General features: G+C 42.3%; 1 protein-coding gene across 5 annotated transcripts; it reads right to left on the reverse strand.

The window, feature by feature from the left end:
* Positions 1 to 24,203: 24,203 nt before the first annotated feature.
* On the reverse strand, positions 24,204 to 116,370 carry KLF7 (KLF transcription factor 7). Of its 5 annotated transcripts, none has more exons than XM_064586980.1 (5): positions 115,858 to 116,370; positions 114,886 to 115,125; positions 72,175 to 72,808; positions 38,017 to 38,140; positions 24,204 to 30,489 (listed from the first exon to the last, which is right to left on the reverse strand). In XM_064586980.1, the coding sequence occupies exons 2-5, from the start codon at positions 114,985 to 114,987 to the stop codon at positions 30,438 to 30,440; spliced, it is 912 nt and encodes a 303-aa protein (XP_064443050.1). In that variant the 5' UTR covers positions 114,988 to 115,125; positions 115,858 to 116,370; the 3' UTR covers positions 24,204 to 30,437. The 5 variants fall into 5 exon arrangements, with proteins under 5 accessions (XP_064443050.1, XP_064443051.1, XP_045724083.1 ...); XM_064586981.1 differs by lacking the exon at positions 115,858 to 116,370 and adding an exon at positions 115,334 to 115,427; XM_045868127.3 differs by lacking the exon at positions 115,858 to 116,370 and having other exon boundaries at positions 72,380 to 72,808; positions 114,886 to 115,457.
* Between the last annotated feature and the right edge of the window lie 5,421 nt (positions 116,371 to 121,791).

Below are 121,791 nucleotides of genomic sequence, written 5' to 3' on the forward strand. Positions count from 1 at the left end.
CAGGCTTCCTGTGGATCAGGGAGCCCAATGTGGGGCTCTATCCCAGGACCCTGGGACCATGACCTGAGCCGAAGGCAGATGCTTAAGGACTGAACCACACAGGTGCCCCCAAACACCAGATTTTTAATTTGACTGCGTGAAGGGGGAAAAAAAGATATTTTTGTTTACCTTCTTGCCCAAATTGGTAAATGGTACATGGGTGTTAGAGCTTGAGTGGCTGCATACACACAACATCTTTTTACACCCAAAGCCAACAACTGCCACGATGATTTAACACTGCAGTCAGGAAAGCTATCGAAAATGCAGCTTTTATGAAAAGGGGACATTTTTATATAAATACAAGGGTGATGTAAAATGAAAAATGCAAAACAAATCCAGAGGTACTTCCTACAAATGATAAGTGTCTGCTATTTTCATTATTATTAAAAAGAAACAGAAGAATAGCAGATGGAGAAAGCTGAAGGAATATGCGTGTGGATTGAAAGACAAAGGAAAGGGGAATAAATGATATCTTAACATTGAGATGTTCGCCTCAGCGGCAATTATCACTGGCATATTCTGTCCTGACAAGGGGAGACAGGAGTTGTATAAAAGGGCTTTTTCATTTTTGCTTCGGGAGTTTGTGAATAACTGGCTTCCCAGGTGACAATCACTCTGCGTCCTCCAAACGCTTCCCTACTCCCTTCGACCCCTCGCAGCCCAAGCACTTAAGACATAAAAACCCCACTGGCTCCTCCAGTGCTCTTCTTTCCTTGAATTGCAAGCCTGGCCTTGATGGACCTAGAGTTTGGAGGATAAAAATAGGAAAAGAAAGGCTACCTTTAAGACAAAAATCTCCTTCTCAGTGTCAGGTGGACCTCCAACATCAGCTGAAATGAAAACATTGCCCTGCTCCATGAGCCTGTCAACAAAAGACCCAGACAAAGGGCCACGTGCTCTCTTGAGCCACTTCAGATCTGCTGCGGAGTTTGATGGTCAGCGTCTGAATGTTCCTGAGGAGAGAAGGATCTCTAGGAAAGTGTAATGTGCTGGCTTCAGGCCCTCCCTGAGGTCCTGTCTCTATGGGGGTTTCACCTAAACATATCTCCCCAGAAGTGCCAGAAATTCCATCAAGATTGGTTTGTAGCACTTGGGTAAACCAATGGGCTATCTTTGCAATTTGGAACATCCTAAAGAGATAGGATTTCAGAAAGACTGGGCTAAACATTTCTCCTTCCCCAAAGAACTCTTTTTCCTTTTTAGGATTCCAGTATCATAGGGGTGGTTGTCATTAGTGACAAACACCTTTGTGTGGATTAGTTTGTTCAAATTACATTCCTATAAGCACACTTTTATGAAATAACAAACAAAGCTCACTTTTCAAAGACGCTAACAATCTATTGGGGAAAAGATTGGGGATGAATATAAAAGTAAAAAGTATAGGACAGTGCATTCGTGCTAACTGAATTACATAAATATGAAATTTCACAATTCAGGGCAGGGGTAAATCAGAAAGCTTCAGGGAGGAGGTAGGACCCAAGCTGGAAGGGCAGATAAAATAGAAGTGGAAAAATGTAGTAATCATCCTACTTTTCACAATGTTCACCATTTAGAGAACTTTCTTAGAGAGAATGGTATCGACTGAACTAAGACTTTTTTAAAATTTTATTATGTTATGTTAATCACCATACATTACATCATTAGTTTTTGATGTAATGCTCCATGATTCATTGTTTGCCTATAACACCCAGTGCTCCGTTCAGTATGTGCCCTCTTTAATACCCATCACCAGGCTAACCCATCCCCCCACCCCCTCCCCTCTAGAACTAAGACTTTTGAAAAATTAACATGAAATGCACTGGTGCTCTTTTGGCTCATGCTACCGGGGTCTGCCCTTAGGTTCTCACAGGTCATCCTGCCCTCTTGCTGCCCTCCTCCTGTCTATTCTACAAAGAGAAGCACAGGGATCTAAAACTCTAATTGGATCTTAGTGTGGCTCCACCAGTGAAAAAATCTTCATGGCTCCTCATTGGTTTTAGGAGAAAATCCAAACCCACATACACAGTTTACAAGGTCATGCACACACCTCCATCCTTAGCGCTCCCCTTTCCAGCATTGAATTCTAGCCATGTTCTCTCTCCTCTCAGTTTAGAACAATAACTCCTACTCCACCTTCCTCCCTACCCTCAGGAAACCTGGTTAACTCCTACACATTCTCTAGGCCTCAACCTAAAGATCATTTCTTTGGGAAACCCAATCTGAACTTTTCCCTGCCCCCCTGCCCCCAGCTTGGTCCCTTCTAACTGCACTACATGTCAGCACTTTTCTGGATTCTGTCTCTATGCTGATGACAAATTAGCCATGGCCTCTGTTCTTGGTGGAACACCCATTCTGGTGGGAGAAGACATAAAACCAAAAAATAAACCCATAAATATACATGACCATTTCAGATGGTGTTAAGGACCATGATGAAATAAAACAAGATGTCGGGCCAGAGACCAATAAGAGCAATGGGGGAGTCAGTGTGTAGGGCACAGTGTGCCCTGCTTCAGTGGAGTGGTCAGGGGAGTTGGGGCCCCTCCAACCATTTTCCTTGTACCTTACACTTCCCCATCACAGGTACTAACAGCCCAATGTGGGAAGAGCCATTTATTCATCTATATTGCCTACAAGATTGTAAATGCAGGGCAAGGCCTGTTCATTTCCTCATTTCCCCCTAATTACTTAACATGGTGTGTAATAAATATTTGTTGAATACATGAGAGATTAGAAGGGGAAAGACTTGGGGCGCCTGGGTGGCTCAGTTGGTTAAGCGACTGCCTTCGGCTCAGGTCATGATCCTGGAGTCCCTGGATCAAGTCCCGCATCGGGCTCCCTGCTCGGCAGGGAGTCTGCTTCTCCCTCTGACCCTCCCCCCTCTCATGTGCTCTCTCTCATTCTCTCTCTCTCAAATAAATAAAAATCTTTAAAAAAAAAGGGGGGGGGGAAAGACTTGAGTTAGATTATTAGAGTTGCCCAGTTAGTTTATGAAAGCGTGAGGTAAGATGATGGTACTGAGGAGAAAAAAGAGAGGCTGGATATGCTCAGCGGCGTTGTAGAGGAAATATTAACAGGACCTGGGGACTAACTGGACAAGGAGAGGCAGTCAGAAGAAGAAATATAAGGGATACCTCCTTCAAGGCTTTGGACTCAGGTTATAGGAAGAATAGAGACAGCTAACTACTCACTAAAACCCATCTCCTTCTGGGATAGATAATATTACCCAGCCTCCTTCACAACTAGGCCACATGACCAAGCTCTAGCCAAGGAACTGTATACAAAATGATGCATGTCACTTCCGGAGTTGGCCAATGTATACTTCCCATACAGATCTTTTCAGTGGCCTTTCTCCTCTTGCATCTGGGTGTCAGCCCCTGAGACTTCCTTGGAAGCCATGCACTGAAGGTGGAAGAACCTCTATCTGCCTGAGTCCTGAATGACTGAACAGAGCCCACTCTTCTTTGCTCTCTGCCCATCTTGGGGGTGGGGGGGATGTTTCTACCTTGAACCTTGCTGGATCAAGGAATGGAGTTAGGACAAGAAATGAATAGAAATATATAAGTTAGAAGAAAAAGATGGTTTGGGTTTGGTGTGAAGAATATGGATAAATTTGATTTTAGGAATGTGGAGTGTCAAGTTTCAGAAAGGTATTCAGTTGAAGACGTCTCAAAGGATGTTGGAAAGAGATTTGACCCCAGGAGGACCAGACTGACTCTTCGGGCTACATAGCTGTGAGCTCTCTGCTATCACTCTCTTATTCTCATTTCATTCAGAGTTTCCTATTTGTGTATTGAGTCTTGCCTCATCAGCTCTGTGTATTTCTTAATCACTAAATCATAAGATTGTGTCCAATGTCATGGACTTGGACCCTCAATGGTCCTCGAGCATCCTAAAGAGAGATGATAATTATGTGAAAGCCAATACATTGGCTGGAAGTGTAGGAAAACCGTATTTCACACTTGTAATTGTAATATGATTAAGGAGGCTATTCTGGAAAACAGTCTGCTTCTCTTGAATTGTAAACTCTCGGGGAACTGGATTCCTGGGATAGAAAGGAAAATCCGTTTTCTGCCCCTTGCATAGAGCCCAAAACATAGTAAGAGCTTAGCAGATGTTAGCTACTCTTATTAATATCATCATTAACCACTCTCCCCTGGGGGGTAAAATAGCCTAGAGTGTTATGACCAACATTCAACCGAGGGGTCGTTGATCATTACAGCTGAAGCCCAGGATTTTCATGGCAGGACTTTCATTGGTGGGGGAGGGAGGAAGCAGAGGTAGGACAACTGTGGGCCTGGGCTCCCCACTAATGAAGAGGGTCAAATTTATACTTTAATCATTTCACCAAATGAGGTGGTATCTTCAGTCACAGAGTTACTCTGACAGGACTGAAAGAAGCTATTCATCATACAACCTCAAACTTGTGTTCCATTTTTGGATCAGACTGCCTATGGTTCCCTAAGAATAACTATTTTTCATAAATCTTTAATTATCTTGTGAGATTAAATTGCATTGCAATCTTATATTAAGTGTTATTAGGTTAAATGTAAACACAAATTACAGGTTCAAAACATGCTATTTAAATAATTTTTAAGCTTCATTTGATTTTTCTATTACAGAGAAGCCTCCAAAAGTCAAATATGAGTCTGATAATTCCTGGCTAGAGATTCCCTAACTTAATGATTTTTAACCAGAGGAGCACATCTGAGTCACTGATGGTATTTCTTGAAAAACAATGCCCCACCCACCCCAAGAGTCTGCTTCAGGTGGGTCCGGATGTGTCCAGACTTGCATCTATTCTGAAACTCTCTGGTATTCTGACCTACAGTTCTGATTAAGATCCACTGATGGAGCCCAGTTGTCTCTCTTGACTCCCAATCCAGGGCTCCTCCCATGGGTTCATAGCCTGCATGTCATTTATAAACACATGTCCTGACCTGGGGGGCCTGGGGCAGGTGCGTTTGCCCTCTTTCAATATTAGCAAGTGAGTGGTTTGTTTCTTGCAATTCTTATTAAATCAGCGCCCTGAAGCAGGACACAATGTGGTGCCTCTTAAAAGCCATGCGTATCTGGCTTCAGAAACAATGAAAGAAAAGAGTTCCCTCCCCCTTTTACTCTCATGAAATTTGGTTTGGGAGACATATGTCCCTAAACTTGAATTACTGATTAACTAAGAAGCTTGCTATATGAATGGGACTTCAGTCCCTATGCCACTGGGCATGGAAATGTGATCGGTGCATTTTCACTTTCCTAGCACAGCAGCCTGAGTCCCGTGCTCTTCGGATCCTGGAACTCGGTGTCTTGCCCTTGGGGCACCCCTCCTGAAGAGGGGCTGAAGTCAAATGGTGCAGCTCCTCCCCTCCAGGACATAGAGGACACTGGGACAGCTGGCCTCTGGTGCTCCAGGAAAAGGCTGAGCATTTGTCGATGCGCCTTAGACTCCTGGGGGACATACAGGGGACGATACAGGACACAGATGCTGCCTACATAAGGCTCGACCATGTGTCATCTTGGTGCTTCCAGAGGGTCACGGCACATTAGCATTGGTCTTGGTGCCTCGCAGAGGGACAGAGCATTCTGTCTCCAGACTTCATTCGAATTCTGGACTTAATGTCTGCACATTTGACACTAAATCATATCCCAGTCTCATGAAATCGATTATCTTGTCTTCTGTTGTTCTATAACTTTATATGAATGTATCTCATCTCCCCCATTAGATTGTATGTTCTTTGGGCAGGAAACTGTAAGCGGTTCATGTTTGTGTCCCCACAGCCTAGGGCACAGTGTGGGTTCACTGATTTCAGATCAAATGAACAGAAGAGCTCAGGAAAGTAGCCCTTGTATAACTCCTGGTTCCCGGTGCTATTAATACGAAGTCACATCCAAATTTGTGATCCTTAGGCTTTGTCCCTAATTGGCAGAAAGATGAAAAGCAATCAAGCTGATCATTGAATATTCCCCTGTTGTTGAGGGTGGCTCTCTGCAGCTAAGTAGATCTGGCCTTTGTCCGTTACTGGGGAATCATCTATGAACATCATCATTTCGAGTTCCTGAAGTTTTTAAAATATTGGGAACACCAAGAAGAAATATAAGAGTGACAGCAGATGGCAAATGAGGTGTACAGTTTGGATTTTTCTTAGTTGAGGTCCAGGCTAGGTTTCCGTAGATGATATATCAATTACTGAGGAAGTGAGCACTTGGAGACACAACCGCTAAGAGTGTAAATCAGTATCACCTGGTGTAAACAGGATTCACACTCTTACTTAACCCACCAATTCTGCTTCTAGGAATCACCTTGAGAAAATAATACGACAAGTGTGTAGAGATATACATTAAAGAAGTTCATAAAAATTTGAAAATATTGGTAACAACACAAATGTCTACTCATGAAGGATTTGTTGAGTAATTTATGATATTGTCTGTACAATGCAATATTCTGGAGCCATCAAAAGGTAATGTAATTTTTTAATACTCTATTTCATCATTTATAAGCTGCCTTTTTAATATTTTAACATCTCTGAAATTAGGGTATGTCTTATTGTCTACAGAGCCTGCCGATTATAATCTGCAGCATTTTTTTTTTTTTTACAGGTACATAACCTTACAATCGCAAGTGTCTTTCATTTGTGGAAGCATGGCATATTGACATGGAAATATAGTCATCATACATGAAGTTAAAAAAGGATCCTACAGAACACTGCATAGAGAGGATCCTATTATGTTATATATATGTTGATTTCTGGAAACATGCATCACATTCCTGATAGTGATATCTGGATAGGGTTATAAGATTATCTGGATAGGCTTTAACTTTCTCTGTATTTTTTTTGGAATAATTTACAAAAATACAAATTATAAAAATAAAGATATTTTCAAATGAACCAGTTGCTTTGTTTTTTCCTTTCTACCCACTATGAGGCCATGACTCTAATTGAGAAGCTCAGGACTCGTTCCCATAAAGGAGCCAGGTGAGCAAATGCAGCCTTTCTCTCCATGGTCATGGCCACAAGTCCATGGCTCTTGGCTCTCGATGATGCCATCCAGATAGTTTCCTGTGGAATGACCTTGCATGGCCCAGCTCCTATATGGCCAGTATTACATTTAGCCCACTAGTACTGATGCTGTAGTTTCTAATGATGAAGGAAGGGGAAGGTACTGTCAGGGAACCTGTTTGTCGAGGGGAGGAAGGAGAAAGAAAAAGTAGTTGTTTGAGGAGAGGAGCTGCCTATCCTGATAATGGAAAAATAAGGGACAGAGGAGGAAAAAAATAAGGCATTTAGAACCTGTTAGCCATTTGTCTTCTTCCGACCTGCCAACTATCTACATTTTTGCAGAAGTGTGGCCATCCCCGTAATACCTCCACTAGGACTGCAGGATTGAACAGAAGCTGCTCATAAGGAGGACTCAGAACACGAGAGTGATCACTTAAAATTATCAGGGCTTTTTTTCATTTTTTTTTAACGTTTAATTGTATTATATCATTTAAACAACCGTAATTAGATGATAACCAGAATCATTTAAATTTATTTGATGTGTGATTTTTAAATTCTTAAGCATTGTGCTAAGTATGTTATTATCAACGAAATTAGCATCCTCACCACTTTTGCTCTCAGTAACTTTCAGCTGCTATTATCTGGAATTTTAGTAGCATCTCATCAGTAAAGGCTCACTGTGGCTCTCCCGTCTGTTCCATTAATAATTTCTTAATTAAATGAGATGACAGCTGTCCCTCTTTGTCCTCACTACCTTGTCACTCTCTTTCTTTCCAAAGTAATTTTTTTTTCTTGTCTTCCTCATTTTTGCTCCTTATTTTTCTCCCCCCACAGACAGCTCCTGGTGTCGTTCACAAATGGATCTGGAATTTCTTCTCTGATCCTCACCCCGCCTACCCCCATCTGTTCCCTCTCTGTCTTCTTGATTTCAGTTCCATATTCATTTCTCTGCTTCAAAAGCTTTTCTCATTCCCTGCCATACCCTATCTCGGGTCCTTTCCTGTGGTCTTGGGTTTCTTTTCTGCTGAGCTCTCATTTTTGCTGGAAACAATTCAATCATGTTACCTGCCTTTCGTGTCCCTTTCTCTCCATATTTCACTTTATGTTCTAAATACCCAGGAATGGAAACACCGCCCTTACACGAAGAGACAGAACTAGTACCAGCTTCAACACGGAAACCCCTGATGACCTCGCGACTGCCCACATCACAGAAACAACCCCATTGCAGCCATCCGTGTACTTTATCAATTCCAAATATTTCCTCCCTGGCGATGTTTTCCTAATGAGAAAAGGGGAGCGCTAACTCTGGAACAAATAGTCTACTTGATACCAGGATAAAACTCCCAGGAGAATGTGTTTCTGACATAGCTCCTCTTCCAGAATTGCCTTTTCCACGGAGATTAGTTTGGGGCACCTGGGTGGCTCAGTTGGTTAAGTGACTGCCTTCGGCTCAGGTCATGATCCTGGAGTCCCAGGATCAAGTCCCGCATCGAGTCCCGCATCGGGCTCCCTGCTCGGCAGGGAGTCTGCTTCTCCCTCTGACCCTCCCCCTCTCATGCTCTCTCTCTCTCTCATTCTCTCTCTCAAATAAATAAATAAAATCTTAAAAAAAAAAAAAAGAATTGCCTTTTCCTTGAGACCGTATTGTCATCGCCTCTTGTTGGTAAATAAACCAGCTATGAACTTTAAAAAATAGACCAAGGATTATCTTCGACTGAAGAATAAGAAAAGTGACTCGGAATTCAGCCCTTATTTTATTCAAATTGGCTTATCTATTTCTGAATTGTGTATGAAGAAGCACAGAGAGAACTAAAAAAGACCTTGCTTGATAGGTGAGGGCCCTGAGAAAGAAGAGCTTTTGGATTTGGACGGTTGGATACCCACTAGCACATATGCCTATTTAAACTTAAATTAACTCAAACCAGAGGAATTAAATGTAGCATTCCTTTATCATACCAGCCACATTTCAAGGGCTTGCTAGCTGCTGTAGCCACGGGTCATCATAGGGGACAGCACAGATACACATTCCCATGTCAGCAGCAACATCTGTTGGTTTAGACTATGCGAGGCAGAGGTTTAAGAATCTGGGACTTGGTCTTCTTTGAAGCTGAAGACCCCGTGCCCTATAATAAAATTTATTTTGTAATGCTGCCTTACAGTGTAGGACCCTGAGAGGTCACGTACAAAGGGAAACTGAATTAAATATAATTTCATATAGTTGATCGCTCATGAAGAGATGCTTTTCAGCTTACAAAGCGTTTTCACATCCATCATCACATCTGAAGCTCACAACAGTCCTGTATGATAGAAAAGACAGGTGTTTACATCTTCATTTCCCAGAAGGGGAAACAGCAGTTCAGAGAAATGAGGACTTGTCCAAAGCCACGCTTCTTTGAAACTAGGACGTAAACCCAAGTCTCCTGCTCCAAATCCCTTGATCTTTTCATCGTGCTGAAAAGCACAAGGAGGATGGATGTTATTAAAAAAAAAAAAAAAAAAGATCATGTGCATTAAGAACATTCTAGAAGCCAGGTGCTGTGCCAAGTGTTTATGTGCATTATCTCATGTAACCCCAGCCTGACCTTTAGTCTTAAATGTCCAAGCGCCTCTTTGACCTCCCCCCTTGAAAATCTGCTAAGTTCCCAAAATTACAGGGTCGAAAGTGGCATGGCAATGGCCTAGACAAGAGAGAAGGGTTGAGCTGAAGGTGGTTTTAGTGGAGGTGGAGAGAAAGCAACATGCTTGTGGTATATTTATTTATTTATTTATTTAGCAGTATATTTTAGAGAGCAAGTTCATTGGATTCATTATAGAAAGGGGGAGGGAAACTGAGGAGTCAAGGACTCAGGTTTTTCACAGGAGCAATGACATGGATGTTGGTGCTCTTTAGGGAGGCAGAGTGCTTGTTTAACAATGTAAATCAGGTAATGGTACCCCTCTGTTTAAATTCCTCAGTGAATCCCCATGGCTCTTAGAGCAAGGCCCCAGTCTCTGAGCTTGCCCCACAGAGCCCTTTGTGACCTGACCAATTTCCAACCTCTCTCCTGCCTCCTACCTCGTTTGCTTCCTAAGCTCTGGCCCCAGGGTCTCCTCTCTGTTTCTCCAGCTCTGCAATCCTGTCCTCTCCCTCAGCTTGGCCATTCCCTCCTCTGCCCAGAAAGCTCTTCCTTAGCTCTACACGTGGATGCTCACTCTCCTCTCCCCAGGTCTTAGTTCAAACGTCACCTCCTTAGAGAAGCCTCTTCTTAGCACTCCATCTAAAGTCACCCGCATGGCCACAGTGGAATCCATATCACCCTTTACTTCTTTCGTAGCGCTGCATCACATTTTTAATTATTTCATTTACTCCTTTCTTTTCATGTTGATTGCCTAGGGACCCAGTCACCTGTGTTTTCTGAAATACCTCCCTGAACCTTGAGCAGTGTCTAGCTCCTAGTAGGTCCTAATAAATTTTTATTCAATAGATAAACAACCTTGGGAGTGACTTCCATTATTATTTCCATTTTACAACTAAGAAGGTGGAGGCTTAGACAATCATTTACTGATTGTTTCCCATTCAGTAAGTGGTACAGCCCCAAACGGATCCCAATTACATCTGCCACTAAGACTCTTAATCATAGATCTATGCTGTGTCCTTGTTTTTTAAAGTCCCCTATGTTGGTTGGTTCATTTATTCATTCATCAAACATTTATTGAGCATTTGCAAAGTAAGTGTCAGGTTCAACAGGCCACTCTGAGCAAATACTGGCTCTTCAAAAGTGGGTCTTCATGTAGCTTAAAATCTAGCAGGCAATTCTTTGGTGAGGTGAAAAATGTTCACCAGTTCATTTTACATATTGATCTGATTTGCTTACATCTGTAGGTACTGATTATAATAAAAGAATCATAGGAATAAACCAGTTCTTGAGAGGTAATTTCTTTGTCCCTCACCCCTCCCCCTCCAGGTGAGAAGAATCTTTTCTTTTGGATAATTTTCTGGAATGAAGGTTTTGCAAGATATTTTAATAACTGACCAAAACCAAGTATACATAGCCTATTTGGTATCATCCAAGTGGCTGTCACAATAGACTGAATTATTAGTGACACAGATGTGATCCCTTATGCTGACATTCAAGGAAAATGCAAGGAGGGGCAGAATGAACACTGAGTTGGGAACTGAAAACCGAGTTCTAGGCACAATTCTTCCCCTGAACTAAACTTAGCCAAGTCACAGTCCTCTAAAAATTTCCCTTCATCAATAAAATGGGGGAAAATATATGTCCTGTCTACCTCATACCAAAATTGTGTGAATCCAGTGAAAGAGTTTATGTAATAGTGCTCTAAGAAGGGAGCCTGAGGGGCACAGTCAGTGAAGCAGCCAACTGTGGGCTTCAGCACAGGTCATGATCTCAGGGTCGTGTGATCGAGCCCCAAGTCAGGCTCAGTGCTAAACACAGAGTCTGCCTGGGACTCTTTTTCTCTCTCTCCCCTGCCCCACCCCACTGCGTCCTCTCTCTTCTTCTCTCTCTAAAATAAATAAATATATCTTTTTTTTAAAAAAGTGTTCTAAGAAGCCAAAAGTGCTATACAATGTGCTTCTTCTCCTTTCAGGATGTCCCTTGCTCCTTAGAGGATGGGGAAGGTGGATGGGTCATAGGTACAAGGGGACGCAGAGTGCTATTCCCCTCTCCAGCCTCATCTTTCTTGTTCCTCCATGTCATGGTTCCATGCTGTTGAGCCTTTAGACATGTAGTTCCTTCTGCCTGGAACGCCCTTTCCCCACTGATGATTTTTTTTTTTTTTTGGTCATATTTAAAGACTCAGCTGGAACCTTACTTTCTCTGTTCCTGATGTCCTCTTAGGTAGGGTCATTGCTCCTTCTGTGTTTTTAGAGTGATCTGATGTATTTCTTTTATTGAGCTCATGTTTATAGATCATGACATTGGGAGTCTCATGAGATATGGGACTGTCCATCTTTCACAGGATTGTTTTTTCCACACCCTTCTTCTATTAGCAGCTCATGTCCACCTTCACCCACATGGTGATCATTGGACCCACCATGCTGGTCTGGTGTAATATCAGCCCTTACCCCACTGACTGGTTACGAGCGAGTGATTGACCAAAGCAGAGTATCCCACCCAAAGGGCAGAGTCATTTGGCCTAGGGTAAGCTCCTGGTCCAATTTGGAAATTGGACTGAGAAAAGGAACTGAGGCTCTCTTGGTTTGAAAGCAATAAGCTCCAGAGTTATTGGCAGCCATGTTGTCTGACATGAGCACAAAAGAAGTGGAAATGTTTAGAAAGAGAAGAATGAAATAAACGAGCTGGAGGAATAGAGCTGAGATGGAGCGTCCTGAGCTCTGGAATCCCCATTTCTAGTTGTTTTAAAAGTCATGTCCCACATCTAGGGCTTTCACAAATATACTCTAAGATCCCTATCGTGAATTATACTTATATGAATCCTCATAATGAATTCTCCCCTTACAATGAATTCCTTTTAATGACTCCCCTTTGTGCATAGATGACTTCACGTTGAATTTCTGTCACCAGCAAAGATAAATAAGTAAACAGAAAAATACAGTTTTAATTAATGTATTTGCCTAGGAATCTTTGAATCCTCAACATAGAACACCATCTTTAGCTTATTGTAGTCATCAAATAATTTAGTAAATTAATTATTCCTTATCCAAATTCTTGTGTCATACACTTTTCACAATACTAAATAAAAATGCCTGATCTTATAAATGACTGAACCAATAATGCAGTTACAGCTTTAACTTTTAAATAAGGACTAGTTACTTTCATAAAAATATAACAAAACTGATTGTTTTGAACCAACTTCCAAAATACTAGAATAACTCAATTATAAACATACACATCTATTAAATGAACTGAACCTCTGGGCATTGCATCACAGCAGGGTAACATCGGCTTCAGGAAGTGCTGATTGGCCCACGGTAGACAGGAAAGAGAATTAAGAGTGATGTGATCACCTCAGCTCTATTGCTTAGCACATTCGTGACTCTGGGCAAGTCACCCAACCTCCCTGGGTTTTGGTCTCCTCATTCAAAAGACAAAGAAGGGGTAGGGAGTTAGGCTTACATAATATCTATCTTCTTGACTGCACAAGTGTATTATGAATATTAAATGAGATAGTATACTAAAGTTATGGACAAGCTATTAAAACAATAACCAAAGAAGGTATAACTTCTGTTATTATCCTATTATGTCACTAGCAAATACTTGGATAAGTTGTGTTTCTTCATTTTGTACCTATGGAGAGCTGCCATTAAAAATCTAAATAATCAAGTCAAGTCAACTGGTCCTACAAGCCTATCACAGTTTTACTACCCTGAGCACTGCGACCTGTAATTGGCTGGTGAAAACCACCATAAAGTTCCTTTTAAAGTGAGGTGGGGCATGTGGAGAATATCTCAGCCTATTTTTCTGTAACTCTTTTTGGTGCTTCTCCCTTTTGAAAGGTTCCTCTCTTTTCCTCACCACTCACTGAGTGCTCCTTCCCAAGACAGAAGCCTTTTACAATAATAATAGTAAGTTAGACTTGCCTGACATCTTATTTTGAAGGAAATCGTAATCATCTGTCAAGCAAATATTGTCCCCATTTAGGGGCTGAAGAAGCTAGTCCGAGGAGAAGAGGCTCTTGGAAAGCCACCTCTGGTGAGTGACAAAACCGAAGGGAAAATGCTGAATCTTCTGTCACATTATCCGGGGCCCATTAACAAAGGCCCTGTTCTTTCTGTACAAAAATAACCAAAGCAGGAACATCTCAAAACCCTTTCCTACCGTCGTGATGGAAATGAGTGGGCACTTAATCACTGCTCTCCTCTGTGCCACATTTCCTGACCCTTCTTCCTCATGGTACTCTCCAAGAATTGCAGGAAATCAGACCTCTAATATGGAAAAAATAACACTTAGCAAAGAAAATGGCAAACATTTCCACCAGGGTAGTGTTTTCTGAGAACACGCTGATTGGCTTTTCGGGGCTGAAGTCTCTGGAGAAAGACGAGGACTGAACTTGGAAAACACTCAGCCCCGCTGCCAGCCCCCTAGCCTCTCTGGCGATTTCAATGTTAAGGAGAATCTGAGCCAGGGCGAGGAGTGGGGGGGGGGCGGGGCGCAGTACTTGGGGTGGGAGGAGAGAGGCTGTGTGCTGTGAATGGGGCTCCTCTCATGGTCTTTCTTTCTCTGAGCCCAAAGCAGAGGCTGCTGGTCCAAGACTTGGGGTGCGTGTGAGCAGCGTGTCCGATTTCTCAAAGACTATGATTAGATTCAGATCCGGGAGGCTCTCCCCTGAAATGTTGAAGCTTGCCATTAGTAATGATGATGAAAGCCAGCACTTAACTGAGCCTATACCACAGCATGTGCTGGGCATTTAGCATTTGCCAGTTGCATTGTGTCCATGTTGTTAATATGTTAACATGTAGCATGCAGCAGGTCAGGACTCGCTGAGCATGTAACAGGTGCCAGTCCCATCAGGTCCATGCATTAACTCACATCATTCTTAAAACCATCTTCCAGTTGCTAATAGAGGATCAGACCGTCAACCTGGGGGACCATTCATAATTGATGTCTGATTGCATCTCATGATGCTTTTACATTTATCTTTGGACATAAAAGCTTCCGATGTTCTTAGAACTTATCCCAAACCCAAAAAGGAAGCTCTGTTAGACTTGACACAGAAGGAGTTGGAAAAGCGGACCAATTTTCTCTATGCAACCATGTCCATGTTTTTCTGCAGTGCCTAAATGTTAGGGTTTCCAAGTGTTTCAGCAAGAGAGTGAAGGCTGCATTCCCCGTGCAGCAAAGAGAAAGAAGCCATGCATCATCCGTGTGTGCAGAGCTGTATCGCACAACATAGCATTAAACCTAAAAGGAAGTTTTGTCTCAGAAATCCAGCGATGTAGATGATAAAGTTTTTCCTTAATGTGCTAAAAACTGCCTTTTGTGAGTGTAGGGATCATATCTGTTTGTTGCCATTTGCATATCCAGAGCCTCATGCCGAGATTAGCTAGCATTAAAGCAGTCTTGATAAATTTTTGTTTAAGGAATGAAGAGAATGAATGAAAAGAGGAACCATTCTCTGGGGCCATTCTACATTGCTGTTCTATAATTTCTGTATCAAATGTTTCTTGAAGTTATCACAGAATTTAAGAATAAGAAAGGACTTACACATTCATCTAATCTATTCTCTTGATTTTTTAGGAAAAGAAAACGAGGTCCAGAAAGGCTAAATGATTTGCCTCAGATCACAGCCCATGAGAGGCCTAGTTAGAGCTAAGAAAATGTTTCCTGACTCCTCATCCACTGTTCTTTCTGCCTGCACTGTCTCACACATGAATTAATAGGGAAACCCATCTTTGTCTTTAATAGAATTCTGTGTTTTTCCCCATTGCTGCAGCTTTTCTTTTGGTTCTCCTGGTGCTCTGATTTGTTTTCTCTTAGTTCCTCAATCTTTTGAAAAGAAATGTAGCAGAAATGTGAATGAGGAGGAACTGGTGCTTCTGGTAAAGTGAGTGGGTCAGTGCAAGTGTGGGAGTATATTATAAATTAGGAACATGAAAAATAGGACTATTTGCAAGGCTGTGTTGGATATTCTGAGACACTTGACAAATGAAGAGGTAGACCCTTGTACAATGCCCTGAAGAAGTACACGAAAAGTGCCTGTCTTTTCCTTCTTGCCTGTGGCCACTCACAGCTCTGGAAAGATAGACACTACCTGCCTTGTCTCTGCACCCCCACTTCCCCTAGCAATAGCTGACAGCCAGTGATGAGCCCTAGACCCGAACTTGGCCAATTACATTTTTCCTCATGGAAAAATAGAATTGGGGCCTAGAGACCGTCTGTTCCTGGGGGTAGCCAGGTGACAGGTCCTGTAGAGGCTGGGATGAAGGGAGTTATTGGGGGCAGCTGGGGGGGAAGGTATGCAGGACCATATATGATGGTTGAGGAAGCAAAGAAGTTCGTTCGTGGAAGGAAGGGCAGAGCAGAACAGAAATAAAATATGGCAGTGGGAGTGCGAAGCCCGATGACTCTCAGATTCCCTCAGAGACAATTGACCCACAATGAGTTGTCATGAAATTCCCCTGCAGCTTTTTACAAATCTTTTTATCTTGATACAATTGTAGTAAATTTTGTTCTTTGCAAAGAGATGTTGACTTCTGAGTTAAAAGAACCGGGAGAGCAAAGGGGCAGGTGAACTGGTTCTGGAAAGGGAAGAGCACTTTGAGAATGAGGGGAAGCAAAAGAGAAGAGCCTCCAGAAACAGGAAGGGGACCAGGGAAGACCAATGCCTGGTGGAGCCGGGGGAGTTGGGTGCCGATGGCCGCCTTCCAGATCCCCCATTGACTCCATGCCCAGCCAGCCTCATTTTCCATCCCCAAGAGCCAATCAGCTGCTCATTGCCGCTGCGCAGGGAGAGAATCAAAGGGATTTAATAATGGTTGGCAAATGTCAAATTACATTGAATCTAAACCAAATTCCAGACATTTAGGGCTGCATAGTCATTAACAACCAATTAGTGAACTCGCTTTTCAGTCAAAGCATTTTTTATACCCTCTCCTTTCCATGACAAGGAAACACATGCTTTGGTGGCTGAGCAATACATCACTCCTTGAGCTTACTCAGAGAGGGAACAATCTAGTCCCTGTTCTCTTGTGGTTTTCGGGTCCTTGCTTGCTCCCCCAACAGCACTTTCAGGAGTGGAAGGAAACTTTAAGTGGTGTTTGTACATCCCATCCTGAGAACATGAGGAACTAAGAGAGAGAGATGGGTCATTTTTTTCTCTTTCTTGGGAATCATGAAGTAATAAAAGGTAAAAAGGATGCGGAGAATCATCTAAAACCTTTTCTCTAGTTGGAAGCAAGGGACTTTGGATGCTGTACATTGAAGAATGATGCATACCAATTACACAGGGGGGCATTAGGTGAACTCATTTCACCTCTAATGGCCCATGTTCTGATGCAGCGGGATTACATTCCAGCAACAGAGCCGTAAACATTTACCACAAAACAAGACGACGCTCTATTGATTGCTGAGTATTTGCTTCATCCTTCCCTTTCCAAATGAGCTCAGATTTATGGCAATTCCCTTCCTGTTCCCCAAGCCAACCACCTCCTCTCTGGGGTGCTACGGGTCAGAGGAAGGAGATAAGCAGGCAGCTGTATGCATATTTTCAAGGAGAGCTTTTGCAATCATTTTGAAAATTCCCTTTTCCACCTAGTTTTCCCTGTTAGGTCTTCCACGGGCCTATTTTTAGAATAACTTTCTCAGAATATAGAAAAACCCATATTCTCCAACTGTGACATGGATTTCTTCTTCTAGTTCAGCTGATAAAACCTGGATGTGAAACTGGGCTTAGCTCAAGGGCTTTGAGATAGCAGACTCCTCTGGGGTCCTCAAGCTCTTAGTCCCAGGTGACTTCTGCTTAAAAGATGAGCTTCAATGGCATCAAGGGGCAGTGATGAAGGAGGCAAAGTTTTAAAAGACAAATAGGACTTGACACAGAGTGGGTGCTGTTGGCGTCTCAGAAGCCAAGGACAGGGCCCAGACTTTGGTCTCGTGCCCAGAGAGGGTGAGTCATTCAGACCTGGTAATAGGCTGGCGTTCCTATGCTCAGGTTAGGACTCTCCCAGAGATCATGTCAGCACAGGGCATGAGCTGCCAAGGCCAGATAAGAAGATCGAATCAAAACCAACAAAGAGGAACCTTGCTATCCCCAAAGAGTTACCGCCAGAGTTCTTTTCTAAGACCCAGAGAAGGTCTGTTTCAGCACACAATCAGGAGAGAGTCCCTGGGACTTTACCTGACCAGCTACACTGTTGGAGGTCCCCCAGTAGTAACTGGTAGGAGGGCAATTCTCATCGTGTCAGATCCTAAACAAATGAAGTCTGATGAAAAACATACCATACTCTGAGCAAATCATAAGTACATATGAAAATCCATATTTTTAGAGAATTAAAACCAGAAAACACTTACATGAAATTATAAAATGTTGCTTTGCCTTACATATGATTGTTTCTCAGACTCTGAGGTGCTCTGAAAAGGACCCCAAGAGAACATGTCAAAATGTGGATGTCTAGGTCCTACGCCCCAAGGAATCCAACCCAGGTTTGGGATGAGACTCAGAAAATTGCACTTTTGAAAAGAACCTTTGATGATTCCGATGTGGGTAGTCATTGGTTCACACTCTGAAAAACACCACACCCCGTTGGCTTCCATATGCATTTAAACAGAGGTCAATTTCTATTTGGGGGACAATGATGTCGCATAAAACAATTTCCGCCCTCCCCCCCATGTTGTAATGGACAGGACTGTGAGCTAAGAGAGAAAATTTACATTTGGTATTTTACAATGCTGATTCTCTAAGATTCATTTTATTATTATTTTATGATTGCTCATGTGTCTTTTTTTTTTTAAAGATTTTATTTATTTATTTGAGAGAGAGAATGAGATAGAGAGCATGAGAGGGGGGAGGGTCAGAGAGAGAGGCAGACTCCCTGCTGAGCAGGGAGCCCGACGTGGGACTCGATCCCGGGACTCCAGGATCATGACCTGAGCCGAAGGCAGTCGCTTAACCAACTGAGCCACCCAGGCGCCCGCTCATGTGTCTTTGTTAAGAAACATGCAAACGGGTATGCATGTGGCCGACACAGCTTGGAGAGCACACATATCCTGAGTGACTGACCCACTGTGTGGAGATCACAGTGTTTAGCAAATGAAGACATGTTGGAGTCCTCCGTGTCATCCTGCAGTTTTCTAACTGTACCTAGAGGAGCCAGGAGAACGACCCAAACCATTCTCTTATAGCACCATTTTAAGTTATGCTGAAAACTGTACACCCTTCAACTGGGACACAGTGATGCTATAAAGAGGAAGCAGGGAGGAGGAAGAAGGGGCACCTGGGAAGATGAGGCCAGGTCACTGGGACAATGCCAGAGAGGGAGGCCCAATATAGGATTTTCTGAAGACACCAGGAGGGAGAGAGGAGGGAGAAAGAAAAGAGGAAAAGAGAATAAATGGGAACAAAAATGAAAAAAAAAAAAAAAATAAGATTGGGAACAGAAAGGTGTTAAAAGTTCCCTGAGCCAAAGACAAGATTCAGATTATAGTCAGTCATTAATATTGTCATCATATATGATATATATTAGGGTGTGGTGCGATTAGCTACTTCTAAGCAGGGATGGAAAATGATTTTGTAACAGATTTGACACTGAGTGACTCCTGTAAGGTTTCAAGTGGCAAATCTGTGTCTTTGTTTCTGTGAGTTCTCCGGAGCATGTAAATAAGATCAGGGTGTTTATTTCTTATAGCCTGGATCCTTTGACAGGCGATCCCATAATCCCAGGTCATGTGCCTCTCAGAACCGGCTGCAAATTTAACCCCAAGAAGACAGTGTGTTGTGGAACTGCAGAAAATCCATCGGCTTGCTTTGTCTTTCATATTATTTGGAGTCCATCGGTGATGATCCTTTAAACCTTCCCCCAGAGACTCAAGTGCATTCCCATTTTTCTGAAGGGAACTGGACTTTCTACTCACAAGACCAGCACCCAGGAAGTTGTGTTTCAAGGAACAGAACCTAGCCCAGCAACCAGGGGTCTGTCATTGTCATTATCAAGCCAGAAGCCACCTGTTTGCTGGTAGCTGTTTCCCGTGATAAGCTCTGCAGACCAGTTTCCCGCAAACTCTTATTTTGATCGTGCAGCAGACTGTGCCAGCGACAAAGTACTGCTTCAGACCCTTTATGAGGTCACTTGACTCTCCTGCGGAGTTCTGTGGAGACGGGCGAAGAGCTGCCCCCCAGGCTGTTTACTCCTCTCCACCGCCCGAGTCCCAGAGTTAGCCGCCTGTTTCTGTGGGTTTTTTTCCTATCCATAATCCCCCTCTCTCTCATCCGCCTTGCACATGAAGCCTTTTCTGGTGAAAGGAGAGAAGAAACTCATGCACAGTAAGGTACACACGATGGATAAGACATAAAGAGTCACTTCTTTCTGCCCACTTGTAGTTTAAAAGCAGGAAAGCCACTAGGCAAAAAACTAAATATTTAGGAGTAGACTATCAAGTGCCTGGAAGAAGGTCGGAAAAATATTTTGAGGGTTGCATCGTGTACATATATATATATATACATACACACACACATGCACACACACGTACAGACGGTGGCCTGGGTATTCCAGGAAACATACCATGAAGTTGAGTACATTTCTGAAGTCATATTTTATAGTATATACACTTGTTTCTAGGCACTGACTATTGATCTGGGGGTGGGGGGCAGGAGGAAAACGTGATTTTCTTGATGCAGTCAATGCCTAACGTCCAGGGCTCCGTCCCCAGGATAATGGCGTGACCTGGCCATGAGCCCATCCACTGAGAGTGCTTCTCCCCGAGGGAAGACGGGTGTTCCAAGGATGGGAAAACATGGCAGAGAATGCATGCTCGCTTCACTCACGGTCACATTATCTGCTTTCTCCTAAGAGACCTCTGGGTCCTTAAGGAACTTCCCAGTCATCAAATCAGTCTTTATTAAATTTTCACAAGCACTTAGTTTAAGATTCAATTTGAAATGTGCTCCAAGGAGCATCATATGGACTAAATAATTAGCTAAGGGGAAATGGAACAGGAGAGATTTTAGACTATGGCACAGAACAGTGTCTCTCTACTACCGCCAGCAGTCATTGCCTTTTAATGTGACACAACGGGGATCACTTTTATCTTGAGTTATACATTTATTTTCATTTGTATTGAAAGGAAAAACAGTTGAATCAGTGGTTTCAGATATATTTTTGCTTAGGAGAAGCTAAAACAGATATTTAAGGTTTCAAACCGTGGGTTGATTTAAAAAATATATATTAAGGAAGTAATAGTGCAAGGATATCCCAAGAATTCTGAATGTCGTACTCAAGTGACTAAAATTTGAGAAATTTTGAGAAATGCTGCCAATATTGGTAGAGTATTATTGAATATCGACAAACAACACTGTGTTAACTCTTGTTCGGCAAAGGACGTGCTAGACCGCCTTGGGCAAGTTGCAAACTTTCTGAGCCACAGTATACTGAAGTACAATAGTAGCCTTGGAAGAGATCTCTAACTTCCCATCCAATTCTCGTGTGTGAGGATTTATCCATATTAAAGGTTACCTTCTGAAACTGATGGGGAGGAAATGGGGAAATGAAGTCAGTGTGGCCAATGGTGATGTCATGGCTAGACGCATGTAAGCATCATGTTAGCTCCTGGATTACCTAAAAGCAGTGAGGTATAGAGGTAAGTCCACTGGATTGAGAGTCAGGGGACCTAGAAGCCAGCTTTGCCATTTACTCTGCCCCGTGGGCCTTCACAAAGTCATGTGCCCTCTTTGAGCCCCGAGTTCTGTATTTGTGAGGTCAAAGGGTCACGGTGGTGAATGATACCTATTCCATGACTACACAGTCTTGTTGTACAGCTCAAATGCACTGCATGTGGAATGAAAATCCTATACAAACCTAAACCTTGTTCTACCACCTTTTTGGAAATGTCATTGTCATTTCACTATTTTAAAATAGTATGGTGGTATGTACAACCATACTGTGATCAGACAGAATTGTTTAAAAAGTAAAAGGTTAAGGGGAGCCCGGGTGGGTCAGTCAGTTAAGCATCCGACTCTTGATCTCAGCTCAGGTGTGGATCTCAGGGTTGTGAGTTCAAGCCCCGGGTCAGGCTACGTTAAAAAAAAAAAAAAAAGTAATAGGTTAAGTTCAAGGCAGTCAGTATCGATCATTTTTAATAGCTCAGATAAAATGTTTAACGTTGGAGAAGGAATCATGAATTGGCTCATCATGGATAACCCAGAAAACCATCACCTAGCAGTCACCTCAAAATCTTGCTTCTCTTCTTCTAAACCTATAATCAGAGTGGAAGATGAGCTAGATATACCCAGTTATTTATCAATTGCACTGAGCTCTGCTTTTTATGAGTTTCCTCTTCATTACCATCAAGTACCCCCAACTGGATATGCAACTTCAGATGACAACTGTCACGAGGTTTATGCACATCACACCCCTAGGATAGCCAGGTTACACTTTCAGACAACAGCCTGTTGAACTGGGGTTATAGTTATTTTTGCCCTTACTAAGTTACCAAGCTTGCTTCTCTGATCTGCTAGTTGATGAGGAGGTAAATATTGCTAGAAGTTGACACAAAGAGCACGCAACTTCTAATAGGGAGGACACAGGAGAGAAGGTAGAGTCACTGAGTGTAAAGTGTGTGAGGTCAGTAATCCCAAAGTCTGAAGTCATCCCTGAGCTTATACTGTATTGCAAAAATGGATGCTCGAAGAGGTTGTAAAGTGGGTAGTGTATTTTTAGACATATTTTAAGCGAAAGTTAAGTCTCTAAATGTGGAAGATTCAGTTGTCTAGAATAACCCCTTATGTAAACCATCTCGTTTCCTTATGTGAAATTATTGGACTTACTACCCTCTCCTCATTCCAGCACAGTGCTGGTTGTCCTCCACCTAAAATGTCCAATTTGCTATCCTTTTATAAGTCAGCTTATTATTACAGAATAATAACCCTTGTTCTTTTTTTAAAAAAATATTTATTTATTTTAGAGAGAGAGCAAGCACGAGCGCAGGGAGGGGCAAAGGGAGAGGGAGAATCCTTAAGCAGACAGCACCCTGAGCACGGAGCCCGACATGGGGCTCAATTCCAGGACTCTGGGGACCATGACCTGAGCCGAAATCAAGAGCCAGTCACTCAAACCGAACTGAGCCACCCAGGCGCCCCATAATCCTTGTTCTAATACTGCAAAGCTATCTTATCCTTCCTCCTGCAAAGAAATTCTAGGCTAATGACTTTGGCTATGAGAATTAAGTTACTCATCTAGTTATGGAGCATCTGAATGACCGGGCACCAGGAGACTGGTGTGTAGACTCTGGACCAGCGCATTTACCCTGGATCCCATAGTTTCTCCTCAGTCAACCTCGGGCTGCCCTGTTGCCCAGCTCACTGTTTGCTCGGGGGATGTGGCAGCTGATATTTACAATTTTCAAAAACATTTTCCTGGCCCCTGCAGTGCCTACTGTTCCTTGTAGCTTAAGTTTTATTAGGGTGAGGACATAATCACTCAGCTCCCCTTCTAAGCCCACCGCAACCATCCTTACACCTGCTTTCCTGTTCAGAGACTGGGATGTGTCTGTGCCAATGTACTGAGTTCGGTGGCTGCAGCCACAGTTTTTTTGTGTGAAAATTTATGGAAGAGTTTCTTGTCAGATTCACTTGATGAGGGACTGAAGTTACTCACCATTGTATCCGTTTCCAAATCCAAAGCATGAAAAGAAAGCTTGAGGAGCGCCGTGTCCCTGGGAAGTGAGAGAGGTGTTTACTGTTGTTTCCAGTTAATGACACCACTTCTCTTGGGGACTCGCCCTGCAAGGAATGCTGGGATAATAACACCAGTTAGGTTCTCTCCCTTCCTCCTCACTTGGATGTTCTTGCCTGGAGGTCGTGCGTGGAAGAGATTTTCGTGAGTGTTCTTTTTGGGGTCTGAGAGTTTTCCCTAGGGCTTTCATCTGCCTCTTCTCCTGTTTGAGGCTGCTCGTATTTGCATCCACCTTCCTGCCCTCCATGGCGCTACCGGAAGTTCTCCACCTCGGGTCAGCCGTCTCTTCCTCACTTTGTTCCCAACCATCTCTTGTACGCGGACTCCCCCTCCCCTCCCCTCCCCTCACGTATTCCCTCCAGCCTTGGCCCTTCTTCCCTCCTCCACAAACCGCTTCCAGTTATCCTTTCCAAATATGCTCCTATTGAACACTGTCCCAGAACAAACTTGCCCCGTCTCTCACCAAATAAACTGCTTTCAATAAGCCTCTCCTAACCCCTGAAACAAACATCCCATAATCCACCTCGTTCTAAAATATTGCTTTTCATAACCTCCAACCATTTACTCCCCTCCCCTCAAAGAAACAAACTATCTTCAGAGTTCCTTCTTATTTCGGAACTGAGCTACCTCAGTGAAACCATAAAACACACGTACACAAACACACACACACACACACAACCAACAACCTCCCGAACCAAGAAAAATGACCTAATATAATCCCGACTTCCCCCTCTCTCTCTGAGAAAGAAAACTCTCGTGAGGTATATAAGGACCAATTTGTGTCTCTTTGAGGATTTTCTTCTTCCCGACGAAATGAGCTAAGGAGAAATACAGTAAGGCATTCCAAGGCCAAACACATTCTACTGTTTATTACACATATTACATTCTTAAATAAAAATGCGTCACATAACATTTTTTGCATAGATATCTTACAATATACCAATTTAAAAAAGAATTATGAAACAGACCAGTAACAAAAATAAATTTTTTCTTCATTAATAATTTTGTAACATTAACATACCACCATCATATAATACAAATAATAGTTTTAAATCTTAAGACTTTTGTACAGCAAAAAAACTTGACAAAGTAATATATTTATATATATATATAAAAAGCTTAAAAAAAATAAAATGTCAAAAAAAGGCATAACCGAGGGCTATAAGACTGGGTACTTCTGTGATATATTATAAATACCAGAGAAGGCCTGAGAGAATGTGACCGAGGGGAGGAGGGAGAGGGGAGGGGGCTGGGAGGAGGTCTCTCCGAACACACTTGTTAGACACATCTGGCAAAAAGAAAATGTATAGTGCAAAAATAAATTTCTTCAAGCAATTGTTAAGAGGATAACAGAGACTGGAAAGCAAAGTGGTGGTGGCTGGGGAGTTGTGTGGTGGGAATGGGGACAGGGTGATGAGAGAGGAAGGGGGACAGGGTGATGAGAGAGGAAGGGTTTTGGTGGGGGTGGGGCTTTACAGAAAGGAAGGGGAGGCTGCAAAAACATTAAACATTTATTTTTGCCTCTGTGTTAGCAAGGAGATCTTGGCCATAATAGGTGTATTTTTCCTCCCTGGAATGAAGCAGAAGTGAAAGATAAGGAAATTAAACCAAGTCTGGGTTTAGATAGGAAATGCATGCTGGAAAAGAAAACTAAAATAAAAAGGTTGAGAACCAGCCAATGAGCCCCAAAGCCTTTCAGGGCCTAGATTTGCAGAAATCATTCTGCCTCCAGTCCCAAGGCCTAGGATTAAAATGTCCCCTCTCCCCACCCTCCGCCCCTCCCCTCCATGTGGAGCTCCCAGTGTGGTTTCAGTATACTGGCATTATAAGCATCCATCCCCCCCAAAAGATATTAGGCACTGGTGGCTACTCCTCTTAAACGTCAGTAGCCTGTTTTCCTTCTGCGAAGGTACACTAGGTACACGTGGCCACGCGTCTGGGCGTGGGCACACATACCACCCTCATTATTCTGACGTGGGGTCCATTTTATGGCAGTAGACAGAAGCTGGAGTCAAAGCAATTTACGATTCCAAAGCTTACGGTTGAAAAAAATTGTATAAACAGTCCCCAACAAAGAACATATCACCCTTCCCTCGTGACCGCTGAGAGGGAGCCCTGTTTGAAAAGAGTATCTGGTTTGGGATATTAGTGAAGTGACGGCCTAGGATTTCGCTCTGCCATTTTTGATACCTGTTTCCCGAGGACTTACAAACGCAAATGCAAAACACCTGAAGAATACAGTACTCTATTGGAAGGGCGCGCAGAAGAAAGTGAATTGCAGCTTTATTTTTCCCCCTTTTCCAGGATCTATGAGGAACCAGCCGAGGGGATTTAAGAGTGTTACAAGCAAGAGAAAACCCCGAAGCCTCAGGGATCTCACACTGACCAGCAGTTTTTGTTTCCTTGGACACATTTTTGTTGTTCCATCTCACGTATTCCCAAAGATCCTCACTGAGGAAAGCAGGCCGTCAAAGAGGCATCGATGTACGCTCAGGCCAGCCCCTCTCGTTTCCAAACTGAGATCTCACCATGTTTACCGAAATGCAACCCAGACCCGGAATTCGAACTCTCTCCTCCTGCCCCCCACCCCACGCTTGGCAGGTGGCCACTTCCGGAAGAGGCCAGGGAAAGTTTCCACAAGTACATTTCAAACAGGTTCTACTTAGTGAATTTTCACTTTGGCAAAGATCCAGGTGCAAAATTATGGCCAGAAATGCCGGCCCTCGTAAGATCTTTGAAAAAGAAAGAAACAATGAACCTGATTTTTGCAGTTAAATACGTTGCATCTCTCCGACTTTCCCTACCTTCTTCTTATCCTAAAACCAACTCATGCAAAAGAGAAGACAAAAGCACTTTGCACTGGATTTTATATCTTACGGAGCGACTTCCATCGAGGAAATCATTTTGAACTAATGAAACCGATCACTAGATGTTGCCGTTCTTGCCGGTGGAGTTCATTTCTTTTGACTTTGCCATCGCATTCAGGCACGGGGGCTATGGGCGGAATATTCTGAATGCACTAGGTGAGCTGCCCTGAAAGTCCCATTTAGTTCCCCTTTGATGCAAATAGACATGGCTACTCTGGAAGCTTATCCCCAACTAAAGTCCTTAAAAAATCTTCTCTGGCTTCTAGATTCAAAGAAGATTTTTTAAAAATAGGAATCAGTTCTGCTAATCGTGCGTGAGGTTGGCTGTCTTTTTTACCCTGTTATAATCAGGCAATCTAAGATGTAAAAAGGGCACAAGAGGTGCAGGAGGGGAGGAGATGGGGGGTTTGAAGGGCTTTGCAAGGGAAAGCACATAGAGAGGAGAAGGAAATGGTCAGCATGAAGTTCATTTTGGGGTTTCCGATATTTTTATAAAATGCAGCTTTGTCATGGAATCTGAACATTTCTTTTTCTGGACACAGTACTCATCACCACCAGGCTTTAAGCTGGGCCAATTAACCATCAGTGGGGCAGGAGGCCAGTAGCTAGGAGAAGCATTATAATTTCATTGTTTCCACATCTTTGACTTACAGCCATGTGGTAGGAGAAAGAAGCACAACTTGAAACAAAGAAAATTGTCAATGGCTTAGAAACACGCTTTCTCTATACATCAAAGTCGGAACCCTGGATCAGATGTGCTTGAGGGGACAACCACAAGAAACACCGTGCCAGGTTTTTCCTTCCAAATTTGGGATCCCCGGGAATGTCAGGAGGTAAATGAGAAAGCAACGGTTTAATGTGTCTCAAATGTCCAGTAAAGCACTGTTTTAAATAACCTGTCCTTCTGGGAGCCAAGTATCTTCAGACGGTGATTTCTTGGAGAGCCTGTTCACTCTCCGCAGACTCTTACCGACCATCTCTAACCATTTCAGAGATGATGGACATGTTCTCACAAATCCACTTCCAAAATGGTGCTACCCTCGCTTTTAGGGATAGGTTATCATTCGCAGGTGTCACTCGGGCTAGAGAAGAACAGTTTCAAAGCCATATGCTTAGCACCCACCAAATTTCAGGCCAATTCTCACAGTCCACAAAAGACTCTGAAGCAAGCCAGCCCCACCATCGTGGTTCAGCGCACCCTGCTCTGAGAAAGGTCAGGAACACAGTACAAAGGACCTCACTGATACAAGAGAGAGGAATCACTGAACATTTCAGACACTAATGAGGACCAAAGGGCCTTTGTTCCGCCACATTCAAATGAGAACTTTTCAAGACCACAGATGACAACAGGGAGCAAACAAGCAATGATTACTCTTTTGCATTCTTTTTTTTTTTTTTTAACTTTCTTTTTAATAGAGCCTTGCATTGGTCAGTTCAAAAATTAAATTCAGTATTATAAACCCTTAATAATAGCATTTCGAGAGGCAAGAGCAGCTCCAGCTGGGGAGAGAACATTTGTAACGGGTGGCAGCCACGGCTCTAATGCCTCACTGATATGTGCGTGCGTTCATGCTGGAGGCTGCTATAGAAAGGGAAATCAACGAACCAACAGAATCTGGGGTGTCTAAAGTTTCATCTAGTGCACTGACTGGAGGCGCTACAGTTGAACACAGCTGAGGTTTAAGGTCCCTCACACATCCTTCACCCAGAAAGGATGCACCACACATTCAAATATAATCCCATGAGACGCCCTGATGGACTGGCCCCGAAATGCACTCAAATGCAGTAGAGAACTATGAGATTGTCAGCAAGCAGTGCTCCAGAAAATGTTTCTAAGTCATGTCTAGTTTTAAATCTTTGGAATAAAACTGATTTTTTTTTTTTTTTAAATACCCTCCAACTAACATACACAGAATTGCCTCCGGCAAATGGGCAGATTTTTAGGTGTGTGTGTTTTAGGGTGGTTTTTCTTTTTGTTTTTGTTTGCTGTTGTTGTTGCTGTTGTTGGTTTTTGTTCTTGCTGTTGCTGTTGTTGTTGTTGTTGTTGTTGCTGTTGTTTTGGTTTTTGGTCTACCTTGCAAAAGGGGAAAAGAGAAAGAAAACTTTAAGGGCCAGACCTCAGAATGCCCAGGTGTCCCATCGGTAAGCTACCGCATTTGTGATCAGGAGGCTCCTTTACCCTTTGATGGGCACTTTTCAACATTTCAGGGAAATCAAAGGTTGCAGAAAGCTGAGAAACCAAATGCCAAGGATCTTGAAGGTTGCTGTCATACGTGTATTTGTGTTTCTTATATTATTATTTCCTTTTAAAGACTTCAGTTTTGCATCCCAAATAGGTATGGGGCGGCATTTTAACAGTCAATGAGTCAAACAGTCAAAGGAGGGCAGAAGGGGAGCCAGCTGGTATGAAGGAGCAGCAACCATGTGCGGACCCAATGCCATTTTTGTTTTTTAGACGTGTCTTGAAGGGATGGTCCCAGAATATACAAAATATACAATCTGTCCTAATAACCACCCCGCTTGCTTGCATAGGCCATTGAATGGTCCTAAAGGCAGTCTTTGGAGTTGAGGCCAGTGCCAGCTAGCTAAGAATGCGGGTAGATAAGAGACCGATAGTGGATGTGTGTGGGATGAAAAGTGAGGAATGTGAACCCCCTTGGAGTCAGCTTGCAGAGTAAATGTGAGGCCTCTTGATCCTGGGTGCTCTAGGTCACAAGTCATGGTGGGTCTAGCCAAAAAGATTTAGAAACGTGTCTCTCCTTTTAGACAGACCATGAGAGAAACTTCTCAACCCTTTCCTTAAATGTCCACCCTTCATTCCCACAATGGCATTTTGAATTGTGTGTTTTAACAAGTGGGGGAGTATGAGCTCAGTGGGTATGAGAGAGGAAGATAGGATGATGTTTTCTGAAGCCACTAGACTCGGGAGGCATCCTCAGTTTTCCCCACTCCTGGAAAGAGTGATATTTTTGGCTTTTTGTCAGGTCATACCCCAGAGTTAGGTTAAACATGCAGCTGCCCTTTGAGACTAGCGACATCTATAAACTGGTTATAGGGTAGCAACAACACACAGCACGGGGTTGGTCACTATGCGCTGAGGTCAGGGTGCCTCAAGGGGGATGAGAGAACTGTGATGTCCCATCTGATTGGCTGCTTCGAGAGCTGGACATCCAGGTGCCGAGAGAGTCCTGGAGAGGTTTATTTAGTCCATGGAGAAAAGATAAAACATTTAAGCTTCCAAATAAGCTTTTCAAGTTTTCGTTAGCAAAAACAGAGAGATTAAAAAGAAAAAATCTAGCACTGGCAATAAGGTGAGGCTCAAGGGATATACTGTGATTTATCATCAAGGACTTTATTCTCTTGGCCACTTTGCAGTCATGCTAGAAGTTTCCAGAATCCCTAGTGCATATGGTGTGCAAGAGTCAAAAAGTAAGAAAAGAAAACTCCTCCCTTGAGAGTGAAGTCTAGAGAAATGCAGGCCAGAAAGGTGTAAGGTGTTATTCCAGAGTCTGCCGTCGCTAAGGCCGTCGGTATCGACTCGAAAGATCTCAATAGTACTAAGAAGAACCAAAACCGATCAACAGTTCTGTGAGGAAGTCGGACGCACGGAATAGTAGGACTTTTCACACACAAAGGACAAATAAACCAAGAGTTAATTTTGGCTACCAAACTGCAATTTGGTTGTCTAGGTCATTTTCCCCCAACTATTTAAAAAGAAACATTAGTGCTACACATATGCAACTTTACGACGTTGTATTCTCCTATCAAGTTGCACTGAGAAGCAAGGTAAATAAGCCCCTCTTACTGCCGTCCACCTGCGGAGACGTCACATCCATTTTCTTTGATTTCCATTGGCAACAGCGGGAAATAATTCCAATAGTGCTGAAGTAAGCAGCCAGTCTGCCTTGCTGAGTTCACCTGGTTTCCTTCTTCTTCGTCTTCTACCATCTGGCAAGGGCAAGGCATAAAGAATAGACGTATATATTTTAAATATAGCTGAGTGCATGACAGTGCGTGTGTGTGGGTCTATGTGAGTGCGTGTGTGTGTCTGTGTGTGTGTCTGTGTGTGTGTGTGTGTGTGTACACAGAGGTTTATGAGTGAGAACTTTCTTCTGCGAGGTAATGGAACCCCGCCTGAAGTCCAGCCCCCTGCCTCACGGCATTTCCTTCAGACAACGGCCGACGCCATGACAACTCTGGCCTTTAGGGGTTTTAGATATGTCTCTTCATGTGGAGGGCAAGATGGTCAGACCTGGAAAAACACCTAGGAAATATAAACAACAACAAGGATATAAGAGGGGTCCAGGCAACAAACTCAACTTCCAGCACCCCTGAGAAAATGATTAACCCTACCTCAAAAAGTGGCAGTACGCATGTACTGAGAAACAAGGCGCTGTGTGGGGAAGGTGAGCTCAGGGTCAGACTGTGGGGGTTCTAACCCCAGCTCTTCCAATCCTTGTGTGACTCTGAGCATGTTAAACTCTCTGTGCCTTCATTTCTCCTCGGTAAAATGGGGGTAATCACAGCACTCACCTCACAGACTGGTTTTGAGGATTAATGAGATGATCTACATAAAGTACTTAGAATATTTGCCTGGCGCATAGGAAGGAAGATGTCTGTGAACGTTAACTATTATCATAGTTGTCATTATTAAAGAAGAAGCTAATAGGAAGGTGCTTCGGAAACACATGACATGCCCGTATACCAGAAGTACAGCAGAAAATAATTAGCTCGTATCATCCAACGGTGGAACTCTAACATTTCAACACCCAGAGTTGAGTCAGTGAAGACCCAGAAATGCTGCCTGTGATACCTACAAGGTCTCTATTATACCAAGTCAAGAAAAAGAATGGAGAAGTGAGCTCATGCTTATTGAGAATGAGCTAACATGCAGGCATGTGCTAGGCATTTCCCCAACATGACCCAGTACCATTCTCGGCAACCTTCCACGCTGAGTGTTCACACCTCTTGTGTGTGTGTGTGTGTGTGTGTTAAGGAAACTGAGGTGAGGGTCATGTAGCTAGTTAGTGGCAGATTTGGGATTAAAACTCAGGCAGATCCGCAAGCCCCCTCTTTCGAATGCCCACCCTTTCGAACGCCCAGTCTTCTTGGTGCCTGAGGGCCACCACTGAGTGCCTTCCTCAGCCTCAGAGCAAAGGCAGTGGTCATCTTCGCTCCTCCCCCTTTCCTTTGGCACCAGCAACTTGATCTTCTCTTGGGTAGCTGTGCTTCTGCGCTCCCAGTTGTATGGGGCTGACTGACCCTCCTCCTAAGGCTAAAGCTATGGCCATGGTGGTCCACTAAGCGACAGTCGCATGACCCATCAAGGTTCATGAGAGCCAGTCCTGAACACTTGCTGAAACTACTCGAAGAGAGAAGCTCTTTTCCCACTGGGGCTATTGTGCTAACAAGACTGAAGCCGGAGCTGCTGGTATCCATACGGCCATGGGGAAAGAGCCTCCTTGAGAACAAAGTCAACAGAGAAAAATGGGCAGGAGGATAGAAAGAGAGAAAAAGAGGCCTGATGACAACATCTGAGACCCTGGATCCAGCCAAACCTAAAGACCAATCTAATTTTGGTCTCCTTAGTCAGTTGAGCTAATAAATACCCTTCAAAGCTAACACCACCAGCCTGAGTCGGGTTTCTGTATCGTGTAACTATTTAATAGAGTGGGCATTTCCAGATCCCCGCAGCCTACAATCTAAGGCTCTGGCTAGAATCCCAGTAAAGTCAGCACACGAGACAGCATGGCTCTGAGTGTGTGCTCTCCCTCCGGATTCTTCTCTTGAAACTGGCCATCTCTTACCTGTGAGGATATTCCCAGGCTCTCCCAAGGCCCAAGCCACGCTCACAGTCTAAGATTCTTGTTAGGATGTTAGCAAGCTGCCCTGTTTCAGGTTAGCAAGATTTCCTGTTCCATGCAGGATTTCCCCGTGTTTGTTCATTCTTAAAACAAACAAACAAAAAACCCACCCTATCTCCTGACCCCAACATTCTCCACCCACTCTGTGTGTGTTGATTTTTTAAATAGGCACATATGCAGGATAGAACCCCACGGAAATGAAGCAAAACAGAACCAAGGCAAATGAGAAACACATAAGAATGGGAAGGTACAGTAGAAAATCATATAATCCAGTAACATATTGAATAACAATAATTCTTTTTAAAAATTTTTTTTAAAGATTTTATTTATTGATTTGACAGAGAGAGAGAGAGAGAAAGCACAGCAGGGGGAGCAGGAGAAAGAGAGGGAGAAGCAGGCTCCCCGCTGAGCAAGGAGCCCGATGCGGGACTTGATCCCAGGACCCTGGGATCATGACCTGAGCTGAAGGCAGACGCTTAACTGATTAAGCCACTCAGGCACCCCGAATAATAATAATTCTAATTATACACACTTATTTTAGGCCTTAATTTAATATGAGCAAGATATTTGGATAATCACTCAGAGTGCCATCCAAAGAGGATTTCATTTACCACAAAACAGTGGTAAATATTCTTTAAAAGTGGGGCACCTGGGTGGCTCAGTTGTTAAGCGTCTGCCTTCAGCTCAGGTCATGATCCCGGGGTCCTGGGATAGAGCCCCGCATCAGGCTCCCTGCTCAACGGGAAGCCTGCTTCTCCCTCTCCCACTCCCCCTGCTTGTGTTCCCTCTCTCGCTGTGTCTCTCTCTAAAGAAATTAATAAAATCTTTAAAAAATCTTTAAAAAAATATATTCTTTAAAAGTAAGTGCTTGATGTCACTGGTATACTTTAAAAAATCTTTAAAAAAAAATATTCTTTAAAAGTAAGTGCTTGATGTCACTGGTATACAGAATAGCAATACAGCCTATAGGGAATTCAGCAGTTAACTCCCAGGACCTCGTCCTGTCCTGAGGGCACACTCAGTATTGCCCACTGCCTGTTCTCTTTCATCCCTCCCTCCCTCCTTTCTGCCTTCCCTCCTTCCTTCCCTCATCCCAACAGCCTAGAGAAAGATCTAAGTTGGGAAGTTCTTTTTGTAGGCATTTCTTTTTTAAAGTTAACATCCTTAACAAGAACTCTATAAAGAAGATGCCATTCTTATCCCTCTACCAGCTGAGATAGTCATTAAAAAGAGGCAAAGCCAAAATCTGAACCCAAGTAGTGGGACCCCAGAACCCATGTTCTAGCCACACCTGCTCTTTAGACCGAGAAGAAGGGAGAGCTGAACTGTCAATTTCAGGAGTCCGTAGCAGGTAGAATAATGGGTGTCCCCCCAACCAAATGTCTGTACCTAATCCCCGGAAACTGTAAATATGTTAGGTTACGTGGCAAAGGAGAATTAGGGCTGTGGATGAAATTAACCTGCTAATCAGGAGATTATTCTGGATTATCTGGGTAGGGCCAATGTTATTTAGAATATCTTCGAAAGTGGAAGAGGGAATTAAAAGAGAACACAGAGAGCAGCATGGGAAGCTTGGATGATGGAGAGATGGGGTGAGCAGGCAAGAAATGTGGGCCACCTCTGGAAGCTGGAAAAGACAAAGAAATGGGTTTTTCCCTAGAGCTTCTAGGAAAAAAACACAGCCCTGCCGATTCCTTAACTGTAGCCCAGTGGATCTTCTAACCTACAGAAGGTTATCTCTAAGAAGGTACCTATAAGATAAAACATTTGTAACGTTAAATAAAGATGATACTAAGTTTGTGGCAATTGGTAACGGCAGCAGCTAGAAAATGAATCCAGAAGTCAGTCTGAGTAGTGAGCACCTGTGAGAAACCAACAAAGCAGGCACCAGGAAGCCTGCCAGTCTGAGGGAGGAACAGAGGGATTGGAGACAGTAGCGGGGAAGGACTGGCCTTGGCCTGGGGACAAAACCTCTTTCCTTTCCTTTCTATACCCTGGAAACCTAAGGGAAAATAGCATTCTTGATACAGAATTACATCTGCAGATACCATTCAGTGATGTATGTGTTCCAAATTTTTTCTGTCTTTCCCAACTGCCTACTGTGTGCTGGGTATCTAGCAATATATGTACAAGCATCTGTATTTATTCTTCGAGATCTTGCAGGGAAAAAGAAAAGTAAAAAAAAAAAAAAAAACAAACCCAAAAAACCCAAACCAAGTCTTTAACATGGTATGAAATCTAATTGCACTCCTGAATTGAACCAGCATTGTTATTTCTTCAAATTCTCGGAAGTATACGCCGCTTAGAATTTAGACTAGGTCCCTCACCATTGGGGTTTTAGTTAAATTCAATATACCAGCAAGATACTTAGTCATGATTAATTTATATTTATTAATTTACACTTACTGAGCTCCACATAGGAATAGTAAAAGGTAATAGATAAACTCACCATCTAGAAATGTGGAATCAAATAATTCTAAGGGTAATATACCCCCAGAGAGTATTTATAACTATACAGTAGTCAGACGACCTTAAATAAGAATGTCTTTAATGATTGAAATTTGTTCATTACAGAGAACTAGTCAAACCACTGTTGTCATTTCCCTTGGCTTCTGAAAAAGGCACAGTTAAGTCATGTGGGCATTAAGCCAACAGCAATGCTCCAGGGCACCAAAGGGGCTAGATATGGGTTGGTATTTGTTACCACCTATAAGTGGGTTGACTCAGAGATCCAAATGTGTCCTCTCAACTGCCCAAGATCTTGAAGGTACTACCCTGAGAGCAGTTTCCCTGAATGACAACTGCGTTGAGTTGGCAGAACAATGGCCCAGGTATCACCACCCTGTTTACCCCCACCAGCAGCCCCGGGCTGTATGGACTGAGAAACAAGCTTCACCCTTCTAGCAGCTGGTCTGACCATGGGCTATACGGTTCAGTCTGACTGCGAGGAAGTGGCAGAGCCTCACTGCTTTCTCCCCCAACCCAAACCTGAAGCCTGAGGTCACAAAACCCAATGTCTTCAGGGGCCTGGCAGATAAAGTAAATGAGTGCAATAGGTCAAGGACTATCAGATTCTACTTTTGATAAGGCTTGGATATGAAGAAATACCGCTCTTCTATAAGAGGACAAGGGTGATGGTATATGGCAATGGAAGGTCTGGCTTCATGTTGGGGAGACTACAGGGAGCGGTGGGAACAGTAAGAAATTAGTGATCACATGGCCATCACAAATGGGGAGTGATTACTATTTAGCTTCAGAAAATTATGGCCACATGGGAATGTGTGAGCCCAGTGTTACCAGATCTTCTGATTTTTCCAGACAAAGCCAGAGATGCAGACATTTTTGTGGCATCTAGTAATTTTAAATGTAAGTAAAGCAAATAAATAAAGAAAAACTCATTTATTTTTTTTCAGTCTACCCAATAGGCAAAATAAAAGTATAAATTAGACTTGGTACATGCTTTAAAGACAGGAAGCCCCAAACCCAGCTTAGCCTCTAGAGTGGTCTGATTTCTCAAATTCTAAGAAGGAAGAGGGAGGTTTCTTACGCTTATACACACTGTGTCACCTACAGGATTCAGAGTCCTGCTAAGGGCTACAGATGCCCTCTTTTCGGAAGGTAAAAGTCCTCTAAGGAATGCCAGCTCCCAGTCATGCCAGGCTTTCCTTTCATCTGCTTTGGGACCACTCCAGTTCCCCACGCCGCCTCCCGGACCTGCTCTATTCTTAGCACAGTCGCTGCAATTGAAATGTAAGGTGCTGCCGGTCGTGAGACACTAATGAGAATCCAACCCCTTATTTCTGACATTGTTGAAAATGCCCTGACTCTTGGCCAATATCACAGGACTTTGACCCAGATCTCCCCCAAATCACAATCTCCCCCAAATACCTTCTCAAAGAATTTGTACCATCTGCTCATCAAACTTCTAGCTCCAGAAACTGTAGATTTTGGTGAAGACAAATAAAACAAAAGGCTAACCAAATTACCCGTCTCTGACACCTCCTTCCCTGAAATACCCAGCTGGCTTGAAATATTTCTCCACATAAATCATACAAATGGCCAGATTTAATCCTAGTATATCAACTGCTGGACAGTTGTAAATTCCTCAATAAGTCAGTTGATCTGCAGAGAGGAATATTAACTCTGCCTGGCAATTTCCCAATAAGAATTCTTTGTCCATTTCTAAAGGATGAATGTAGTCTATAACACACAATCTCCACGTAGTAGTCTTATCACCCTTCAGGGATGGGCGACTTCTGTGTATGCCTACTACCACCATACTTTGACAACTCACAGGGGATTCCTCTTCATCCCAGTTGATATAATGCTCTTCCTCAAAGGAGTGTGGGCAAAGAGTCACCCTCTATGCAGCTTCTTTATTAGTGGCCAGGGCTAAAGAGAAATGAACTTGAGATGGCGGTTGTGGAAAGATGTCAAATAAGGAGAAATATTACCCAAATATACTCCTGTAGCAAAACAGCCACTGATTCACATCAATTCAGGGGGCCTTGCACGTAATGGGATAGAAATGAAAAAACAGGTTGTGCTCTTGGGGAGCAGAGGAGATAGCTCCAAGGGAATGAGAGACAATAGCTTCGCAGCGTGGACTTCCTCAGCTCTGGGGTGGGAGGTTATCTCTGGACTCCAGGAGGCATGGGGGCTTTATTTAGTTCTTAAAGAATGAAGATAAGAGGAAAATAGCCTCTTCAGGAAGAAGGGGAAAAAAGGAGGAAAAACATGAATGCTCCTTTATAAGCATCTTAAGGGAGCACCAAGCCAACTGGCCACCCATGAGATTTGGCCACTACTGTTCTGTTCTCCAAATGCATACACACACACACACACACACACACACACACACTCCAACAGAGGAAGGTGGTGTGGGGAGGGGCCGGCACAGGGACTGGGAGGCAGGATGGGAAAGCGATCTCATTTCCTCCCACGGAGAGCCAGGCCTCTACGGACATCCTGCGAGCTGGGGAACCCTGAGGCTTTCAGGGCTTTTATCGTATTAGAAGCATTTTTCTCATCATAACTGAGACCTTTAGTATTGCATTAAAAAGATGGTTAATTTTCTTAAGCTTCCTTTTAAACACAGAAATAGGATTAGAAGGATAACATGCTCAGATGCAAGCCCATTATTTGATTATGTCTAAACCTAATCCTGCCTTCACCTTGGCCTGCAGAGTCTCCATTTTGGGGTTTATTGGTTGATAATGCCAGGGCTGTCAGATACTATTACTTGTGTAATATCTGTTGCTACGTGCTCTTTCTTCCACTATCAAATGCTGAAGGTTGGAAATTGAATTATAGGATAAGTTCTCAAAGCCTCGCCATCTTTTAGACCTTTGTACCTATTTTCAAGGGAGAAAGAGTGATTCAGGCCCCCAAAGAATGGGGACTCTCACCAGTAAATTCATAAATTCATTTCTAATAACGCTTCGGAGGGAAGCCTTATGAGTAACCTTCTTTCCATTGAGCAGGCTTTCTACTCTTTCATGTTATTAAGAATCAGGAAAAATGGTATTGATGTTAATAAAAAGATCAGACGAGACAGCTACAGGTGACCATTCTCTATCCTATTACTTTTCATATTATAGTAAAATCATCTGTCACATCATCTCCTTGAGGGGAGGAACTGTGTCTTATTGCCACTCAGTGGCTCACATGGTTCCTGGCCCAAAGCTGGTGTTCAGTAAATAGTTGTGTGACTGAACCAAGAATTTATATCATCTCTGGATTATACACAAGAAGGCACCCTTATCGCATTGGGTTTTCTCAGTGGAGAAGGAAAAAGTATTCGCAGGCCTGAGTGTCCGAGGTAGAGGCTTGGGATAACCCCAGAAGCACACGGACAGCCCACCCCCCCACCCGGACCCACCTCGCCTTCTCCCCTCCCCATCCCAGCAGCTTCTGTGTTTCTTTACCTGTCGCAGTGGTTGCATTTAAAGGGCTTTGCACCTGTGTGTTTCCTGTAGTGCCTTGTGAGCTCATCGCTTCGTGCAAAACGCCATTCACACCCTTCCCATGAGCACTTATAAGGCTTCTCACCTGCAAGAAGAGATGGAACGACCATGGTCAACAACAGGAACAAAATGGCCACACGCCTGATCAGGTTCTGCTACCTGTCCATCATCTTGGAAAAGGGCTGTATAAATTATTCTTGAAAGACTGCATTTCCTAATACAGTTGGTCACATTTTCTTTAGGCTCCTGGTATTTTGTTGTTGTTGTTGTTGTTGTTGTTGTTGTTTTAACCTTCAAAAGTGGTTTCACAGGATCCTCTAATCTGGAGCTGTCATTTTGGTTCCCAGAGTCAGAGCATTTCCTTCAACTGGTGAAGGATCAATTTTTATTTATTTTCTATTCCCTGGAGCACTTTGACCCCCCACTGTCCAAGCAGAAAGGAAATGTGCTATTTTCATCTGAACCACAAATGCTTCTAATTCTATTTTTCCCCAGAACCTACAGTAATTTACCATTTCAGCCTTTTTAGCCTTCTCCCTCCTACCACAAACTGGAGCCAGGATGCTGACTGACAAGGCAAACAGCTCAGGTCTCCCAGAACCACTGTTCCTTCCAGTAAATGGGAATGGATGGACAGTCAGGAGAAAGGGCTATGATTTGAGAGTAAAACAAAAATCACCTGACAATTCCTGGCGTTTATGTAAAATGCAGTCACAAAGTCCTATTGAAGAAGCCCCTAACTTAATGGCTCCAGAGCATTCATATTAGAGAGAGATAGAGTTTTACAAAATATTTTTAAAGCCAATTTGTAGAGCAAGGTTTTAGCCACCAGTGAAGCTACTTATAAGTATGAAATTAGAGCTCTTGTGCTCAAGTGACCTTTTTGCATGGTAAATACAGACGGAGGGATATGTAAGAGAAAGTACATGATTTTTCCGTAGACCTTTTTCTTTAACCCATCAACGGCTGTCACCCAACATGGCAAATATTTACCCTTCCCACTGTATGGTGCCTGGTTCCGATTAAGAAGAAAAATAACCTTCAAAACCCCATGAAGTCATGAGAGTTACTGAGCCCTGGTAACTGAGAGGCAGGTTGCGCAGTGGTCATGAGCCCCGACGACGACCTTCCCGGGCCCAGCTTTCGGTGCTGCCCCTAACTGTCTAACCCCGGGCAAGTTAACAAACCTGTCTGTCCTCTGTTCTTCTAGAGATAATAATAGTACGTAACTCAAAGTGTTCGGAGAGCATAACTTAATATACACAGGTATTATATATTCATTAGAACACTGTCTGGCTCACTTAAGATTCACATTACTGGTAAATGTTATAAATTGCCAAACCCCAAATTTCAGGATACACAGGTGCCAAAGTAGTACTATGGTTGCCCCATTATTGCTCTATTTTTAATAGCCAGACCTTCATGAGGCAGCGCTTAAGGAGACATTGCCCAGGTACTATACTTGACCCACTTTCTTCTTCCCACCTTTTTCCTTCCCTTTAAACCTGACTACAAAGTGCTCACAATTCTTTATTTGTATCACCTAGAATTGAACCAAACATGATTGAAAGTTTCATTTCATTAAATCGATGCCCTAGTGAGCTACTGCTCTGTATGGCCCATAGAGAAGAGGAATGAGAAACACAGGCATTTCTTTTAAAGGGAACCAAGAGGACATGAAGGAGGGCTAGAAGCACAGGAGGAAACCCATTCAGTTTTGGAAATCAGGAAAAAAAAAAAAAAGAATCATTGAGCAGTGTTAAAAGTTCACCTTCTGGATCCTTAAAGCCAAAATTTTAGAAAATTGCACCTGCTGAAAAGAAAATAGCAGAAGGGGGGGTTGTCAAATCAACTTTGGAGTTAACACACCTGGGATCGGCATTCATTACAGAGTTCATTACAGAATATGCCTCAGTGTCTTTCTCTGTCAAATGGGGCTGAGCTTCCCGTGTTTGTTGTGAGGTTTAAATATGTTGTCATATAGAGGACACACATCCTGAGCCTGACGCAAGGTAAATATTCTATCAATTTCAACTTCTCTTCCTCCCATATGCACCTGTGTTCTCAGAAGCTGTCTAAAGGTTGTCATCCAAAACTTTCGAAGCTCAGGCTCCAGACAACTGAGTCAGGAATCACTCTGGGCAACCTAATATTGGAGAAACAGTGTTTTTAAGTTTTAAATATTTTCTCAGTATACTGATGAGAATGCTCCAGAAAAACTGAGTGCTCTTGCGATCTACTATGAAGGAATGGGATGCTGAGGGGAAAGAAGAGACCCCAGTTGGAGAGAGGTGGGCCCTCCCTGAGAGGCGTGTTGGCATCCTTTACTTAATGTGATTGATTGCCCACCAGGCTCCATTATTCAAGGAAATCTGGCACAAACAAATAAAAAAGGAGAATGAGGCACGTCAGCGACTTTAGAAATTCACAATGCCCTCCACCCACCCAAGGCCTTCAAAGGCAAGTAACACTGCAGGATCTTGGAGCCTGGGGGACCCAATACACCCCAAATGCAACAAGGCATCTGGAAATCCCACGACATTCTATAGCCACAAGCAGAGACATCTGTCCCCAAAATCAATCCCACAATTGAACTAACCCATCCATCATAGGCAACCACATTTTGAAGGACAGAGGAAGGACAGAGAGAAAATGGAGGTTCAAGTGGATGTCTTCAGATATTTTTGAAAAATTGTTCTTTCAAACCATTTGGTTTTTCCCCTTGGTGAATTTTTTAAATAGTTTTGTTTTGACGATTAATATTAAGGATTTAGATAACTTTCCAGAAAATAACATAGACTCAATTAGTCTGTATTTCTCAATTAGTTCTGGCACAAGCCAATTATCGTATCCAGTGGCTATTTCAGTATCCCGTTTGCCAGTGTATAGACAGAAACTACAGATAGTTTGACTTGGCTTTGAGTTGTATCACCTAACATTGTTTCCTGCTAGCAGAAGAAGCTCTTTTGTGTCCTTATGGTTTAGTCAAGATATATTATGGTGCCTCATCAATCTATTTTTCCAGTGTCTGATTCATTTACCTGCAAGTTGCCATTTCAGCAAATGCTCACTAATATGAACTTTCAAATAACCAAGAAAGAACTCGACCAAGCGAAGGAGCAGTGCCTGATACAGGCAGAGTACAGAAATCAGAGGAGCAAAATATACATATAAAGAATTGGGACTATGACTTCATATTTAGGGCTCAGAAATGGTGGGGTTAGGCTGGCCTTATTTCTAGGTCCCATATCGGCTTCTGTAAACCAGTGCCTACTTGAGAGGCATCAGTGAAAGTCCTCTGTCAGTACTTTGCTTGGCCAAGATCACACCTCCCTAGACACCAGCACCCACTGCTTGATGTCGGGGGCAGAACCACCTATATCCACGATGTATTAGTTTCCATCTGAACAGCCTACATAAAGATTTCTGTGTATTTCATAAAAATCTTGGGTTTTTTTCTTTCTAGAAGAATGGCTTTCTTTCTAAAAGAAAGGAAGAGAAAGGGGACAGAGGGAGGGAGGGAAGGAAGAAGAAAGCAAGGAGGGAGGAACAAAGAGAAAGGGGCAGTCAGTTGTAACTGGAGCGGACTTCATGCAAAATCAGCTTATCTCCTTCATCCTGCCCTCTCTTCCACCCTCCTTCTCTCCTTGCTCCACTCCAGGCACTATTCCTGGGTAGAACACAGAAAACAGCACACCCTTGCACAACGCTATACTGTATGGCACCTGGGACAGTGCCTGCCTTTCAGCTCACAGCAACTCAATAATGATCAAAAATGTTCAGGAGAGGTCTGTAGGAGACAGGCAGATGGGAGAGAAACTTAAAACATTAGGACTAAGGCTGGAAGGCGTGTGCGGATGAAGGCGGGCACAGCACAAATCGGATGGGCGAGGGGGCATGGTAGTGCGTGCACAGTTCACAGGGCCAGAAGCGGAGACACGGTCAGAACCCCCCTGAATTGCAGGTGGAATATCAAGATCTACTTTTCCTATCTAGAAATTAACCCCAGGAGACATGTTTCCCTCAGAGGTGATAGTAGGTCTAATCAGGTGTAAATACATTTATAGCCGTATGAGGGCTCTTAAGGAGAGCTAAGGATGCTTGAGAAACAGGACTTGACATTTAGCAAGGTTGAATCATGGCAAGAATTCATGCTCTCCCACAGAATGGCCTCTGAAATGGAATGTGGGCTAAACCAGTATGGCATTTTTTTTTTTAGTTTCTTACAGAGTAACTCTCTCTACATCATGATCATCAAATTTGATTGGTCAAAATGCACATAAATACCTTTGAACATGTACCTCCAATACAAGTAGATTTATTCATGAATTGTATAAATGTACTGATGTCTTAGTATGTTAGGATATTATAAAATATGCTTTCAACACAGAAACTAAAAAGAATGGAACTAAATTAAATACAAATAGAAGGTTTACATTTTTCTTCCTGCACTCAAAAAGACTGCATTGTACGCCCTACTTTAGAGACCGCCGCTCCATAGGATAAATGGAAACAGCTTGGCTCCAAGCCTGCTGGTCTCGGTGCTTCCAGACTTGGATCCCACAGTCCATTCTCCCTACAGCAGTCCGAGGAATCCTTTGAAAATATAATCAGCACGGGGGGGGGGGGGGTCCTTCTAGGGGATTTTAGTGTCTATATTTCCATATAATTGGTTTCTCTGACATCCCCCTGGATTATATTTTGTGCATTTGAAAACACTCTATGAAGCATTCTACAGACCTCACCAGACTGCCGAAGAAGTTCATGACCCAAACGAGGTTAAGAAGAAATTACAGTGTGAATGTTGCAGTGGCTTGCTGTCATTCTCAGAATTCAAGTCAAAAGCCTGGGCAGCCCTGGGGTATAGAGTCTATATGATCTGGCCCCTTTCTAATCCCATCTCCTACCCCCGTCTCAGGGCCTTTGCACTTACTAACCCCTCTGCCTGGCATACTTGCTCCCTCACCTGAGTCAGGTCCCTGCTCGAGAGCGTCTCCTCCTCAGGGAGCCCTTACCCTCAACCATCCTCCATAAAACAGCAGATTCTGTCACCTGCTCCATAGCACTCAATCACTTTGAAATTAGACTGCATGTCGTTTGTATTATTGTCTGCTTCCCCTGCCAGAATGTAAGTTTTGTGCAGGCATCTGTTTTGTTTGCTGTGGTACCAAGAGCACTAAAGTAGGGCCTGGCTCAGTCCCGTAGGATACAGTGAATGAATAAAGCACCCTGGTTTGCAACGAAGAACCAAGTGACACAGAGGGCAGGGCAGCCTATGTGATTTCAGCCCCTGGCTTTCTACGTATTGAACTGGCTTAAGAGTAGAAAATGTTTATTTGCTGGCCAGTCCTCTACTCCAGGGAATGAAGTACGGAACTACGATGGATTAAATATTCCTTCACCATCATAGGTCACTTCCACTTCTTCTCGATCTGCCCGAGCCTAAAGAAAGGCATATCCTGAAAATCTTCCTGTAATATTCAGCTCACATCTGGGACCACAGTCTCCTGAGCAACATCCCCTCTGGGAAGCCAAGTGCGTCATTTTATGCAACTCATTTGTAAAGGTTCTTGCTGAATATGTGTTTGGGAGAGCATGAATGATATGTCAAATGTACTGCACCATAAATTGGCCTTTAAGATATAGATTGTGGAATAAAATACGAACATGTCAGAATCGTGCATTCCAGGTTTAAAAACCCCTTGAAAATAAACATCGTTAATGCAAATCTTCTGCATTCATTTCCTGATCTGCAAATTTTCAAGTTCTTAATCCAATTCCTAGAGAGACTAGGACCTTGACATGTCCAGATTTCTGTTAAAACTAATTTTATCTATTGCTTTTTACTTTTTAAAAAATGTTACTAAATTTCTGTTATCTGGGCATGTCAAGGTCCTGGTCTCCTTAGGACTTGGATGAGGAACCTGAAATTTTGCAGATCAGGAAATGAAAAGTAAAATGGAAAAGAGGAAGAATACTTTGTAATGGGTTTGCACTGCCACCGAGTACATCTAGAGGAAATCAGCAAAAACCAGGCAATTGCTTCCACATTACATTCAGCAGCACTAGAGAATTTAAGCCACCTGGGGAATAAAGACACTGAGAGAGAGAAAATGTCACTAAGCTCACTTAACGCTGGAAAAAGAGTAAGCAGTAAACATCACTCCACAGCTTGGCAATCCCTTCTCAGGGTATAGGAGCTGCAAGTAAAAAACACCCCAAATTATTTTTTTTTTAAGATTTTATTTATTTATTCATGAGAGACATGGAGAGAGAGAGAGGCAGAGGCAGAGGGAGAAGCAGGCTCCCTGCTGAGCAGGGAACTCGATGCGGGACTTGATCCCAGGACCTCGGGATCATGACCTGAGCCGAAGGCAGATGCTTAACCATCTGAGCCACCCAGGCGCCCAAACACCCCAAATTATTAACTCTGCTTTGGAAAACTGGCTCAGAGTTCCTCTTGGATTCCAGCTGAATCTGCAAGATTCTCTTTTTTTAAGGTATTTTAGATTAGGTGATTGTTGAAAAACGAGACAAAGGCTTTCTTTTCTAGAACTTCAAGAGCATTTACAACAACTACATAAAACAAAATGTGTTCTCATTTATTTACGTTCCAGGTTGATTTTTTCATTCATCCATTACTTGCTCACCCAACAGCCTCCAAGGTGCTGGGACGCCTGAGCGGTTGAATTTGCATAAAGGAGCCGTCACTGCCCCGAGCACACAAGCTTCCTCTCTTTTCTGGCATTCAGAAAACAACTAATGAAACGATGACCGGCCTCAGTCAGGTTACATCCTTACAGCCTGGATCATCACCTTAAAATGGCTGTTTAAAATGTATAACCTAAGGGGCGCCTGGGTGGCTCAGTTGTTAAGCGTCTGCCTTCGGCTCAGGTCATGATCCCAGGGTCCTGGGATCGAGCCCCGCATCAGGTTCCCTGCTCAGCCGGAAGCCTGCTTCTCCCTCTCCCACTCCCCCTGCTTGTGTTCCCTTTCTTGCGGTGTCTCTCCTGTCAAATAAATAAATAAAATATAAAATAAAATAAAATAAAATAAAATGTATAACCTAAAAGTTAAACCATGCCCTCAATAAGGGTAGCTCCTACTTCAGAATATGGGGAGGGGCGTGGGAAAGAATTCTGACATAATCCCACAACTACTGACATCCATGGTGCCAAGGACAGTGGCCACTCGCCGCATGCGGCTATGAGCACTTGAAACGTGGCTAAGGTGACCAAAGAACTGAACTTCTAATCTAAGTTTAATTAAAATTAAAACTGAAACATGATAAAGAATATTTTATACTCTTGTTATGGTAGGAACATTTAACTTTAACTATTGAAAATTCAGCATATGGATTTAAATATGCTGTAAGTACATAATACACTCTGGATTTCAAAGACTTAGTTTAAAAAAAGAATGTGAGATAGAGCTCATTAATTTTTTTCATATTGACTTTATGTTGAAATGATCATAGTCTGGATATATTGGTTTAGGTAAAATATTATTATTAAAATTAATTTTACCTATTCCTTTTCACTTTTTAAAAAATGTGGCTACTAGAAAATTTTAAATTACATATACAACTTGCTTTCTATTTTAGACAGCACTGTTTTAAAATATATTTTCTATATGGAAACCCCACCATCACCTCGACCATAAACTTTCTCCCATGCCTAGCCCAAAAAGCTTGTTGCCACCTTGCCTTCCAGATCCCTGAGCCCTGATATGCATCTCTCCAAAACACCTTATCTGGGTCTCCGGCTGAGCAGGCAAAGTCAAATACCTAGACTTCTGGTCTCATTCACTGATGATGAAAATACAGTCTCTTCAATGTGGCAAGTTGATTCAATCTACATTAATTGTTGGCTCAAATCTCTACCACGCAATGACACTGCTGGAGATTCAAGCTAAAAGCAAAGGGTCTCTGTAGTAGAGGAGTTCCCAGGTGGGGAAGTCCCATGCTTGCATACGAACTACACAAGGCCCACGTGTTTGATAAAGGAATGTGCATGACATGTGGGAGAGGAAATCTCTAGGACTCTGTAGGAGCATTAGGGTAGCCATCCCTTGATGCCTCGATGAAACTTGAATCATTGCTCTATTGGAGAAAAATGGACTCGTTATCAAAAAACGACTCGCCATAGAAAGCCAGATTCTTCTCATTCTGCCTTTGCTGCCTAATAGCAATGTGGCCTTGCAGAGTCAGTAAATTTCTTCTTGAGACTTCTTTTTCTTAACTGTGGGGGGAAGGAATAGAAAAAAATCTGTCCTACTTCCCTCCTAGTTATGATGATTCAATGGAATCTAGTATATGGAAGTTACTGGTCAATTACAAAGTCCCAAATGCACGAAAGGTGTTATCATGATGATGGGGATATCAGAAGAGGGGTGCAGGCGTGCGGAGGCCAGAGAAGGCTAACAGCACAGAGACTGTGTCAGCTCTGTGTGCAGGGCAAGGGCGCATGGGCTTCTCCACGAGACTTAAAGAGCCCAAGCATCACTTCTCAGATCTACCTTACCTTGTGAAGCACAGCCAGGAAATACACAAGATTAAACAAATCTTTGGGCACCAGCTTCCATTTTTAATGACTGTTAACTTCTACCAAAAAGTCTTTGGAAGTGAGGTGTTAGATTCCTGGTGAATGTGTATGAAATGTTGGAGGAAGACTGGGTTGGTCATGAAAACTGGCAACTACCCCAGATGCTGGAATTAAGTATAGCTGTTGGCAAATGGAGTTCTTTCAGTGTGCAGCCTGTGATCCCAATGCTTGTTTCAGAAACCACAGCATGTTTCTCCTAGACCAAGGGGTCTCATAATATTCTCAAAGTCAAACTGAATCTTTATTTCATTAAAAATGTATACAGTGTTCTAATATTTTTAGTGGGTTGAGTGAGGTGTAACTCATACCCTCCCTCCAAAAAACAAACAAAAATACCACAAGTTTTAGGATAGGTATTATTGTAATTCTCAAAAGACTATAAACTCACTTAAAAATGTAGACTTCAACACCCATACCTAAAGTTATATGTTCTCATGTTGTGAAATAGGTAAGCATGACCAGGTAGGGAAACTACATACTTTTCTGGCACTGAGGTTAATTTCTTTTTCTTTTTTCTTTTCTTTTTTTTTTTTTTTTTTCATTTTTTTCTTATTTTGGTTTTATCCTTTTTGTCTTTGTTGTTGCTATTCATGATTAATATTTTTTTGAATTTTTTAAAAATATTTTATTTATTTATTTAGCAAGAAAGAGAGCACCAGTGTGTGCACGCATGTACCAGGGGAGGGGCAGAGGGGGAGGGGGAGAGAGAATCTCAAGCAGGCTCCTCGCCGAGCACAGAGCCCAACTTGGGGCTTAATCCCATAACCCTGGTATCATGACCTGAACCAAAACCAAAAGTTGGACATTCAACCAACTGAGCCACCCAAGTGCCCCTCAAGATTAATTTTTTAAAATTATTTTTATCAGCTTTTTCAGAGATAAATCCAAAGAAAGTTTAATGTCAATTTGGAAATTTCAGCATATTTTGGTGGTTACGATAAAGTCAAAAGCTAGATATAAACTGAATTTGAAGAAAAAAGTTGTTAAAACATTCATCTTTTTTCCTGTCAAGATGACGACGATGACACCATGTGAATTTGTTGAATATGAATTTATAGGACATTTCTTCCACTTAGTAGTAAAGGTACTATTCTGTAAGCCAATTTCCCATAATTCACTTTGATGCATTTAGATAGGAACTTGATTATTTCAAAATATTAATTTTAAACTCATGGCCAGTCTTTGTTTTTTTGCATTCAAATATAAAGACAACCATATTGCAAAGGATGTATGCAGGCACAGCCTATGACAACCACAATGACCAAACTATTAATTTTTGAATCACTTTTAAAAATTCAATTTTAAGAATGAAGAGAAAGAAATGTTACTTTAGGGGCACCTGGGTGGCTCAGTCGTTAAGCGGCTGCCTTCGGCTCAGGTCATGATCCCAGGGTCCTGGGATCGAGCCCCACATCGGGCTCCCTGCTCAGCGGGAAGCCTGCTTCTCCCTCTCCAACTCCCCCTGCTTGTGTTCCTGCTCTCACTATCTCTCTGTCAAATAAATAAATAAAGTCTTTAAAAAAAAAACAAAAAAGGAAAGGTTACTTTAGCTCCCCGCATGTTCCAAGCTTAGTTAATATCAGAGCCACTCAGAAAGTGACATCTCTGATGCAGACAGGCACACTTCAGTAGTAAACAACCCAGAACATGAACCCTTCCCCCAAAGATCCAATTTATTGCAGAGGCTGGAAACAGGTGTACGACTTCAAGTGTGTATCGCAAGAAACAGATTCTTCTGCATGGAGGGTAGTAGTAAGGAAAAGAACAAATGTGGAGCACGCAGCTTTGAGGTAAGGTAGGCTTACCTGCTACCTCCTGGAGAGGATTGGAGGGGGCTTGAGGGCAGTGTGAGAGGGCTGGTACCTGAGAGTCATGGAAACAGAGGGTGCATGGAGGTCCAGGATATGTGGGAGGCGGGGGCCTGGGGGGAGGCTGAAACAAACCTCATGAGACCCAGGACCTATGCATGTCATCAACTGGTACATATCACAGTAGGTGATGATGCCTAATCTATTGTCCTAGGCATACTGAACTTTTCACTAACTAAAAATGAGAAAATATAAGCCCGAATCATTTACTATTAGGATGAAAGTTAACTTTCTGCTACATGTTTGATAAATATGAAAAGAGATGCATCAGTGGTATAGAAAACCCATGGGAGTGGATAATCCAAAAACCATCGCAGATATGATTTTGGAAGCTATCAAATGATTGGCTTCAGCATCTGAATTTGTTCTGATTAAGCTAAAGCTAATATTAATTGTTATTCCTGATTATATAAATGCAGATCATGGAGAAAAGGTGACCCAAGCATATGATTATTTTATAGGCAATTTGCCCTAAAATTAAAAAGCAAAAAAAAGGTAACTTTATCAATCCTCAAGAAGCCCAAAGTGGATAATTTACATAGAAATGATAAAGAGATGGGCCCTCCCCTAGACCAGCTACTATTCAAGTTGAGTAGATATGGATCTAATTCTCTAGAGATTTTTAGAGGTAAATATTAAATCACCCAAGCTTTAAAACATCAATTTGTCTGTATAACTCTCTTCCAAGATGATCAAACACTGTTTTTCAGAGACTGAATTTCCTCATTAGCTAAAGCAACCCAAATATGTACCTTACCCGACTATGAAGTATAAGAAAAGGGTAACTCAGAAGGGAAATTTAAGTGTCTTCTTTTGACAAATAATAACCTAAGACAGATGCTCTTCATGTACCACTACCTATGTACTTAAAAACAGATGTCCACAAAATCATCTCACTTATTTTTCTACCCTAATCTACCCACTGCTCCTTACATAAAGCCCTCGCTCTCCAGCACCCTCAAGCAGCCCTCCCCACCCTGTCCCACTTACTAGAATGTCGTCTACTAGAATGAATCCGTCTTCCACATATCACCCCAGTCTGAAGTGTTTCTCCTGCTCAGAAATCTACAGTCTTGTCAGAATTTGAGTCTTTGGCTACTTATTGACTATGTTCTGGGAGATGTTTAATTTCTTATGCCTTGGGTGCCTGGGTGGCTCAGATGGTTAAGCGTCTGCCTTCAGCTCAGGTCATGATCCCAGGGTCCTGGGATCGAGTCCCGCATTGGGCTCTCTGCTCAGCGGGGAGCCTGCTTCTCCCTCTGCCTCTCTCTCTGTCTCTTATGAATAAATAAATAAATCTTTAAAAAAAAATAATTTCTTATGCCTTGATCCATTGCCCTGCTTGCCCCACCCATGATACAGAAAGTGCTTTTAACACTGGCATGCCTAACACTGCCAACTCAACAAATGTGATTAAGAACCCAATGTGTCCAGGCACAGGGCTAGATGATTCTCATTTGCTTCTTTGTCATCACCCACAATGTCTAGCACAGGCTCAGGCACATCATACATACTCCATGTGATGCTTGCTAATTAACAGATTGGGGATCAATCAAAAATTAACAGTACAGAAAGCTTTGTTACCACCTTGCCTTCCAGATTCAAAAGCCCTAACATGCATTATCTGAAATACCTCATCTCTGTCCATGGGTGAGCAGGCAAAGTCAAATGTCTAGACTTCTGGTCTCATTCATTCATGGTAAAAATACAGCCTCTTTAATGTGACAAGTAGGAGTCCATCTACATTAATTATCAGTCTAATCTGTACTGAGCAACGACAGTGCTGGAGATTAAAGCTAAAAGCAAAGGGTCTGTGCATTAGAGGAGTTCCCAGGTGGGGAAGCCCCATGGGTGCATACAAACAGCATGAGGCCACAGCATGTGCAAAGACCCAGATATGAGAGACAGTGGTTTGTTAGAGCTGGGGTAAAGGATGAGCATATAAGGAGGAATTTCAAGAATGGCTGGAGAAGTGGTAAGAGCCAGACCCTGTGGTACCTTGATGACAAGCTATTCCCCCCAGAAGACTAACTGCCGTGAGGTCAGAACCCACACCTCTGCATATTTGTATCCTCAGAGCCTGGCCCAATGTGGGCACTACTACTTTAAAAAGCATATCCTCTGGGAAGTGATTCTAGACCAACTCCGGTAGAGTTGGGTGCTGCTTCCTCTCTGTTCCTATAACTTCCTTTAGAAGAGTCTTATCATATTGCTTGAGTCATTTTTTTTTTTACATGATGTAGCCTCACAAAACCCAATGGTTCCTTCAAGGGCAGAGACCAGGTTTATTCATTTTAGTATTTCCAAGACTCAGGATGCCAAAGACATGCCAAAGACCCTTGATGAACTTGACTGAACGAACGCGCACATATGTTACAAGTCCTTCAAACCTTCTTTAAACACTGTAATCTAGATCCTCCTACTTCCTCTTTCTGCTGCTCCAGAATATGAATAATTAGGAAGAAAACACAATGACTGAAGCCACCCATGGAATCTACATTAACACACACACACACACAAGACATCCCCCCACCAAATCTGCAAACAATTCAGCCCTAACATACTGACACCCACATACATCGAAACACCCCCCCACAATCTGTCAGCCTGTACACCTGTAACCTTAAACAGCCTCAATTTTGTCTGTTCTAAACCCACAGCTACAAAATACTTTCTCTTTATTCTTCTACTTAATTTTCATCCTGGGACAAAAGTGTCAAGGCAATGTGACTTTTTACTTTGAGGGGGGGAAACGTGCAAGAAATATGAAGATATGGTTCTTTTGATCCTATAAGCTTGCTCTCTCAAGTTATTAATTTCCCATTCACTTCATATTATTCCAGTAATGCACTGTTCTCATAAAATGCAAAATGTAAATTAAGTTTCCATTCAGAACTCCTGGCATGCCAGAGGAACCTAGTTTTCGTGCAGTTATTTTGATTTTGCAATGCGCCACAAACTAGAATATACTAAAATTTTTCCCTTACCATGTTAGACATTTAGAATTTCAGAACTCAAGTGTTTCATGTTCAAATGTCTGCATTACAGGCTAAAAAGAAACTATTCTTAAGAGAAGAGCATAGTGCAACTGCCAGTTGACTTTCTATATCCATTCTCCCTTTTTCTGTAAGAGAACCCCCAAATTTTAGTTGGGCTCATTGCCACCCAAAATTAAGACTATTTCCCAGCTCCTTTGCCGCAGCATGTTGACATATGACTAAGTTCTGGCTGATGAGATGTGAGTGGAAGTGACAAGTGCAATTTCAAGCTGTACTTGAAAAGGTTGGGACATCCTCTCCCCTTCCCACTTTTAAAATAGCTGCATGAAAAGTAGGTTCCTGGAAAGCAGGCCTGGCGGCAGCCATCCCAAACCCCACAAACACAGGCAATTCCTAAAGGACAGAAACCCTAAGGACAGGGGACAAACAGGACAGGAGTCTGAGCTTCCAACAATTTCTCAGAGCACAGCTGTCTGAGATTCTGGATTTTTATGTGAAATAGAAAAAAAAATCATATCTTTTTAGAGCCTCTGCTAGCTTGCCTCTCTGTTACAAATAGTTTCATCTATGTTCTTAATAATTCAAAGGGCAACAGAAACTAATGAATGAAAACGATACGTGCCTAAATGGCCCCAACTTACAGTATAAACATTATTTCACATCTCAGTCACACTTTTTTTACTCAGAAAGGTTACCAGAGCTCCTGTAAATGGTGTCTCGAGTGTGCAAGTACAGTTTAGTGGAACACACACACACAACTCACAATCAGGACAGCTGGGTTCTAGTCCCAGTTCTTCCTACTAACTATGTGATCTTAGGGAAGTTACATACTCTTTGGTCTCACTTTCCTCCTCTGCAAAGTGGGGCTAACCCCTTCTTTGATGTTGGCCTCTCAGGACTATTTGGAAGTCTGAAGAGAGAGGATTATCTGTGCCAGGGCTTTGTATAGTATAAAGCACTTACAGGCAAGATGGTTATTAAAATATTCCAAACAAAAATCCTCCTTTATGCAAGGTGGCTCATATCAAAACCTAGTCCCTGGACATACTTTCCTTGTGAATAAAGGGCCTGCAGTCATTGTTGTTAGCTAAAACGGTTAGAGATCAGTGTTATGGTCTCAGGAGCAGACCTCCTTTTATTTAACTCAACACCCCAAGCCCCAATGCTTCAACCGGCAACATGTCATTGATAGAAAGCCAAAGAGTTTAGACCAAACAGCACAAACCCAACACTACATTTAGAAAGGAAGCCCAGAGTCTGTGTACCAATAAAATATGGTATATCTCACCATGCCTCATATATCATGCACTGACATATGTTTGGCTTTTCCTACTGGAGATAGAGATGGCAGAATCAAACCATGATGAGATGTCCATATTTTTCTTCCTCACAGAGATACACATAGAATACAAAACTAAGTGTGAGAGAAAGACACAAAACGTTATACACAACTTGGACAATAAACGTTATCTTTTCAGAGAAAGCGCCTTGAATGACCATCCTGAGCCAAAGACTGTGGCCCCATCCAGCCATCCTCAATCAATGGTAGTGGTTTACAAATCCTGGGGCAATATTCAGTGAGCTCTCCTTAAGTGCCGGGCACTATAGGAAACTAAAGGCTTCATGAACTTTCTTTCCTTGAATCCTCTCAACAGCCCTGTGAGACACATGCTAGTATCTTCCCTATTTTACAGATGAGAAAATGGAGGGTCAGAGAAGTAAAGCCACTCACCAAGTTCTCCAGCTCGTAAGTGGTACACAGTCAGGATTTAAACTCAGGCAGCTTTACCTTCCGTCCACAGGCGTAACCCCTACCTTACTCTGACTCTTACTTGAATGCCAGCAATTAAAATAGAATAAATGTTTACATTCCCTGTGGAAATACTTTCTGATAAAGCCAATCTTTCAACTGGAAAGAATGTCAGAAATATTTAGATGCACCCCTACGGTAGCTGTTCCAACTTTTTGAAAGTGAAGAAGTAATTTATTGCGACGAGAAGCCAGGGGTGTGAACTACAACTCACACCCACTCCCCCAGGCCCATCTGCCACTCACAGAACAGTGCTGCTCGCTATGGGACCTCGGCGTGGGACAGGCAGTCCATTTCTCTCAGAAGAGAATACCACATATCAACTTTACCTGTGTTTTCTCCATTTAAATCCCTTTAATTTCTCAAAGGACACCTGTTTAGCCTGACATAGCCCTAGATAAACCAAAAATGGAAACCCCCCAAGGCCAACAGCTAAACAAAGGCTTCATTCTTAACCCATACCCACGAGTGCCTGAGAGCCCTGCAGAGTAGAAGTGTAAAATGAAGACGGCCCACTGTTGGGCTATTTCCTCCAACCCCTTAGCTGGGGTGAGTTTTTCTACCCCTCTGCCACATCCTCTCCCACACCTAGCCCAGATGCCTGGCACAGAGGATCTGCAGTGTGTGTCCTGCAGGGATAGAAGTCACAATAGGGCTGGAGAATCAAGCAGGGCTTAAAGATGTGCTTAAAGACCACAAGGCTTAAAGATGTGCTCTGTCCAGGAGTGCCTGGGTGGCTCAGTCGGCTAAGCGTCCAACTCTTAATTTCCGCTCAGGTCATGATCTCAGGGTCGTGAGACTAAGCCCCACATCAGGCTCTGTGCTGGGCATGGAGCCTGCTTGGGATTCTCTCTCTCCCTCTCCCTCTGCATCTCCCCACCTGCTCTTGTGTGCTCGCTCTTTCTCAAAAAAAAAAAAAAAGAAAAGAAAAGATGCTCATGGTCTAATCTGATGGCCACCAGCTGAAGGTGGCTCCTGAGCACTTAAAATGTGAGCAACGTGAATTGACATGTGCTTTAAATGTAAAATACACACTGAATTTCAAAGACTTAGTATGAAAAAGAAGGATGTAAAATTGGCCATTAACAATTGTTTGTATTGATTGCATGTTGAAATGGTAAGTTTGGATATACTGAGTTAAAGTCTAGTATTAAAGTAATTAATTAGTACAACTAACTAATGAAGTAATTAATGAATAAACTAATGAAAATAAAGCTGCTAGAAAATTTATATGTAAGTATACACATGGCTCGCATTATATATTTCTACTGGACAGTGATCGTATAGGCCACATTTAAGAATTTGGACTTTATCCTAAGAACAATGGCGGCCATTGTGAACCTTTAAGCTGAGGCATAACACGATCAGACATGAATTCTCAAAACTCTGGCTACAAAATGGAGAATGGGCTTCAGAGGGAAATGAGCTGATGCGGGAGGGCGCTTGAGGAGGCGCTACACGGACTGGGAGACAGAAGATAGTGGCCGAAACACAGATGGCATTGTCCCTAGCAGCAGAGACGGAGAGAAGTGGACAAAGAGAAACCATCCTTAGGAAGTAGTGCTAACAAGATACGGATATTGATGAAGAAGGGAGAAAGGAAAGGGTACGGATCAGGGATGCCTCCCGAGGTTCTGCTATGAAGACTGGGTGGCCATCCAGCTTCCACACCCTAGTAAGTATGCATCGCGTAAAAATGGCCCATCAAGTTATCCTGGGATGGCAGCAGGCTGTCTGCATGAAGTTCCCCTGCAAGGGGCATGAATCACGGATGCTCCGGGAGGCTCTGGAACCAGTGCATGTTGTTCCAAAGTGCTCTCCTTCTGAAAAACTCCCAGAACAAGTAACTCAAGATTCTACCCAGACAAAAAAACTTTGGAAAGCTGTCGGGAACGCTGAGGGTAACCGCTGCTGGGACCAGGAAATGAGCTGAAGGCACAACAACTGGGATGGGCAGCAGTGGAAGCAGGGTGGGGTCTTTGCTCCCAGGCCTCTTCCTGGCTTCTTTCCTAGGAAATTCCAGGAGACGGGACCGGCAGGGGAACGGGCGTTGGAGGCAGACCAGACTCAAAAGCCAGGTCAGCGCCTTACTAGCTGGGTACCCCTGGCCTCTTTCAGGTTTACATCTCCTCCTCCCTCCTGGGGAAAAGCCCCGCCTACCTTGGGAGGATGCAGGACAAGAACACAGGTACAGCATCTGAGAAATAGAGGGAGGGCCCCAAACCGGGGCTGGGACCAGGAGGCCTTCCTCCTCCTTGGCTGCAGCGCCCTGGACACCCGCCGCCCAGAAAAGGTGCGTCAGGACCTTCCAGCCTTGAGCCGGCTCCCCTCTCGGAGGCAAAAGCACAACAAAGCTCCGGAAGAGCCGGGCAGGCTGGTTCGGTGTCCCCTGCGTGGAGAACCGAACACCGCGCCGCACGGCAGGGATGTGGGAGGCACGCTCCTTCCAGGGCAAGCCTTATCATGAATAATTAAAGTGAAGCTCTGCTTATCAAACGAAATGAACAAAGGATGCTTCTGACACAGCAGCCACTTTTTGTTATGGTGGTTGCTGTTGTTTTAGGAGGCCCTTTTTTCTCAGTTACCGCTGCTTCTAATTTGATCATCTTCAGAGGCCTCCCTATCAATTTGGGTAAATTAGCACGCTTCTCTTCCGTATGGAGCTGCGGCCGTAAATCACAAATATGAGTGCGTGTAAAATTATATAGCATGGGCCCAGTGTAATAGCAAACACATTTATATTTTATAACTGCTGTTTTCTCCACATTCGAACTGTGTCACTGCCGGGGCCCCGGGGGCTCGCAAGCACTCCCCGCCGCCCGCCCTGCGCGCCACAGTCTCGCTTTGTGCGCAGGTTTCCTGCCCCCTCGGCTCAGCCCGCTATCTGCCAAACACCAGCCGGCTCCTCTTTGTGTGGCGGTGGGCAAGGGATCATACCCGCTCAGGGCACTCTGTGCAGCGCAGCAGAGACACAAATGAGCAGGTGACCTTTCAAACCGTGTCAAAACGGGCCCTTGACCCAGAGACCTCAAAACTTCAGTGACCTCACTGTCTAAATCAGCCAGCTGAAAAGACCTATGTTTGCACAATGTGATTGTGTTTACACAAAGATTTAACGCCTCAATAGAGCAAAAGCTGTTCAGTTAATTTTAATTATTGCTTTATTCTTCCCACAACAGAGTTAAAAAAAAAAAAATGGTTAACAGTGAGCTGGTGGTAATTGATCCCGTAAGCTTTGTGCCTATGGTCCTTCCAGCTTGAGCAACGACAGTAGTGGGAAGGAAGTATGAAAGGTTTCCTTAGCTGAAAGGATTCTTTCCAGTCCCTGCCTTTCCTTATTAAACATTTTTTGTGGAGGAGATGGACACCAAAGAAGACCACAGGACAGACCACAGAAAAACTTGGAGACCTGAGTGTGGGCAGAGGAAGGCACACAGGTGGGTTCGGGAAGTCTTCTATATGCCCAGCAGCAAACTTCGCAAGCAAAAGGCAAATATCAAAGGCAGGATGGGGGGGCCCTGCCAACTCTAATGATTTATGAAGGTTATTTCTTTGGCAGGTAGAATAAATAAAAGAGGAAAGTAAATTTGGAAATACAAAGATATAAAGGAACACAGGATCAGACAAAAAATAAATAAATAAATATAGGCAAACAATCCTCAAAAAGTAAAGCCCACAGGGGTCATGTGTGCCGTGCCTTCCACCTTGCAGGGATTTGTCTTTTGGTGTTAAAACCTTTTCTTTCTGCAGACCTCTGGAGGACAATGCAAGTGCCCGTTGCTTGGAGGTTCCTGTAGATCCTTGTGGCAGAATGTTAGAAACCACCTCTTCTCCCTCACCGCGTGCTTTTGTGAATACAGAGGACAGACTGCTGCACGCAGAAGCAGAATCTAAACCTGAGTTTGGGGTCTTTGCCCATTAGGGGATTCATAATTCCTGTATGGAGCAAGTATTTTTCTCCATAACACATTTAATACATCGGTAAATAGCCTCCAAAAAATGGGGCAAAAGAGGGATAAAACACGATTATCTCTAACTCCACATTTATCATACAAATAAAAATAAAAGCACAAACTGTTTGTTCACACTCCCCTAAGACAGCAATGGGCAACTTGTACACCAAGGTCCATCCATTCATAGCTTCTTCCAACTTCCCGAAGGCACCTCCATTTGGATTTTTCAGTTTAGGAATAAACGAGGACTGCTAAGGTGCATTCTTTTAAGGAGTCAGGGAGAGGTTTCTGTTTACGACTTCTCTCCACAAATTTCCTACAATATGCAAACGCACTGGTATTGAGATATCACTTCGAGAATCAATACCTCGCATCTTCGAAACCAGCTTTCTTTCTTAAAATGGAAAAAAACCCAACTAAGATCAAGGATTTTTAAGTTCAATCAAAACATACAGGATATAGGAATATACTATACTGCTCTGCATTATATCATTCTGTTTTCTTAGCTCTTCTGAATTTGCTGTCACATTGAACAAGTAAGATAATAACTCATATGTTACTTAGCATATGTGTGAAATAAGTAGAATGGCAAACATTAGGCCATTTATTTTGCTGAACTATAACAATACACCTAAATTCATTTATATCCTATTTTAACTTAGGCACCCTCGCAAAAAAAAAAAAAAAAAACACAACGGTTTCTAAAGGGAAAACAGTGTAAAGTTGGCTCTACAGCTCAGCAGAGAAACCTGTGAAAAATCATCCTCCGAGCCTCCGCTTCCTCATCTATAAAATGGGAGCAATGAGAATATTTACCCCACAAGTGAGTGAAGGTGAAATGACATGAGGTATGTGAAAGCACTTAGTAAACTGTAAAGGTGAGTGCAAGTGATATTATTGCATATTTACTTGGACAAAGCAATACTATGGAGACAGCCATTCCTAGGCTGGGTCCCCAACTGCCTGCTCGTTCCCAAAGCCAATCTGAGTAGGAAGGCCTCAGCCTACCCTTTCTTTAGCCCATCTGCTCTGGGGAGTGGTCTCCATAACCATTGGGTCTTCAGGTCATCAAGCTAAATATTCCTAATTGCCCACTGGGCCTAAAACTAAGGTCCGATAACAACTGTGATCCAAAACATGGCACTTACCATGACCCCAGGAGACCGGCTCGCTAAGCGCAATCCCTCCAAGAGGCAAGGGATAAGCTAATCTGTGTGAAAGACACAGATGTCACGTACTCCCTACAGCCACATTCACATGGATGAGAGGAATAACGTCAGCAGTATTATCTCCAAACAGCAAGGACAATGCCATACAATTATAATAGCATATTGTCCACTGTATCTGGGGATGACATGTCTGACAATATTATTTTCTATGCATGTGAATGTAGCTGAAAGGGCCAATGCATAATTCACATCTCCTGACAAAATGTAAGCATAAAGTATGTGTCCATTAGATAATGCCATTTAAATCTCTTTACCTCCAATAGCACCTTTCTCCCTGAGAACTCAGACTGCTTCACAGTACTTTCCACATGGTGTTGGTGTGAACCAGAATCGTGAACGATAGGAAAGGTGCTGCAGGAGCGCATCCGAATGCAATGCGGTTTTCCTAAGAAAAGTTCTCTTTTCTGACTGAAAACACTTACTTCTGCACCAACAGTCAACCTTCTTTTTGATAACGAGGAAACAACTGTTGTGATTCAGTGAAGCTGTTGTACGTCAGAGGACAGGTAGAATATGATCGTTAGTGCCCGGTCAGCTAAGCCCACTTGGCGAAAAGCCTCCCTCCCACACACCAGCCTGGCAGCTCATGTGATTCAAATCCCTGCCTCAGCAAAATCTCAAATTATTACAGGTCAGGAGCCTTCAGCAAGGTGGGGGGGGGGCGGGTAAGGCGGATGTCGCTTGTCAAGAGTTCCAATCACAAACGTGGAATCTAGAAAGCTAAGCAACTAGCAGAGGTGGAGAGATTTCCCTGATGTCATAAGGGGGGAGACCAGCACATCTAAGTCCTGACGAAAATAATAAATTATACAATATTTATACTTAGTCAACGTTTAAAAGATCATAAAAGGGGACCAAGACCTGGTGGGTGCTCTTAAAAGGATGAGGAAGTATTTTGCACGTGGTGCAGAGTAACACAAAGAGAAGAAGCAAAGGACACTAAGGTTGTGTGAAGCCAGAGTTTCCCAACCTTGGCACCACTGACATTCAGGGTGTGATGAGTCTTTGAGCGGGGGGTCGGGGGGGCTGTCCTATGCACTAGAGGATATTCAGCAGCATCCCTGACCTCCATTTACCAGATGCCAGCAGCAACACCCCCCTCCAAGAGGGACAACCCAAACTGTCTCCAGACATTGCCAAACATCCCCTGAGGGGCAAAATCAGCCCAAGCTGAGAATCACTGCATTAGGCGACTAATGATCTCACATTGGGGAGAATGGCTGGGCTAAAAGGTTTGCTCTCACATATAATGGCCCTTTAGCCATTGAGAGGAGGCCCCAGGACCCCCCTTAAACAGGCACGCAACTTTCATGTCCCTGCTGGCACCTCATTAGCCTCACAAGTTCTTGAAGGGTCAGGGAAGGCCCGCTGGAGTGGCTCAGCTCCCGTGGTGAGCAGGCAGCCCTGGGAGGGTGTGAGCACGGGGTGTCCAGCTGAAGGGCTGAGGGCTGACTCCAGCTCCACCCCTCGAGCACAGGGGTGCACCTGCCCCACAGGAGGGGCACCTACTTCTGATTCACACAAAGGCATGATGTGGGTTAGCAACAGCCCTGCTGGGCAGACAGCAGCCATCAGATTCCTCTCTTCCAGGTATGTCAACTGATTTACCTCATGTAAGAGGCAGTAGTATTACGTGGGGATGAGAATTAGCCAAGAATGTGACAGAGGCGAATCGAAAGGTTGAAGCAGCTAGGTGGGATGCCTCCTTTCCTCATGCCTGCATTCCCACGATTGCTTTCATCCAAAGAATAAAGATAGCCCACCCAGAGGAGCAGGAAGAGAGGAGGTTCAGAAGTGGGTACTGGTGTTCGTTCATGGCTGGGGCTATCCATGACGACTTTAGCCTTCGAAAACCCCTATTTCTCAGGTCTTACCAGAGCAAGTGCAGATATGTAACCACACCCAATGGATGGGTGAAGAGTGGTGGAAAAGACACACGGACATCTCTGGACTTTTCACTCCAGATCCTGCTTCGGTCGACTAGGGACAATCCATAATACAGACACATGGAAAGTCATTCTGACAATCCACCATCAACAAAGACTAAAGGCTCAAAAAATCAAAACCACCCCCTCCCAAAGTCAGAATATAAAACCTGTCAAGCGATGAAGGAATGTTCTGACATCTGATGGCTCCCATAATCAAATGGCTAAGTCCTTCTTAGGACTTAATTAGTAAGTAAGTACTTAGGAAGTACTTCTGAGTCATTAATAACTGGTAGCAGAAATAATATTTTGCCGGCTCTGTCATTATCCTCTGATGATAAGGTTTTCTTTTGCATTTGGAAAGCTACTACTGGTTAGCTGGTTTAAGGTCTCTGGGACACTACAATATTCTCTCCATCATCCTAGCCTCGATGGAGGTCTCCTACCTATTTTAAGGATACTTTATGCAGAAATGATTCCATGGAGCCTGATCTGGTCTGACAGTGGCAGGGCTTGTTGCTCTGAATAGAACTCTCCAAGCTTCACTTTCGATAGGGGGTGGTAGATCCCATTAGTATGGAGAACCAGTACCAGCCATTAGAGTCAAATAAGAGTTGCCTTCGCTAACTATTTCTGAGCACAGTCACACAACGTGCTCAGAGTTTTCTCAATAAAATAGCTCCTCTGCAGGGCAATGAAGTTGCCTCTTCAAGGGGCCTCAATTTGCATACCCCTTTTCAACCATTTAAAGTGAAACCTCCGTGAAGCATCACTTCACTTCTGAAGAATCCTCCTCCCCACACTTCCAGTGAGAAATGGAAACCTCTACTTAAATAGGAGATCCAATAGATAGAGAGCAATTACACTTTTTTTAAAATCACAAAACTGATTTTAGGTTTGTTTTGTACCACATTTGTTCATTTGCTATAAGGAAAGAAAATAAGGTGTGCAAAAACATGCATTACTTCTGGGTAAAGCCATGTACCACCAAAAAGCATCTGAGACATTTCTTGTGCATATCAAAGGAATGACATCCATAATGAAAAGTCATGGATCTAGAAGTCTCCTTTTACTCCTTCTTAATGAACAAAACAGTTGGAAAACCCAATAATTGCTTTTAGTCCATTTTATTTCTTACTTTATACTCTGTATGATATTAAGAAGAATGGCTACAAAAGAACCTGTTCCATTTAAGAGATAAAGCGGCACTGCCTTTAAGATGTTAAAGATGCTGCTTTGTTATTAAGTTAGTAATTTTAATGTTTGTGCAAATACGATTAGTGCCTGTAGCAAATATAAATGTGTAACAATTTGCCAGTTCTTTCTTAAGAAGACTAAATCCATCATTTAAGTAGTCTTCAAATGTCTTATTTCTTTTAAGTTACATTCAAAAGGTATGCAGAGAAAAGAAAGACTCCAAGATTCGAATGTGTTTTCATAGCTAAAGGATTTAGTTGAGAAAGCTGGATGAGGGGACGCAGGTGCCAGACATTGTGTAGAATTTGCACTTATGCTCCATTAATTGCCAGCATATCTTCCTTTTCCTTTTTCCTCCCCTCCCCCCTTTAAATCCCTTTGGAAAACAGCAGAGCAGCAGGCCCAGACTGGTACCCAGCAGCAACACCAGGAGCAGAAGTAGCCAATTAGCCTCCAGAATACAAAGAGGGGGGGAAAAAATGATGCAGTTACCTAGCAACCAGAAAGAGCAGAAACAGCTGTGTAGCAGGCCCAGGCTGGTACCCAGGCAGAAACAGGATAGCCAATTAGCACACTGTATTTAATGCTGATGTGGTTTCCTAGTAACAGGCTGTACAAGTCTGTCTGTTGCGTTTTCTCCCTCCCTTCCTCACATTTTCCTCAATCATGCACAGTATTACTATTTGCCCTAATTACTGTTTCTCCACTGCTTCGAGCGGCCATTATTTTGTCCCCAGAGAAATTGGAAGAACTCAGAAAAAAATCTTCCATAATGACAGTATTTAGTTTCAAATTTAGATTAGCTGTAAACCTTGAGACACTAAACAACAACAACAACAAAGAATGAAAAAAACAAAAAAGCCAGCAAATCGCCTTCTGCCTCAATTTGTAAGTAGTCTATGGTACCTTTTCTATATGCTAATATTTACATGTGGGTGAAGCAAAAAAATATTTAATAATGCATACTGTCATTTCGCCATACGCTACATTTCCAAAGAGGCTGAATCCTCTGTGTACTTGAACTTATTCATATTGATTTTCTGACACTCTCTCCTGAATGCTAGGAACATAAAATGTCTTATTACCTATATCAGAGAAGGGAGATGTATCTTTTGTTGTTCTTTTAAAAATACCAATACTAGTTTCAACAAGTTCATGACCAATTGAGAATTCAGTATGAGCAATCATTATTTCCTTTCTACAAGAGAGCTTGAGTACAGGTAAAGAGTGTGTGTGGCCCACAGTAAGGGGATTCAAACATGGTAAATTCATAATCCCAGTAATGAATTCCGTGAGGTGACATTAACCCACATGAACACACAAAATGAAGACAGAAAACTTTTAAAAACGACTACCGCACAGCTATTCTCAGATAATCCTACTGCATCTTGCTGCTCTTGGATACTAGAATATGTACCAGTCAAGCCTTTTCATGGGTTCTATTCATCAGGGCATAGACTATATAATTCTGCTTTTTTTTTTTTAGGGCATCCATTAGACTCCTAGAACTTCTCTCACTTAAAAGTGCCTTCAGTTGTGGAACAATTTATAGTCCTTCTTACAAAATATTCCCTGATATAAAAATAGCAAGGGCTCCAGAGGAAGACATTATATACCATAACACACTTAACTGAGCAATAACCTACCATGAAGGGAGAGGACTTTCTCAACTGAAGGGTTTCTGGCTTCCTTCCCTAAAACAAAAGGATTGATGGCTTCTACCAACTTTAGCTAACCTAGTGAAACAACTGAAACTATCCTAGCCCAACAAAGTTGGGATTTTAAAAAACTGTACCTTGTTTGACTAAAAACAATATGCATAACAGTTTTACTTTACTGAATTCCGTAAATTAAATGTCAACTATAGTAATGAAAAGAGGATGCATTCTGAAGGCAGAAATAACAAAAGAAGCCTAACTCTATGTTTTATGACACCAGATGAGTGGTTTACAATATAAAATGAGTTTTAAATTACAAATGCATTTTATTTTGCAAACAAAATAAAGGGGGTCTAACCTGAATGCAGGTAACTTTTGAAGGGAAGAAAGGAAAAGATGGAGGGTCCAAAAAAAAAAAAAACAAAACAAAGAGGCAGTGGCCAGGGCCGGGGCAGCGGTGGGCGGGATCTGCCAACTAGGCCTAGTTCAGGACAAAGCTGGACCGACGCTCTGTAAGGAACTAGCAATGGGGTGCCCGGGTCTTCCATCCCTAAACTTCTGGGGTCCAGTCCTGGGTCAGTCCCTGACTCTCTTACTTCAATAAGCACAGATGGTGAAGGAGAAGGAAAGGTGAACAGAAATATGGGACAAACCATGAAAAGCTTATTCTCACTGCAGACACTCTTAAATAATTTAAGTGGGTTGACCTCCATTACATAAGCTAGTCAGATTCTAACACTGGCAACCAAACATGGAGACACCGCAGGACTGGCAAAGAACTCTGTCACTGGTTGGCCAAATAACCAGCACAATAAAATGTCACTAACTCTTGATTACTTTGAACGGTCTTCCTTCTACTAACATTTAGCTTAATAACTGTCATATCAATATATGACTTTTAAAAATGGTTGAAAAGAAGTTACTCTTAGAAAATGTAGAAGATCCAGTAGCAGAAGAAGGAAGGGGAGGAAGTCAAGGTGGGAAATGCTGCCCCAGCTTCCAACCCGCCCCACCTTCCCTCCCTACTTGCTGGAAGATTCCTGAAATTCCACTCACAGCCTCCCATAATCAAAGATTAAAAAAATAATAACAATAAGGAATTTCATTCTGACGTAAGGAAAGGTAATAAAGGCAGGCTTCAAAGGCAGGAAGTGACTCAGTGCAGGCAAGCATCAGGTGTAAGATTCTTAGGTGGGGCATGAAGAAGGAACTGAGATTTTGGGAAACAGGTTTGCCCAGGGCCATCCAGTTCACCTCCATCAGTGTGGGGACAAATAGAAATTGCCTGGTTGGAAAGAGCCAGCCTCTCACCATTGAATACCTGAGTCACCTGACAGAGCTTTGAGTCCCACTACACATATGCCCACAGTAGGCTGGATTCCCAAAAACTTCCATTTTCTTATCAGAACTAACCTCTTTACATGAAATGTCTGCATTCTCTTGATCCATTTTCAAGATTTCTTTTTTTTTTTTTTTTAAGATTTTATTTATTTATTTGACAGAGAGAGAGACAGTGAGAGCAGGAACACAAGCAGGGGGAGTGGGAGAGGGAGAAGCAGGCTTCCCGCCGAGCAGGGAGCCCGACGTGGGACTCGATCCCAGGACCCTGGGATCATGACCTGAGCTGAAGGCAGACACTTAACGACTGAGCCACCCAGGCGCCCCCATTTTCAAGATTTCAACTATAATTTCTATGAAACTCAAACTGGCTATTTTTCAAAGAAAGACACTCATTTTACAAATATATTTTCATCTCTCCTTATATTTTAACTAAGCTTTTTAAAAGGATTATTCCAGTTTAAAAACTGTTTTGTTTTTTTTTTTATTACACACGACCTTCTTAAACTCCTTTGTTGTCTGATTCAAACGGAATCACTTCATTATTGTTTTAACTTCAAGAGACATAAGTATTGTCTACCCCCAGCTAATTCTTATAATATCACTTAGATACTCTTTACAAAGCTCCACTTAATCTCCCCAGTATAATATGTACAGGATAACCATGACCATCACGGTCATTAACATTCTTATTATAATAGAAACAGCTTCTGTACATTATCTATTTATTAAAGAGAACAGTTATTTTAAGTCCACACTTGGCCTTCCCAATGTCACTCGTTCATTTGCACAGACTACTCATGACCTTCTTTTTCTCTTCTCCATCAAACAAAGCTGACCTAACCTTTAAATCTTAGAATTTATAAAATTCTATTACTTCCGCTGCCTTTTCTGAAATGAGATTCCTCTTTTCTCTTCCCTCATTCCTACTTCCCACCCCAATCCATGCTCTCTTCTCTTTTCAGACCAGATTCCAAATATAGTGACTTTATAAAACCATTTTCAGGTTTTTGCATCAAAAAGCAAGGTCCTCGGAGATGGGGGAAGGAACAGTGTGTAGTGTAATGGGGGTTCGAGAAATATTGTTTATGATGAAATACTTATTAATTTCATGCTTTTTTCTTTCCCTTCCATTCTCATTTTAACATGTTTATTTACTTCATGACTACCAATTATCCATTAAAAGGACATCTGGAATAGGCATCCCATGAAGCCTACATTTATTACCATATTATAATAATAAAATAAATGTGCTTGCTGTGTATATGCTGAGTTTACACCATTCCATCCAATATATGTTTACTGAAATTTATCTTCATAAATGTTAAGAGCTAGCATATTGCTAAATTATCATGTGGTAAAGCTCTAAGAATTTCTTGAATCATAAAATTATCCCACCAATTGTTTTCCGTCATCTCATTCACACCCGTTCTTTTCAAACTCTTTCTCTTAAGCTCTTGAATATGCTAAATCCAAACTATCACACCCTTCTATTAAACTCTCTCCACCTTGTGAACTGAACAGTTAACCCTTATTCTAGTTTCCATCCCATAATAGGGCTTTAATGAGTTTCTGCCTCAACACATGGATAAACTTCATTAGCAGCCATGTGTCTCAGCATATTAAAGGCCCTTTAATGCCTTAAAATTGCCCTATTTCAGTTGCTATTGTATAAATTCAAAGAATTCTTATCTATGGGGCTGAGGAGGTTGAAAGTGGTCGATGGGCCCCCTACAGTTCCAGACTGAGGTATTTAATTTTATCCTGCTGATATGCCTGACCTTGAATTAGGTCTCCTATTTATATAAATTAGTGTATTATCACATTGGCATCATTTGAAACGATGAATAGCATGAATAAACACCCTGTCCAAAAAAGAGAAAAGCAACTTTTTCTAAATCGTCCTCACTGCTGCTTCTGACCTCTGATAGGCGCCCCTACTCTCATTCAGCACTCTGTCTCCCTTTGCACTCTTTCTTGGAAGGGCTGTCCCTTTCCCAGGGACTGCTTACTCAGTGGCACAGCACCGGACATCTGTGCGTACTTTGGGGAATGACTGATAGAACAAACAAAGTGAATAAGATGATCACCTATCGAATAGGATGCAAGCCCAAGGGACAGGAGTCCTGGGTCAAATTTTCATTCTGCCACGGCAGGTCACAGAACTTGGGGTAAGGCATTTTTACACTGCTGGTTCTCAGTTTCCCCATATCTGATAATGCTTGCCGTAATTTCATAGGGATGGAGTATTAGCATTTGTCATTTTAATGAGTGAATTGGGACTGTTACAAGAAAGTCTCTCTTTAATCCTAAGGTAAAAAATGGTTTAATAGTAATGACCATAATAACAATAACTATAACCGTAACAATAATGGGCCTAGAAACGGAAGACCATCCCTTTGTAATTTCCTTGTTCTGGTCGTTAGTCACTTGATGAGGCAGTATGTTTAAGGACCCTCCCAACTTTATTCTATTTAGAAGACACTCAAAGTGGTTTTCATTGTCCATTGTATTTAAACTATGTTTCTCATTTCCTCTTAATAATGAGTTATTAAGAGAATATCTACTTGATTTATTTTCCCCTTGTTTGTTAGCATAGAAGTTAAGAGCTCAGACTTGGGCAATACTGTTTGGTTTGAATCCTGGCCCAGCCACCTAGGAGCTGTGTGACATTGGGCAAGTTATTGACCTCTCTGGGCCTCATTCCTTCATAACTATAAAATAAGAACAGTACCTACGTCATTAGATTAAAAAGGTTAATATTTGTAAAAGACTTAGAACAATGCCTAGCATGTAGCAATCGTTTTATCTTTGTTGAATAAATAAATTACATTTCAAACTTTAAAGAATTTTCATTATATGTATAAAATAAACACTTCTATTTGCCTTTTAAACATGACACATCTTTTTATTTATAATATTTTTAGCTACCTTTTCATTTGAAAACAAACTATTTCCCTAAATCTGAGTTAAACTTAAAAATGGTGCCACCTCAAGACCTGCCCCACAGCAGACATAAACTGTTAAGTAAATTGCACACTTGTGTTATCTTTCCACCTAAAAAGCATCCCTTTACATTCGTTGATGCAAAATCCAGAATGTCCTTATCCACACACCCATGGATTACGCTAAAGCAACCCCCGTCCATAGAAAGACTCCTCCAAGTAAGACATGTGAGAACATGGCCTCTTTTCTCCCTCCTCAGTGACCAACTACCAAAGATTTCATTGCTGGCCTTTGTCCTGACTTTATCAACATGACTCACTCTGAAAAGTATAAATGTGGACATGCTTTTATATGAGTTTCCATATTAGAAAAGTCGGCTCAATTAACACAAAACGCCATTTCAGTCACATGCTTTTTTCTTCCTTAGAAGTGATCAAGAAGAAATGTAGAAAACACTTCTTTCTTTCTCTTTTTGTGTAGAAACTACTAACATTTCAATAAATTGACTTTTGCTGAACACGAGCATAGTAAAGTGATTTTTTTTAATTGAAAGTGAAGATTTCCTTTGTATCAACATATAAGGATTATTTAGCTGATTCCAAGAAGATGAATAAACCTGTGATCATAATGATTGAATTACTGGGCAAGAAAAATAATGTTACACAAAGACCAGAAAACAGAGTGGGACAGAAAGGTCTGTAATGGTTTGGCTGCTAAAGGACATTTTTACGCACATGCCAGCACTAAGTGCTCTTCGCAATGAATAAACCATATGTCCATTTTTCTATGCTTCCTTTCACTAAGATCCTGCGACTTCACAATATTCCCTTTGTCCCAGTCCCTGCCTCATCTCCCCCCTCCCTCGGCTCCCCCATCCCCAACTTCACCTCCTTGGGCAAACAGTATTTGTGCCCTAGCTACCAACTTGAACATCTGCTACCTTAAAAAAAAAAAAAATCACCTCACTGCCTAACATCCTCCAGGGCAAAAAGTTTGAAGGATTCAGCATCCTCAAAAGAACAGCTACAGAAGGAGAAAAAAAAAAAAAAGAAAAAAAAAGGCCTATCTTTTCCAGCTCAGTAAATTCTGTCTATATAAAGATTAAATGAATAACATTTTAAAAATTCTTCAGTGCAAGCAAATCCATGTTACCAAGAATGTATTGTCTTTCTTATGCATAGAGGGAGACCCACACATTTTATTTTATTTCATTTTTGCAACTGTGTCTCCTTTTCAACATATTACCATATAGAAGAGATAGAGCATATATATGACTCTAGAGAAAAGAATGCCAATATTTTCCCTCTTTTTACCCGATGGTTTTCTCATCTTCTTCTTCTTCTTCTTTTTTTTTTTTTCCTGTCCCCAAACACTCCCCCAGTTGAAAGATAAAGAAATATTTCCACTGAATTAAAGTGAGCCCGGTGTTAAAATAACTTGCCTGGATCCAACCAGAGCCCATTTTTTTAAACTCCATTTCAACATTTGGTGGGCAGCCCTGCCCCATCACTCACTTATATTAGCCACTCCTGCAACCAGAATTCCCATCGCCATACACCTTTGCCCTCAAGCTTTTACTAGTCCATTGCCTTTATATGTTTACACTTAATTTGATTCCACCCTTCATGCTTTTTTCATTATTCTTAGTTCATCCACACCACATAAATTATCACCTTTGTTTTCAGTTCCCCATGTGCCCCATTCACACCAATTCCAAATAAATACTTCTGATTCTCATCCATTTAATCCAAATTAATTCATATTCCCTCTCCCCATCCTCCATCCTCACCTCTAGCTCCCCTCCTGTTTCTCTTTCTTATAGCACCAAATTTTCCTTCCATGCTTATCTCTGAGCAAGGTTTTACAGGCAAAATGCTTCTGGAGGATGCAAGGTGATTGCTTTCTGTATTGTCTTAGGAAAGCCAAGCTCTACAGCGCTGCCACCTTCAATAAGCCAATGCCTGCACGTCCAGATGCACTCTTTACAACCCGTGTCCCTGAGCATCATAACCCCCACAAAGAGTGAGGAAAAAGCTTCTCGCTTTTTGAAGGTATTTAACTTTGCCTTATTTCTAGCTTACATAGAACTGTTTTTTCACACAATCATCATTAATCAATATCAATATCTATTGTAATAACTACAAACCAACTCCACTACTATCTTCGATGAGCTCTTACAATCTGCCCAGTATTTTACATATATTGATTCATTTAGTCTTCAAAACAATCTAGGATATAGATAAAATTATCCCTATATTTTACAAATGACTAAGCTGAGACTCAGGGAAGATAAATCACTTAACCAGGTCACAAATCTAAGTAGAGCCAGAACTCAGACCCAAGTCCACCTACTACAAAGCCCCCACTCTCAACCACTTTGCAACACTGCCTTTCAATACTGCAGGGCGCCTCCTTGAGTAAATTCCCCATGGGGAGGAGTCTTTCCACATCAGTCCACCATAAGGCAAGTGGTTGCAGGTGCTGGGGAACATAATGAGCTCCACCTTGATAATCGCTCTGAGTAGACCGTGCCCAAAAAACAAAGCACCAAATAAGGCATCACTCCTAAAGAGGTCTCCTTCTGACACATCTGTTGGGAGAAGGGGATAGGAAAAAGAAGAAAAATGCTCTGGACTCCCCCTTAAAAAAAAAAAAGAATCTTGCTTCCCCAGAGCTGTCCAGTCTTCCTACTAGACAGGATGTAGCCTGTCTTCATGTCAGTAATTCAGAAATGTGTCCATAATCATGCCTTCCACGCCCCCAACAAAGCTCAACATTCTTGCTCCATTCCGCTTTCTCTGGTTTCCTGGGGAGAACGGGAAGTGAGTCACCATCAAAGCCTGGGAGCACTGCAATGTCTTGTCATGACTTTACTCATTGACTTGAGAAAGAAAGAAATATAAATAAAAAATGACCTTCAGGACAATATCAGAAAGGAAAAAAACAAAAGATGACCTGAGCAGGAACTGTTAGCCTTGGTGTCTGTGGGGTGGGGCACTCAGACTCTTGGGAAACCCTCACTGGGACTCTGCACTTGAGCCACAGGGTTCAAAAGTCATGTTAGGAGACCTTCCCATGAACCAAGCAAGAGCTACATAGGAAGTTAAGTGCAGAACTGGAGTACCTGCCTAAGTCCTGTGTAGCAGGAAAGCAGTGTGTTCTCGTCCTCCCATGCATGGGACTGACTCTGAGGTTCAAAATGGTGATTTTGTCTAGACACATATTACACATCTTATTTAGGAAAGTGCTTCTGTATCGCACAAAGTATTTCATGCTCCCACACCACGGAGCATTAGAGCTGAAAGGGACCTTAAGTCAGTCTGTTTGACGGATATGGAAAATGAGGCCCAGTAAGGTAAAGGGACACTCTCAAGGTCACAGAGCTAGTCAGTGGCAGAGTTAGAACCAGAACCCGGGTTTTTCTGATTTTCCAGCCAATGAGTTTTGCACTGCACACTTCCTTGGTTAGTCCAGACAGAAACTCATCACAGAGCACCAGGAAGATGAGCCTCAAGACCAAAACCAACTCCCACCAGCCACTTCTCCTGGCTCAAATCCAATCACCCATTTCTCCCGGACTGCACTCCTACTCTGCTGCTTATACTTTCAGAGTTTTCCCTAATTCAGCTGTACTGTGCAAGGAGTATGCAAAACCGTTCAGGCGACATAGCCAGGACTCATTTAAAAACCACCAATGACAGTAATTGCTCCTAGGATGCTAACACCAAGAAGAAACACCAGCCCTAAGCTTGTACCTCAAAGCACAGAACAAAGACCAGTTTCAAGGAAAATGCCAATCTCACTCTTTTCTCTATAAACGCCACTCTTCCAAATAATCCCATTGCTCCAAAGATCAATATGATTCCTGGGAATCACCACAGAAGTCTTGAGTAAAATATACAGTCCCCGTCGGTTACCACTCGCCCTTCCCACACACATAGCAATGTAATCACTTTAGCAACTTCTCAGTAACAAGCTCATTAAAAAGCAATTCTGCCATCTCTCCATAAAGCACGTGCCAGAGAACAATGCAAAAGAGGAGATGCCAATTAATTATAGAATGATCACATCTAATGAACTCTGAAACCCTCCTGCTGTTGGTGACTTTGATGAAAAATCAGGGATGCTGGGAAAAGAGTGAATAGGGACACCCCGACTACCTTGTTTAACTGTGAGTTCTTTCAAATGTGCCTCCTCGGATTCCAGTGTTGCTCAAAACCGCAGAGCTACACTCGGAAAACAATGAAAAGTGTCAGGGAGGTGACAAGCGCGTGTATAGTGTACGGCTGTGAGTCACACTACCAGAGCCCCATTCAGACCTCCTTGGGACTGTGTGATTCTAGCCTGTGGTTGGCCCTGCCTCCGAAAGGATCGCACAGCCAGCGAGCGACAAGCCCACGGCCTGAGCCGAGGACATCCGCAGAGCTCAAGGTCACACGTGCGGCACTCTGCTGCCCCGCCCCGGCCCGCCCGTCTGGCTGCCACCTCCGAGTCAGCACGATGCCGCTCCTGGGGACACGGGAGCCCTTCCCACCGCGAGCCTAAGGGAGGAAGGAGAAGAAGAAGAAACCACGTGCGGCCAACTTGTACCACTACCTGTGTGAGTCCTCTGGTGGGCCTTTAGGTGGGAGCTTTTTGTATAAACTTTCCGGCACCCGTTAAACTGACAGCGGTGAACCCTCTTCTTGTTTTCGGGGCATGCCTCGGCCCCCACCCCTCCTTGCTCACTGTCGCTCTGTCCGCTCTTAACTGTCCCAGCTGCCGCCACGGCCGCCGCTGCCGTGGCCACCCCTCCCACCTTGACCGAGCCGAGTGCAGCCTTCTTGGCCACCAGTTTCAACGTCACCGTGCCATCCACGGCTGAGAGAGTCTGTGAGGTTTTGACCAGATGGCGGCTGAGCTCAGGGGACGATGGGGGCGTTAATGAGGTCACTGCGTTGAGCTGGGCCTGGTTGACGGCTGTGTAGCTGTCTAGAGAAGAGCTGGTTGGCTGGAGGCTGAGGCAGGTCTCAGATAGCAACTTGTCCCGAGAGAGAAGAATGTCCACTGCCGAGCTCTTCTCGCAGATGGTGGCTTCCACAGGGAGCAGCAGCGGGTCCAAGCGCCGGAAGCTCTCCTCAATGCACGGGGGAGGAGAAGCATGGAGGAAACAGTCCAAGTCCTCACCGAAGGTCTCCGAGATCCTCCTAGGCTCCGTCTGTAGGTAGCGTTCCAATTCAAGGCATGTCTGCAGAGGGGAAGAAGGGAGGGAGAGAAACAGCCATCAGAGGCAAAGAACACCATGAGTCCACATGTCGACAGGCAGAGCAGGAAGAGACACACGGAATGGTTTTGTGGCTAGAATCTGAAATTCTCTTGGTAAAAGGTCTGACCCTGTTATTTAGTCCCTGAATACTTCTGAAGGGCTCATAAGGGTCACATCATGCAAGTTTAATGAAGTGGAACTAGAGGCCCAGAAGGGCTATCTCACACCATTAAGATCCCAGAGAACATTCCACATTAAAATGGTCTCCTGCCCCACAATCCAAGTCAGCAGGTGAGATGCTCCAAGCATTGCTAGGAGTTCCCATGTAAGCAAGAAGTAAATAGAATCAGACAAAGTTTTCATACCAAAACAAGACTTCCCATAGTCCGATTTCATTTTTCAAATAGACTTGAGCAAGTTGCAAAAATCAGTCAATTTTCTGACTTGCTCGGAAGAACGAACCATGCCTACCAACTACAAGGTGACCTCAGCCACAATCAGCCAACAGCAAGCCCTGCCTTGGATTCCCTAACCAGCGGGAATGGATACTGTTCTGAAGAATGCCTCTCACAAAACCTTTGATATACAAGACAAAACTCCCCTTGTTTACAGCAAGTTATTCAAAATACAATTGCTACCTATTTTGTGGCAAGGGGCATAAGTCTGATTACAATGGTTTAGCATCTCTGTGTGATAAAAATAAGTTCAAACACAGCTATTTGACTTGCTAAAGATAAGACCCAATATATTTCAACATAAAACTTTCACCTGGTAAAGAAATAGAGAAAAAGAATGGAAAAGTTCAGAGCTGCAACACATCTTCATCCATGGTGCTCTTTGTAACATGTTGGAAACGCTCTTATGGCAAAAGTGGATATTTAAGTTTATACTCAAAAAGCTTTCCTCACTTAAGAATCCTACTTTTCCAGAATCTTGTGTAAAACCATGGTGCTAACTTGCACCATCAGCTCAATTTGCTCTGGCTTCTGGGCTTCAACAAAGAAACACTGATGGCAAATTTAAGATGCGACTGGCTCCTAATTCACTGCCTCCCTAGTAGAGCATTTTATATTTCAACCAATGTTTGGATCCTAGGCTTTTATTCTGTTAAGAATATATTTTAATGATATACCTCATTGTGTTGTATCTGTTAAGGATTTTAGTTTGGTGATATTTCAAAAGATTGTTTTTGTTTCTCTTTCTTATTCCATTTATTCTCCCATAAATTTCTCTATTAGGAGATGTACTGTCGATGGGGTTTACATTTTCCCAGATACAGAATCATAGAACCATGGAGTTTCAGAGATGTTTGTCTAGATTTTATGTACATTGTGCTTCTCTAACATGTTCATATGTCAGCATTTTACCTGTTTTTCTTAGACTGCATGTGATAGCCATTCCATGCTCACTATTTTGACAAGGTTCTAGCTGCCTACCAGGGTTAGCACTTAACCTCTATATCAGAATCCACCAATGGTCACTGCCTTTGGTATTCTCGGCCAGCCTGCCCTTCATGGCTGCCAAACCCCATCTGTATCCTTATGATACCAAGGGCCCAACTCCTCCTACCTTGCTTGATTCACTCTACTCCTGCTCTCTGAATAACTCAGACGCTACCTGCAAAGTTTTCTTTCCTATTTGCCAAAGTATTCAACACCACCTTATATACTTGGACCTTCAAAATCTTTAAATTATTTATATTCTCCCACTGGTTATATATTTGTCTTGTGTCTTCTGTTTATTTTTTGTTATTATTTTTATTGAGGTATAATTGACATACAACATTATATTCATTTCAAGCATACAACATGATTCCATATTTGTATACACTGCAAAAGGATCACCACAGTAAGTCTAGCTACCAGAAGATTGGTTTTTAATCAGCCTTATGGTAAAACTCTACACTCATGAATAAGAAAACCAGATTTTTAACTATGAATCAACTTTTGGTTTCACTTTTGACTTTTAATAGCATAAACTAATGAATTATTCTAATCTTCATTCAACATTCATATCACATGTTTTTGTTCAACTACTGTGTTCACAGCAAGGTGCAAGGTTTTCTGTGTGTTGGAAGAAGATATTAATAGATCCATGTGATGTAGGTGCAGGATAAATAATTACAAGCTAAAAATGACATGAATTTACAAAGCAAAGTGATACCAAATAACATACAATAAAGTGTGTTTATAAGTTCTTAGGGAATGAGTGGACAATGAAGTCTACACTCTATAATATGAAGGCATTCATCAAGGGAAGCTTATTGGAAAAGTCAGTTTTGATTCTATTTTATGTATTGATTAAATAATAGCTCTGGCTGAGTAGCTTCCCACCATTTTATGTTTGAAACCAACACTACCACCTTCTCAGGTCAGAAATTTACATTATCTTCAGTTGCCCCTTTCTGAATTCCTTGTCTCAAAAATTTTCCCTTTCCTTTTTCCATCGCATTGCTAGAAATTGTCATTTACTTCTCTCCGATATTGAAACCCTCAGGCTTAGCTCCAGTCACTTCACTTCTGAATTATGAGATCCTACTCCTAAAACCTCCCTTAAAGCTCCCCTTCCCTTCTAAAACCCTCACCTACCAAGCACAGTGCCTGGCACCCACCAGGTACATAATGTCTATCAAACAAAGACAAAATCAACTTTATACTACTACTTTGATTAACTCCTCCATTCCACAAAAGCCATCTCCAGACCCCTTATCCTGGATGATGCTGAGGCTAGCAATCTTAGAAATGACCACTAATACATGTCTTCTGGAACACAACTATAATCCTTCTTTAGCTTTGGCCCAAAGGGCAGAACCAGATCTTTGAAACATGGATATGTTTCAGATAAAAAACAGCTGAATCATAGGTTATAAGTTGTCCTTGAGGCAGTTCCCTGCCTCACACACAAAGATTATTTCAAACCTAGTCACCGCTGTCTTTTGACAGAGTTTTTGTATGTCATGTCTTCTTATATACTTTCTAGCTCAAAGATTTGAAAGCCACTGAGAAATTGTTGTGATTGTTAGGAAGCTCAGGTCTCTTCATATTCAGAGTTCTAGGAAACAGAGAGATTCTAAACACATTTATATACTTTTCTGGGAAGGTTAAAAAATAAGCTACCCAGTATGCCCTAGTTTAAATCCCAGAAGCACACAGGTCAGACTAATGATCTAAAGATAGAGACACATCTACTAAAATGCTGGACCACTTAAGAGCAGCTACCACTTGCAACCCTAATACAGGGCATTCTTATTCCATCTGAGAATTAGAGAGGCATGAGTACCCATCAGAATGTGCTGGATAGCCCTATGAAATCATTTTGGAATGGTTTTTGTCTTGAGAAATCCACTTCTTGTAGTATTCTACTTAGAGAAGAGATTTTGTGAATCAGAAACTCATCAGGAGTGCTGGAAATTAAAATGTCAAGAATGAAGAGAATTTTAATGTTAGATTATTTCTAAGCCAAAGAGAAAGCTTATCTCCAATGTTTTTCTTTAATGATTACAAGGACTCCCTTAAGAAATGCCTATGATGTTTAATTAAAATTTGAGGTATTTACTCATAGATATTAATACATACACACAGAGAAGTATATACAGAAATAAATGTGTATATGTGTCATGAGTATACATATATTTCCTAGCTCTGTCTTTAGGGAGAGTCTACAAGAAAGACACCCCAATAGCACTGAACACACCTAGTATATAGATCATGGTTTCTAAATATCATTATCCAATAAGGGGAAACCAGGGCACCTTGGAGAAATAGTTGATTCAAAGTCTGGGGCAAAGAAAATAAAAGATGAGTCTAGAATATCTTGTGGTACTAGAAGGTAAGAAGTGTTCATAAAGTGATAGAGCTATGTCAAAAAAACCTCAGGGGCAATTTGAAGGAGCTTTTAATGACCAAATCTGGATAATATGAGCAACAGAAATGAATAGTGATGATGGATTTTAATACATGGAATAAAATTAATATCTATAAATCCATAGTGATATAAATAAATAGTTGAATCAATAAACAAATGGAGAGGATTAGCTTCTCCTTACAGTAAAATTATAATTAATAAGCATAGAAGGGATGATGGAAATAGAAAATCACCATTAGGCAAACAAAAAAGTAATAATGACATTGACAAGAATCACCAGTGGATGCTAAAATTAGTACATGAAAGTATAATGAAAAACAAGATATTTGCCTAGTCTCAAAGTATCCCTCTCAATAAGATATTAGTTAACTACAAAGACAAAAACAATAATTTTATAGTGGCGAATCCTAGCATGCACCACTTTAAATATATGATCAAAGTTAGCAGTACCCATAATAAGACATACTGATATCATGTACCCTGGTATGAAGGCTGAAAAGGGCAAAAAATTATTCTACACCAATCCTGCCCAAAATACATAACCTCAATGTAATCATGAGAAAACACCAGAACAATCCAAATGGAGAGCCATTCTACAAAATAACTGGCTAGTATTCTTTAAAAATATCAAGATCATGGGGGCGCCTGGGTGGTGCAGTCAATTAAGCATCTCACTCTTGGTTTCAGCTCAAGTCGTGATCTCAGGGTCATGAGATCGAGCCCTGCGTTGGGCTCCAATGCTCAGTGTGGAGTCTGCTTGAGATTCTCTCTCCTTCTCCCTCTGCCCCTCTACTTGTGCACTCTCTCTCTAAAAATAAATAAATCTTTTAAAAATATATCAAGATCAGGAAGAACAAAGGAGACTGAGGAGCTGTCCCAGATCAGAAGAGACTAAGGAGATATGATAATTAAATGCAATGGATTTTGAAGAGAAAAAAGACATTGATGGGAAAAATAATTTAATTCAAATAAAGTGTACAGATTAGTTAATGGCACTGTATCAATATTAATTTCCTGGTTCTGATCATTGTACTATGGTCACGTAATGTTAGGGGAAACTGGGCAAAGTGTATACAGGAACTCTATCTACAATTTTTGCAACTTTTCTGTAAGTCCAAATAATTTTAAGAGAGAGAGAGAGAAGAAGAAAAACCATTAGCAAACTAGGAGTGTCTCCAGATTGTAGATTTGCATATAAAGTTCAAATATTTGTTTATCTACCAGAACCAGAGATTTACTCTGTCCCAATGACACTCTAGCCAGCAAACTCCAACTCAGAGTCCACAGATGTCAATTTAATTACATAAATTATGCCTTGCCAATACTTCACCTTGGACATATGAGGCTTCCCTCAACCTGACCTAACAATACAATTTAAGACGAGCCACTGGATCAACCTCCACCCCCTCAAAAATCCATTACAGTTAGCAATGGGAAGGAAATGTGCCGAAGTGCAAAGTGATTTTCTTACTATTTATGGGGTACAAATGAGCTTTGTGAAGACTCTTCAACATTTCAACTTTGAAAAGTGTGGCTTCTTCTCCTAGTTACCTAAGAAATATCACCTGAAATTGGTTTTGAAATGATCATCCTACAATCTTTTTTAATACTGTCTCCATTTTGTTCATATTACTTGTTGAAACATTCTTATTAAAGGTGATAATCTGGGATGCCTGGGTGGCTCAGTTGGTTAAGCGTTTGCCTTTGGCTCAGGTCATGATCCCAGAGTCCTGGGATCGAGTCCCACATTGGGCTCCTTGCTCAGCAGGGAGCCTGCTTCTCCCTCTGCCTGCTGCTCTCCCTTCTTGTGCTCTCTCTGTCTCCCTCTCTGACAAATAAATAAAATCTTTTTAAAAAAATAAAAAAAAATTTTTTTAAATAAAAGTGACAATCCAAGACCTAGTTAAAAAAGAAAAAAACTCAAACCTATTACTGCCATGCCTACTACTGCTGTGACAGGCTCCAGAGGCAGAAATTGACAGAGAACAGGATAACCCAAGTCTTGTAGCACAAATTAAGATCACCCAAATCTCCCCAATGTTGACAAGAGGTAGTTACTTTCATGGGATCAAGAAATACGTAAGAAATTTGGCCATATATGGGCATGATGATGCCAAGGTTACCAAATGGTTTTCATTAAACCTGTCCTTCTCTCTTCATAAATTAGATGAAATTTGCCATTCAGGACTGCAAACATCTCTAGTCACTTCTGCCATTTCCCCCACAACCCTCCCCTAAGGGTTTCCTTTACCTATTTTTCTGCTCTTTACTTTTCCTTGTGTTCGTATGCTTCACATAATCTTTCATCTTCCCTCCCACTAATCATTGTTTCATTCAGAGTTCAACATAAAGTCTATCTGCTTCAGGAAGCTTGGTCTAGAAAAAAAATGGAGTTAAGAAAATATACTGACTGCCAAGTGTTGAAAGACACACCTCCTCAATCCTGGACAATTAAACAGTATCTCCAAAATGAATCTATGAATCCATAGATTGGTGGTATGCCTGGTTTATTAAGATTATAATCTCCTTGCGGTTTTAGTTGCATTTTCCTAATGACTAGTGATGTTGAGCATCTTTTCATGTACCTGTGCACCTATTCAGGTCCTTTGCCCATTTTTTAACTGGGTCATTTGTTTCCTTACTATTGAGTTATAGAAGTTCTTTATGTACCTGGGGTATTAACTCCTTATCAGATACATGGTTTGCAAATATATTTTCCCCAGTCCACCAGTTTTCTCTTCACTTTGTTGATGGTTTCTTTTGCTTTTTAGTTTGATGTAGTCCCACTTGTTTATTTTTAATTTTGTTGTTTCTGCTTTAGGTGTCATATCCAAAAAAATCACTACCAAGACCCATGTCAAGGAGTTTTATTCCTATGTTTCCTTCTAGAATGGCCATCATCAAAAAGACAAGAGATAACAAATGCTGGCATGGATGCAGAGAAAAGGGAACCCTTGTGCACTGTTGGTGGATTGTAAATTGGTACAGCCACTATAAAAAAACAGTATGGAGGAGCCTCAAAAAATTAAAAATAGAACTACCATATGATCCAACAATTCCATTTCTGGGAATATATCCAAAGGAAACAAAAACACTAAGTCAAAAAGATATCTGCACCCCCATGTTCATAGCAGCATTATTTACAATAGCTGAGATATGGAAACAACCTAAGTATCCATTACTGGATGAATGGATAAAGAAGTTGTAGAATATATATACAATGGAATATTATTTAGCCATTAAAAAACAAGGAAATCCTACCATTTGTGACAACATGGGTGGACCATGAAAGAATTATGCTTAGTGAAATAAGTCAGAGGAAGAAATATACTGTATGATCTCACTTATATGTGGAATATAAAAACAAACAAAAACAAAAACAAAACTCATAGAAAAAGTGATCAAACTTGTTACCAGAGGTGGGGGAGGGGGTGCGGGGAGGGGATATTGGAAAAGGTGGTTAAAAGGTACAAACTTCCAGTTATAAGATACATAAGAACTAGGGATGTAATGTACAACATGATGACTACAGCTAACACTGCTGTGTGATAATAGAAAAGTTGTTAAGAGAGTACATCATAAAGATTCTCATCATAAGGACTTTTTTTCCTTTTTTTTTCTTTCTTTTTATTTTATCTATATGAGAAGATGGATGTTGGGTGAACCTATTGTAGTAATCATTTCACAATATATGTAAGTCAAACCATCATGCTGTATGCCTTAAACTTACACAGTGATATATGCTAATTATTTCTCAATAAGAAGAAAAAATATAATAAATTAATTTTTAAAAATTACGACCTCCTTAAAAGCAATGATCATATTCCTTATGCCACATGGGTACTCAAACAATAAAAATAATCTTTTAGGACAAAACTTCTACCTCTATTATCTCAGATGGCAAAGATACCTCAGTGTTTAAAGTGGTGTAAAGTTTCAAGAGTTAGAACTTTCCGAAAGAATGAGCTACAATTGCTTCACAACCTCCATCCATAACCACCATCATAACTACATCCACGTTCAGTTGGGCACACTCTAGTCCAGTCTCCTCGATGCCATCCCTTTATAAACCAAGTGTTTAGAACATAAAAAGTTCTTGTTTTCATTTCCGTGTCTTTTAATTTGAACATAAGACAAAGCCATTGGTCCAATATTTTTGCCATCACTCATTACTGTGTCATTATGGTGAATTACTTGGCGTCTTTAGATCCACGAATACTCAAGTTTGTGAATCAAAAACAATAAAGAGAAAAGAAACTGCATTTTGTGAATGATTTTTTTTCTGGAATAATACAGAGTCAATGAAATAAAATGCCACCTACTACTACCAATGTTTATAATCAATTATCAGTCATCTGTGGTCCCTTTAGCCAGCTACCCATAATCCCAATCATTCTACCTATTTCATTCACCTAAAAGATCCAAGAGTTAAAATGGTAAAGATATAAAGCAAATTGGGGAAAGAATATAAATGCAAAAATAAAAGGAAATACAGTTGTCCACATTACAGAAACTTGCACAGTCATGTTCTTCTGAGATCAGACCTAGACCTAATAAAGATGATGATGGCAACAAAGATGACAGCTATGATGGTGATGATGATGATGATGCTTCTAGCAAGGAAGGGGTGAACTCTAGTTCCCAGAAAGGATGCTCACCCAGGTAACTGCACACGCAGGTGACCGCTCTTGGCTGCCCATGGGAGCTCCTTCCTGACACTTATTATGTGTGGTTGGTTTTGTCACATGCTATTAACCATGGTGCCACCATCCCCAAAGAGCATGAAGTACAGAAACAGGGAAATGAATCCCTTTTCTCCTGGGATTGGCCCAAAGCTTAATAATTTTTTTGTACTTTGAAATCTTCACACACATCCCAGAATGGAAATACAAAGTGACACAAAACAAACTACTGATAGTAGGGAAATCTGAGCTTCCTTTTAAAAATGATCTAAAATACTCAATTTTTTTCTAACTCCTTATTAGATATGTGTATCACACACTTTTTAGCAAAATCTTTATTTCTCTGACTCCTGAAACCAACTCTGTAGGATTGCAAAGATTGGTATTTATGGGAATTTGGGGATTTTTTTTTCCCTTTAAAGATGATATGATGCAATGGCTCTGACACGTTTCTAGTCTTTTAAAACTAGGTCAGAGTTGAAAGATGGGAAAGGAAGCAGACAGCACGGTCAGAGAGTTCTGGTGCCATTTTTCTCAGGAGTGAGAGGAGAGGTAAGAAGCACCAAGGTTATGATTAATAAGTTCAGTTAAGCCTATGGGAGAACCTCAGATACCAAATAGTTGAACTTTATTACCCACCTTCCTGGGTTTCAACATTTCAAAGTGGGTTTGAGGAGAAGAATATAATACTAACTCATGGCAGAGACTGTGTAGAGCCAGTGACAAGAATCAATTGTGTAAGACTCAAAAAATGATTCCTTTTAAACAAATACTCACTTGTTCTTGGCTTTCATTGCCAAGAAATATTAGGGTGGAAGATTAGGAGACAATTTGTCTAGAAAATACAGGTACGTAATTATATAAGATAAGTGAGAACCTCTTCCTACATGTTTTAGCTATCAGGCTAAAAAAAAAAAAACACCCCAAACCCACATCAATAGCACACCCCAGAGGTGCAAGAGCATTACACATCACTGCCAGGACTGCTGAACTCCACAAAATAACCACGGGACTGTAAACGACATCAGATCGCATTCCTTCCCTCTGTTTCTCACATCAACTGGTTGCTGGAGATGAAGCCAAATTAAATATTTCCCTCTCGTACTTTGTAAATTCTGAGAGACAACACTGTGCAAATTAATTGAATTCTAAACAAACATGAAAGTTGGGAAATTTCTACCAAAACCTCTTCAGCATCTCTCCTCTCTGCACTATTTTTAACATTCAAAGAAAATATTTGTTTTTATATTTTTCCTTGGGGAGGCGGTGGAGGGGAGGAAGGAGAGAAGATGAAAGGCCTGGGAGTGGGTGCTGTCTTTGAAATAATCAGCCTCATATACCTCTTTCATCTTCCAAGGTTTCCTTACTTGCAGCGCATAAAAGAAATCCCCAAAACAACCCCAATCCAAATTAAATGTTAAGGTGAGTTCTACAGTCATGGAACCTTCGCAGAGCTGGGTCCCAGGTCTCACACTCTTTGAAGGAAGGCACTGGGGTGCCCCACACCTCCAACAACTTGGAAAAGCATTTCCTCCTTCAGAATATCTGTGATCCTCAAAATTAAGTGTCCTACAGGGACAGGATGGCCCGTGCCCTGAGATGGCTTCCTACCTTGGTTAAGGGTTGTTTCTCCAGATGTTACCTGTTAGAGCATACCAATTCCAAGTCTGTCACACTGGCCTCTACCCACAATTGCTGCACCTACCCTCCATCAGCTCTTCTTAAGCTCGCTATTACTTGGCCACTGGACTAGAACTAAATTCAAACTTGCGAGTGGTCAAAAGACACCACTGCCCCTGTACAGCTGGATCACGTGAGATGCTTTGGTCTGCTATCACACCGAGCCTCTACTTGGTTTGACACACACTGGAGGAAACCCCATTTTTTACTTTATAGCTTGAAAATAAGTTTCATGAGATGCCCCTGCTTTGGTCATTATGCTTCCATGGACGAAATGAAATTCATGCCTTAAGAATCAATGAAAAAATCATCCTACACTGGAGCAAAGCCCTAGATGTGGGCTGCCAATGAGGTTTGAGAAAGAAACAAATACAGAAGAGGCGCTCCTAAAGGAAAAACCCATCATCATACATGAGAGTGCCAACCAGTCCTTGCTCGGGAAGGGAGGCCCGCTATCCCCGCAAATCCTGAGAGCCCAAGGCCTTGGGAGAAGGTCTCCCCTCTGAGAAGTGATGGCTTCCCAGGAACAACAATGGCCCTGACAGTTTTTCAGCTTCACCATTAATTTTCCATAAAGAGCAGTTTTCTCGATGAGCGCTTGTGTCAGGCAGGGCCTGATGCTTCAGAAACCTGTAATTATTCTTGGCTCCCCACCCCCCACAGCCTCTGCACCTGTGTCAGTTCAAGGCACCAGCTGGTCATGTCTTGCCTCCTGCCTCTTAAGGGGGTGGGCGGGGGGTGGGGGGGTAAGGGAGCCTTCATTGAAAACCCAAACTCACACTACTTGCCTCTTCTTCCAAAACGCAAAAACAAAACAAAAATTTTAAACTCACAATCTCATCCCTTCCCCCAACGGGTCTTGCCAAAGGAAACAAATAAACATTAATTGGCTAGAGAGCCTTCATTCAAACCAAAATTACTGAAAAACACAGTAACAGGGAAAGGTCTGACAAGGGGTTATTAATCCTGTTTTACAACCCACTCTTACTCAACCCCCACCCGCTCCGTTAACTTTGCACACATATGCACACACCCTCCCCAAACTCCCCGGGCCCCTTTGCACTGAGTGGCCAAGATGGGAACATGCCGAACCCATTACATCATCTCCCCTGCCTCTCCCAAATCACTCGCACAGGCTGACTCAGGCTACTGGGAGGTTTTTTTTTAAAGCAAAACTCATTTCATTGACTCCCTTCTGGAACATTGCTATATCCTTCTTCTCAGTTGGATTAATTAAATATACTTTCCCCCTACCCCCCACCCCCCATAAAAATATATATATGACTGCTTCCTTTACCCCAAAGCCCAGTTGCACACATGTACAACGTACAGACATGTGTGTGCGTGTACTCTCTCACACACACTCTTTCACACATACTCTTTCTCTCTCACACACACACACTGCAAGTGTGAATTTCCCAAAAACAACAGGTTCAAATCCCTTGGGGGTCCTTGTGGCAGATGCAATTCAGTGGCTGGTGATCATGGAGGATATTTTCAAATCCAAGAGAGTTTTCAGGAACTTCCACTGTGGAATGGTAAAGATGATGTGGGAGCACTAGGAGGGGTATTTGCTCTACTCCCCAGACTGTGTAAAATGGCTGCCAAAAATATAATGAAACCAAGCCCTAAACCACTTTTCCTGTCATGGATGGTTGTACATTTATTTGAGGTACTTAGAATCAACTTCCCAAAATATTTAAGGTGACTGTGTAGATGCCACTGTGATGCTCACCCCAGGTAAGGAAATAGAGTGTCCTGTGCACACAGAGAGGCAGAAGACAGGGGGTTAAGAGTGTTGGCCCCGGAGCCAGACTGCTTGGGTCCAGAATTAGGTGACACTACTTACTAGCTTGCATCGCTGTTGGGCAAGTTACTTCACCCCTCTGTGCCTCAGTTTCCTCACCTGCCATACAGGAGTGTGTGAGAGTCCCATCACTTGATATATGTCAAGTGCTTATAACAGCACCTGAAACCCACACTATGTCTGTTGTGGCTGTTACCTAGCTAGTGTTATTTCACTGCACTTTCAGGAAGACAGTAAACATAATCAAATGTAACAATGACATAGAAAGGGAAAATAAAAAATACCAAATAATTACCAAAGTAAAATAAACCTATTGTGGGCGCCTGGGTGGCTCAGTTGGTTAAGCGACTGCCTTCGGCTCAGGTCATGATTCTGGAGTCCTGGGATCAGGTCCCGCATCGGGCTCCCTGCTCGGTGGGGAGTCTGCTTCTCCCTCTGACCCTCCTCCCTCTCATGCTCTCTGTCTCTCATTCTCTCTGTCTCAAATAAATAAATAAAGTCTTTAAAAAAAATTTTAAAAAAAATAAACCTATTGCATATAACAGGGGACTCTGGCTGGATGACATGCCTCACTGAGGGTTCAGTTTTCTCTTCTCCCAGGCGAATGGGCTGGACCTCTAAGGAACCTACTAGTCTGGAGTTCTATGCTGCTGTGAAATCACAGTGGAAGAGTAGAGACCAAATGTGAGAATGATTCACTCAGCACAGGCTCAAAGGAACGAATGTGTGGCTCTGCTGCCCAGTCGGGTGGTGAGAGGAAGAAGGTTGGAGACTCTAGAAGAAGGTGGTCCTTGGCCAGGACACTGTGGAAACAATTCTCTGGTTCCCCAAAGTATCAGCCTCACCAGCATCTAAACATAAACTTCACTAGAATGGAGGCTCCTCAGACACATGGACTAGACCCTGAATCACGGCCTGTCTCAAGCATTTATCGAATGAATGAATGAATGAATGAATGAAGCAACTTCCAAACAAGCCAGTCAAAAGTCAATAGTGATCATAATCCTGGGCAGGCAGGAGTACAAGAGTATGATGAAAGCCAAAAATTCTTCCTTCTTAGAACAAAGAACATCAGAAACAATGTGTATGCATTTACTACCAACATTTCTTGTAGGATACATCAGTATTTTAAGATCTAGCTAAAGGTGATATTTACTTGTCTCCTCAGTGTTTTTCATTTGAGAAAAGAAATCTTTAAATGTTTACTGTCTGGGATACATCCAGTATTCTCAACTGAGAGGCACATTTAGGTTCACAAAAGGCTATAAGGTAACCCTAGGAATATGTACCTGGGTAGGAAGTAAAAACCATTTCCTCACCTAAGAGAGTGTCTCCCTCTCTTCTGCTACTTCCTTTTTTTCTCCTCTAACCTCCAGAAAACACCAGGAAGAGAAGCAATAAAGACAAGTAGATAAGATGCGATTTTCAACTCTCATTCTTTATTGATGAAAAGAACCTGACCTAGGGATCAGGTTCCATCCCCACTTTGCCCACACTGTCTCTACCCTCCCCACTAACTGAACTACTGAACCCGAACAGGGCGTTCACTTCCTTCTCCGCAAAGTGAGTGAACCATACTCTCACAGACCCCTACTAGCTCAAACTACTTGCTGACAATCCTTCTGTGGCCTGCCATCACGCATACCTCCTTGCCGTGGCATATCGGCTCCTACAGGATCTGACCTTGTTCTCCTCATCTCTGACCCCTCTCCATTCACACAAACACACCAGGCTCATACCTTTCTCAGAGCTGCAGTGCCACTGTTCTTATACCCCAGATGCAGACTCCCCAGGTCACTGCATACCTGCTTCCTTTTAAATCTATTATGTTTGGGCTTAATTGTCACCTATTCGGTGTCCTTTCTTGATCTGCCTAGATAAAGTAGCCCAAACATCCCATTTGTTCTCCATCATACTACCTTGTTTTATTTGCTTTTTAGTATTTACCAAGTCCTGGAAAGATCCAAATTATCTGCATGTCTACTCTCTACCTTTCTCTATTGGGATGGAAGTTCCAAGAGAGTAGAGACTTAGTCTCATGTATCAGTGAATCTAATACAATACCTGGAAAAGACACCCAAAACATACCAGCTAAATGAATGAACAAATGAACCAACAAAGCCATTAATCAATCTTGGAATTCCAGGGAAGACTAGCTGGTCTACCCTAAATCTACCCTAACTGTCTACTTTATTAGGACTAAGGCTTCATCATCATTTCTCCTCCTCAGTTCAACTTTTAGCACTGAGAAGGCACTCGCTGATATGCATTCATCAAACAGGAGTAAAATGGAGCCTCCTCTCAAGACAAAGAGATCAGTCTTGGGTCCTTAAATCTGCCTATTTCAAACAGATGCCAAAAGGACATTTCTTCCCAGTAGTCTGGGTTGCATCGTGTGCTCCGAGTGTTGCTCTCGCTCGGATGAACAAAACCCACCTCTCGCCTGGCCTCCGCACCAGGTGCTTATTAACTGGTGCCTTGAGGGAATAGATTAAAAGTAGAGGCTCAATCCACTTTATATCATGTATTCCCATTTCTATCACCTAAAAGGACCTCCCTGAGAAAGGCACCTCTGGCCACTGGTCTCCAAAGCTCATGAGGGTCACATCAGTTTTGTCCCCAACATTGGCATCCTTACTATCATCAGTCCTTAAACGAAGAAGTTCATTCAAATCTAGCAGTCATCAAGAACTTGTGTTTTCTGTCACCCTAAATAGTGCCACATGCCACTTACATAGGTGAGGTCTCCAGAAATTCCCAATTGGGCTCATTCTGGTGACTTTCCCATAAATTCCTAAACACAGAAGGATTTCATTCCTCTCCATTCCCTTTAAGAATTTTACATAAAAAGATAGCTCTACTGAGAGGTGCTATTTATTTCAGGATCATTATTTCACAGATACAGAGCCCTCACTGAACCTGGAAGTGAGCCAAAATCCAATTAAGAGGGTATGGCGTTTGAACTAGGCAAGAGCTAAAGGTGAAAATGTTGAATATAGCTGTACAGGGTTTGTGTGTGCGCGCGCACGCGTGTGTCACTGACAATGAAATGTAGATTCTTTTTCATGTATTTCCAAATGCCTTTCTCTAAACCTATCGTTGTTCCCAGAGCCACAAAGCTGTTCCCTTTCTTATTCATTATGTTAGGCAATAGGAATCTTTCACATGCTGGCCGGACAAAGATGAGGGGGAAATGAAGAGAAGGTTTTCTATCATGGAGAGAAAAGTAAAATTGTGCTTGGCCCATTTTGGAGTCACATTACGATGCTGCAGATTTCAAATTAACAATTCAACCCACTTGATAGGGAAGAATCAAGTGCTGGGGCCCTGAAGTTTGGATTCCAGTAGCTCGGATCCCTCGCTTAACCTCAGGTGGCTCAGCTGATATCGGATGACACGCACTTTCAGGCACACCAGATCCTCATTGAAGAAGAGACACTAATTTGAATCATCACTGCCATCCCCTCTCCCCTTTGTTCCTGTCTGAACCAATTTCCATACAGTTTCAAAGAAATCATCAGCCCATGCAAAGGGGAAATCCCAAAGGAACAAGAACTACATTAGCAGCATAAGGGGGAAAATCTAATTTCCAATCCGGTTGCTTTGTTGTTTCAACCTCTAAGGAAGGTTCTTACATATGCACAACATAAATTAAGTTTTAAAACACCACTGTGATTCAAAATTAATAAAAACTCTCATGGGGAAAAGGTGGTTTTTGGTACAAATCTCCTTACACAATGTGGGTCAACTCTACCCAGAGCTTGTGGGTGGTCTGTGTCTTTGAGGTCTCAATCATCTCAGCCAACAAAATATTTTTGGACAGCATATATTCATTGAAACCAATGGACTTGCTACTTAATAGATTATGGTAAATGAATTCTCAGGCAAGGCAGTACCCACATTAAGAATTCTTAAACTACCTTGTTGACAGAACTCACCGAAACATATTCTAAACACTGAGATGGTTCAAATTAAGGAGTCCTTTTTGGCATGACAGGCTATGCCAATACAATTTCCTAGTACCCTACTTGCTGGAATAAAACTCATGGCAAGACACCAGTGTGACTACATCATTAATTAACCTGAACCACATACCGGAACATTGCTGCTAATAAAACTCCCCTATAAAGAAAACATGTTTTTTCTACTGAGAATCCTGGAATGTGGGCCCCAGCAGAGCCACTGCCTTAATTAAGAAGATATTTTGATGTTGCTTCTCTATCTGCGATTGCCCTGAAATTTGGTCATATTTGGCTGGATCTTCAATAACTTGAGTTCTTGAATGTGCTTTTTGGAAAAAGAAAATGAAAATGACATCCACACTCTCAGGATGTGCAAACAACTATGTGAATGAAAGGATCACTTTCGATAAGGTAGGGGTGCTTTATCTGTGCTGTTCTTAAAAACACAGTGAGCTCTCAACCCACGATCCACTGAATCAGAGATCTATAGAAACCTTCCATTTTCTCTAGAAAACAGGCTGACAGAATCAGGAACAGAGTCATAACTACAGCAGCCAGATGAAACAGGGACTTTTCCAATCCAATCCACATGAAATTATATATATATATATATTTTACAGAGAATTCCTATATGAACAGCTTCTGAAAATGCTTATCAACATTGATCATGTAACCTCAGAGTCCCCCTGTGAGACCATCCAGGCAGCAAGGATTAAAATCCTCATCCTATTTATGGGGAGCCCAACCTAGTAAAGAAAACTGGGTTTTCCACAGTTCTGTAGCCATACTATCAATAAGGCCAGAAACAGAGCCAGAAGTTTCTTAGCTACTTTTTGGCTTTTTCTGGTCCAACTCTAAATCTTCTACCAGGACCTCAAAACATTCTAGAAACTCGACAAACTATCATCCCTCAGTAACCTTGAAGGACTAGGATTCCTGACAAAAGTTCAGGATCTTCCTAAACTGGAAACACAACACTTTATCACAATCTTTTCAACTACATATCTGTGTAATTTCTCCCACTGAGACTGGAAGAAGAGCCTTGGTTTTGACACCACCCTTTATTAAGAGATTCCTGAGGTTTCTCTGACTGCTTCATATCTTGCTTGGATTGTTAAAAGTAAATAGGATTTCAGTCATTCCAACCTGTCCATATCAAGTGTCATTGTTGAGAAAGAAAGAAATGAAACTAGTATCATTTTTTTTGAGATCCGAATTGAGAAAACATCATAATTGTTTACTGAGGACCTAATTTTATTTGTTTATTGGATAATGTCAAATAAATGAAAACTAGAAGTCATACATTTTTTAAAGGGGAATTTGAACCTGCTATCCAACATTAAAAAAAAAATTTCCTAATTGTAATAAATATAAAAATACAAATTTAGGTAAACCAGATTCAACATTTGTCCCACCCAGTGCCCTTCAGAATAGTGATTCTTGGCCCATTTTTGACCCCAGTATTATCAATCACTCTTCTCTTTTGTTCAAGAGTCAAACAGAAAATGCAGCTTTATAAAGACATGGAAGGAATAGAAGCAGCAAGAAGAAGAGGGGGGAAAATAGCAGCAATGGAAAAGAGATGAATAGCAAGCATCTCACTCCTGTGTAAAAATCCTGGATGCCAATAGCTCTTATCAGGTTACACACCTCTAACCAAGGGAATCCATCAAACTTTGGGCAGCAGATCAGCTCAAGGGCAAAACTGACACTTGGCCCTGTTCCCTACATGAAATCTAAACATTAATTTTAAAGTGGTTCTGTTTATAATCATCTGGTAGCAACAAACTAGAAAAGAAGATGGTCAGTGGGTGAAGAACATTATTGTGATTCAGAAATGTGTGGTGGTAGAAGACCATCTTTGTTAAAAAATAAGGTTAATTAGTTTTATATTGGGTAAGGTTAATTAGTTTTATATTGGGATTCCATAGCTAATCAATATTGGATATCAAAATCCTTCAACTTCGGGATTTTTTATAGATATATAAGGTCAAAGGCAATGCAGTGTCATGGAAACGATATAGACCAAAGTCAGGAGGACTTTTACCAGCTCGTCCTCTGTAATTAGCTTTGGCCTTCCTCAAGACAGCTCCTCTTTGGTCTTTGGCTTCTCATGATCAAATCTTGCTTGCCTAAGGGAAGCAAGGCATGAGGAAGACAGGATATACTACTCTGATCTCTCTGTCCATTGGAGTGCCATGTCTCAAGTATCTCAATTTCAGACTCTGGACTGCAGTTTCTGCCCAGTCTCCTAGATAAGGTCCCATGATACAAGGCCACATGGTTGTCCTTGAGGTGCTGAAGTAGAAAAGTGTTGTTTCTACAGATGCTTTACTCCAGAAGTTAACAATGCCCTTCCTGATAAATCTAGGTCAGGATTCACAAACTCAAATACCTATAGGGACCCAGAGGATCACATCCATTAGTAAAATAGTCAAGGAATATGACTGTAGGGACTGGTGGACACTATGATGAACACTTCCCACAGTTTTCCATGCAATCCCTTATTTAAGGAGAAACCCAGCTTTCACTAGTCTTCTGCTCAGCTACTCTTGCCCAGCACCACTCAGCCTAGAGACAAGAATCTTGTCACAAGAATGGAAATCTGCAGAGGCGGCACCATGAAATGTCATGCAGGAGACAGTAAGAACTATGACAAATCTCCAAGAGCCTAGAGGTCTGGCACCAAGTTTTAAACTTCCCTTGGGCTAAAGCACAATGTTTGGCATAATCAGCTCTCAAATACTTCTTAAATGATTTTTTAAAAATCTTAATTAAGAGCCACTATTATCTCTCACTGCATGCTCTTCTCTGGAGTGACTGAATCAGACAGGTAGATTGTCCAATAGGATAATGACCAGGGAGAAAGAACTCTTCTAGGATAAGCAGGTTACACCCACTTGAACTTTGCTGGCCTTTCAAGGGGTGCTACTGTATCTTGTATCTCTTTTAAATTAATTTAACAGTTATTTACTGAGCTTCTACTTTATACCAGATGCTTTGCTAGAGACTTCAGAGAATTCCTAGGGTTCAATATCTGTCTACAAGGTGCCCATGGAATAGTAGGGAAAGAGAGATAGAAATGCATACAATTAAAGATAACAAGGTATATGTGTGACTAATAAATAAAGTGAACAAAATGTTATGGCAACATAAAGAAGGAACAATTCACTCTCCTAGAGAGGTCAGTGAAGGCCATGCGAAGAAATCACATTTGAGCTAGACCTTGCAAAATGAGTGAGCTTTTGTCAAGTAGAGAAAGGGAGCAATGGCATTCTAGAAAGTGCATATGACATGAACAATAGTGCAGACACATAAAAGCACCCCTGTGTATTTGGAAAAGGATGAGCGGTCTAGGGGTTCTGATGCATGGGGTACATGTGATAGGGCAGCAAGAAATGCATCTCCAGGGCCTAGAAAATGCCAAATATTTCTGGCTGATAACGCTCTGGCCTCAGGATCTTCCCCCTCCCCCGCCACCCCCCTTGGCTCTGGCCTCAGCCTTTATACTTATGAACAGCAGCGGCTGTTTCTCTAGATGCTCAGCAGTAGTTCAGGGAAAGATTAAGAACTCAAAAGACAGCAGTGAGGCCCAGTGGTCATATCAATGTTGCCAAATAATATTCCTGAACCTAAATGTTCTAAACAATCATCTGAGGCATTTTCCTTTTCAGATTTATATTCCTAATTTAAAGCACACATATAACACTCCTTAAAATGAGAACAAAAGAAGACAAATAAGTATTACCCCCACCCCAAACAAATCTTAGCTTAAAAAAAAAAAGCTACTGAATCAAGCACAGATTTAAATTCAGCCCCGAGTATCCTGGTAGCCAAGGCAAAAAGATCAACAACGAGTTAAGAACTTCTCATCATCAAATAAATGAAACATCAGTTCCTCAGAGATCAGGTGATCTGTGCACACCAGGTTTAAAGCAACAGAAGAGGACAAGAAAATGTGGAAGGGAAGAAAGAACAAAGGAGGAAAGGAGATGATTTAAAAACATATCTCCCCCTCTTTAAAAAAAAAAAAAAAGGTAAAATTCCCTCATTAAAAACCATCAAATGTTTTGGCAGTGAGGGGACCAAAGGTTCAGTGCCTGGATATGTTTTTCTCCTTTGTAGTCTCTCTCTGTTGATGTTTTTCTGGCTTTCTAAGCAAAGAGGAAACCTCACCCATTCCTGTAGACATGCATTTATGACCACATTCTCCCGGCCAATAACCCTCCGTGGCTCCTTGAGGCACTTTTCAAGGGTGGAGTGTCAGCAACTGGATCTGGTTCTGAAGCTACTTTTCCTACTGCTCAGGTTGAACACTGGTGAGTTCAGTAAGGGCTTCAGGGCAGAGCTAACTCATTAAGTACAAAATGTGCAGGCACATTTGACCTTTGGAAATCCAGCAGTGGTTGGAAGCTTCCAGACTCAAAACAAAAGTTCCAGGGCTGGAAAAAGAGTTGGAGGAAGCACGCTGTGAGTGCTGGGCCCATCCCCCACACATTCCCCAGGGACTGAGAGGCTTACAAAATCAATAGAGCAGCATTATTAACTTTGCAATATCATAAGAGAAGGCTTTGCTCTCTGCCTGGGTGGAGAGAGAAGACAGGGAGAAGCAGGCTGTCTCCAAAGGAAAGGATGCTTCATTAAAGTCTTAACTCTGGGGAGGCAGCTGCCATGTAAGCTCAACAGATGAACCTGGTGTTGGCAGCCTCCCATAGAAATGTTGCCCTTGGTCGAGGAGTTAGAGTGAAAGAAAGTACAGCTGGATGGAGCAAGGTCTGCATGGCAAAGAGTTTCTGTATGGTATAGACTTCCAAAAGGTCATGCCAGGGGGCTAACCTAAGACAAAATTGTAAATACATCCTTCAGATGTGACAGTCTTTCATCTGCAGTCTTGAATTTTAAACCATCCTATTGTTGCTAATTTTTCACTCAGTTTTCCTGAGTTACCTATAAGTACCAAAATAAACAGGTTGAAGTGTTTCCACCAAAAGAAAATACAGAGCTCTTGTTATACCTGAATGGAAATGAAGTCACCAACTCTATCCTTGTGTCCCCTCTGATTTGCTGAAGACCCCCACCCAGCTGGGCCACCAACTGCCCACTCACAGGTCAAATGACCCAATCCCACTGCCGCTAGCGCCGAGTCAGCATCACCAGCAAATCTTGTGCACACCCAATGACCAGGGAGGGGTTCCTTTCATCTTTCCCTTCATATGATATATGCCTTGGTCTCTCCCTTATCCTGTCACCATCCCTCAACAGTGACAGTAACAGGCACTGCAAGGCTGCAAACTGGCAGACATTAAAAGTAAACTAAATTTTCAGACACATCTTCATCCCAAAGTCCTTCCTCCAATCATGAAGATCAAGCAAATGTCTTATCTTTGTGAAGTCATTATTGTCTTCAGCTTCTCCAATTCTAGATAGTAGGTTAAGCACCCCCTGTTGCAAATCATACCTGCATCAATTCAATCCATTTGCTGTTAAAGAAGTATCACACTTGTCAGAAAGGTTCTTTCCCTTTAACCACATACCAAGCCCAAATCAGACAAATACAGCTCGATACATTTGTTGATACTATTCATATCACTCAACAGGAGACAATGGCAACTTGCCAATCACTCCTGGGGTAGAACTTAAGGAAAGAAATGCTCATCATATCTATATTTTTAAAAACTGGCACCAACTGATGACCATAAACCACCTCCTGGGTTTACATATACAGACCTCATTACAAAGGACGTGCAGTAAGATATCATAAAGGCCTCCACTGACATGCATAGTCAAAATCTCTTGCCTGCCATGATTTGCTTTGTGACACGTAAAGACTCTTAACTTCCTTCCCTTTCTTTCCCTCATTTTCTTTTCTGTGTAAGGAATAACATAAATATATTAGAAAAGAAGTTAAGGCCACAAACAAAATCTTTAACAAGTAATACATTTACTCAATGCCAACAATATCTATAGAATATGGAATGTGATGACTTCTTTACTTAGCAAGACTAAAACTCCAGCCACAAACATAACAGGGAAGTTATAAACCCAAGAGACTAGTAGTAAATAAAATAAAAGTATCTAAAGGTTCTAAGTTTTGTCAACCCCAAATGTCTGTTCCATTTTAGATTCCTTTTGAGTGGTAACTGTAAACTTCCAGGAAAACATTTTGAGAACATTTGGGGGGAAAATAGCTGTGAGATGAACAGGAAAATTCCTTGACTATTTCAGATGTGACTAGGAAAATCACTAAGGAAATATTCTCTCTTGGCATCCTGTTCTTTTCTTTATATCCCCATCACGATGCATACTTCTGGGTGTATTTATCCTCTGGATCCACTGCTAGACTCTAAACTCCACAAGAGCAGGGACAATGTCTACCTGGGTCACTACTGCATCCTCAGCACCTAGCTCAGTGCTTAGCATATAGAAAGCCCTCAGAAAAAAGGAAGGGAAGGAGAAAGAGAGGGAGGAATTGAATGTATGAATTAAAGAGAACCAGGAGAGTGATGAGGGAAGGGGAGTACCCGAGGTGTGTTTGGTTCTAGTAGGTTTTAAATTCCACTAATCTCACCTATAAGTAAACATGGGAATTTTTACAATCAAGATGGCGACAAGGGTTGTTCTTGACTTTACTTCCTCTCATAAGATGAGCAACTAACAACTATTCATAAACAAGGCACCACTAAGAAACTCCTAAAGAAAGAAAACCCTCCCCCCTCCAAAAAATCACAGAAGAGAAATGAAGCCCAGCTACAAAATTAAGCACTCTCTACTTCCTTCTCAATAATCTCAATAGTTTATTATGTACCAGTATGATTATCCTAATGTCTTCATCCCTTGTTGATGGATGACATACTCTGATCAGCAAGGCCAGTTGACTTCAGGGACTAGGAGTGAGTTCTGTTCTGATGTGAAGTAGCCAAGAAGAGGTAGGTGGACAGGTGGACAAGTAAAGGACAACGTAGTCCCCATAGTCAGAGTGTTTTAGAGACATGGGATTCTTCTGTTCTATTCTCTCCACCTATACCACTCTTCCATTAAGGCTGCTGGTCTATAGTCCTCAAATTCTTCCCATTTTTACTTACAGGTGAGGTTGGTAGAATTTAAAACCCACTAGAACCAAACACACCTCGGGTCACTCCCCTTCCCTGACCACTCCCAGTCTCTCTCTGGCAGGGGTTCCTTAAGTACCAGAGCCAAGGATAGGGAACCCTTGACCCCTTCCCCTGAGTCACAGACCAATGTAAAACCATCCCTGATGCCTCCTGTCTTCTTTCCTGCACCCTGAGCCCTCCCCCTTGTTTTGTGGGGCTCCTTCCTCCCCTCCTCTGAAGGCATGCTGCTCCCTCTTCATCAGACTTCATTCTGGGTAGGGGGAAGCCTTTCCCTTGTACTTTGTTTCCCTGAGGGCCCCCAGAAATAAATATCTCCCAGAATATTCTGGAAGCAAAACTTCCAAATTTCCTTTTACTTCCTTTATTCACTCCTGCTCAGGAAAGAAAGTAATTGGTGATAATGGAAGGAAAAAGAAAAGAAAAGAATAGGAAAGAAAAGGAAAGAAAAGAAAAGAAAAGAAAAGAAAAGAAAAGAAAAGAAAAGGAAGGAAAGGAAAAGAAAGGAAAGGGAGGGGAGGGGAAAAGGAAAAGGAAAAGCAAAGAAAGGCAAAGAAAAGAAAAAAGAGAAAAGAAAGGAAAAACAGTGCTGTGTTCGCTCATCTCTCTTCACCCTGACTCCTCCCTGGAGGGCTTGACTCTATCCCCTGCCATGTGGGAAGCACCTTGGGGACAGGTAGGCCTGGGGAATCCTGGTGAACTGCTGTTTGGTGGATCATATACTTTCCTGGATGTGTCCGCCCCTAAGCTAGCAGGAGGTGGGGATAGAGTAAATACTGGGAAGCCAGAATGAAATGGCCCTTCCCAACTGAGGCTAAAGCCAGTTTTATCAATGATAAACCTGATATTTAACCTTTAACTCTCTGGTTCTTGTATCTATTTTTTCAAATAGGTTAGGGAGGGGAGAAGCGGGCTTCATTTACTGTCTGCACTAAAAGAACAGCAATTGTACTATAATTATATACAATTGTTAACAGTCCAAATTATTGATCCTCCCAAGAAGCTTGGTAATCTCTAAACTAACATATAAGACTTTAAAAAAACCCCATATAATGAGGAAAACATAAGTGGCCTATTATTCCATCACCTGGATTGCTCTTAAAAAAAACCTGAAAGTAATGAACATATGTGAAAGCAAAAACACTTAAATGGAACAGAAAGGGTATAAAAAGTAAAAATTTCCCTTTCCTCACCCCCCAGCACCCTCTCCTCCTTCTCCTCCAAACTGTCAACAAGTACTTATATATATCCTTTTATTTGAAATGCTAAGCATATCAGCATGTATAATCGACATTTTTATTCTCTTTTTTCCCTTTTACACAGAAGATAATTGGCTTTTCATTTTAATAGCCAAGAGACCCCAGTTGCAAAGAGGCTGGGGTGGGGGAGGCCTGGATTCCTTCTAGCTTGCCACTCTACCCCCACCCAGAGTTCCCTCCCCCTCCCCTTTTCTAGGTGTTTCCTCCTCCCACACCCCACCCTATTCCCTCAGAGCAGGTGCCTCAGAAGGAATCAAGCCATCATTGGATTACTATATCATAACATGTCGCCATTGGGGGAAGCTGGGTGGAAGGTGAATGGGACTCTGTATTATTTTTGCAACTCGCTGTTGAGTCTATAATTATTTCAAAATAAAAAGTGTTTTTAAAAAGGGAAAAGAAGTCAGTGCTTGATGGAGAAAGCCACAGCAGAGAGACCCTAAATCGGGAGGAGGAGGAGCAAGTGACAATGACCAAGCTCTCTGATAACATAATGTGCTGAAGTCCAACCTCAGCCCCTGGCCCCTGCTGCCTGCACCGTGTCCTCGGCCAGGGCTGCAGATCAGCTGGCTCTTTAAATGTCTTAGGACTGGTTTGATTTTCTTTAAAGAACAAAACACTGTTTTCCAATAAAGCTATTTGTTGTGAACTTGAAAATGTTACCACTAGATCCAAAGCATTTTATGTTCTTTTTTTTTAATAGTTAAGTGTGTTTCTACACTCTTTTAAAAAATCAAAACTAAACCTTAAAAGTACATAAATATTTAATTTTGCAGAGAAAGGTATGGCTCTCCAGATGGGGAGTCCGTCCAATTCATGACCTCAAGCATTTTATGGCCACACTTCCCTGCAAATCACACTGATGGCAAAAATCCAGCTGCATACTCAAGTGTTTTGTCACATTCCTGACCCCAGAATCAAATTTCTCACGTGGCAGGTTGAGCCAAAGGGATGTCCTGACAAATCCCTATAGAAGTGGGTTGAAAGGCTGACATTCCTATCCCTCTTCATCTCCACTTTTCCCTGAAAGTCTGGAGCTAGAGCAAACTGGAAGCTGTGAGCTTCAGGGACCTCACCCCACTCTACCTACTGTGAGGGGAGAACTGTGTCTGCGATCTTACCCAGCAGGCACAGCCCATGCCAAGCCACCACATAGGCTGTTCCCCAGGGCCATCCCAGGTGCAAACTTCTACTTCTAGTGGATATAGAAAGACAGAGCCACTCCACCCCAAAAGAGAGATGGACTAAACTCTGGTGGTCCCTCACAGACAGAGATCCAGATGTGCCCACATTTCCACCAGCACTCCAGGTGAGGCAGTATGCAAGCAGACCTTTGGACCTGACCCTCTGGCTTCCTAAGTCCTCATCAATATGGAGCCTGTCTTAAGTAGCATGGAGACCTCAGCATCCTTAGTGGAGTCAGTGTGGTCCTCATCAGAGAAATCAACCTCCCTTCTTATCTGTAGTTACCTCCTACTAGGGTTGCCCTAGGCTGGAATAAGAGTTCATATTCCAGAGAGCACACGTGGTGCTCTGTCACGCCAATCCCTATGTGACATAAGCTGGGTTTCCCTGGAAGTCAAGCTAAGAGGTCATGGTAAGTCTAGGACTTCCTACCCAGGTAAGTCCCCATCTTCTTATCATCTAACAACATGTGACAGTACATTGTTAATGAGTCATTTTAGCCACGCAGACTTCCACTTTCAGAAGCAAACTGTCCCCAGAATTCTCACTTCTACACAAACCCCAAACTTCCTTCATCCTTGGGTACTAACACACACACACACATACACAGGCACACAACTGTCTCATGCATGGTAAAATACTTTACTTTTTAAAAATGTATCTTAAAAAATTAAGCCAAATATGTTATCTTTATCCAGAAGTTTGGGCATGCCATAGACTATAAACTAAATTTACTTTTTCAAAATTTATGTAAAAGCTAACACACACACACAAGAAATGTCCCCACTTTCAGACAACCAGTAGGAAAAGTTTCTCCAAGTGCTGTATGTCACAAGTAATAGCCCTATTTGAACAAATAAAAAGCTACTATATTTCTGCTCAGAAAACTGAACAGAAATCATAAAGAGGAAGAAAGCCAACAAGAAGTGCTAGTTTAAGGCTTGAGATAAAAGCCTTCCCTACCACAGAATAGAAAATAATAACATTGTATAGCATGTGACAGTTTACAAGTCACTTTCACATCCATATATCATTTGATTATAACAATCCTATTATTATAATCCCCACATTGCAGATGGGGAAAATGCAGCTTAGCAATTTGCCCTGGTTTATACTTACAAAGTCAGGACAAAATTCCAGGTTTTCTGACTCCAAATCCCTTGAATTTTCTACCACACCAGTATTTCTCAAACTTAATTTTCATTCCACCTCTATGCATTTTTACCAAGTCAACATTTCATCTGTACAATCATTTCCCTATCATTTTCTTTTTTAATTGCCTCACTAAGATATTATATATTAAGGTTGCATACATCTTAAAATACTTCTCCTGTAAATGTCTATCCATAAAAGATAACTGTAAAATTAAAGACAACAAACCAAAATGATATTATTAACTTTTAGCTGGCTGTTTGCCTGCCAGGAGCTCTGGGTCTGAGATCTGTTCTCTCTTTATGAGAAGAAGAGGAAGATGAAAGAGAAGAAGAGGAAGAAGAAGGAGGAGGAGGAAGAGGAGAAGGAAGAGGAGGAGGAAGGGAGAGAGAAAGTGAGAAAGCAAAAAAGCAAAAAGAGAAGATGGAGAAGGAGGAAGAAAAGAAGGAAAGATTATCAAGCCTTTGGTGTTAAAGACATACTATCACAAAGCTGAGTCTTTCTCCTTCAGACAGTCACAAGGATTGAAAAAAAAAATCTGAAAGGGGAAAAATATTGCCTCCCATGGTAATTTGTTGTTATTTAACACCGTACTCTTGAAGCTTAAGAAGTGCAGCCCACCCTTTGAGAGGCATTGCCTTGAACCATCCTGCACCACGCATTGCATTAACATGAGAATGTTTTTAAACTATTGAAAAGGGGCTCACAATTCTTAAAGGTCCAATACTGGCTTGGACTGAAATAATAATCTCTAAGGCTCAGGCAGGTTACTTGCAAATTGAGGAGGGGGAAGAGGGATTGTAATGAGGTGTCCCATGATCTTCAAATTCTAATATTTGTAAAATTCTAGTCTCTATGAAGAGGGAGCTTAAAGAAGAGAGCATGGAAGCAAAAGCAGGAGGAAAAAGTAGGCAGACACATCTTGGGTAGGAAGAAAAGGTTTTTTTGCATTCTGCTTCTCTTTCATAGGAAAACTGTGCAAGGACATTTTAAGTCCACATGTCTGTTTTTCTTTTCTTCTCTTTTCATTTCTTTTCTTTTTCTTCCTTCCTTCCTTGAAATATTTTTTCAGAAATACTTTAATGGTAAACTAATTCATACAGTAAAATGGGTATTAGTTTAAAAAGTAATTAATATGTATGTTAACAAGATAATGACCCTGGACCTTTATTTAGCACTCAAGTTTTTAAAAAGAAAAAAAAAGGAAAAGGAATTGGAGATTGGAGAAAAGAAGGAGGAACCCTCCACATCAAGTATTTCAAAGAAATGGCTTTTTTAAACAGGAAAAGAACGACCCTGAAATTCACCATCTGGTCAACCTAAGTGATATACTTAGTAATCTAAGGGAGCCAATATAAAATAATAAATTTTTTTAAATACCTCTAATGTAGAACAGCATCCTAAAAGCATTAGAAAATGAAGGCCAAGTGCCTTGCTGGCAGTATTTGCATGCCAGGGGTAGGAAGAAAGCAAATTACTTGATTCTCAGGAAAGTACTTTATTATAATGCCCTGGATTTCTTCATACAAAAAGCATCACTTCCTCCGTGAAACAAGCATACAAAATCCACCTCAACAAAAAATAAGCAGTTAAAGCAATTAATGGGATTCTGTACAACATACCTCTACGTCAGACTAAGAAACTTGTTATGTGTTTCTCTTCCTCAAAAAGGAGTTTTTCCCACCACTGACCAGTTGGGTCTCCAGGAGTGACAAAAGAAGCCCTGACAATAGCAGCCATTTGGTAATGAGTGCTATCTGACCAAAAAATACTTTTTGTTTGATATTGTCCCATTTTGCTCTCACTTAGACCAAGAAGAGGCTACAAGCTCAGGAAACTCAGTTTCCAAATTGGAAAATGTTGCAAATACCAATAAGGAATGAACATGCTCTGGAGCAACTGCTCAGCCCAGGCGGGGAGAGGGGTAAACCAGATGGTCTTTTCCATCCCAGATTTCAAAGATCTACAACAGAACCTGGATGACTAGGAGAAATTCAGATGCAATTTGGAAGCTGCTCTATAAAACAGAATCCCAAACAAAGACATTCAACAAGGCAGAGAAATCTAAGACACAATGAAAATGAATTCTGGGTGAGAGTATAAAGCAATCCAGCTTGAGACTGGGGTGGAGAAATAAAGGCTGTTCCCAAATCATAGCATTTTGGAGGGGAAGGTGCCTCAGAGAGCCGCCAATCTGGGCTCACAAATCCAAATATATGCTCACCAAGTCAGAGATCAGAAATGAAGTTAGGTAGAAATAATGGGGACAAGGTTAATTGATGAGTATATAATCTGTCTAAAAACATTCAAATTAAAAAGAAAATTGAAATATGTATGCTGGCCAAATAAAACACCTCTTCAAGCCAGTTCAGCCTAGGAGTTTCCTGTTTGTGTCCCTGATAATCTAACTCTTCCTAGTTCTACCCTAAGGTAAGCTCTAGCCAGAAGGAAAGAGATCACATCATTGATGATAAGGACAAAATAGTAGGCATATGTGGCAGAGCCAAAATGGTAGGATTATGTTACACACTGAGATGATGTTAAATAGAAGAAAAATTAAATGATATTAAAGCAAAAATCCTCTGCATGTCTTTGGTTCAGATATACTAAGTTCACATGAGAACAAATTACCATCTAGTTAAACACAAAGTTACTGAGAACTGGGGAATATGTATGTAGAGAGAAGTTGTACAAAAAACAAAACAAAACAAAAAACACCTAAGTAATCAGAAAGTCAGATAGTTAAATCTGTAGTTAAATTTGTCACAATGGCCCTGGATTAGATATGGCAAATGGAGCTCCTGTCTTCCATTTTCCAGGCAGAAAAAGTGCGGTACTTAGAACCCTTACAGCTTGTTTTTTTAAAATATATTTTTTAAAGTTACATGTTCAAGTTTTCTTCTAGATACTTCTCAAGAGCAAGATAAGAAAAATCCTTTCCATTCCTGGTATTGGTTGATGTACAGTTAAAAAAAATTGAGTAAGTTTAGGACCTTCTTTTTAAATGAAATTCCAGGAAAAAGATCTCATTGATATGTTAAGTGGTGTGAAGACTTCCCAGGAAATCTATGAAGTGGGGAGAAGGATGAGGACATTCTCCCTTGGGATAGCTGGAAGCAGGCTAGACAAAGAACTGGAAATGTTCTTTCCAGAAGCCCCCCTCCTGCCAGCCAATGGGACCCTCCTTCCCTGGTTTCTATGTATCAAAGAAATCACAAATACACACACTCCTCAGAAGGAGGGAATGCAGTCTGTGCACAGGGCTGGCATCTCTGAAATAAATCTCTCTATAGGTGCTGGGCTAAACCTTCAATACAAGGAAATAATCTTTGAGTTTTATAGCAGCATATGCATGATTCTCCCCCCTCCCCCATAAAACTCCTAACACGAACAACCACATCAAATTATTGCTTTTCAGAGGCCAATTCAAAAACGCCCTACTTTATCACAGAAAGAATATTCCTTGTGTATGTGAGTGCTTCCATTATGTCTTATTTGAAGGAGGAAAATGAAATAAAAATCCTATCTGAGATATTTATAGATCTCATAAAACCTGATTCACTCTCATAAGCTGCTGTAAGCTCAGTCATCAGGTAAGGGAGAAATGGCAGGTGTAGTAACCAGCACTGTATTATGTTATATATGCTTAATTCTGGCTCTTAAAAAAAAAATAACCACATGCTGGAAAAACTTAAGAGAAGTAAGTCATAAGTAAGACTGGAGAGAAAGAAAGGGGAATGGGTTGGAAATGTGTATGAACAGGCCAGCCAAATTCCAACATGTCACATAGGCCCAGTTTCGGGGGACAATGGGTATTGCTAGTCTTTCCCCAGGTCTAAGTACAAGTGACTTCATAAGAGCTTCCCCTGTGGAATGGATAAAAGAATACCATGCCCAATGCCCAGACCTCTCTCTTGCCCTGCTTTCTATCGTTCACCTTCTGTCTTAGATCAGTGATACCATTTAGAAAAAGAGTATTGTGCCACTTTGCACTGCAGTTGAGGAGAGGAAAAATAGTTGAAAATGGAGAAGAAATGAGCATTTGTTAAGTGGATGCTAAATGCCAGACATTGGGCCAGAGAGCCAACATGCCTGCCCTTATGTAAGCATTACTAACTCCATTCCACAGATGATAGAATGAGGCCCAGAGATACTGTCTCAAGGTCTCAGCTCTGACTTATTCCAAAACCTCCATGGTAATTTGACTAACACCAAACACTGTGGCCTGAAGGAGATATAGCATAGTCCAGTCCTCATATAGATAAGAAAACCAAGTCCCAGGAAGAAGACAGACCAGGGAACTGTTCAAATCCATACAGGTCCATTGGTTGCCAGGCCATGACCTTTAGCTTCTGCCCTGGTGTCTCCTATCTCACCAAGCATCAGTATAAGTGTTAAAATTTCAGAGTGTTGAGCAGACTGCCTGGGTTTGGATCCTGGCTCAACCACTTCCAAGTTGTGTGACTTTAGGCGAGCCATTTAATACCTCCAACCTCAATGTCTCCATCTGTAAAATGGGGAAATGCAGAATCTGTATCTCACAGGGTTGGGAGGATTAAATAAAATGCTGCGTATAAGGAATTCAAATGAAATCATCTTCAGGGCATATTTGATATATATTAGATATTATTATAATGCTTATGATAATGACAGGAAGAGTCGTCAAGTGAAAAGAGGGAAGAGGAAAGTGTGTTCCATGAACACTAGTCTTGCAACTCATTTCCTTTGCAACTACGAAAAGACAACTTGCTTAATCTTCCTCTGCTTCAATTTTCTCACCTCTGAATGGGAAATTCTGTAATATCTGCCTGCTCCTTAGTTACAGAAAGAATGTGCTAATGACAAGAGACCATGAGCAAGACACCTGGAGCCCTTCTGAACGAACGCTTACTACAGATGCTTGTTAGACTCTCCCAAGCAAACAGGAAAATCCCCATCATGGAGGAAATGATCTCTTGGTCCATACTAAAAAAAAAAAAAAAAAAAAAAACAAGAACCTTGATGTAGAGAGGCAAATGCACAGGTAAGGGCTGCACAATCTTAGAACACAGAAGTGAAGCCAGTGACTCAGTTTGCCGTTTAGCAGCGTGTCGGGTGGCTCACAGGAGAATCAGCCCCACATAGGGCCACCTCGCAGCAGACCCCTTCTCCCACCAGAGGCAGGGCTCTATGAACAGGGTCTATAGTGGCCATCTGAACAAACACTGAAAGCTCAAAAGGTATGGGGTAGGGAGAATCTATTTCCATTCCTTTGTATGCTGACAAAATTTGCCGCCTCTCCAAAAATAAGAGCCAGCACTATGACCGCTCCATTGAATTCCTTCTAACTGAGCTCCGGAAGGTGAGCCTGCGAGCAGGGTCAGGAGCAGACAGGCACTCCCTTGCGCAGCAACTGCTCCACAGCTAATTGCCGTTTTCACAGCTGGGTTGAGCTTTCCAAAAGGCATCCTTCAACCCTCAGCTCTGAGCTCTTCTCATGATGTTCTTTCTTGCCAACCATACCCCCATCAAAGACAGTTTATAGATAAAAGGATGTAGCTACAGTACATACATTTTTGCAAACATCACAGTGTGAAATCGAGGCATGTCTAAGGCTTCTTTGTGAAGATCGCTGCATGCCACGGTCATTACCACAAGAGCTAAGCCTTCTACGGACAAGGAGGCAGCCTCCTTGCCTGAATGTCCTCAATGGCAATTCTTCCACAGTTTATTTTTGCTCCTCTTACGAGAAACATGGGTCCTTTGAAATCCTTTATAAACAGAGTCTACTTCCAAACAGTGAGGTCAGTAAGAAATATGGAGAGCTGCTACCTAATGCCTACCTGGCATCACCCAACAGATGTTCATGCATGCATCCATCCCTTTAAAACCACAGAGGAGGCTGAGATAAGTGGTAAATCCTGGTCGAGGGCCTGCCGAGAATGAATTATTTGAAGCATGGCATGGCTGCAGTTGAATGCCCAAGACCACAAAGGTACCAGAAACAGATTTTGACCAGGTTAAGCAAACCTCTAGTGGGTCACAGGAATGTGAGCCAAATGGGACTGCATTTGACACTTTAAGGCGAGGGAAAGCAAAACAAGAAGGATGAAACAACACTTGGCCCATCGCTATTAACCACTGAGCTGGAGGAAGTACATCCACCAGCACTGTCCTGCTTTATGCTAAACCTCTGTTACACTTAGACTCCAAGTCACACTAGAAAGCAGGTATTTCCATATAAGCAGCAGGCATCTGCAACGCTGATATATCTGATATTAACTCTCCATAGCTTAATGGCTCAAAGCCTTGGCTGCATATTGGAATCACCTGGAAGCTTTAAGAAACACTGATGCCTGGATTCCACCCAAAGGGATACTAATTTGATTGGTCTGGGGTGCAGCCATGCTTGAAAACCATTGCTGCAGACATAGCCAAATCTTAACTCACCATCATATCATAATCCCTACATATCAACTGAATGCCTACTCTCTATGAACCTGAAGGGTTACATACTAAAATGTATAGATTATCAAAATTATAACCAAAGCATCAACTCTGCTCTACATCAAACAACCTGACTGGAAAAACAAGTCAACAGGAAAAAAAGACAAGAAAAAGGAAGGAAGGAAGAAAGGAAGGAAAGGAAGGAAAGAAGGAGGGAGGGAGGGAGAGAGAGAGAAAAATAAAGAAAGAAGAAAGAAAGAAAGAAAGAAAGAAAGAAAGAAAGAAAGAAAGAAAGAAAGAAAGAAAGAGAGAGAGAGAAAGAAAGAAAGAAAGAAGAAAGAAAAAGAAAGAAAGAGAGAGAGAAAGAAAGAAAGAAAGAAAGAAGAAAGAAAGAAAGAAAAAGAAAGAAAGAGGAAAGAAAGAGAAGCTCTACTACAAAACAAAACTAAAAAGCATCATGAAAAATTAAAAAGTTCTACACAAGAGTGTAGAAATAGTAGCAATTACTATCAGCCAAGAGAAAGGAAGGGAGTTTCCTGGAAGATGTGACAACCATCTGGAAGTTAAAGGATGGGTAGAATTTGGACAAACGGAATCAGAGAAGAAGATGGAGGAAGAAGGAAAAAGCTGAAGGAAATGACAGAAATAAAGACCAAAGCAGGAAAAACACAGTGATCCAGTTTGGATGGCACTTACTGCACATAAAAGGGGGAAATGTGACAATTACCCAGGCCGAGTGGAACATCCTAGAACATCCTGACTCAGAAGTTTGGCCTCATTCTACGTACAACAGGGAGACATCGAGAGCTTGAAAACATGGTGATGGAGGTAGAAAGTCAGTCCAGGGGCGGGGCCAGGGGCTGCCCTGGGGAATGGCAGAGGGAATAGGAAGGTGAAGGCCACAGTGAAGTAGTATAGGGGCCAAATCAGTGGGATTTGCACCTGATTGGATGCAAGGGAAGAGAGGAGCCAAAGATGCCTAGAGCCTCAAACATAGATCACAAGAAGAAAGGTCATCTCAATAAAAGAAACCAGGCAGCCAAGAAAAGAGGAAAGACGTTGCTGAGTTCAAGCTTTGGGACACAGTCAGCTGAGGTGATCATGGGCCAATCCCAAAAGCCTTTATTGTCAGTCCCATGTTTTCAATCCATCCCCACTTTGGGGGCCCGAAAGTCAGGAAAATATCTGCAGTTGGAGATGTAGGTTACAGCTCTGAGGAAATAAAGAAGTCTCCACTTGGAGAGGAAACTGCAGTTTCTAAGATTGCAGAGATGAAACAGATCAGTGAGATAAGTTCCCACAGAGAATTCTCACCATCGTAGCTCCCCAAGATTGGGTTGAGACGGGCAAAAAATAACCAGGCAAAGGGGTGAAGAGCACCCCACATTTCCCTTCCTTAGGAGGTACACTGTGGACTTAGGCCCACTTCATCCACCAGCCCCAAGAGGACATTTTGAAAAGCACACAGAAGTTGACTTTCTTCCCAACTGCTTATCTCAATATGTAGTATTTTTTTGGTTTAAATTTGTAAAACATTACAACCTCACTGCCCATCCAGTCTGCTCTAGTAATTTTTAAAAACTTCAAAAAATTTTTTCCTGAATTGGCACGATTGCTGTTACCATTTTGTGTGGCCCCTATGTTGGCAAGGTGTCAGAGAAAAAGCCATTTCACATTGGATATTTTCTACATAAAACCCCAGTGATATTGTCCATCCCAACCCCCTACCATATACATTATGTATCCTCCTTACTCCCACTCCACCTGTTATCACTGAAGTGACAGACCTTTTTAAAATAAAACTAGAGGGGCGCCTGGGTGGCTCAGTTGGTTAAGCGACTGCCTTCGGCTCAGGTCATGATCCTGGAGTCCCGGGATCGAGTCCTGCATGGGGCTCCCTGCTCGGCAGGGAGCCTGCTTCTCCCTCTGACCCTCCCCCTCTCATGTGCTCTCTGTCTCTCTCATTCTCTCTGTCTCAAATAAATAAATAAAATCTTTAAAAAAATTAAAAAAAATAAAATAAAATAAAACTAGAGTTGTAATTGGGGTCTTTTGTTTCTTTTTTTTCTTTTCAGGACAGTGTACATTTTCCAGGTTACCACACATTATTATAAAAGTGGGAAATGGATTCAATCATACTCATAAGCCTTTACCAAGATATTCAATAGCTTGGTTTAAGCTCCAGACAATTCCAAGATCCCATGTACTAGTAGTGTTCTAAGTAAAAAAGGGGATTTTCTTGTTCCCTTTAAGGGGAGGGAGGGAAATAGAGAGGAGGTAAGAATGAGAAGTGACTCAAAGTATACTCAGACAGTGTAACCAACAGTAAGCAAACTGATGTGGGCATCCAAAAAGGGTCCTGAGTCCTGGAAGGACCATCAGTGTTAACAACAGCTATATGACCTTGGAAGGTTCAATGTCTCATCTGCTTTAACAACCACTTGGACCAACACTAGTGTTTTAGAACTGAAGAAACCAAGATCCTTTTCAGGATTTGAAATTCCGAGATTCTATGTTCTTAGGTTTAGTACAAGGCCTGGGGCCTGACTTTCAATATGACCCTCAGGAAATGTCAATAAACCCATATTCAGAAATAGATATCGCATGTGGCTCTACATTCATTATTCTAATTACTTCTAATCATTTCCGAATGACATGGATGCTGTTTCCTGGCCATTACGGACATGTGTATTCACACTGTATATTCATCTGCCCTAAAAGGGCCACCAGCCCCAACGTGCCATCAGCTAAAAGAGCAACAGGACTTAGTAAATCTCAAGCAAGTTTTATAAACAAGGTTGTGGCCAAGTGGCTAAATACAGACAGGCACAGGTAAGTGTTCAAAAACTCACAGGACTTAAAATTTCTTTTCTTGGCAATTATGTTCTGATTCTGTATCACTTAATTTTGAACGTGCTTCCTCTCCCCTGCTGGAGTCAAGTTTACAGGGCAGAATCTATACCTGCATCACCCATAGAGTATTTTTGCACATAACCACAATTAAGGAATGAAGGATTTACTGTGAAGTACTTGCCGTATTTCAACATAAACAAAGGAAATCTCACAAGGTGTGACCGACGGCCCCCACCAGCCCAATCACGTATGGTACCACTATGAAATCAGAAGTCACTCACGCCTTTAGCAGGCTGACACTAGGTCCATATGCCAAGGCTGCTGCTGACCCTTGGCTGTAGTATCAATCGGTCACACGTGTGGTGGCGAGGGCTGCTAGAAGCCGCTCTAATGGAGGGAGAAATGGACACAATACACTTAGCAGGACACATAGCAAGTTCTCTGTCACACCAAAATGCCAAGCGAGGAAAACAGAAAGGACTCAAGGCAGTAGAAATCATTCTCCACATCAGCAGCTGCAGATAAAGACAATCAAGATCATGACCATTTTTAGGTAAAAGCACGTGCTGGTAGCAGCAACGCTTCATTTACTTTGGGAACTCTTACACTAAATCGAAAAAGGCTGGTTTTCAGGTGGATGCTCTAGGGTGAGCACACAACGGAACGGGGTGGAGGAGTGTCTCTGAGCTTGCCCAGGTTACACGTAACATTACAGATGAGACACTGTAAACTGTTCCATTGACTTTAAGCCATTAGTAGTTGTAGAACTTCCTAATCACTGTATTTGGGAAGATTCAGCAGTTTGGGTTAAAACATTTCTACTTGTTTATGCTAAGTAAGCATTCAGATGATTCAGGAAAACAAAGGGATTTATTTGTAGAGAGACTAACTCTCTGCCCCTCACTCTTCTGGCACCACTCAGGTTAAATTGGGGAGCTGTCCTAAACTTTCAGCAAATCCCAATTCCAACATACATGCTCACTGATATACTGAGTGAACCAGAATCACAGAGACGTTCTCTGCACTGGCCAGTCACAGGGTCCAGCACAGGGGAGGAGAAGAAAAAAAAAAAAACAGAAAAAAAACCCTGGCGCACTACTACAAACTGCAGAGATAGGGGGCATCAGCTTTTCCATCAACACGAGCCAGTGGGGGCTGGCCAGAGTAAATCGTATCCTTCTTTGCTCAATGGGCATGGAGTGATTCAAGAAGACTGCAATGCCTTCTTGTACTCAAAAAGTTAAAATCAGGAATCCTCTGAAGGGAGAAGAATCTGAAGATTTATAAGAGCAGCTACTAAAAGCCCCATTAGGACCCTCTCTAAACTCTTCCCATTTAAGCAGAGAGGCAAATAGCCCCCACTGGTATTTATATTTAGAATGGGCTGGAAGAGAGGAAGAGCCCACATCGGAGCACTGAAGGTCTCTGACATACCCATAACATAAATCATTTCAGGGTGAGGCTGTCACAGTGCATCTTCTGCTCTGCCCTTTAAATGGATTGGACCCCAACATCACATTCTCCTCAGGGTAGGGAGTGGGGGGGGGGGAGTTTCATGGAGAACAAAGAAGTCACCACTTCCTTTATCCCCCCACGAAAGACAGATGTAGTAAAAATATCTGCAGAGTAACATTCACTCACTTTAAAATACCGAACTGCAAAAAGATAGACGGAATGATAATGTTTGTGAGCCCCTAAATCTACAAAAAGATGTATCTGTTAAAAAAACATGGAAACGAGTCTATTAAAGAAAGGCTAAGTGTGTGATTGATTGCACTCACATGTGCTCTCATTTGTAAAGCTACATTTATTTAGTGATTGCATCCTTATATAGAAAATCTGAATAACGGGACAGTTCTCTCTTTTTTTTTTTCCATCTACCAAGTCATTGTTTCAAATAAAAAAAAAAAGATTTATGGTAACTGAAGAGCACACAAATAACATACAAAAAAAAAAAAAGCCAGCTATTTTATCCTTTCAGTGTGGTTAGCAAGGCTCCTTTGTGTCTACAAATTTCCCTGGGTGGTGCTGTTGCCAAGAAATTCTAATTCATGACAAGGTTTTCTGCAAATTGGGGATAGAGGCAAACCTGCAGATGCAGGGACCCTACAGTTTGCTTTGTCTTTCTGGCTGAGACAGCACCTGGCTGCTCAGGCCTATAGAAGGCAGTGCAAAGGCAAGATCACCAGAAAGAGGAAGAAGCAATGTAGCTCACAGAACAAATCCCATCCCTTGTATCATGAGGCTGTTCTTGGAAGGCAACCATTTTTGTAGGTTGTCCCCTAGAGATGCCTCATATCAAAGGCCTTGTAAAAAGCGTTCCAGGGTGCCTGAAACCAAGATGAAATTGCAGTGTTATGGGGACACTTTAGTTCCTACAGTAGCCAAGTATGCCATTAGTTTAAAACAATGGGGGAATGGGGGAGGAGGGAGGAATGTTTTATGATTTATTTATTTGTTTCCAGTAGCAGTGGAAAATTTTCTCTGAGCAAAAAGGAGGCCTGAAACTGACCCCATCTGCCAATTATGAATCAGCATTAACAACAAGCATAATTCCGTAAGAGTTTTCAAGTAACCATGCCATGCTCCTCAATGGCATGCAGCAAAGCTGCGTGCAAATAAGATTCAGAACTTCATTACTTGACCTGCACTCGTGAAAAGAGCAGACTAGGTATACAAAATCTATCGAAATTCTAAGACTTTGTAGCTTCTTGGAGAAAAATAACCAAGGGTATCATATCAAATTCTTTTTATTTTCCAAGTCAGCAGTGGGTCCAGAAAACTCACAATTTCTACTGGCAACAAAACTCATGAATGTGTTTCCCTTTATCCATCATCAAGTGGCACCCTATAAACTACTCCGGCTTTTGTCCTACGTTTGACTTTTTCCTACTTTTGCTCAGACAGCTCTTGGAAAATTTCCTGCAAGTTTCCGAAGAACTTAAGGCTGGTAGCCTTAAGAGTTGTGCGTCAGCTGAATTCCATAAAATAATAGACCACATAAGCACAGTGTAATTTACAGTTATATGACAGGCAGAGATGATGTTACTTGGGCCAAGTGCTTAAGTATGCAGTCAGAGCCCAGGAATGGAGAGCTGTTAATGTAAGATGTCCATCTGGATTTTAAAATTACATCGGCAATGGTTTTCAGAGTTGGAGCTGTATGTTGCGAAAGACGTCACTGCCTGAAAGCCCAATGTCAAAATGACGACCCCCGTGACAGGAGGACCATCCCAAGCTCACTGACTGTTATGCAGGACAATTACCCCAGGCCACAGTTTAAAATAAAATCCCCAAAGAGTCCATCCTTAATTTTCAAATGCACAGATGTTCTTGGGTTTATCATCCAAGCCACTCTTTCTCTACAAACCAAATCAGATTATTGGAATCTCTGTATTTTGCTCATCTCCTCAAGGCCAGGTACACTGTTCACTTTCAGAGAACATCTAATAATTGCTCCTCATCTGACCTCTAAAATCTGATTACCCCAGAGCATCAGGAAACTTCTTCCTGTCTGGGGGTTCTTTGTAGCAATCTTCTTAAGCCATTTTGAGCAAAGGAGTCTCAAAATTTCACCATCTGATGGTTGACTTGGTCCTGTCAGTTGCATGTAACCATCCCCCCTCCTTACACTGAGAAGCGGGGGGGGGGGGGGGGGGACCAGAGAGGGAGGAAGGAAGAGATGGAGGTTCGAGGTTTTGCCATCAGCTTGAACTTAGAGTCTCAGTCACCTTTCAAGAGCGCGGTTGTGACTACAGAGCCCGGAGCAGAAAGCTCCTTGGAGTGATATCTTATTTAGGAGTGCTTCCCCACAACTTATGTTTCAGTGTGACTGTGAGCATGCCTCTCAAATAGCTTGGCAAAGAGTTTTAAGGTAAGAGTAGTTGCCAGTTGGGGAGGGTGAAGGCAAGAAGTAAGGAGGGAGGTGTGGGGAAGTGGGGGGTGAGATTCCTTGGCCTGAAGATAGAAACTAAGCTAGAGGTTCCTTGATGGAGGCAAGTAGAGAGGAGGAGGGGAAAGGAAAAGCACAGGAGGCTTCGGAGGAAACAATAGATCTAATACATCCCTAATTATCAAACCAGTGATGTTTCTTTACAGATCCAGACTCTCTCCTGGATGGTCTAACCAGATCTAGAAAAGCAGGTTTCCTCTGGAGAGGCCTTCTCCAAAAGCAGGCTTTACTACTGTGAAAACTTGAACCAAAACAAAGTTGTGTGATTCATCAGGAGGGAACGCTGTAACAAATAAAGCCAACTTTCTTCCCTCCAACACTGCTTAACAGTTAGTCACAAACAAGGGCTGCCTTGGGCAGGCTGACTAAATCAACAGATTCCCTACCCTAACCTGTCTAGACAGTTGTTAATACGCAACCAGTTTGACACCAGTGGGCTGACAATGTGAAATGAAAGCTATTTCAGAAAATGAAATTCTAGCAACATTTTGGCTTCATTAGCATGTGAAATAAAAGGAGGAAAAGATCTAGTGAGACCCTTCATGAGACAGCCTCATTAGGGATGGGGAAAGGATGCACTGAAGAAATGCCTTGCACTAAGAACGCGTGAACTATGTGTGCACTCAGAGACAAAGTCGAGGGTCTCTGCCAGCATCCTTGGGCAGCAACGGATGGTGGCTACACAGACAGCAGAGGCCAGCACCCGGAGGAAGACTCACCGCCTCTAATCAGGGGAGAAGAGCAACTAGTAACAAAGGTACAGTCAGAGGATCAGCTTTGCCACTCTGCTCCCTATACCCAAAGCCAAACCTCACTCGCTAAAGCAGCAACTGTGACATCCCAGCCTCAAGCTGGCAAATCCCGCTTTGGATCCTGGCAGAAGAAATTCAGCCGTTCATTAGCCTTAACAAGCTGCTGTCACTGAGCGAAGTTACATGAACAGCCACACACCAAGCCTCTCGCAGTCCTCCCCAAGGGCAGGCTGGTTTCTTCAAGACGGACTGTGCGGGTTCACACTTCCGATGTGCAAATCCAGACTGTCTTCTTGGATGTTCCATGGTGCACACTGGAGTATTTTTAAAGAATACCCATACCCCCCTGCCCCCCACCCACCATCTTTCCTGCAGTGTGTCCCTTCAGCAGTTCCTAATCCTTGCTGAGAAAATGACTGTTTCCGCAGCAGATCTAGCACTTTCCACTGACCAGCACTTTCTTTATTCGACTTCATGAAGCCCAGTGAACTTGTCACCAGACCCACTTTGCCCTCAGTGGGACGCCTAGCCAACTTGGCATCAGTGCCCTTCAGCATCAGAGGAGTTTCTTAACTAGTCCTCTAAGACAAAGTCAGAGGCATGGAAGCACACACCACCCTTTGTCAGAGGCTGTGTGCCTTCTAACCAGGGAGGGACCCCAAACAAAAAAGAGAAACAAGGACACACATAGAGGCATTGCGCTGGGGAAATCTACAATGCATGGTCAGCGTTAGATAGATATATCTTCCCTTCCTCCTCCTAGATATCCTTGAGTATCTTTTGTCACTGGGCTCCTCTCCCTTCTGCCCACCTTCTCATCTCAAAATCAAGTTTCTATCTTTTATTGTCACGCGCTAATTACTGGGAAAACACTCCGCTATGCTCCTACCTCCTGACCCCCATCTGACGGTCTTCAGCACCAGCTGAAGGAACTGAACCTGATTTAAGGTACCAAGTAGGTAGAGCTCAGGCATGTAGGGACGCAGTATCCTGTCATCAGTAGCTCATAAAGCCCCAAACCACCTTCCCACCCGGTTCCCCCGAACCCCAGAAGTTACGCAGGTCTGTGCTGGGGACAGTGAGCCCGACAACGTGTGCGCAAGGATGTGTGTTGGTGACTGAAACGCAGGCAGCTCAGACCGGCTGCTCAGCAGCTCAGACCGGCTGCTCAGCTCAGCACACTAAGGGGTTAGAGGGTGGTTGGAGAGGTAAGCGCAGATGACTGTTTCCGAAAACATTTTAAACAACAAACAGCCAAAAGGGGGGGGGGGGGATAAAACAAACAAACAAAAAATTCAACCCCAAGCCCACACCAACGCAGCCCCTGCGTCTCCGCCGCCACCACACGATTTACACAAGTAATTTAAATCATTCACCTGCTGCCAGGTCTCCTCCAGGGATGGCAAAGCTGAGAAGTAGCCGGTGTCGTGGACAAGTTGTAGCTCCTGGAATATACTATAACTAGCCAACACGTCCATGCTGCTGCTGCCGGGCAAAACGGGAGGAGAAACCCTCCCCCGAACACAGTTGGGTCTGTTTGTTTGTCAGTCTGTCTGGCTCACCCCCCAAGAAGGCAGACATCCAGTGGCCCTTTTGTTTTGTTTTGTTTCAGTCAACTAAAAAGGAAAAAAAAAATCAATGCAGGAGAGAGAAAGAGAGGAGGTGAGAGAGGAGAGAGTGAGTGGGGTGGATGGAGAGAGGCATCCAGCATGTACAAGTGCAGACGGCTGCCAGGAAAAGGGGACTTCTCCACGGGAGTAACAATTCCCTTCCAGGGCTCTAATCACTCCAGCTCGTGGATCAGGAAGGGGGATGCAAACTCACTGACACGAAGCTGCCATCTATTTCTGCAGCGCTGTTCGCTCCTAATGCAATCTTTGCGCTTTATTTTGGGAGGTTGCATTTTTTTTTTTTTCTCGCGATCGCTTCTCTCCCCCCCTTCCCTTCCCTCCCCACCCCCCACCCCATCCTTGCTAGTTTGTAGTCTCTCCCCCCCTCCTTTTCTCCTCCTCCTGCTCTTCCTCCTCCCCAAACTCCCCCCTCCGCCCGGCTCTCCGCGCAGCCGTGGGATCTCGGAGGAGGGCGTCCATTAGGCCGCGTGTGACCATGTAAGGTAAACAGGGGGCTCATGAAGTCACTGAGGACCAATGGGGAGCGCGGAGCGGGGTCCGGGGCGGGGCTTGGCTCTGGCGGCGAGCGCGGATTGGCAGACTGCAGATCTCCCTGCTGCCTTACAAGGCGGCGCGAGGCGAGCTATTTTTAGAGGGCTATATAAGGGGGCTGAGGCGGCTGCGCGGCGGCCGGGGAGCGCGAGCGCGAGGGACGGGGAGGGCCGCGGCGACACTCACGCCGGCTCCTGGGACGCTGAGGCGGCCGGGCTTGGGCCGAGCGCCGGCCTCCGACCCTCGCTCCGATGCCTGGTGGAGCCCCGGGCGCCTGGAGCTTGCGTCCCTCGGAGGGGCGGGGTCGCGTGTCGCCGTCCTGGCGGGGACGCGGCCGGTCTGGAGGTGAAAGTCCAGACTGCGGGGTTAGGATGCCTCCTGGAGGAGGAGCGGGGCGGGAGCCCGGCGGAGCCGCCGTCGGGGGTGGGGGAGGAGGCACTGACACTTCCCACTCCGCCTCGCTCCGGGGCCCGGGGGTGGAGAGCCGGGAGGGAGAGGCGGGCAAAGGCGGGCCTCACTTACTAAGAAATAAACCGAGAAAAAAAAAGGCACCAAAAGCCCCTTCACAAAATGCCCACAGGCTGCCAGGGCGCAGGAAGAAGCGCCCGAGGAGGAAGTGGCACACAATGGAACCGAACAAAGGAGAGCGGCGCCGAGAGAGCGACCTGCGCCCGCCCCCCCCTCCCCGCCCCGCTCGCGGCGCGCAGTCCCCGCCTCGCCAGCGCCCGGGTGCGCGCCACCACCCGCCGGCCCTGCGCTGGGACCCCGCGCGGGGGGCCGCGCCGGGAGGCAGTCTCCCAGTTAGAGTTGATCGAAAAGGGACGTTTCGCTGGAGTGCGAGTCAGAGAGAACGGAAGGCGCCCGGGTAGACGCAGGGGGCAGGCAGAAGCCGGCAGCTTAATGGGGAGGGAGGGGGGCTCAAACCTGAGGCTCCCCAAGTGGCTGCCGAGCTGCGGTGGTGAGGGGCGGAACCGGATCGGACTCTGGAGCTGGCATATAGAAATACATAGACAGATACTCCTATCTCTTAGATGAAAACCTTGCACAACGCACTTTTTTTTTTTTTTTTTTTTTCCTTTTTAGGGTCGACCAGTTGTGTGCTTGACCTTATGTGGTTAGTGTCATTCAAGTTTCCTCAAAATGCTCTGTGAGCTGAGCTTACATTTTTGGAATGACTGCAGAATTCGGTACTTACTCAGATGAGAAACTTAATTCTACCCGTAATGAAAGAAACACATCGACCTTAATCGCCCTTCTCAGCTTTCCCTCCTGAGTATGTGGGATTCCATATCAGAATATTTGCAAAATTCTGCTTTATAGAACGAGCACAGTTCGAAATCAGTACTTGCCAGGGGAAATTAAAAAGGAATTACTGGGTTTGAGGAAAGTCTAGTTTATTTACTTTGTGATGTCTGGAATTCTGATGGTCAGATCTACAGCATCCATTGTAGGAATATAACTGGCATATTTGCTGGAGTTTATGTGCATGGGATGTGCAAAGATGTTAGTGCATTTAATATTATGTAAGCGCATTTGTGGTGCTAGGGGATAAATGGTATAAAAAGGTTAAACGTCATACATGGGTGGCTCAGTCTTGAGCGTCTGCCTTCAGCTAAGGTCATGATCCCAGGGTCCTGGGACTGAGCCCCATATCAGGCTCCCTGCTCAAAGGGAAGCCTGCTTCTCCCTCTCCCACTCCCCCTGCTTGTGTTTCCTCTCTCGCTGTGTCTCTCTCTGTCAAATAAATAAAATCTTTAAAAAAAAAAAAAAACACAAGGTGATATCATGCTAGCACACATATGTGTTAGCACCAGTATGAGAAGGCCTCTCTTTGAAAGGCCAGATGGGCCTTTCCCAGAAGTAGAAGTAGATGGGCCTTTCTTAGAACCATCATATCCCAATTAATGCATTAACTTGATCCTTATGGTCACTCGTGCTGATGCTTACTCGCCATGTGACTTTGAGCTTACTGGCTCAGACCCTCTAATTATCCATCTCAGAAATATAAAGAGTGGTATCTGCCTTGCCTGGTTGTTATGAAGAATCAAAGTAACATTTGTAACTCACCTAGCATTGTATATGGTCTATTAGGTAGATACTAAACGTTAACCATCATTATCTCCTGGTTTTAGCTAAGTAAACTAAATAATATATCTGAGCTAATCAGACCCATGGGGGGACATACCAGAGTCTTAGAGAAAGAGGAAAGGTAGAAGCCCTTTGCCAATTTGTAATAAGTATTACAAATGTAATGTTCCTATTGTGTGGGGGGGAGAGAGAAGGGGAGGATGGGGAAGAGACCATTGAAAAGCCCTGGTGTAGAAAACAAGTTCTTGAGTGAATAGGAAAGGAAAGAAACTTAAACTGGGAACTCAAGAGGCAGAAGGCAAGGCAAAGCCAAAGCATATAATTTGATGTTTGAACTCAAGTGAACTTAATTTCTGTTTTTTGTGTTACACCATTACCATTTTTGAACAAAATATGACATTCTTGTTAACTTGTAAGTTTGAAGATTTTACAGGTAATAGTTAACTAGTTAAACACTTCCAGTGTGCCAGGCTGTATGGACACATAAACGTTTTTTATACACAATGTCTCGTTTCACCCTCATGACAACCTGAGGTAGGTACTTTTGTTACCTCCAGCTTTATGGATGAGAATACCCAGGCTTAGAAATATTAAGTTGGTCAAGGTCACACAACTAGGATGCAGCTGAGCAGGGGTTCAAATCCAGAAGCATGTGACTTTCAAGACTGTGCTTTGCATGGGGATCTCTGTGTGGGGAAAGCCTTTAAGTTTCTTGTTTTAAGTCAAGATTTGTTTATAAAAATGCTTGGGTGTGGAAAAGGGGGGCTTCCTTTGAGGTTTTTCTCCATGTAAATGTCATTCATCCAACTTAAAGAAGAACTCAACCAAAATCTTACAATATAAATCCTGAAGACCTCATTTTGACATTTTTCAAAGCTTTATAGAATATTTTAGAATTCTTTCTAAGAGATTTATGCAGTGAGGCACTCCTAAAGTCACATTTTCAATATCAGTCATATTTAGCTACTTTTTATAGCCTAAAGACCCTAGGTTCTCATTGCAAAACACATGCAAAGATTCCGAATGTACAAAATAATCAACAAATTAAGATCACAAGGGAAATTTGGCAGTCAGACAAACCAAAAATAAACAGCATGGCTTTAAGTACCACATATTGAATGCCTTCTCTGTACCTGGCATTTTGTACATGTTCTCATCTGGTCTTCACCACAATCTTGTGACAGAGTGATCATTGCTCCATTTTCACAGATGAAGGTATCAAAGTTCAGAGAGGGCACATAATTTGCCCATTACCGTAAGTCTGTTAAGTGGCAGAAGCAGATTCAAATATAAGTCTGAATCCAAGATGACTCCAAAGTCTGTGTCCTCTGCATATGTTACCTTATAAGACACTAATATTACTTTTAATAATATCACCCTTTGGAAGTTATCCCACAGGAAATACCTAAGAGTAAATAATGCTAACACCTCCTCCCCCGGCAAAACTAAGAAATGGAACTATTTTATGAACAACATAGTAAAAATGTAATATGTAAATAGATACAACCAAGACATCAGATTGTTTCTACTAGAAAAGTCTGATTCATTAGTACAGGAAGTCCTGATTAGCACTGTGTGATTAGCACTGTTAAAGCCTCCTTAAAATAAATCTATTTAAAACAGGGACTAAATTTCAGAGCAATTGGTGAAAAGTGGACTTTATTTGAAAATAAAACTCAATGTTATTAAAATACATTTAGTCTATCTTTTATGGAACAAAATTTATGTTGTAAGTCCAACTGTGTGCTAATTATGGAATGAATAAACAATAAACTAAGAAGATTATTGTTGGCTTATTTTTTTTTTTTAACAAATGTGAAGCACCTTACAACATGCTCTATTTCATATTTGACTTTTACGCCATAATCAAAAAGAGGGTTGTTTGGTAAAAATGTTTGAGGGCTTCATCAGTTTTCCCAGGGGTCTCATTTGTTTTTTTAATTTTCAAAGTATTTTCTTCTCTTCTTCTGAAGCATCAATATAGTCCTCATCCCTGTTGATTTTACTTTCACTTGTTTGTTTAACTCTATAGACCCTCATTTGCCAGTTGCTTTACCAACTTCACTCTCATTGATACCATGAAACCTTACACCTTTTGCAAGATTTGCAGTTTCACTTTGCAATACAACTGAATTTATTTGCATTGGATTATAAATGTTTACCACCATGGGGGGTGGAGGAGGGGAGTCTAATGTTTAAAAGATGTTTGAACGGTAACTAATTTGTAAATGGTCATATCATTAATAAATATTTTCATCTACTTATGACTTTTGCTTCCCTTCACAATCTCACTACAGTGAAAGAAGTGTGAACTTAGGGAGCATGCTTTGATGATATCACAGAAAACAAGCATGTCAGAGAGGTGGAGGTTAGTAAATAAGACTGGGAGACACAATTTGAATCTGGAAGAAAAAGTATGTGGCCATATGTGTCATTCAGTGAATGATGTACATATGTACATATAACCAGAGAGTTGTTTCATGCTTGAAAAAAAAAAAAAAGGCACCTTCATCAGGCCTCTCATGTCCTGGATAAAATATTCCTCGAGGATAGACATCTCCTTTTGTTTTCATTCTGTACTCACTTTCTGCTCATAATTTGGTTTCCCACTTGTTCTACCTGCAGGGAAAGAATGTACTGGCTACCACCACAGGAGCCTGGTGCTCATTGTGACAATTTTGGTTGTTTTGTCAATACAAAGACATTTTAGTTATAATTGTATTTTTTGTGAGTACAGTTAGCATGGGTCTGGCTCCCTGGATGTGTTCAATATGGAGACTCTGACATGTTGAGGTTTCTGGACATGATGGAAAGAAAGAAAGAAAAGAAAAGAGAAGAAGGAAGGAAAGAAGGAAGGAAGGAAGGAAGGAAGGAAGGAAGGAAGGAAGGAAGGAAGGAAGGAAGGAAGGAAGAAAGAAAGAAAGAGAAAGAGATCTTTGTCTTAATGAATTAACCAAAAACTCTTGGCAGGTAGTTTACTGATCTCCAGAAAACATGCCAATCTTGGTGTTGGCTTTTCAGAATTCTTTAGGTATATTATAGCTTAATAAAAACAAAATGTTTGTTTTTAATGAAATGTTAAAGCCAACCCTGAATGTTGAAGTCTTCATCGTATTGGGTCATACCAACAGGGTAAAGAGGGGACCTAAGATGCATTGCTGGTGGTGGGCATGTTGCTCTGACTCAAGTGATCTATTGCTTAACAAAAATTGACTTACCGTAGTGATAAAGGTAAGGAAATCAAAAATTTCTTTAAAAGTTTACTGTCAAGAATGTCCTGCCCAGAGTTTAGAATTGGACATTTAATGTTATTATGACCTATAGTACATAATTCCTATGGAGATTAATATCTGTAGTCACTTTCCCAGCTTGAGCTACCAGCACTTAGAAGTGTCAATATCCGGGGCGCCTGGGTGGCTCAGTCATTAAGTGTCTGCCTTTGGCTCAGGTCATGATCCCAGGGTCCTGGGACTGAGCCCCATATCAGGCTCCCTGCTTAAAGGGAAGCCTGCTTCTCCCTCTCCCACTCACCCTGCTTGTGTCCCCTCTCTCACTGTCTCTCTCTCTCTGTCAAATAAATAAATAAAATCTTTATTAAAAAAAGTGTCAGTATCCTCTAATGAAGAACATAATCAATTCAATCAGCTATTCAACATATATTATGCAAAACATTCATTCATATATATTATGCAAAACATTTGGTCATTTAACATTATGCAAGAGTGCATACATTGAAAACAGCAGTATAAACAAAGACACATTACCAACGTTAGTAGTAGTATATCTCAGAAGTTTGAAAAGGCATTGGAAATATCTAGTCCAACCCTCACAGACCCACTGCTTCCTTCTGCAACATTCCTTCCAGGAGATGCCCAATTGCTCCGATGATGGGGAAATCCCAGCAGGTACTGGGATAAACCACTGTGACTGACCCTAGCTCATTTTCCTCATCTAAGAATAGCTTCACAAGGTACTCAGGGGGTTCTGGACAAAGATTTTGGGAAAGAGGCCAGCAGAAGACGAGAAAAGATT

The sequence above is a fragment of the Mirounga angustirostris genome, unplaced genomic scaffold (assembly GCF_029215605.1).
Source record: "Mirounga angustirostris isolate CCGP_5_RB_7025 unplaced genomic scaffold, mMirAng1.0.hap1 SCAF_3, whole genome shotgun sequence".
Lineage (NCBI taxonomy): Eukaryota > Metazoa > Chordata > Mammalia > Carnivora > Phocidae > Mirounga > Mirounga angustirostris.

What these genes read in the sequence shown, in the direction of transcription:
- KLF7 (XM_064586980.1), bottom strand. Translation starts at nt 114,987, where the DNA reads ATGGACGTGTTGGCTAGTTATAGTATATTCCAGGAGCTACAACTTGTC. An exon ending in TGGAGGAGACCTGGCAGCAG is followed by an intron (nt 72,809 to 114,885) that starts GTGAATGATTTA and finishes TCCCCTCTGCAG; the next exon opens with ACATGCCTTGAATTGGAACG. An exon ending in AAATGCAACCACTGCGACAG is followed by an intron (nt 30,490 to 38,016) that starts GTAAAGAAACAC and finishes TATATTTCCTAG; the next exon opens with GTGTTTTTCCAGGTCTGACC.